We start from the raw sequence: 105,027 nt of genomic DNA, 5'->3' as shown, positions 1-105,027 counted from the left end.
TAACAAGATTTTTTTCCACAGAAAAATAGTTAAAATACATTTGTAAATGTATCGTAATTTTACAAATATTTATTTTCTATTCATGAGATTAAACTGTTAATTTAAAGTTTAATACTGTAAAAAAATAAATAAATAAAATGAGATAAAATTACTGACAATTAACCGTAAAAGAAGTATTTGTTCTGTCAATTTAACCAGACTTGTTTGTTAACTGACAAATATCTTGTGTAATTACAGGAGGTTTCACAACAAAAATGTTGAATAAATGTATTTTTGTGAATGTATAACATGTATAAGCACTGATAAACTGTCCAAATACAGTTTTTATCAGTGGATTGGACAACTGAGTCTCATTGAAAATTATTCATATATATATTTATAGGTAATTTGATTGTTTTAATACATGAAAATATTCTTTATTAAACATTAAAAAGTCAAAAAATACGCAAAATCTCATGTAAAGTTAGGGCAAAAAACTGTATTTTAATTATGGAAAATTACTGTATTATTATGAGATGGTTATTTTCTGTCATTTAACTGTATTTTTTCGGCACCCCTGCTGCTGGAATAATACAATTTTTTGATGTGTGTTTTTTTTTTTTTACAGTGCAATCTGTAGTGTTTAATTCACTGTCATCCAGTGTTTGCAGAATCTCCCTCCTGCCTCTTCCATTTTGTCCTCTGCTTAAGGAACTCCTCTTCCCCTTAAAAGTCCTCTACCTGCTCTGAACAGATCTCACCTTAGGAGCTCTCTGAAGGGCTAGGATTCTTTAGGAATAGCTTTTATGTTTACTAAGATCTACTCTTAATTTTTAGGGGAAATTCTAAGAAAACATCATGATTCTAAGAATTTTCTTAGAATCTGGGCACCAGGAGCAACTCTGCACTAAGAATCTGTAGGAGTACAGGCCCTGGTCTGTAGTGCACATGCAGAAATCATAAGTTGAGGCATAAGATTGATAAAATTGTACTTATTTTTCTTCAGAAATTTCAGTTTTTTCCAGTTATTCACATCTTCTTTGTTTTGGATAGAAATACTTTCATCATTTAATGTTATTTTTTTGCACTAAAACATTTGGAGTTGTCAGTATTTTTAGGTTATTGTGTTATTATTTTACTGGTCTGGCCCCTGAAAGAAAATGAGTTTGACACCCCTGGTCTAAGTCATCCCCATTCTAAAACTAACCCCCCCCCCCCCCCATCCCTTCATTTAGGCTGTTTTTGCTCATTTTCATTCAAACACTGTGGGTCAGAGGACACGCCCACATGCGATGACACAACTGCATTTAGGATTTTATTATTGTTGTTCTTAGTGACCCAGACCAAGACCATTTGTTTGTGGTCTCGGTCTTGTCACAGACTCGACTCATTTGGTCTCAGTCTTGTCTTGGTCTCGGACATGGCGGTCTCGATGGGATTTGTACAAAAAAACGCATAATCACAGAATAGTATCATTATTTATGACACGCCCTCTTCAAATGCAACCAATCAGATGCATGTATTTTAAAAACATGTTACATTCTATACATTTTCTCATCAGACTATGCCAGTCCTCCACAGTCCACTACTGATGTAGGTCTCCAGACCATTTTTTGGTGGTCTTGGTCTTTTCACAAACTCAACTCATTTGGTCTGGGTCTTGATACCCTCTGGTCTGGGTCTTGTTTTGGTCTGGGTCTAGCTGGTCTTGATTACAACACTAATTATTCTTCATACCAGCGTGTGCAGGTGCAGATCCAAGGTCCAGAGACCACGAGGACAAAGATCTGAGGGACTTCTGGTTTTAAAAAAGTCCCAGAATAAGGTCCAAGTCCAGAGTCTGGAACCTCAGTCAGTCCTATTTAGGGGTCTAAGTATGAGACTGGACAGAATACATACCATTGGTTGAGTCTCCTCCCACCCTCTGCACTGTCTAAAAACACTACTGTTCTGTTCCCATATGATCAGATCCACCGTCCCCCCAACTGGAGCACTGGTCACCCCCCCCCCCCCCCCGACACCCCCAAACAGGGTCAGTCTGGACCCATCAGACCACATGAGCTTTGAACACAGTCTGATGTTTCTCCTTCTGTCGAACTGATTTGGTTTGGATCGGTTTGGGTTCTAGAACTGGTTGGACCTGAACCACATGAACCATGATGGTCTAGAACTTGTTAGACCTGAACCACATGAACCATGATGGTCTAGAACTTGTTAGACCTGAACCACATGAACCATGACGGTCTAGAACTGGTTGGACCTGAACCACATAAACCATGACAGTCTAGAACTGGTTGGACCTGAACCACATGAACCATGACGGTCTAGAACTGGTTGGACCTGAACCACATAAACCATGATGGTCTAGAACTTGTTAGACCTGAACCACATGAACCATGATGGTCTAGAACTGGTTGGACCTGAACCACATAAACCATGACGGTCTAGAACTGGTTGGACCTGAACCACATGAACCATGACGGTCTAGAACTGGTTGGACCTGAACCACATAAACCATGACAGTCTAGAACTGGTTGGACCTGAACCACATGAACCATGACGGTCTAGAACTGGTTGGACCTGAACCACATAAACCATGACGGTCTAGAACTGGTTGGACCTGAGCCACATGAACCATGATGGTCTACAACTTGTTGGACCTGAACCACATAAACCATGACAGTCTAGAACTGGTTGGACCTGAACCACATAAACCATGACGGTCTAGAACTGGTTGGACCTGAGCCACATGAACCATGATGGTCTACAACTTGTTGGACCTGAACCACATAAACCATGACAGTCTAGAACTGGTTGGACCTGAACCACATAAACCATGACGGTCTAGAACTGGTTGGACCTGAGCCACATGAACCATGATGGTCTACAACTTGTTGGACCTGAACCACATAAACCATGACAGTCTAGAACTGGTTGGACCTGAACCACATAAACCATGACGGTCTAGAACTGGTTGGACCTGAACCACATGAACCATGACGGTCTAGAACTGGTTGGACCTGAACCACATAAACCATGACAGTCTAGAACTGGTTGGACCTGAACCACATGAACCATGACGGTCTAGAACTGGTTGGACCTGAACCACATAAACCATGACAGTCTAGAACTGGTTGGACCTGAGCCACATGAACCATGACGGTCTAGAACTTGTTGGACCTGAACCACATAAACCATGACAGTCTAGAACTGGTTGGACCTGAACCACATGAACCATGACGGTCTAGAACTGGTTGGACCTGAACCACATAAACCATGATGGTCTAGAACTTGTTAGACCTGAACCACATGAACCATGATGGTCTAGAACTGGTTGGACCTGAACCACATAAACCATGACGGTCTAGAACTGGTTGGACCTGAACCACATGAACCATGACGGTCTAGAACTGGTTGGACCTGAACCACATAAACCATGACAGTCTAGAACTGGTTGGACCTGAACCACATGAACCATGACGGTCTAGAACTGGTTGGACCTGAACCACATAAACCATGACGGTCTAGAACTGGTTGGACCTGAGCCACATGAACCATGATGGTCTACAACTTGTTGGACCTGAACCACATAAACCATGACAGTCTAGAACTGGTTGGACCTGAACCACATAAACCATGATGGTCTAGAACTGGTTGGACCTGAGCCACATGAACCATGATGGTCTACAACTTGTTGGACCTGAACCACATAAACCATGACAGTCTAGAACTGGTTGGACCTGAACCACATAAACCATGACGGTCTAGAACTGGTTGGACCTGAGCCACATGAACCATGATGGTCTACAACTTGTTGGACCTGAACCACATAAACCATGACAGTCTAGAACTGGTTGGACCTGAACCACATAAACCATGACGGTCTAGAACTGGTTGGACCTGAACCACATGAACCATGACGGTCTAGAACTGGTTGGACCTGAACCACATAAACCATGACAGTCTAGAACTGGTTGGACCTGAACCACATGAACCATGACGGTCTAGAACTGGTTGGACCTGAACCACATAAACCATGACAGTCTAGAACTGGTTGGACCTGAGCCACATGAACCATGACGGTCTAGAACTTGTTGGACCTGAACCACATAAACCATGACAGTCTAGAACTGGTTGGACCTGAGCCACATGAACCATGACGGTCTAGAACTTGTTGGACCTGAACCACATAAACCATGACGGTCTAGAACTGGTTGGACCTGAACCACATGAACCATGACAGTCTAGAACTGGTTGGACCTGAACCAGGACAGTCGTTCTCCATTGAAAGGATATGAACTATTTACTGAGTTAAATCCATGTGAGTACTTTTTATTTTTTTAATGTAGGTATTTATTGTGTTGATTAGATGTTTTTCTAACAGATTTCCAACAGTACACATCACAGGTGTCAAACATCTGGGCTGAATGTGGAACCTGAACCAAAATGATCAGTACTGTGTTCAGGGTCATTTTCCACACATTCATCCCATGGACCCCATTGGACCCCATTGGACCTTTAGGTGGACCGGTTTTGGTCCTGGGGTCGTATGTTTGACACCTTTGATCTAGAGCAGGGCTGTCAAACTCACTTTAGTTCCGTTCCACATTCAGCTAAATTGGATCTCCAGTGGCTGGAATAGTCAAATAATACCAGTGAAAAAAGTACAGTTCTATTCTGATCAGGTTTACATCTACAAAGTTTCCTTAAAAATCTGAATAACATGAACAACTTGAATGTCTTTAAAAAAAAAAAAAAAGTGCAATTTTAACAATATTCTGCCTCAGTTTATCAGTTTATCATTTACACATGTGCGTTACAATCGCACAAAACATTTAGTAACAGGCAGAATATTGGTGAAACTGCGTGTACTTTTCTTAAGACATTTCCGTTTGTTCATATTTGTTCAGGTTATTCACATTTTTTGTTGACGTATAGTTTGGTCATGTAAACATTTTCATGTAATTTTACTTTTTTACACCAAAAAAACACAGAGAAAGTTTGGGGTTTGTCATTATTTATAGGTTATTCTGATAATATTTTACTGGTTCTGACCCACTTGAAATCTAATTGGACTGTATGTGTCTGTATGTGGAACCTGAATTAAAATGATTTAGACTCCATTAATTGTTAATATCTTCAGTGTAATTTTTGCATTTCACAAATTCATCCCGCGGGCCGGATTGGACCCTTTGGTGGACCAGTTTTGGTCCTGGGGTCGTGTGTTTGGCACCTGTGATCTAGAGGGTCAGAATCAAACCAAACCCTGTCCTGTTCGTCTCAGAGGACAGCGCCTTCGTAGGACGTCCTTTGGCTGATAATGGACATAGTTTGAACTGCCCCACCTCTACAAACAGCAGCAGCAGCAGCAGCAGCAGCAGCAGCAGCAGCAGCAGCAGCAGCAGCAGCAGCAGCAGCAGCAGCAGCAGATCTAAAGGACACGTTCCAGTTTGGACTGGGCCCCTCCTCCACCACAGAAGGAGTTTCCCAGGAACCTCAGGGCTTTGTGCTTTTCATGTGGTGGAACTGTTGTCCACACATGAGGGAGGTTCAGATCAAATGGGTTACAGCAAAATAAAAAATAAAAAATGACAGGAGAATGAACAGATTATCTAAAACAACAGAAGTCTATGTACAAAAATAAAAACAATTTACAAACCAATACATTCTCAAAGTAACATGACATGAACCCTACACTGAAAAAAATAATCCATGTTTCCTTTTGCAGCGGAAAACGTGTCAACACAAAGAATAAAAAACAAAGTAAAAGACAAAACGATCTGTCATAATACATGTATTTACACAGTGTGAGCAGGGAGAAGGAGGATGTAGGCCACAGGTGTCAAACATGCGGCCCGGGGCCAAAACCGGCCCCCCAAAGTTTACAATCTGGCCCACGGGATGAATTTACAAAGTGCAAGTTAGGGCATCGAACTCAAAAGTAATATTATAATACCCTATAAATAATGACAACACCATTTTTTTCCTCTTTCATTTACTGCAAAAAACATTAAATTATGGAAATATTCACATTTACAAACTATCCTTTAACAATAAAATGTGAATAACTTGAACAAATATGAACAACCTGAAATGTCTAAAGAAAATTAAGCGCAATTTTAACAACATTCTGCCTGTGACTAAATGTTTTGTGGATTTGTAGATCTCATATGTAATGCACATGTAGAAATGATAAGTCGAGGCATTATATATATATATATATATATATATATATATATATATATATATATATACATAAATTGCATTTATATTTCTTAACAAATTTCTTTTTTTTCAGGTTATTCACATCCTTTTTGTTTGGATAGTTTGTAAATGTAAATATTGGCATAATTGAATGTTATTTTTTGCATTGAAACAATTTGAAATTGTCATTATTTATTGGCTATCATGCTATTATTTGACTGGTCCAGCCCACTTCAGATTAAATTGTGCCCCCCCCCCCCCCACCCCAGAAGAAAATGAGTTTTGACACCCCTGATGTAGGCGTTCATTCGTTTGTTCATTCATTCATTCATTTGTTCATTCATTCACTCATTCACTTCTTCCCAATCATCTGCGTACCCATCTCCCCCTCCTCCGTCTTGCAGTTGGACTGTCGTTAGAATTTACAGTCAAATAAACCTCTGTATGAAACCATCAAAATCTGCAGCATTTCTACAATAACCTCGAAGAAACAACACGTTGTAAAATGTAAGCCTGAATCTGAAGAATCATAGGTCGAGTATGTCCCAACGTCACACACACACACACACAAGACTTCATAATGCTCAGAGTTAAAGTGGAATTCTATAAAAACTGTTTTTTAACTTGTTAATCCACAAAACTAGCTGTACCTCATTGTTTTTTTTTCTTCCAAAACTGAGTTTGACAGAGTTGAACTGATGTTTGAATCATCACTGAGTCTGTTTCCATGACCAGAAAAGTCTGATAACTGGGACAAATCAGATAATTGGACTAATCAGATCCAAGGCATTTACATGCACTTAAATGTCCTCATCCATAAACCCTGGTTTGGACGCTCCAGTCCAGTATCAGATTTCTGTCAGTGTTCGTACGTACGTAAACTTCCTGTTGTGGTCTTCCGCTCATGTTTGACTAAGTCACTTCTGTTCTGTACGACTTTAACTGGGTTTACACGTGTGAGGACGTAAAAGAACTAATATATAGATCAGATTAAACTGTATTCATGCAGGAAAACGTCAGAGGACTGGGGACAAACCTAGGTGTGTTCATCTGATTTGTCATAATCAGATTACTGCTGTTCTCTGATCAAACAGATCAGATCTTCTGTTTACATCAGGGCTGTCAAACTCATTTTGGTTCAGGGGCCATATTTAGCCCAATTTGATCTTAAGCAGGCCAGACCAGTAAAATAATGACTTAAAAACCTATAAATAATGACAAATCCAAGTTTTTCTTTTTGTTTTAGTACAAAAAAACCCCAATTAAATTCTGACAGTATTTACATTTTACAAAAAAGATGTGAATAAACTGAAAAAACAGAAATTTCATTTGAAAAATTTGTGCAATTTTAACAATATTGTGTGTCCACTTATTATTTATACATGTACATTTACACACAGCGTTACATAAACATTTGATAACCGGCAGAATATTGTTCAAATTTTGGGGTTTGGAACTAAAATTTGATCAATTTCTACAATATTCCATCTGTTATTATGAACACAACTACAGATCACAGTGGATCAATAAATGCACCAAACATTTAGTAACAGGCAGAATATTGTTCAAATTGCACATTTCGGGTTGTTCATCTTTGTTTTTATTTGCATTTTATTGTGAAAGAATAGTTTTGTAAATGTAAATATTTTCACAGTGTAATGTTATTTTTTTCAATTAAATTTTTTCCACCTAATTTTTCAGAGAAAAAATTTGTCGTCATTATTTATGGGTTATTGTGTTATTTTTACTGTAGATCACATTGGTCTGTATGTGGAACCTGAACCTAAATAATTTTGACAACCTTGACTGTTCAGGTTCATTTTTGCACTTTCATCCTGCAGGGCCGGAATGGAACCTTTGACGGGCCAGATTTGGCCCCCGGGCCGTATGTTTGACACCTGTGGTTTACATGATCAATAATAATCTGATGACTCCAGAAGTCAGATATTGATGTGATTAGTGGGTAGAAACTGACTCTACATGGGCTGAGTGTTGATATTTCAGTTCTTCAAAGCTGCAGGAGACAAAATCAGGGATAATGGTGAAAAAGTTAACATGTTGTTGCTGTAGATAATGTCTGAATTTGAGTCGATTTACTTGTTATTAACCCTTTCATGCATATTGGTCACTACAGTGGATATCTATTCTACATCTGTTCTCTAATATATTCATGGGTTTTGTTGTTTTAGTTCGATATGAGTTAACACAGTGGACACTTTTGCACCATCCCATACACTGACATTCATACCATTATTATAACTTTGCTGTTCTTGACAAACCTGATCTGCAGTGACATGTTTGAGTGTAAATCAATTGCTAATAAAAATTGTGCATATGATAAAATGTGAGAAAACATCAGATTAGCTGCATTAAAAATGTTTTGATTTTGTATATCACTTTCTGATATTCAAAAATTAAACACATGGTGTCCAGCAGAGTGGACTTTTTTGGAACTCCACAAAAAATTAGGGAGGTAGATTTGTTTCTTTATTGCTTTAACCAAAAAAAAAAAAAAAATTCATTTAAAAAAAAAAAAATTCACTTCAAAGAAAAAAAGTGTTCAAATGCAATTTTTTGGATAGTAGTTTGTTTTTTTTTTGCATTCAAACACTTTTTTTTTTTTTTTTTAATTTTTTTAGTTAAAGCAATAAAGAAACAAATCTACCTTCATAAAAAACAGGTTTATTAAAAAAATTCAATTGCATTGTTTTTTCATGCCTAAAGAGGACTAAAAACACTCAGGAAAAAAAAATCTCGACTAAGGTTCTCATAATTCATGCATGAAAGGGTTAATGTAAATACAGATGATTCAACATTTTTTTAAAAAATTGAAATAAACAAATTTAGACAGAATTATATATAAAAAAGAGAGACTGATCTCATCAAATGCCGTTGTATGTCACACTAGTTCTTGGATACAGTCGGCAACAACGGGAACGCCCACAAACATCACATCTGGTTCGAGCCGAGGGGGAAAACAAACCACTTTCTACCATTACCCATAATGCCATAGAGTTTCTGTGTGCCCTTTTGCACGGCAAATAAACAAAAAAATCACCAATTAAGGTTCTACATTTTACCAAATAATAAAATGGAACCACAAAGGAGGACAAAATGGATTCAAACTACCAGGAGAGAGGACTAGTTTGGCAGATTATGGGACAAAACAACAGAACCTGTTTGTCTACAGCAGGGCTGTCAAACTCATTTTAGTTCAGTTCCACATTTGCCCCAATTTGATCTCCAGTGGGCCGGACCAGTGAAATAATAACACTGAAAAAAGTAAAATTATATTATGATCAGGTTTACATCCACACAGTTTCCTTAAAATCTGAATAACATGAACAACTTGAATTATCTTAAGAAAAAAAAAAGTGCAATTGTAACAATATTCTGCCTCGGTTTATCAGTTTATCATTTACACATATTCATTACAATCACACAAAACATTTAGTAACAGGCAGAATATTGGTGAAATTGCATTTACTTTTCTTAAGACATTTCCTTTTGTTCATATTTGTTCAGGTTATTCACATTTTTTGTAAAAGTATAGTTTGGTAATGTAAACATTTTCATGTAATTTTACTTTTTTTACTTCAAAAACACAAAGAGAAAATTTGGGGTTGTCATTATTTATAGATTATTATGATATTTTACTGGTTCTGACCCACTTAATCTAATTGGACTGTATGTGTCTGTATGTGGAACCTGAATTAAAATGGTTTTTACACCATTGATTGTTAATATCTTTAGTGTAATTTTTGCATTTCACAAATTCACTCCGCAAACCGGATTGGACCCTTTGGCGGGCTGGATTTGGCCCCCGGGCCGCATGTTTGACACCTGTGGTCTGCAGTCAGCATTCATTTGGAATAGGAACCATTTACAAACAGTCGTAGGCTATGTCAGGGGGATCAGGAATAGTAGATTAATGGTTTAAACACTAGTGAACTTTGTACGACATTTGTAATTTGTGTAGATTTCCTCGTAACACGTACAAAAGTACACATTCAGTACCTAAGTAGAAGTACAGATAAGTCTGGTAAAAGTAGAAGTACTGGTTAAAGTTCTTTACTGAGTATGGTATATGTAAAATAAATAAATACATAAATAACTGCTGCCTCTGAAATGTACTCCAAGCACAAACTCAAATCTAACCCTCTGAAGGACATTTCTATTACTGTTCAAAACTAAAAGAACCTCACATCATATTGAACCAAAAACAACATTAATTTACATTAATTCATCTATTTAATGTCAGCTACTGAAATTATGTTCAGTTTAATTCATCATATCTATATTATAAGTCATTCAGTCTCTTACCAGGTGACTCCGTTACATAACAGATGTGTGTAAATGACACTTGATTCCACTGAGTCGATCATTGGTCCAGTCTTTTAAAACGTATGACAAGGTTGAAACTTTGAGTATCACTATTGTGACATTACTGAGAAAAAAATATTGTGGAATAAATGTATACCTTTCATGCAGTGTCTTGAGTTGAATTTATTGGAAAAAATTGTGTAGTTCCAGAATATAACATCAAAAAATGTGTCTGACTTGTCCTTGTGTGACTTTTTGCATGATGTTTGCTGAAAAGTGGGCAAAAATTACCCTTTTTCAGTGACAAATAATTTGAAAACCCATATTAATCCTGTTGCTGCTTGTACATTTTCACTGAACTTGCTTCTTTTGAACCTTAGAAGCAGAGCTGATGGTCTGGCCTTTTGAATGAGGATCAGTTTCAGTGATTTCAGTTAATAATGACGTCAGATCAGCCAGTTCCTCAGAAGACGTCCTCTGACAATTTTGTTTGGATTTTTTGGTTTCTAGGTAAGAATTGGACTTATAATTCTTTATGTAGAGTTGATATTATCATAAATCTGTATGTATTATACACCATTCTCTTTCTTTTTCTGTTGTGAATAAAGCATTACCCAACAATTAAGTCTATTCTAATATTAGATCAGTCAAATCATTACTTTTACTAACCCTACCCCCATCAGTTTTTAGTTTGTGAAAAAATACAGACCATTGTAAAAAAAAAAACAAACTTGCATTCCCTCAATTTTCAACATCTAGCCTCCAAAATTTAATCAATTCTGCCCACCTACATGGGCTACAATTAGTTTAGATTATTTAGGCTCATTTACTTTCCTAAAGTGAGATCAAGTTTTTTTTACAACCAAATTTTCATGTTGGTTTTTGAAACTGCCACCAATTTGTTAGATTTGGACTTGCTCTGTCAATGATGAAGCCAATGTAAGCAGCCACAATCACTTTAGGAAGGCTTCTATATGTCAGTTTAGAGTTCAACTAATAAAACAACTCTTACACATGTTATGGAGTAATGCCTAACTGATGTTTTGTTTTTTTTTTTAATTTCAGGCTGACAGTAGATGCCCAGACCAAAGCCATCCAGGGGTGGAGGAAGGCCTCCTGGGAGGATTCAAAGTTCACAGATGAAGAGAAGAAAGAATGTTAGGTTTGATTTTTGACAGAAGTTAAATGGTTCAATCCAGTAGTGCATAGGCCAAATTTCATGTTTTTTTGTTTCAGCCTTGTGTCAATAAAGGCTCAGTGATTTGAAAACCACAAAAGATTTTGCATAAATGATTTCAGATTCAGATTCCTGAGAAAATTTGACCCTAAACTGATATATTTTCAGTCCATAACCAAGAACTTGAATTTTTACCCTTAATGTCACTAAAATGCAACTCAAACCTTGAACCTTGTCGTATGAACAACAATTCAACCCCAGTGGATTTAATTATTTAATAATTATTAAATCAATATATCAAATTAATATATTGATCTTTGTCTGAAGGCAATAGCGACTCAAAGTTCATCATGACAATTTGTTAGCGTTAACAAAACAAGTTGAAACTCTGTTTTTACTTTATAGCGGACAGGGGGGGAGGATTCTTTTCCCCCTCTGGTTTCCCCGCCCCCAGCTGTGACGTCGTTGCCGACTGTGTCTATAGCATTTGGCTGCTATACATACGCATTTTCATTCTTTCATGTATTGTTCAACGCCATTTGGTTGCGTGTCAGTTTACACCAGGCTCTGCGGTTCACATAACCCTAACCCTCAGTGCGTGGTATTTGACGCAGTGTGAACACACACGCAGAAAGCATATAATGCGAACAGAAAACAGGCCAATTAAAAGTGTTGTGAATATTTACATGATTTCATGATATTACGTAGAAAAAAAAAATCCAGACTTGATCAAACCTTATTAAAGCAGCTTTGACTGTGCATGTTTTCCACTGAACTGACTGTGCATAGTGAGGGGTCATTCCAGTGGTCTACTCCGTATTTAACCCCTCCCTGTCTGAAAACAGACCGTTTTTTATATATATATATATACAGGCTAGAATTCCTGTTTCCTGTCAAACCAGTTGAATGACCAAAGACACCAAACCCTTAGAAGCCTGGAGCAGTAAACCCACACCAGTGGGTCTTCTACTGGACTCCCCTCTGTCGCAGGTCTTTCCTCCATAATCCACCCGAATCCTACAACAGAGATCTGTAAAGAAATACACCTATACCTACTTTATAACAAGAATAATAATAATCATCATTATTATTATTATTATTATTATGTCTACTTCAGCAAAAACCGAACGTACAGAGGGGGTTTTAGTGGGTTTTAGTGGGTTTCCTCTGTTTATGTCAGTGCTTTGACTCCAGCTCCGTTTCCAACAGTCCCTTTATGACCATCCGTCCAGACTTAAATCCCAGGCGTGGTCTTCGGTCCAAACACACACCTGTTCTGTGGTTCATCTCCAACTTGGATGCCTTTCAGACTCAGTTGTCGGACTCAACAGTTCGCTGCCCCTCCTACAGTGACGGCTGACTCCACCTCCTCCAACACCTGAAAACCCTTTATGATGTGGACGACGTCACCCTCACATCCAGCCTCAGGGGGCTCGGACCTCTGCCGGCTCAAGGTCATCTGTGTTCAGGGTCCAGGTGGATCCATGTGGATCCAGGTGGATCCAGGTGGCTCAGGAACAGTAGCTGTAGCTGTTTTTTTTCTTCCCTCCTGTTTTCCTTTAGTGGTTGGAAATGTACATATTGTGGTAAAGTCACTGGCGTGTTTTCAGCTCAGTGCATGAAGGGTTAAAGGTCAGGGAAGCGACTGGGGTCTTCTTTGTAATCGTTGGGGATGGTAAAAATGGATTCCTCAAACTCATCGTAGCGAAACTCCTGAAATGTCACCGTGGCTGTGATGGTGGGAAACACGGGGATGTCTGAGGAAGAAAACAGAAAGGACATGTGAAGCAGTGACACAGGAGGTGTCTCCTGTTAACTGTAGTATATAAAAATAACACATTTTTAAAGTAAATGTGTAAAAAAAAAAAAAAATTAAAAGTGCCCTCTTTCATTGATAATAAAAATCAATAAATTGGTCATTAATTAATAAATGAACCTTTTGTCAACATAAAATAATTCCTTATTTACTTAAATAAACTCATTTTGAATCATTTAAAATATAAATGGGGGAATGGGGGGAAGTAGAGGGAGAACATGGATACATCAAACTGAACTAGAACTGTTAAAAGTAGAACAGCTGGTGTTAACAGAACTACCAACAACTAGAACTAATGTACATAACTGTTAATACTAGTACTACAAATACTAGTACTAACAGTAGATATACTACTACTACAAACACTAGTATTAACAGTGGATATACTACTACTACAAATACTAGTATTAACAGTGGATATACTACTACTACAAATACTAGTATTAACAGTGGATATACTACTACTACAAATACTAGTATTAACAGTGGATATACTATAGGGCGTCTCAAAAATCACTCTTCTCTTCAGATCACAGTGTTATTTAAACCAGTTAATCTCCAACATGATATTAGCCCCCCCAAAACAATTTCAGCAAAATCCATCAATCTTTGACCCCACCACCACCACCACCGCAAAGTATGAAGGGCCCGTCAAAAAACATCAAAAAATGCTGTTTTTCAATGCATTACCATGTTTAATGGATACTAAATGGATACTAAAGTGCCTAAAGTAAAGACATCCATACTGCGTCACACGTGGTACCTGACTGAGTCTCTTGTGGTACTAAGTCTCTTTGATAAAGAAGTACCAATAGAAACCAGAGCAGCCATGGCAAGACAACAGCAGGCCAAGCCCAAACCTGCAGGATTCACTAGAGGAAAGCCCACCTTTCTCACCCAGAAGTTCCTGCATGGACAGCAGCCTGACCTGGAGGATCTGTGGGACCCCAGTCCTGACTGATATTTGACCTTCTAGGCATGGATGGGGCATGGCTGGAAGCACCCCCAGAGCAGTGGGAGGAAGAGCCACAGTACAGACAAATGAGGGCTATTGTCTTGGGCGACACAGTGGTGCAGTGGTTACCAGTCCATGGGGGTGGGACCTTTCTGTGTGGAGTTTGTATGTTCTCCCTGTGTCTGCATGGGTTCTCTCCGGGTACTCCAGCTTCCTCCCACCATCCAAACACATGCACTGATAGGTTAATTGGTTAATCTAAATTGCCCATTGTCTCTATATGTCAGCCCTGTGATGAACTGGTCACATGTCCAGGGTGTACCCCGCCTTCGCCCCTATATAGCTGGGATAGGCTCCAAGTGACCCTAGGGACCCTAGTGAGGATAAAGCGGGTTCAGAAAATGAGTGAATGAATGTCTAGAGCTATCTGTCATTAACAACACTGCAGAAAGAGGTGTTAAGGACATCCAACGGGCACCATCCATGCCAATGCAGCCATGGAAGGTGTCCATAGAGGGAACATCATCTTGGTGTCTGGTTCCCACAGAATCAAGCGAGTAATATCTGAATAAACTGTGAAATGCACTTGTATAAAAGTATGTCCAGATTATCAGAACCATGTCATCATTAAAGTCTTTGATTTATGCAACCTTAAATCTTGTATTTAGCCTTATTATCTAAGTGGTCATCTATATTTGTCTTTAACTAAAACCTGTATTTTGCTGAAAAGGGGGTTAAGAAAATAGACATTGTGTTCAACTAGATTTACTGTTCTGAACTTCTTTCTATTTCAAGTTTTTAGCCTATAACTGAGTTATTTTATCTTAAAATCACCTTATTTTCACTTATATATCACCTGATACACGAACCTATGAAGTTGATATTACAGGGACGCTGTAAAATACCAGATAAAAGCAATTTGTGGACACTTAAGACCTAAGAGATATGTGATTTTCTGGGTTAAAATGAGCGTTTTTTGACGGGCCCTTCATACTTTGCGGTGGGGGGGGGGGTCAAACGTTGATGGATTTTGCTGAAATTTTGGGGGGGTCAATTATCATGTTGGAGATTAACTGGTTTAAGTAACACTATGATCTGAAGAGAAAAGTGATTTTTGAGACGCCCAAATATACTCCTACTACAAATACTAGTACTACCAGTGGATGTACTACTACTGTAACTGTTAGTACTAATACTATAAACCTGTACCATCTATGGAACTCTATAATGAACACTATCATAACTATATGGATAAATGACTGATCGTTTATCTGATGTTCAGTCCTAGTGTCACATGTTCAGCTCAGTTTCAGGTGAACTCATTGGTCATTCCAGAGGACTGTCAGTCTGTCTGGAACAGGGCTGTTACCGTGGCCTTTGCATGTGTTTTCTTACCTAGTTTGACAGGAAAGCCTGGTGGGAGCTTCATCTGAACAAACTCCCTGAGTTTATTAAAGTGCTTGAAGGGTGCGATGACTTCCAGAACGTTCAACAACCTGACAAAAACAACAACAGGGGGTCAGAACAGACGCTCAGTCAGTATCATCAGACAAACAGGACTCAGTGTCAGGGTCCTACAGGGACCTACAAGTTCAGGTTAAGTCCTTTTAAGGCCTTTTTAAGACTACTAAGAACAGAAATAAATAAACCAAGAACAGAAATAAGGCCTATTTCATGACCATACTGGTAAAAATTCATGACTCCTAGAATTTAGGAAAAGTCATCCAGGTCAATAATAATCTTCTCTCCATCCAGACCTTATTAAACTGGAACTTCCTCATGGTTACTTTTTGCTTGCGAACCATCCCTTTAAGTTCCTACAGTCAGCTTTGTCGGCTGCACATGTTGGGCTGAATGTTCTGTTCACACAGGGGGCTGCAAAATTAGAGATAATTGGTTCCTAATTTCAATATAAATTGTCTGGTTGGGACGGGTGGAACCGAGACGACTAACGTTACTGTCTTTACAGTTTGGACATTTAACAGATTTAACAGACACATTTAAACACAATACAGTGAACAAGTTTATGGAAACACAGCTGAAGACCTACCACATTAAATTTAAGACTTTTTTAAGGTATTAAATGTAGATTTGTGAATTCAAGACTTTTAAAGCTTTTTAAGACTTCCTGTCATATGTTGATGTTTCAATGAAGTCTTTTTTGTATGGAATCAGAATAATCTGTGAGTGGATAATATAAGTATAAATAATATAAGCATAGTCTGTTTTATACTTGAATTTACCCACATTATCCTCTGGTTCTGACGCCCAGGGCAGGTTCACCTCTTACTGACAGTGTTTCCTCTTGGAATGTTTGTGTCAGCGGTGTTGTGTCGGTAACCTAACAGAACTAGGGGACCCCCAGAGGAAGATTTTGCAAAATAACCTTTGAAATTGTGATTTCTGGTGAGTTTATGGAAGGAAACTGACAAATTGCAACTGACTAATCACCAGATAAAGTTATGTTGAACTAGTTTCCTCATTTAAGGACCATCCAAACCAGTTACCTCAGAATAAAAGTGGACAGTTAGAAGTTCTTTAGCTGTTTTCAGAGCAGCCAGCCCAGTGTCGGAGCACCAGCTGATGTAAAATGGGCCCGACTGTAGATGCTCTGCTTGTTGTACATCTTATCACACAGGTGCCAAACATACAGCCCGGGGGCAAAAACTGGCCCACCAAAGGGTCCAACCCGGCCCGTGGGACGACTTTGTAAATGGTAAAAGGTCGGTACTTACGAAGCGCTTTTCCACACTTTTAAGGCCTAAAACGTTTTACAAAGCCTCACATTCACCCACTCACCGTAGGCGGCTCCTGCCGTACAAGGCACTGCCAGGTCTACTGGGAGACATTTAGGGTTCAGTGTCTTGCCCAAGGACACTTCAACATCTGGACAGTTGAACTGCCGACCCTTCTGTCATTGGACGACCCACTCTGCCAACTGAGCCATAGATGCCCGAAATGCATTGTTTTGCAAAAATGCATAGTTTTTAGTGAAATACCTGCATAACAACCATCGAAGCTCAAACCTCAAGACAACTTGGAGGTCCACCCTAGTTATTCTTCTGTTCTGTGTCTAAATGTGACACATTTACTCTAAGGATGGGGAACATCTCAAGGATCCAGGGGTGGAATGCTTTAAATATTAGCCTTAAATGTGGAGTTAGAGTTAAAGTTTTCCATCAGGATAAAGAGAAAAAGTCACATGAGCCCATACAGACCCTGGGCTGTTTTTGCGTCAGTCCCTAAAGGATTTTTTTCTCTACTTTTAACCTTTCTTAAGTGATTTATCACCATTTTTTCTAATATTATGCTCAGTATTTTTGCATTCTTAAGTGAAAATCAGGCATTTTCTTATATTTAATTCGCTGATCATGTAAATATTCATAAAAGTTCAGTTCAAAGTTGAGCGTTATTATATTAAAATCAGAGAAAATGGAGGAAAAAGTGTCTTTTTCAGTCCAATCTGTCATTAACTGAACATAAACCCAGTGTGTCCATCCACTGTCATTGATCCAACTCCATGGGTTTTACTGGAGAATCAGTGTTGGAGAAGATGACGGTGTTTCCATGGTAACTACAGAGCCTCTGAACGTCCAAATGGGTCACATCTGATGAGCATGAAAAGATGAACTGTATTTTACACCAATTATTGACATGGATTGATAGGATTAGAGGATCAACAGGTACTAAACAGTTTAGATCAGTAGATGGTTTAGGTTAAAGGTGGACGTTTAGGTCTTTAAGTGTTAAATCTAATGAGTTTTGGTTTTACTTTTAGTATTTAGAAATTATTTGGCATTCATCTTTGATTTTATTGGTGTGATAATATCACTAACAGTTCACTTTCACTTATTGTGCCCAACAGTCTTATGGTGACCCTATTTTCAGCTAAAAACAGGCGTTTGTGTCCCTCAAATGTAGATTCCATGGTTTTCCCAGAAGTATAGATAATTTGACTTTTGCAGACCTGCTAAAAGGTGTTTTAAATGCTCTGACGTCTCCAAGTTCCTCATGACAGTAGTAGTCCTGAATAATGTTAACAGAATAGAATTAATTTAAAAGAATAGATTGCAGATATTCAAGCCTTATTTTCCCTGTGTTTCTATTTCATGTGAACTTGTTTTGGCCAAATGTAATAAAAGCCACTTACGATTCAATGCCCAAAGGGAAGTCCTGACTCATGGCTATGGTGGCTTTGAAGTTCTTCTTGCTCTCTTTGCAGACCAGCTCTCGTCCCAGATGTGGCGCTCTGAAGTAGGACAGACTTTTATTAGAGCTCACACCGAGGACAGCGTCCAGCTCAGTATTCAGAGAAGACGTCAACCACATATGTGTGGACCAGTAACACACACGGACAGGAAGTGCCTTCCATGTCAGGTGTTTGAAGCAAATCAGAAGAACTAAGATCTATACATTAAAAGGGAAGTGGACTCTGTGTGTGTGTGTGTGTGTGTGTGTGTCTGTGTGTGTGTGTGTGTGTGTGTGCGTGTGTGTGTGTGTATGTGTGCGTCCATACACAGCTGACTGCTGCATTTTCTCATATTTATGTATTTTTGGTCGATGAACAGACTAGTGAAAATAGCAAGTTGATAGGATGCCCTATGTCCATGACAGTTGACGGAAAGTGCAGTACCACAGTGCATGATGGGAAATGAAGTTCAAAACAGGAATGACGCATTTACTAACTTCAGTCCCCAGATATCGGTATTAATGAATCAACTGTCATTTAAATTTTAAAGAATGATTTACCAAACAGTTTTCATGTCAGTACTTATAAAATATAGACTCACATCTTTTCCCAGCATGAAAACTACCACACCTAGAACCCGTGGTTCCTCACGGATCAACGAGCTAGTTGTACTGTAAGAAAAACTATTTTGAATAACTTAACAACAGAGGATCAGATATTTCCTCCTTTTACTGTTAAAGATATCCACTAGTGTGTTGACCCTAGATGTGGTAGTTTTTATGCTGTTGTGTATTTGTGCATGCTGTACCGCATTTGTCCAGTAGTGACCGTCAAAGAGTTCTGGCCATAACAACATGACTGTAAGGATATTGTATTCAAAATTACTAATATCTGCCAAAATATTGGTCCGATGAACTTATAGTTTTCACTAGTCTGTTCACTGACTAAAAATACATAAATATGACAAACTGCAGCAGTCAGCTGTGTGCGAACACACACACACACACACCACTTGGTTTTTCTAGTATACATGCAGTACTTTAACATCAGATGCCATGAAGTGGTCACATACTTTCCGTTGTCAGCACTGATGTATTCTTCCCAGGATATAGTGTTGGTTGATGGGGGGGTTAAAGACTGCCTCCTCGCTGGCTGAAGAGCAGAGAGAAAAAAGTCAACACAGGGTTAGATATAAAGATTAAAACACTGACTACTTTAACCCATGAAGACCCAATGCTTCTTCTGTGGCAGTTCCCACAGTAATTTTTTTGTCTATTTAATCATTCTTACGTGATTTATCACTATTTATCGTAATATTATCTTCTGTATTTCATGTTTTTTTCAGTGTAAATAATGTATTTTTCTATATTTAATTTACTGATCATGTAGATGTTCATAAAAACTCAGACTAAAGGTGCGATTTATTAAATCGGGATGTCCACCAAACCAATCTACTGCCATGGTGATCTGTCACTAGACTAGACAAAGAGTTTAGGTTTGGACACTGGACAAGGACTGGACTGGAACAGACACAGGGACACACATGTTTGTGTTTTGGACCAGTTTGAACAGTTTGGACTTGAATGTTCTCAGATGTCCAATGGAAACGGGCTCATTGACCCACTGATATTGGTCACATGTTCATCTGTGGAACCAACAAGTGTTTGTTGGACTAAAAAAAGGAACTTTACTGTCATAGTTGGAGATAATTGTACATTTTCTATTTTTATTTATTAAATATTGTCTCAGAGCAGTCTGGTTGAGTTTATTTGTATTATTCAAGCACAAAATCTAACTTATTTTTAATTTGAACAAAAAACTATTCAAGGAAAAGCAAAAAGTATTGTTATAACGTTGTTAGGGTTGAGGAGGAGCTGGAGGTTTATGGTCCTCCAAAGGGGAGAACAACAGAAGAAGACTGAGAACCAGTGCATTAACTGAGCATAAACCCAGTGTGTCCATCCACTGTCACTGATCCAACTCTGTGGGTTTTACCGATGAATGAAAGTTGTAGAGGATGACAATGTTTCCATGGTAACTACGGAGCCTCTGAACGTCCAAATGGTTCATATCTGATGACCATGAAAAGATGAAGAAATGTATTTTACACCAATTACTGACATGGTTTGATAGGATTAGTGGATCAGATGTTATTAAACAGTTTAGATCAATAGATGGTTTTGGTCACCGGTGGATGTTTGGGTCTTTAAGGGGTAAAGAATAACATACTCTCAACAGGCCACTAGAGGGCACCCATGCACCATAAACCAACAGCACCGGTTAGTTCTGAGGGTCAAACACACCTGAACATGTGTACAGTCTGTCCCAGAGTTTATTTTGTGGATGTTTCTCTTATTCAACTTTAAAGGACAGACGAAACATTCAGAAAAAGGCTGAGATGCATCAGACTGTGCTTCTGTCACTCATCACTGATTCCACAGAAAAGTCAACTGCTCATCATCGTCTGCTTGGACGCCTCAGTCATCGGTATATTTCAGGGAGAAGTCCATCTTTGCATTTGGAGGGTTACTAGAGTTCATAGAGTTTCTAGAATAGTTAATAGAGGTCATCTGTCTGTCTGTCTATCTATCTATCTATCTATCTATCTATCTATCTATCTATCTATCTATCTATCTATCTATCCATCTATCCATCTATCTATCTATCTATCTATCTATCTATCTATCTATCTATCTATCTATCTATCTATCATGTTGTGTATACTCTAACCCACACAGTCTCTCCTTCAAATCTATGGCACCAGAATTAGATGTTTCTTATTCTTGTGTATTTACATTTACATCAGGATAGTAATCAAATTTAATAAAAATGTGAAAAAAAATATCATTTTTGAATGAACTTCCACTATTTTATAAAATCCTGAGCTGCTGCTTTGGAAATCATACTTGAAATAACACGTGTTATTCTCAGGATAAATTCAGTCCTTCCGTGTGACCTTTGGATACTCTATTTATTCTATTCTGTGAGTCATTTTTTAAAAAATGTCTCTATCTATCTATCTATCTATCTATCTATCTATCTATCTATCTATCTATCTATCTATCTATCTATCTATCTATCTATCTATCTATCTATCTATCTATCTATCTATCTATCTATCTATCTTTTGGTTGGAGACAAACAAACCCTTTGAGGATGACCCAATTCCTTCTTTTGTCTTTTATCAGATTTTCAGTCCAGACTTTATATTGAAATAATGGTTGGATGTGTCTCAGACCCTACAGTCCCCCCAGACCTGTTTTGGTGGTTTTACGGTGGGTTAAATGCTCTCCTCTCACACACTCAGGCTTGTTGTTGTGATGAGGACAGAGTACACACACCCAGGCTGGTATGTGGCACCGCCCCCTCTATCATTCCACGGCACCGGGGGTTTTAGGCTTCATCCGTGCGATCAATAGTTTGAAGCCCAGTTTGAAAACACTGTGTCCACACACAGGGACCTCAGCCTCTGCGCAGTAAACACAGCCACGTCACACCAAAGGATTATTTTCCTCTCAAACACTCCCACGAATCACTGCACCGCTACGGTGGAAAGAAAAACCCCTTCTACAATGAACACGGCGGGCACACTGAAACACAGCTTATTTTCCACTTTGAACACCAGTGGGAGCGAATTCAAGAGACTGTGAACAAACAGAGGACGAAGGGACAAAAAGGCTGAGGACAAAAACCAGCAGAGCAGTTAAAAGGCGTCCATTGACTGTTGAAAGGCTTTGTCTTCGCTGCATGAGCAGCTTTATTCTCACTGTTTAGACAAGAGCTTTCTAAGCAAACTCTGGAACATACTGTAGTGGGTGGGTGGGTGGCGTAGGGGTGGGGGGGTCCCTGAGAATGAACACAGTGCAGTTTACAGCTTTCACCACTGGGTGGCAGTGTTGGGACTCTTATCCATGGAAGTGGACTGAGGAGGAGGTGGGAGTCAGAGGATGAGGGAGAGCTTTTCATTCAGAAACAATAAAACATCAAAGAACCGACAAGAAGAATGTTCCAATAAACCACGTCTGACAGGAAGTCAGTGTGGTTAGACTTTACACTGAGGGTGTTATTTTGTCTCAAAGTCCAAGACTCCACTGGGACAGGATAGTGTCAGGACTGGACTGGACTGGTGGTTACCAGCAGACACTAGTGATGAGACCATGATGATGATAATGATGGAAATATGCAAAGAATGTTTAATTTTTGTTTTTTTATTTAAATATCTATATAAATACCAAATTTCATATTTTTCTCTATTTTCATTTTCACCCATTTGTGTTTTTTCTACCTGTATTTTCTCTGTAATTGACTGTTGTTTGAAATTTCTCCCATAATGGAATAAATGAAGTCTTATCTTATGAAAATAATATACAATGATATAATCCAGTGTTGGGATCAGTCCTGGGTGTTTTTTTGTTCTTCAGATTAGAACATGTATCAGGTGGAACTAATGTTTGATGGTTGGAGCACCCTGGACTCATTTTCTGGATGTCCACCAAACCAATCTACTGCCATGGTGATCTGTCACTAGACTAGACAAAGAGTTTAGGTTTGGACACTGGACAAGGACTGGACGGGAACAGACACATGGACACACATGTTTGTGTTTTGGACCAGGTTGGACAGTTTGGACTTGAATGTTCTCAGATGTCCAGTGGAAACGGGCTCACTGACCCACTGATATTGGTCACATGTTCATCTGTGGAACCAACATGTGTTTGTTGGACTAAAAAAAGGAACTGTATTGTCATAGTTGGAGATAATTGGACATTTACTATTTTTATTTGGACAAATATTGTCTCAGAGCAGTCTGGTTGAGTTTATTTGTATTATTCAAACAAAAATCTAAGTTATTTTTAATTTGAACAAAAAATTATTCAAGGAAAAAAAAATTATTGATACAATATTGATGTTTCTGTCAATAAAAGTTATAATTGCACCACTGTTATAATGTTGCTGAGGTTGAGGGGGGGCTTGTAGGCTACCAGCTGGAGGGTTCATGCACACATGTGACTAACAGGTGTCAAAATACTCTCCATTCTATCTCAGAAAGAGGAATATAAAGCATAAATAAATGCAGAGGACATACAGGACACACTGAGTGCACAGTCTGATGGACACCATGGAGCTGAACAGAACATCACTACACCAATAGAAAAGGAAGGTGTTGGAGGACGTAAAAGTGGGCATCAGTCATGTGACCCAGGTTTAAAATAGCCTCTCCAACCACATTTATCTGTGTGTGAGAGTACCCTTTTGTTAGTTCACAATCAGGACAAAACAGAAGACAAAGGAAACAGATGTGCAGGGTCATTTGGGACATAAACGGGTTCATGAACAGGCAGAGGATGGAGACGGGACTGAAACGGGTCAAAGGAGACACCAGTCAGATACCAGAGTGATATCTGACCCTGTTACTGTGAGGGTTTGGACTCTGATAAACCTGGACCAGACTTCAGACGAATGCATCTATTATTTACACAACAGCTTTGGACACAAATATTAGAGGACAAACCGTCTAACAGAGCTCCACTTTTATATACCCAGAGGTTCTGAAAAAACCATAGACTGTTTTCAGTCTCAGATGATCTTAAAATTACTTGTCGTTAAGATACTTTTGTTTATTGTTGATTAGTTGAATCAGGGTTTTACAGTTTGGATTTAAGGCTTTTTAAGATCCTTTCAAGACGACTAAAAACAGAAGTTAATGGCCATTTCACAGCCATAATGGCAAAAATTCATGACTCCTAGTGTGCATTATTATGTGTGTGTATGTAGGGAGCGGACTCGAAAAGACTTTAGCAATTCCGATTCCATTATCGATTTTGCTTATCGATCTGGTTCTCCTATCGATTCTCATTGGGTGAGGGAACATAAGAGTATAAATGGATTTATTTGCATTAACTGTCTTTTATATTTCCATCTGCACAGAAAATATAACATATACAGTATGCACAAATAATAAGAACAGATGATGCCGGGCCCATTTCGGACACACACACACACACACACACACACACACACACACACACACAGTACAGTGAAACTGAAACTGAAGACCCTTTACTAATCCCTCTATGTCTCCTGTTATTGCGCACCTCATTTTCCTTTTCCCTCCCTTTATATGAGGGGGCAGGACGTTTGTTGCCCCCACCTACCACATCAAATGTAATACCTTTTAAAGACTTTTTTTAAGGTATTAAATGCAGTTTTATAAATTCAAGGCTGTTCAGACTTTTTCAGACCCAGCTTGAACCCTGTAGTAATAGTCTAAGTCAGTGTTTTTCAACCTTGGGGTCAGGACCCCACGTGGGGTCGCCTGGAATTCAAAAGGGGTCGCCTGAAATTTTTAGTATTTGATTAAAAAAAAACAACTTACTAATAAAAATAAATGGTGAGTTGAGAGAGACAATCACAATATATAAAAGACAAACTGTGGTTGTGAAACTGCAGCACTGTGGTTCTGTTTATCTGTCAAATGTTCATTGAGGTCAGTTTCAGATGCTGCAGCTCTTTCATAATTCACAGTTTGAGTTCTTGTTTGTTCAGTATTAATTGTCAGCCTTGTAAATCCAAGCTGGACTGACTACACATATCCTGACCAAGGAAAATCCAAGTCTCCCTTTGTGCAGTAATCTACACCTGGCTTTACTGCCTCCGTCCACAATAATATACATTATATAGACTAAATGTCCTCTAAAATTAACCTGTATTTGAAACATAGTACAGAAAACTATTACAGGATCAAAAACAAATTAATTTTAGCATAAAAATGTCTCCATTTTGAATGTCTGGGGTCGACAGAAATTTGTGATGTTAAAATGGGGTCAGGAGTAAAAAAAGGTTGGAACCACTGAGTTAATGACAGATTGGACAGAAAAAGACACTTGTTCTTCAGTTTTGTCTGTTTCTGCTATAATAACCTTAGAATTTACTCTGAGCTTTAATGAACATCTACATGATCAGTGAATTAAATATAGGAAAATACACGATTTACGCTGAAAAAACTCAAACTAAAGAGGATAACGTTACAATAAATGGCTTAAGAAAGGTTAAATATAGAGAAAAATTAAAATGGGATCTGACACAAAAGTACTACTGGGTCTTTGTGGGTTAAAACACAAACTCCAAATGTGACGCACCTCAAAGTTCTGCTCTATGAGGTTTCCTCCTTTACTCAGACTCTCCATAATGGCTTTGTTCCTCAGGATGTCCTCCTCGCTCAGGTGCTCCCGTCTCTTCCTGGACTCCAGGACCAGGCCGTTCACAGAATAAAAATCTGCTAGAAAATTTCCCACGCGCTCCTGGAGATAGAAGAAATGTTTAGATGAGTCCTCCTGCTGAGTTATCAATTTCCCTTTAATGTCAAACATGTCAAAAGGACAAAAGAGCAAAGGGACAGAAAACAATCTCCACATAACTCATCTGTGGCCTCCATGACCCCTGCTGAGCATGTGTTGGATTTAACCCTTAAAGACCCAAACAGCCCTGGAGACCAAACCATCTACTGATGGAACTGTTTAATAACTGTTGATCCACAAATCCTATCAATACATGTCAGTAATTGGTAGGGATGCCCCAAAACTACTTTTTTCCAGACCAAGAACAAGTACTTACATTTGAGTACTTGCCGATACCGAGTACCGATATAAGTCCTTAATAATCCCATTCCAGTTCTTAGTTCCTTTTGTAAATGTGCTTTATTGTCGTTGTCATTAGTCTGACTGGAACAAAGTGCTGCTACTGACATTTAATGTGTTGGAATGAGCGTTTGTCAATCAATCCACCAGGGGGCGCCGCTCTGAATTAACTATACTGTAGTAATGGTGAGATGAAGCCTCATGAGGCATCGAACCACTTGAGCCATTTGGTTCGAGAAAGGGTTCATTTCTCAAAGCTTCGTGTGCACACGAAACCACCTACTGGCCATGTGTAGAATCACAGGCAGCTGGATCTGAACCACAGAATGTGTGATGCACTGAAGTTTTCTGTCTGTTATGGCTCTGTGGAATGACTATAAATAACAAAAAATGTTTGACCAAATAATTTCTCTACATAAATTATCACATATGTATATAATAAAATATTACTGAATGTATTCTGTGTGTGTAAATTTCCCCCAAATGGTAGTATCATATGTGGGAGGTTGTGAAATGTTTTTTTGTCACTTTAGGAAAATGTCATGGACATAAACAGGCAGAAGACAGTGAAAGTACTTGTGGATCTAGGAAGAGGGCACTGAACATGCTTATGTAACCTGGACAATGATGTACAGGACAGGGGAGATTTGATTTATTTTTATTCAGAAATAACAGTTTCTCAACAGTTTTTGGTTTGAAGTGATTCCTTTTTTTTGACACAGCCTCTCTGGCGTTTGAAAACACCCTTTGACATGGTACAGAAGATGCTGGCATGCACAAACTTGCAACAGCAAGATTATATAAATTGGGGTACAGTAATTTTTTTGTCTCTCCCAGTACTCCAGATAAGCAAACCTTATGTGTCTGAAATAATGTTAGATTTAGTTGACCTTATTAGGAGTTATCAAATCCAAATGTTCCCACACAGGGGAAATCCTCCTCTTCTTCACTGGCTCCATCCTCTTACTCATCCTTCTCTTCTCCCTCTCCTAAATCTTCAAATAATGTCTCTCTAAACTCTCCAAACTATATAAACGCTATCCAATCTCTATTATCCAAACTATCCAAACTTTGTTCAAACTCTGCACTTATTGTAACTCTCAATCACAAACCCACATTTTAAACGGAGCCTGAGGGGTTTCTACTGCTGTCAAACCTGAATCACATAAAACCACCTCTGAACCACTTTGCGAAACAGTCATGTGGTACAGCCGGGCAGCGAGGCTTCGGATGTCATCGTTTTCGGCTCCTCTCCTAAAAGAAGCAAGCCTCGATACACGCTTCGTGGGAACGCCCCCTCCATTACTCGACACATGCTTCGAAGCCTCGGTATATCTCATAACATCACTACCATACTGGACAAATACCACGAAGAAGAGTAAAGTTTTATGAGAAGAAGAAGAAAGTAAATAATAATAAACATGGAGATGACAGAGGTAACACTACTGTCATACTAATGTTGATATTGCTGAGGGTAGTTGTCCCAAATCTGTCAGTAGTTTTTTCTCTAACTCACACAGTCGCTCTTTGAACAGATACTCTACCTCCATGGTTCCCGCTGGTTCAGCTCCGAATTTTCCGTCTGGGTACGCATTTACAAGCACCCGGAAAACTGACAGAATTATGTACAGAATGTACGCAGAGGACGGACAGAACCCTCCGTCCGTATCTGTCTGTGTCTTTAACATAATTTTCAGTCAGCGTTACTTTTGTCACCGTCGTTTATTTTGAAAAATCTCCACACTGCTGACGTTACTCCTCCACCACGTACCTGTTGAACTTAACTGTGAACGTTATGCTGCTGTAAGTGGTATCGGTGTGTTTGTATCAGAATACTTTTAAGAGTATGAGCAGAAGCACACATGCTCAGTATCGGACCGATATCCAATACTGGTATCGCCATTGGTGCATCCCTAATAATTGGTGTAAAATACAGTTCTTCATCTTTTCATGACCCATTTGGACGTTCAGAGGCTCCGTAGTTACCGTGGAAACACCGTCATCTTCTACAACATTGATTCCCCAGAAAAACCCATGGAGTTGGATCAATGACAGTGGATGGACACACTGGGTTTATGTTCAGTTAATGACAGATTGGACTGAAAAAGACACTGTTTATTCAGTTGGATCTGTTTTTGATATAATAACCCTCAACTTTAATCTGAGCTTTAATGAACATCTACATCACATGTGTCAAACATGCAGCCCGTTTATAATAACCTATAAATAATGACTCCAAAAATTCTTTTTGATTTAATGTGAAAAAAATACTATTACATTATGCCTATAAATAATGACAACTTCAATTTTTGTTTGTTTTACTGCAAAAAATAACATTGAATTATGAAAATATTTACATTTCCAAACTATCCTTTAACAATAAAATGTGAATAACCAGACAAATATGAACAACCTGAAATGTCTAAAGAAAATTCAATGTAATTTTGTTACTAAATGTTTTGTGCCTTTGTAGATCTGATCCATTATGCACATGTAGAAATGATAAGCTGAGGCAGAATATTGTTAAAATTGCACTTATTTTTAATAAGAAATTTCATAAGAAGTTTTTTCAGGTTATTTACGTCTTTTTTGTTCAGATAGTTAATAATGTAAATTATTTTCATAATTTAATAGGGTTTTTTTTTTCACTAAAACAAAGACAAAAGTTTGGAGTTGTCATTATTCAGGGCTATTATGCTACTGTTTGACTTATGCTACTATTTTGTGGCTCCTGAACTAAAATGAGTTTGACATCCCTGATCAGGGAATTAAATATAGGAAAATACCTGACTGTCACTTTAAAAATGCAGAATGCAGAGAATAATATTATAACAAATGGTGATAAAACACTTAAGAGAAGAGGCTGCAAGCTGAACTTTACACAATAAGATGGGGCAAATTGATTAGTTTCTTTAAATACAATTAACGGGTAGTTTGTCTCATAGTCCTGTGAAATGTTCTATAAACTGCTGCTCTAAAAATTTAATTGTGTAGCTTGATTGCTTTCTCATAACTGTAACCTAAATTATCTTTACTATTAGATGGTGACTATTATCTGTTCCCGATTGTTGTTTGTGTTCTGTATGACAAAACGATAAATAATTAATAAAAACCAAGTGTAAAAAAAAAAAAAAAATCAAATGCAATAAACCTATGCAAATACACAGTAAGAAAACAAAAACAAAACAAAAAAAAAAACACTTAAGAAATCTTAAATGGAGAGAAGTGTTCCTTTTTTTATTGTCACCAAAGTAGCAGTGGGTCTTTAAAGGTGCAGGAGAATTTCGTGACCAGTTTTTCATCAAATCTGTCAAACCTCAGTCACATCCTCAGTATCACAAATCTGTCAGTCTTTCTGTCATTACTCACCTGAATCTCTTGCATCATGATGAACAATTTCTTAGTGCCATCCACCATAAACAAACCATGTGTTTACAAACAGAGTCGGGAGGTCACTTGGGCATCTTTGGAATTTTGTCGTGACATGCATTGTGGGAAACGGAGGTTTGCGCAGCCGCCTGACAGCGGCAGCTGGAACAGACACGACGTGGAAACGGCAGGAGCTCCCTTCCTTCTATGCATATTCCTCCAGCCGTTTCCGTGTTTCAGCCGTTTATGCGTCGTGTTTGTTTCATCCATATAATACCATATGGTTGCGCTGCCGCTGCCCCTATCAGGCGGCTGCGCGAACCTCCCTTTCCCACAATGCACGTCGTGACAAAATTCCAAAGATGCCCGAGTTACCTCCCAGCTCTTTTTGTAAACACATGGTTTGTTTATGGTGGATGACACTTCAAAATTGTTCACCGTAATGCAAGAGATTCAGGTGAGTAATCACAGAAAGACTTACAGATTCATGATACTGAGGATATGACTGAGGTTTGACAGATTTAATGAAAAATTGGTCACAAAAGTCTCCCACACCTTTAAGGGTTAACCCCAGGCCTTGAACCCGCTGTTCCATCCTGAGGTTATCGCTCCTGATTTCCTGTCTAGGATGGAAGATGTAGCTCAGGAAATATGATGAGGAAAGCAGAGCGACTTAGATGTTGACAGAAGAGTAAGAAAGGAAGCCACACGATACATACTGTACATGTGGGTGCGCTCCCTTCTATACGGCTCCACTTGATTTCCTGTACTCCTCAGGGAACAGATCACATTTCCTACCCTTCTGTCTGGTACAAACAACTAAAATTCCACACACTCCAGTGTCAGGTGGAACATCTGACCCACAGCAACGTCAAGGACAGTGTTTTCACTGCAGGCAATAACAGGAGGAAAAGTACCGTACCGTCTTGTCTTCTCTGAAGAGCCAGCCGGTCTGCGCCCTGGAGAAGGTGATGGACTTGGTGGACAGCGTGGCAGAGTAAACGTCGCTGCTCATCAAAATGTCCACCTCCTCCTCTGTCTCCATTTCTGATTCCTGAAAACACAGATAAGGTTCAGGCGCTCTGAAGGTCGGATCATGTCTAGGATTAACCCACATGTAACATGAGGTTTATTCCCCTCAATAGTTTTTATTGGTTTTCAAGTTTTATAAGCAAAAAAAGAAATTCTAATATACATAAACATTTAATACATATACATATACATACACGAAAAAGTAAAATTAAAATACAACAGCAATAATAATAAAAGATGAAACAGTCATCATTTGGATGTCCTGCCCCTATTTTCCAGATACTATAATGTTCATGTAACATGTAACATGATCATGTCATCAGAAGCCATTTGAAGATGTTGGAAACCAGGCCAGTGAGAAAATGACAGAAGTAAAGCACACACATGAAGTGCACAGTGACACACACCCACTGCTGCAGCGGCATGAGCAGGGTGAGGAAGTAAACACAGAAATGTACAAATGATAAAAGAAAAAAAGGAAAGGAAAGCATCACCACTGGGATTAGAGGAGAGAGATTTATAGACACGTCCAGTAACAGCAAACATCACACACACATGCGCGCGCGCGCGCACACACATACATAATGATGAGCTACAAACACACACCAAAGAACGAGCTACTTCATTTGAAAATACAAAAACTGGAATTTGTATCGCAGTTAGACCGATCAGAACCATAAAATCAACATGAAATGATAAAAAATAACAGACATTTTCACTGTTAATTTATCTGTAAATTATTTTGATGATTACTTAACCAATAACTTCATATATTATTGTAAAATGTCTCCATTTTCTTTGCTAAGCCCCTCCTTTAAAACAGATACTGTCCAATCCTGCTTAAACAACCAGACTTAGTCACATGTGTATGTGTATGGAGCTCACAGATAGAAACACTGATGAATTTAGACTAGACACATGACAGCACCAGGTACAGGCAGACATTTAGTACCCCGCCCCCAAAGGGGAGGCAAGGGGTACTGTTTTCTGCTTCTGTTTATTTTTGTGTTAAAACTTTAGCAGTAAAACTATTGGTTCAAATTGGGTTTTTAGATATGGAGTCAAGAAAACTCCGCATTACCGTGCACGATTTCAAAAAATACTCCAAAGCACACTATAGGATTTGTGTAAAAATAAAATGCCTTTATTTCTCCATGCCAATCATGTAAAATACAGCCAGTGCATTTAGATCCATTAATCCTATCATGTCAATAATTGGTGTAAAATACAGTTCTTCATCTTTTCATGGTCATCAGATATGACCCATTTGGATGTTCAGAGGCTTCGTAGTTACCATGGAAACACCGTCATCTTCTCCAGCACTGATTCACCAGTAAAACCCATGGAGTTGGATTAATGACAGTGGATGGACACACTGGGTTTATGTTCAGTTAACGACAGATTGGACTGAAAAAGACACTGTTTATTCAGTTTTCTATGTTTCTTATATAATAACCCTTAATTTTAATCTGAGCTTTAATTAACTTTTACATGATCAGTGAATTACATATAGGAAAAAACCAGATTTTTACTGAAAAAAAACCCCAAAATACAGAGAATACTATTACAATAAATGGTGATAAATCACGTAAGAAAGGTTCAATACAGAGAAAAATTCATTTTGAAACTGACACAAAAGTAGCTCTGGGTCTTTATGGGTTAGATGTGATGTAATTGTTTTTTTGTTTTTTGTTTTTTGTTTTTTTTTGGGGGGGGGGGGTTCTGAAAAGATGCAGGCAGAAAAATTTAATATACACAAACATAAATATGCCAAAACACACCCAAATTTTAAACTCTTTCTGATTGAGTTTGAAAAATATATTAAATCAATAGAATTGATCTTTAACAAAAAAGCACTGGCAATTTATAAAGAATTCTTTAAAATGGACTGAACTTACTCTCTGATGTATTTATTAATTAATTTATTTTTCTTAGATCTGTATATTTTAAGTTGTTATTATTATTATTATTAGTCTTTTCTTCTTGTGTCTCTAAATCTTTGCTTTATTTTAATTTATTTGTTTAGATGCTTTTTCCTTTTGACATCTTGATGTTCAATAGTTCTCTGTGTTGTACACCTACAAATTTTCAATAAAGTTGAAGAAAAAAAAAGATCCAGGTAGAGCAAAGGTACTGATAAAAATAATATGAAAATAGTCTGAGTGATGCTCCTTCTATCCAGTAACATAGACGGTGTGTTGGGATCTGAAATAAGTTCAAACCTGTGTGTGTGTGTTTGTGTTTTGCACCAGGACGGTTCAGATCTACCTCATGGTGGATCCGCTGGTAGACTTTCTGTTCATTGTCCAACACAACGAAAGACTCCGATGGTACGGCATTTCCATTGAAGATAAAACTGAGGTCCCCACGCTGGCACTTCATATCTGTGAAGTCTATCAGAGTAGTGTCCAACCTGTTCACACACACACAAACACACAGAGTTTTCAGTAGAGCACCGAAGAATGTGACCAAACTGAAAGGAAACAGACAGACTGGTGACACCAGCTGGGTTTAATGACAGTTTTACCAAAATAAAACCCATATATGTCCAGTTTGGACCCAGTCCAGTTTGTCCAGTTTGGACCCAGTCCAGTTTGTCCTTCTAGGTGTTTCCATTGAACAGTGTTTTGTTCTGCTGTGTGATTCTAGTCCAGTCCCATCTGTCCACATGTGTTCATTGTGGTCCAATCCTGTCTGGTTGTGTTGTGGTTCTGGTTTAAGGCAGATGTTTGACTCTGATGCACAAAAGAGGTCCTGACGGAATACGTGACACACACTGTGTTTACAGAAGTAACACTCCTGGGACGCAGAACTGTGACGTTTGTCGCATTTCAATGACGTAAAGGTCAGATAAATGCAACCTGGCCATTCAGACTGAAGTCACATTGGAAAATATCACACACGTATCAGATTTAGGACCACATATGAAAGTGGTCTGGGTCAGATTTAGGACCACATATGAAAGTGGTCTGGGTTAGATTTAGGACCGCATATGAAAGTGGTCTGGGTCAGATTTAGGACCGCATATGAAAGTGGTCTGGGTCAGATTTAGGACTACATATGAAAGTGGTCCGGGTCAGATTTAGGACCGCATATGAAAGTGGTCTGGGTCAGATTTAGGACTACATATGAAAGCGGTCTGGGTCAGATTTAGGACCACATATGAAAGTGGTCTGGGTCAGATTTAGGACCACACATGAAAGCGGTCTGGATCAGATTTAGGACCACACATGAAAGCGGTCTGGGTCAGATTTAGGACCGCATATGAAAGTGGTCTGGGTCAGATTTAGGACTACATATGAAAGCGGTCTGGGTCAGATTTAGGACCGCATATGAAAGTGGTCTGGGTCAGATTTAGGACTACATATGAAAGCGGTCTGGGTCAGATTTAGGACCACATATGAAAGTGGTCTGGGTCAGATTTAGGACCACACATGAAAGCGGTCTGGATCAGATTTAGGACCATATATGAAAGTGGTCTGTGTCAGATTTAGGACCACATATGAAAGTGGTCTGGGTCAGATTTAGGACCACATATGAAAGTGGTCTGGGTCGGATTAGTGCTGTTCAGACTGTCTTTAACAGACTGGATACAGGTCACATATGGGTGGAAACATCAGATTTAGGCCACATTTACCTACACCTGAATGGAGCCTTACACTCTCCCTCCCTCTTTCTATTTCTTTCTTCCTCTTCCTCTGTGTGACTTCAGGATAATAAGAGCTCAAAGCAGTTTCACAGAGTAATGATGAGCTCCACATCAAGGCTATCTCACACACACACACACACACACACACTTTTTTTTAATACAGTTTTTCAAACAGTCCCGGTCTGTTACTCTATCACAGATGTCAGTAGCACTGGCTGAAAAAATGCTAATTTACAATTATTTTTAGATTATATTGTGAACATTTGTCTGCGAACTCATCAGCCCAGATTACTGTCATATATTTGAGTTATTTTCATCTGGTTTTGTCTTTTAAGTCATTATTACTGTAGCTTATTTACATGGTTTCCATCTTATATTTTTTAATGTTGTCATGTCTTTGGTTGTTTTTATCTTTTTACCCTATTTTCATCTGCATGTTTTATGGTATTTTCATTTAGTTCCATCTTTGGTCATTTTCATTTTATTTCTTCTACTTTGTTTTCATCTCGTATGTCATTTCCATCTCGTTACGTCCATGGAAGTAAATAATTCTCAGTTCTATTTTATATTTGTATGACCTTCTTTTTACCTCTTTAAGGAAATACCATTGTACCTAAAAAGTCACAGTGAGACATTCTGTCATTTGACGTCCCACCTTGAATACATCACCGTCTCCAGCAGGATTCTGTTGGTGTCTGTGAACTGGTTTCAGAGTCTAGTTTAGACCCACTCTAAATGGAAAGGGTCATCAGATAACTTTTGTTATGATGTGATGCGATATAAATACATTTGATTGATTGAACTCTGGAGTTCCAGCCACCTCACTGCTTTATATTTTGGATTTACAGTTGTCTCAGTCTTGCTTTGCCGTGTGTGTTTGGTCTCACAGTCTTCTCTGAGTAACATACATTTCTCACTGTTGCTCTTTCCAACTTCAGCCCAGTCTCAGTTCGGCTCCAACTGTGGCTGATGTAAATTTCTCAAAACAAACACAGACTGAGAATGTCAGTGAAATGAAACTCTGCTGAACCAGCTGCAAACTGGACCTCAACCATATGTTTCCTCTTTTTTTCCTTTTTTTTTTTTATCTTTATTTCTTTACAGACATCAACCAATATGAAAATGTTTATCATGGAAACCTGTTGGATTGTATCAACAAGGCCTTGGTATCAGTTTATGTGCTGGATAACGGACTTCTTCATCCTGTACAAAAATTAAAAACCTAATTTCCATTTAAACAGATAATCTTATGATCTTGACCTCCAAACAGTCGACTGATGCCTGGTTAATACTTCTGGTCTGCAAGGGGATAATCCTGTAGCTGAACTGTTTCATCTACTGTATAAGTGAGAAAGGCAGATATAAACACAGAAGATAGTCAGCACACACACACACACACACACACGTTACCTCTCATTTCACAGTCTAGGAGTGGGGGAAATGGGGGGGGGGTTGTCATGTGCAGCCAGTGTTGGGGACTTTGCAGGTGTAGCTTATAAAACCACAGTAGTTCATCATGGCAGTAGTTCAGACAAACTCCATTTCAACCTTTGGACAAATGTAGTAAAACTACAGCTGGAAAAAGTAGTTTTAGCACCTCCTTTTTTTTCTTCCACAGCTCACAAGTGAAAACATCGGTCGAGTTTGAAGAGGCATCGACATCTGTTTAAATATGGTCATGGTTGGGGCGGCACGTGGCTATCGGGGCTGGCGGGAGGGGTGTCCATGTTGGTGACAACCACATGACGTTAGTAATGATCGCACATCTGCGAAGCACTGGAGTGGTGCCAGGACCAGCCAATCAGAGGCAGTGTTGGCTGTGATGTCATGATATGATCATGGCTTCAAAGTAGGGCTGGGCGATGTGGAAAAAAATCATATCACGCTAATTTTTTTCATATCAGACGATATCGATATGTATCACAATATAAATCAAACCACTATTTTTGTCAAACTTAAATTTACCATTACTCATAAGTTAATTGTGAAGACATCACAAGGTAATTTTTGATTTAAATATGATATATTTTCTGTCAGAGGTTGAACATGACAGATGTGTTGAAGAACATTATCCAGTTGTTTCAGATCAATAAAACAGGAACATAGATTTAAAACTAAATTAATGCCGCGTTTCCACTACATGGTATCGGCTCGGCTCGACTCGACTCCGCCTTTTTGCGTTTCCATTACGAAAAAGGACCTGGAATCTGGTACCCGGAACTAGTTTTTTGGTATCACCTCCACCGAGGTTCCAGGACTGGGGACCAGATACTAAAACATGACGTGTCAACACTGCAGACCACTGATTGGTCAGAGAGTTGTCTCTGTGACCCACCGTTTTACGAAAAAACAGATGTGGAAGTTTACAGTAAATATAGCAGTAGGTTAATCCACATGATTACAGCCCACAAAACTACACCATGGTCGTTCAAGGAGATTTAGTCTTTGGTGGCCGAAGTAAAAATTCAGCATGAATGAGCTTGACGAGACAACACACAACGAGCGAGTTTATCAGCGACTCTCTGAGCAGATGAAGTAACGCGAGCAGAGGAAGTAACGCGCCGCATCGCTATGACGTCCAGGCGCTGTAAAGTCGGTAGTATCCTGTGATGGAAACGGTCTCCAGAAATAGTACCTGGTACCCGAGTCGAGCCGAGCGGAGTCGAATCGATCCAGTTCCATGTCGTAGAAACGCTGCATAAAAGTCTGACCAGTAGGAAAAAGCTTTATAGTTTTAAAAGAGAACACAAACAAAAAAGACCATCTTCATCAAACAATACCAGGGTTTATCCGTGGGGGTGTGTTCTGTAACTGCCATAACTGGCGTAAAACCAAAAATGAAACTTAAGGAAAGGTGAGTTTGTGTTCTTCACATATTCTACATGTATTCGTTGGGTACACCTCCGTAATGTATTGAAGGCCCCTGAACCAAAATGGTTTGCACCCTAACCCGGTCAGCCAAGTTCTCGGTCACATGTTCTCAGGGAACAGCCGCTGCAGTCCAAACATTAGTGTGTGCGCTGCGGCTGCCGTTACACCTGTGCTGTGGGCATCAACCTAACTTGATGTGGCTCTAGCGTGACTGGTTCGGTGCAGCGCTACTTAATTATGATTGGCTGTTCTGTCTGTCAAAATATAGACAAATGAATTCCATCGGAATTGTATCAACCATATTTCAAATTTCTATTGAGGAAAAGTTATTTTGTGATATATATCGTTATCATTTTATTGCCCAGCTCTACTTTAAAGCGATTCAGGATGAAAGAAAAAGGGACTGTCTGTGTTCAAAGGTGAAATATAATTTATATTACACAAAACAAATCTTAAAAAAACCCTTAATTTTACATTGTTGCCCAAAATTGTAGTTTGCAAATTCAATAAATTAACTACAAGAAAATGACCCAAGAAGTACTTGAACTAGGGATGTAATGATTACCGGTATAATGATAAACCATGGTAAAATTGCCAACGGTTTGTATTACCATTTAAATTCTAATTATTATAATGATAGCTGTGTTTGGTTACCGCACTTTTCCGGAGAAAGCGCCTATGTATAGATACGCTTTTATGTCAAGTACTTGAGCATAGTTTAAAATTTATTATAGTTTTAATTTTCTATATCTAATATTTGGAACCAATATTCACTTTTAAAGTCTTTGAAAAGGTTCATTTAGCATCTTTGTGTTATTTATGCAATAAATTATATACATTTTTCAAATCGGATTTTATAGTTTTTTGTGTTTTTTGTCCTTTTATGTTGATATAGCAGGTTAAAGTGGAAAAAATAATCGGCAGATGAGATAGATGAACTTGTGCTGAAAAAAAGATACCAAACATGGGTATAGTAAACATTTGTTTATACAGTATATAAAGGCAAAATCAAAAGTAATTAAAAATGGACAAAAAAGGCTCAGACTACTAAGGGTTAATACTTGAATGTTTCTGCAACAGAAGGTACATTGTGCCAATTATTTTATTTGGTTTTTTTGTTGTAGTTGTTTTTTGTTTTATTTTTCAAAATATAACTTGGTTAAATTATTTCAGTGTGTGTATAAGTACTTTTTGAACATTTTGAGAACAATTTCAACAATGCCGCGATAATAATGATAACCGTAATAATTTTGGTCACAGTAACCGTGATATGAAATTTTCACATCATTACATCCCTAACTTGAACTACTTGATGCAGCACAAAATATGAAGGTAGTTTAACTACCAGGAAGTTAGAGGAAAATGGAGTTGAACTATGTAGCTGAAGGACACGGAATGGAAGTCTCCCCAACACTGTCTGCAGCACAAGGTATAAATGAAGTTTGACGTACCACAACAAAATATTTTAATGAGGAATTCATGTTTTACTACAAACTGGTGGAGTATTTCTGTTTAATTGACAGAACTTGCCTGATGTTAAGGCCTTGTTTGTAGATCTTACATGCGTCTGACGGCAGGATTCTGGACAGCAAAGGCACTGGAACATGGAAAGATAAAGACATGTGAAGAAACATCCTGGAAGGGCCTAAATTTAGAAACCTCACTCAGTTATAAAGAACCACCGCGCTGAGCATTAACAACAGAAAGACGACAGCGCCGTATGCCAGTGATAATACACAGCTCTGAAGCCTAATATTTCAGAAGTTATCAACTGTTAGAATACGGCAAGTAACACAACAACGCAAACTAAGGACACAAAAAGACATTTAACAGTTCAGAATATTTGATTGGGTTAAAGAACGTCAGCGATGACCCATAGATCCCAAAGACCCATGAGACTTTTTAAGCATCAGAGTCTGTAGTTCTTTAACCAATACGTACATTTCTATAGTTTTGAGATGTCTGCCTGGGCTGTTGTTGACATCTGTGCCGTCTCACTACATGTCCTCTGTCTAATCTGCGGCACATTTGGAGTTTGTTACTAGTCTAGGTGTGTTATGTAATCTTTCCAACCTCGTCAATAATTTACAAAGATACAGTGAGTACATAGAATTCAGTCCTGGCACACACTCTGGAGTCAGACTAAGCAGAGTAAGCAAAAAAAAAAAAGTGGTAGGTAGCGACCAGAGCAGTAGAGAAAACAGAGTTACAACATTTCTATAGACTCCCGCTGTAAAAAATGGCAGATGAAATATTGACCTACTTCTGGGTTCTGGAGGTGGGGCCAATAGTTTCAAACATTGAGTATGGTGGCGTCAGAACACATTTATTTCTATTTCTACCGATCTATCAACTCCAGCTCTAAGTTAACCAGATACGGTCATCTTTCCACTGATCTAGTGTATTTCCTGTCTTAGTGACATTTCTGTTGTAAATTCTGTTTTCTTTGGTCTGTGTTAGCGTTTGGATCCATTTCTATCTGATCCAATTGTTCTGTTGGATTTTCAGCTGTAGTCCTATAGTTCCATAGTTGGACTGGTCCAGCTGTTCACATTGAACCACTAGAACTAGAACGATGGAGGTTCTACGGTAAGGTACCGTCAGTCCAAAAGTGGTTCTCAGTGGGTTTTACTGGAGTTGTTTTGCTGAACCTGGGGCTGTTGGGTTCAGTTTGTCAGCTGAGGTCATGTGATCATTAGTGTCATTTACTGTGGTACAAATATGGGTCCACTTTGACACTGATTTTATTCTATTTGTCATTTATTAATGGTTTCATGTAGGGATGCACCGATCCGATACCGGTATCGGGTATCGGCTCCAATACTCAGTGTGTGTACTCGTACTCCTAAAAGATATCCGATACAACTGCACCGATACCACTTACGGCTCTGGGACATTAACAGTTCAGTGCAGCAGGTACGCAGTGGTGGAATAATGTGTGGGGAGTGTGAAGAGTGTGGAGATTTTTCAAAATAAATGATAGTGATAAAAGTAACGCTGACTGCAAGTAACGTTAAAAACACAGACAGATACGGACGCAGCGTTCTGTCAGTCCTCTGCGTACATTTCATCCATTTTCCAGGTGTTGGCGGATGCGTACCCTGATGGAGAATACCAGCGGGAACTGTGGAGGTAGAGAATCTGTTCAAAGAGCCACTGTGTGAGTTGGAGAAAAACTACTGACACATTTATGACAACTACCCAGAGCTGGGCAGGGGTACAGAGCGGTGCGGACCGCCACCAGCGGAAGTGAAAACAAAACTTATTGCTCATTTCTCTTTTCTCTACCTGCTAAAGCTTCGCTTTTAAACCTTACAAGCAAAAACGCTGCAATATTAGTATCACATCAGTGTTACCTCTGTTGTCTACTTTATTACTGACTTTCTTCTTCTTCTTCGCTAAAAACTTTACTCTTCTTCGTAGTATTTGTCTAGTATGGTTAGTTAAGAGCGGCGCCCCCTGGTGGATTAATTAAGAAACGCTCATTCCAACACATTTAATGTCAGTAGCAGCACCTTGTTTCAGTCAGACTAATGACAACAACAATAAAGCACATTTACAGAAGGAACTAAGAACTGGAATGGGATTATTAAGGACTCGTATCGGTACTCAAACATACATACAGTAGTGACACAATGGTAGTAAATAGATTAGTGTGTGGCTTATTCTGATATTTACCTGTAATAACACACTCACTGCTGTCTGTTCCATAGAAGAACATGACAGTGCACCATTTGTTTGGAACTACTGAGGCTTACATGAACCACCTGATCACCATATTAGCGACATCAAAGCATGTCGCAACTCTCTCTCTCTCTATGGCTCTGGTAGCGACACAAAGGCAGACCACTGACTTGTTCTAAATTAGGATTGAGGAGATGACGTATCGACCAGCGTCCCCACCCCATTTCGCTATTTTGAACTTACAGGCGCCAACAGTCCCATTACAGTGCGTTCATTGTTTTTGTAAATTGTCTGTAAAATCTGTCCCATCGAAGATGCCTGGGAGACACTGCTGAGGTAAAAACTGTTCCGGTTACTCCCATGATTGACACAGCAACCGGAGAAACCTGGAGGTACATTATTTTGGGTTTCTGACTAGTTTAATGCATTTACAGTTCCCACACCCTAACCAGACCATCACTAAACTAATCAAACCCCAGTCACTTCACATTTACATGGAACATAAATGTCGGAGGAAACATTAAAAACATAAACAATGCTGTCTATTGACTATGAAACAGTGTTGATAGTATTTCACCATTATTACCCCCTTGATTACAACAACATTCACTATCCACGGGCTGACCTCTGACCCCACCACAGTGTTTTCACAGTCATCAGGCTTGTAGATCTCCAGACCTTGAACCCAGCCACAGCAGAACTGTTCAGAGCTGTCAAAGGACTTAAAGCTTTTGGATTCTTGCACTGTGTAGTAACTGATGCCGAAAACGAGATAGTGAACTAACTGTATGTAGGTACAGGGTGGGAGAGTCCAGATCCTGCACCAGTCAGACAACAGTGAACACTGGTAGCTCATAGGGGTCTATATCCTTTTCAGACTTTTTCAGCCTTCTGACTCCATTTTCCAGGTCATTTTGGTGGATACAACTACTCACAATAGGCTCAGTTACACTTTCGTCATGGCTCCAGAGCGTCTGTCTGGCCTCCACTGGCACTATGCAACTTCTGGGTTTGGGTCAGGACCCCTACACAAAAAGAACTACAAAATTTGACTGCTTTACGGCATACGTCACTGATATGTCACGCAATTGATGGGTGCATTCGCACGCAGTGACCGGCAGTAAGGAGTTTGGCGTCCCGGCTTTTGAGCTTTTATGTTTGTTTTTAAGGAATAAAGGAGACGAGCTCCAGGGGAACGTTGGCTTTCAAAAGGATTTTAAGGACTGTTGTGTTATGGCTTTTACTGAGACATGGCTCACCGAACAGGACCACAACTCCAATCTCACCAATGATGTCTTCGGGACTCCCTTCAGACTGGACCACAATACTGAAGTAACGGGTCAAAATAGGGAGGCAGAGTCTGTCTGTATGAGAATGAACAATACTGCAGTTCTGTCATTGTCAGAACTAATCTGAACACCAGACATTCAACTGTTTTACCTGCCCCAGGAGTTTCCTCCGGGCTGGTCTAGGGGGCCAAACCCCTCTAGAGCCAGAAAAAAGCAAACAGTTAAAAAAAATAAAAGTCCCACCCCCTCAAATTGAAGTTTGTGAAGTTTCAGGAGATAGGGAAAAGGTAAATGAGCTTCACAACAGCACGAGACTTAGAGGAATTAGTAACACAGGTTAAGTTTCACTTTCACTTTCCAAAGGGAAACGCCCATTCTGCCTCCCACACTGTATTTGATGTTGTACAGAGAATGCAGACTATCTCACTGGAGGCTCCGGACTTTATATTGGGTGATTTTAAGTATGTCTCACTGAGGAAGACCCTAGTAAATTCCTATCAGTATGTCTCCTGTCTTGCCTCAGGAAGTTCACCAGCATCAAGGGCTTGTCAACAAATGCGCCAGTATTACCGAGATACAGATTATATGACAGTTGTTGCAGACAATACCGTTTCTTGACTTTAGGGGGACCACGTGAGCAAAAGTTCTGTGTTGTTGCTTTAATATCTCTGATCTTCTCCAAATACCTTTGCATAGCAGTTGTGTTGAGCGTCTCCTGATGTGGATCCCTTGCTTTTGCCGCTGCCTTATCCATTTTATTCCTTAAATCTTGATTTACATGTCTCTTTCCTGCACATCTGTACTATGCTGTTGTCCATAGCAACTGATAGCTTGTAAGTTCAAAATGGCACAGTCCATAGTCCTCATTCCTAGTACATCTCAGAAATAAAGTGTGTAGCTTTCTGATGTCATACATTTGTTTTGACTTTTTTAGTTTGATGGATTTATATTAAGGATGCACCGATCAGATACTGATAGCACACAGTAGTCCAGTACTGACTAAAAAACTATATCTACACTTCTTGTAGCCTTTGAGCACCTTAAAGATGGCTACATTTTGTTGTACATTTTTACAATTACAAAGAGTACTCTATGTTGTTCTTATTTTATTCAATGAAAATAAATGTCATTGATGAAAAAAACTCATTTTTTGTAGAAGAATTAGATGCAGTGGGGGAGGGGTGGGTGGGTTAAGTCCTCTGCAAGAAAAGTTAAAATAAGAAATAATTAATTGTCTAAAGTGGGTCATGCCTTAAGAACCAGGGGAACACACGGGTCACAAGATGAGAATCACTAATGAATATGAGCAGTGTATGAAGTCAGGTGGTATTTTTTTGTAAAACATAACCACATGAAGCCATCGTACATTCAACACTGACAGTTTGTTTTATTAACAGTTGTGGATGACATAAAAGAACTTGCATCCACATTAGAGGATGGTGTGTCATGTCATTTTAAGGCCAGTAGGAGGAGTAGTTTTCACTCTGTACCCACAGAATGTTTATGGATGTTAACACTCTTAAAAAAAACAAAAACAAATCCATCAGACACTGACAGATCCCATCACATTTTCCTGTCACTGTCCACACATCCTTCTGTTGGTGTTTACAGGATTGGCTCTAACTGCAGACAGACATGGTTATTTTATAGAAAACACTGCATCTCTAAACTCAGGAAGTTTTCATCCTCACTGACGCTGGAAAGCAGAAGGTGGAATTCAACTCACCCCAACTTTGAAAGTCCCAGTGAAGCTCCAAGTAAAAGTCTCCGAGCTAGAACAAAAAAAAACAAAACAAAAACAACTTCATCTTCAACAACCCGTGTATGTGGGTGGAAAAGTGGGAATACAACAGTTACACAAAATGATCTGATTCTTCGAACAACAAAGAGCAGTTTTACAAAGGAAATAAATCACACTAGCAAAACATGACTGACTACATTATATAACAGAGATATTTTCAAAGCTTTTGATAGAAAGGTGGGTGTTTTTTAGGTTTCAGATCAGTTTTTAGGGAGAAAAAACATCTAATATCATGTCTAATTTTACCAAAGACATGATGACACAAAATAAAAACCATGATGAAATGTATTCAAACCAAAGATAGAAATAACTGTTGGGTTTATTAAACAATTAATTCATTAGTTTTGGTTGATTATTAATTACACTGACAGCTCTCCGTAATTTCAGCATCTTAAGTATTCTCTTAAGTGTATTTTTGTTTTTGTTTATTTCTGTGGGCCACTTACTGGACTAACTGCCCCACAGTATCTAAGTCAGGGATGTCAAACTCATTTTAGTTCAGGTTCCACATTCAGCCCAACATGACCTCAGCTGGGCCGGATCAGTCCAATAATAACAGTGAAAAAAGTAAAATTACATTATAAAAATGTTAACATCTACAAAGTATCCTCAAAAAAAGGTGAATAACATGAACAACCATGAACAACCTGAAATTTCCTGTAACATAAGTGCAATTTGAACAGTATTATAGCTCAGTTTATCATTTATACATGTGCACTAAAACTTATAGATTCATAAATACACAAAAACATTTAGTAACAGGTAGAATATTAGTCAAATTGCACTTATTTTTCTTAAGGAGCTTCAGGTTCTTCATATTTGTTCAGGTAATTAAATTTTTTTTGTGAAAAGAGAGTTGGTAATGTAAATATTTTCATGCAATTTCACTTTTTTTTTTTTTTTTTACACTAAAACAAAGAGAAAATGTTGTAGTTGTCATTATTTAGGCTATAGGTTATTGTGATAGTCTTTTACTGGTCCATTTGAGATCAAATTGGGTTGAATGTGGAACCTGAACTAAAAATCTGTGTAATTTTTACATTTCACAAATTCATCCCAGGGGCTGAATTGGACTTTTTGGTGGGCTGGTTCTGGCCCATGGACCACACGTTTGACACCCCTGATCTAAGTTCAATGAAAATCATAAACCTTGCTTTTAAAGTACATGATTTAAGAGCGGTCCACCACAAATCACAGCTGACCAACTCAATGGCCCAATTATCCTCTGACCAACAGGATGGGGGGGTAATGATGTCATCACTGCTGTGGGTGGTTCCAATCTGCCCCACAGTGATGATGTAATGCTGACGAGCGGGTATTGTCAACAACTATATAATCTCTGAGAAATGATGACAACAGCATCTTTCTCTGCTTTTTCATCTGGAAGCTTCATATCACGATGCATCAAACAGGTTCAGCTGAGTGAGTGGGCGGAGCCTTAGTCCACTCCAGGTCCCAGAGTGGACGGAGCCTTAGTCCACACCAGGTCCCACAGTGGACGGAGCCTTAGTCCACTCCAGGTCCCAGAGTGGACGGCGCATTAGTCCACACCAGGTCCCAGAGTGGGCGGAGCCTTAGTCCACTCCAGGTCCCAGAGTGGACGGCGCATTAGTCCACACCAGGTCCCAGAGTGGGCGGAGCCTTAGTCCACACCAGGTCCCAGAGTGGACGGCGCATTAGTCCACACCAGGTCCCAGAGTGGGCGGAGCCTTAGTCCACACCAGGTCCCAGAGTGGACGGAGCTTTGGTCCCAGAGTGGACAGAGCTTTAGTCCACACCAGGTCACGTCTTTCCACATTCCAAAACATGAGGGGTTTTAAATAGTTTGCCTCCTCTAGTCTTGTGTCTGTTCCCATCTGCTCACTTCCTCCCTCTCTCTCTTATGGCAGTGGTGTTGCTGCAGAGCTGACCTGTAAGCTAAAAGTGCCAGATGATGATGATGATGATGATGATGATGATGACGGTTATGATGCCTCCTTTTTGACCTACATTTCATCGTGTTAGACAGCTACAAATCCAAATCAGAATGAAGTTGTGACTGATTTAAAAGATAAAGCATTGATAGAATAGAATAGAATAGAATAGAATAGAATAGAATAGAATAGAATAGAATAGAATAGGCTTTATTGTCATTACACAGGTGGTCTCTGCAGCGACACGGTAGAATATCAACATATATTAGAAAATATGAAATTAGGTAGTATGCAATAAAAATATGTGCAAAATTGGACAATAAATCTAGTCATATACGACAGAGATATAACAAAGTAAAAATACAAAATATAAATAAATACATATGGGTTCTTCTATGAAACTGGTCCTAAAAACCGGACATGGGGCTAAAAATTCAGCCCAGATCTAGACTAATGTTATGAAGCAGGTTTGGAAGCACTTTGGGTCTATTTTAACAATAAATACTTACTGAGATAAAAGAGAAAATATTTTTCAGATAGAACACATTTTTATATTATTTTATATGAGTTTTTATACATAAATCCACATGTAACATGGTCAAAAGTTCATAAAAATTACACACTACTATTTTTTTGAATATCTCTTTATTCTCTCACAGGTGCATTTTGGGAATTGAACTAATTATTCAAGGTAGAGTGTTTGACAAAAATGACCACTGTTGAAAAATCATTTGCGATTTATTAGCGTTTAAATGTTCAGGTTCTGTATGTAACACCAGTGGACACGATGGGTTCCGCACCAAACCTGGAATGAGACTGAGATTGACGAAAAACCCACGTGTGGATTAGAAAAACCACTAGGATCGATGCATTTAAGTGTCTTTATTTAGAGTCTATAGAAGACCGTTTACACACGTTTTCACATCTAATACACTGACACCTAGGGAGAGTTAATGTCCATATTTGGGTCCTATTTTTGGACCCAATATTTGATTATCATTATATTAATTATTGGATGCATCAGAGCAGGTGTATAATTTTTGTGCATTTATCTGAGGTAATCATTAGGCCCATCCTGGGGGGAAATATGTCTACATTTACCTTTTATAATTGGGTCTAAAAAGATGGAAAAGTGACAGATGCTTAAATAAACCCAGTTTCATAGAAACACCCATATATAAATACAGACGGTATGAACACTGGTCTGGTTGGCTTCACTTCATTTTCTTTATGTACATCCACTGTCTACTGTAATGTCACTGCTGTCTTTTCTAATTAGTAGTTTTTATAATGTCACAGCCTTTTCTGATTTAAGGTTGCACCACACAGACACAGACTCATCCTAAAGACACTCTGCTGAGTACGTGGACATGACATCGGACTAAATGTGCATGTAAGTAATAAATATGTCAGAGGCAGCTACAACAAACCCTGAAGGACTATTGTGTCTGGTACTAGTAAGTGGTGTTTAAAGCAAGTCTGGAAGTGTGAGGTCATACCAGGGAAGAACAAACACCAGCACTGAGGCCTGCTTTAGTCAAAAACATACTGACTTTAACTGTCCAGCTGGCAGAGTCTGAGTCTGAGTGGGTCCCACGTGGCTCTCCTTTGAAAACGATGACAGGAATTTGCAAACGACAAACTAGATTGAAGTCAGAGGGGGGCATTCATGTCTGTCAGACATTTTTATGTGTATGTTTTTGTTCATTTAAGAGACAAGAGAAATGCCAAGAGCTCAATAGTGTAGGACTGAGCAGAGGGAACATTCATTTCAGGTCAGAAAATGGAGGGTTCTAGACAACAGAGCAGGGCCAGGGTACCTCTTTCAGGGCTTTCAGCAGCTTGGGCCTCTTGTCCTCCACACTCTCTCTGGACTGTTGCTTCAGTTTCCGTAGCAGCGCTGTGACTGAGAAACACAAAAAGACAAAGACAGAGATGAACAGAAGCACTCGCATCAATAAAAGCCCCAACAGTGACTTCAATTGTACATGTTACAAGTGGACGATGAACGTCTGCTTCTGGTTCTACACAAACTCAGCTGTAAGTTTTAGAATTATTCAGAGAATGACTCATTACATCCCAGTACAGTAGTTCACTTTTTTGTCTCTAAAAGGAAATTTGAGCTCTTGACCATCCTCGTCCACTAGGAGCAGTGGTCCGGTCTGACCCAACATATCACATGTGCACAGTCAATCTCTTTTAAAGACGCACCTATTTGCACTGGCTTTTAATACGAGTGTGTGACTTTTATTTGTTTTATCTTCTGTCTTCCGTCTTTTTATCTTATTACTGTGTATCTGTTATGTTTTGTATCAGTTTTAGTCTATCTTGTATTTATTCTTATTTTACTAGTTTTTAATATATCTTGCATTTGAACCTGCAGATTTGTACGGCACTTTGCGTTGTTTTAAATGTGCTCTATAAATCACCTTAACCTTGACCCTTTGTTAGAGCTGGACCAGTGGTTCACATAGGCCTGTTTCTGCCCACTGTTACTCTGGAATAGGACTAAAAACCCTCTGGTCTGGTTTCTTTGTATTCCTTTAAACAAATACTCTTATCTAGGGCGGTGTTGAGTGCTAGTGCTGTCACGGTCAGTGCCAGTGGAGAAGTTGTTTTGCACATCAAGAGGGGATTTGCAGTTTTAAAATGTTTTAAAACTAATGTTTCTGTTTGTAAAATGCACAACTTTGCTGTTACACCTAGTGTTCACACTCCTCTGTCTTTTTAACTTACCAACAGTTGAGACTTTTGGAAGTCTGTTACAGTTCATAAACTCTCGGGTTATGTTGAAATGTGGACAATTTACGGTTTAGAAATGTTGCTCTTAGCAGTCACTCGTATCGTTCTCTGATATGCCAATCCCCTGTCATTCGACCTTTCAGGAAGAAAACCAGATGTATCTTCAGGATTTTTTATTGGTCCAAATATCATACCCATAGTTGGGAAACTGTCCTATCAGCAGAAACTCTTTGGTAAAACCAACTGTAAACCAACTTTAAACCAACTGTAAACCAACTATAAACCAACAGTAAACCAACTGTAAACCAGCTGCAAACCAACTATAAACCAAAAGTAAACCAACTATAAACCAACTGTAAACCACCAGTAAACCAACTGTAAACCAACTATAAACCAACGGTACACCAACTGTAAACTAACTGTAAACTAACTGTGAACCAACTGTAAACCAACAGTAAACCAGCTGTAAACCAACTGTACACCAACTGTACACCAACTGTGAACCAACTGTAAACCAGCTGTAAACCAATAGCAAACCAACAGTAAACCAAATGTAAACCAGTACCTCCAGTCCAGTTATTTCAACTGTACATCCTGTGAGCTAGACTAGAGGGATGTCAGAGGTCAGTTAAACTTTCTAATGCCAAAGGACATAGGGGAAACCCATGTGACATGAGGAGAAGATACAAATTCCACACAGAAAGGCTTTGATCCCTGACTGGGCATCGGATCCAGAACCTTCTTGCTGTGAGACCACAGAGCTGATCACTGAGTCACTGTGTTTCCAACGCTGTTGTACTCAACCATCCTCCATCCTCCTCCTCACTCCTCTCTACTTGGCACGAAGCCCAGAATCACAACAAAAACAACTCGTTTCCACAGTAAAATACTAGTTTCACTTTCAGCACATAAATCCTTTTAGCAACACTTATTCTTTGTCAGTTGAAAAGAACAGTGCTTGCTTCGATTTGCCTTTTTTTGTGAGGGCACCTGTGATGCAGATTATACAAAAGACATTACAAAGTTAGGAAAGCTTTGCGTACAAAATAGCAACACACATACTAAAGGCAACAAACATGCCATGTGCAGTAATGACAGCTTTCAGTACGCAGCTATGCGGACTCCCTGGGCCCACAGGACACACCCAGCGGGATCCGACCAATCCTAGCGAATCGCCTGGAGGGATCAAAACGGTCCAGGAAGTTCAGAGACAAGCCTGAGAGGTGTAATGTTGGCTGTTAAAGACCTGTGCTTTCAGCCTCGTTCATGACATAAGGGAGAGAGACAGTTAACCATGACAGGTCTGCTCTTTAACTCCATGGTTTTTCATTCATAAAGAAAACTAGAATAATGAAAAGGAGGAACCACACTAGGGCTGGGCAATAAAAGGCTAATTATCATTATCATATCATTTTATGTTGTGACAATTATATTTAATGTGATGTATGTTTTTCTTTTGACTTCGGGGATTACTTTGATCACTTTCTCTAATTTACTCATGTAAGGTGTTGAATGCTCTGCCTCTAGATAAGTGAAGTGTTCGACTGTTTGGTGAGTGTTTGTCATGTTGTGACCCAGTTAAACTCCAAACACCTGTGCTTATTTTCAATGTTTTGGATTCATGCTGTGAAAGGCAACGCATGTTTCCACTTAGTTTCATCCTTCACAATGATTTTGTCTTGATTCATCATTTGCAATATTAATATTCCTAATAAATAAATTAAAAAATCTATCTTACTTCCATCTTGTTTAACCTTTTTGCGTTACTTGTCATTTTTAATAGTGAAGAAGACGTTCAAATAAACCAGAAGTTCCGGGTGTCTTTTCATCCTGTGGATGTATTTACATCATTTTAGTTTTGCCATATTTTTTGGTAAATAATTTAAACTAAAAATCAGAGCTGCATAATTTCTATAAAAGTCACATTGGAATTATTGTGGAAAATGTGGGGGTTTCAATTTGGTATGAACGTGGGCCGTTCAAGAGTACCGAATATTGGCTGCACCTGACTATAAGCCCCACCCATCCTGTCTCCAACGGCTCACCATCAATTTATTGATGCCAATTTTACATGCAGCAGCTCTATTTCCTTCTTCAACAGCTGGATCGATTGTTAGCCTGGAAAACATAAATTAGCCGCATCAACTTTGAGCCGTGGGTTCACAGCGTGTGGAAAAAAATAGCGGCTTATAGACCTGAAATTACGGTAAGCACTTCGGTTCCCAGTGGAACCAGCTCCAACAGTGGGCTGGCCCGTCTGAAAACAGCTATAGAGAAGCTGAAATCCATTAGGGGTCCCCTCTGTTGGTTTTCACAGAGAACAAATCCAACCAAATATGTCCTAGTTATCAACAAAACCCCAAGGAGATCTGATGGCAGCAGTAGATCTAGTGGTGGTGGCAGAGGAGGTCGGGGCAGACAGATACAGACGCAGTGTTCTGTCCATCCTCTGCGTACATTCCATCCGTTTTCCAGGTGCTCGCAGATGCGTACCCTGATGGAGAATACCAGCGGAACCATGGAGGTAGAGGATCTGTTCAAAGAGCCAGTGAGAGTTAGAGAAAAACTACTGACACATTTATGACAGCTACCCAGGGCTGGGCCGGTTTCCATCCTACTTATGATACTATGGGGGTATGGAGCGGTGCGGACCGCCACCAGCGGAATTGAAAATGAAACTTATCACTCATTTCTCTTTTCTCTACCTGCTGAAGCTTCGCTTTTAAACCTTACCAGCGAAAACGCTGCAATATTAGTATCACAGTAGTGTTACCTCTGTCATCTCCATGTTTGCTATTACTGACTTTCTTCTTCTCAAAAAACTTTACTCTTTTTCGTGGTATTTGCCCAGTATGGTTAATTCAGAGTGGCGCCCCCTGGTGGATTAATTGAGAAACGCTCATTCCAACACATTAAATGTCAGTAGCAGCACCTTGTTACAATCAGACTAATGACAACGACAATAAAGCACATTTACAAAAGGAACTAAGAACTGGAAAAGGATTACTAAGTACTCGTATCGGTACTTGGTATCAGCAGGTACTCAAATCTAAGTACTTGTACTCGTACTCGGTTTAGAAAAAAGTGGTATTGGTGCATCCATAAGATTTACTATAGCCTGAAAACTCCAGAGTACAGGTTTGATTTATGTACTGAATGATGTTGTTGAGTTTAATGATGCAGCCTTATATAAAATATGCTCTACTTCAGGTTTGGTATGTTGTTCTCACCAGTCAGCATCCAGACTTTTACTGTCTGAGACCCACATGTGACAGCAGGAGGCATATAAAAAGTCCAAGATGTCGACTGCAGCCTTCAAACACATCCTGAGTCTGACAACCCAGCTGGGTGAACAGCAGAACCCTGAGGACAGAAATAGCTCCTCTGGAACAAAACACTACAAACATTTCTCTAAGTCACATTTTGTTTCATTGTTCAGACTGGAAGCAAAAAGTGTCAACTCTGATGACAAATACATCAAAAGACAAGTAAGTGGAACTGAGCAAAAATGCGGGCTTGAAATAATGCAGAGAGTTGGATCTTTTTTGTTAATCACACTCTGACAGATATTCATACATACAAACTGACTGGGACTGTGTAAATATTACTGTAATTTCTGGACTATAAGCCACTACTTTTTTCACCCACTTTGAACCCTGCGGCTTAAACAATGATGCAGCTAATTCATGTTTTACGGGCTAACGAGCTTCATGCCGCCAACACATTTAGACTCGTCACACCAGACCAAATTACGAAACAGGTCACAGTGGACCAGTGAAATCGTTCGAATCGCCGTAAATCAAGCGCACTCACACTAAATTCTTCGGATCAGTCATTTTGCGCATCATGCACACATCCTCATCATGGAAAACACACAAAGAAATGTATATGAAGCAGCTTTCAAGTTAAAGGCAATCAATCCTGCTGTCAAAGTCAGAAATAGAGCTGCTGCATGGAAGCTCGGCATCAATGAATCGATGGTGAGACGTTGGAGATGGAAGCGTGCGGCTCATATTCAGGTGTGCTCAATAGTCCGGAAAATACGGTAGATCACAATTATGTTTTGAAGGCTGTTCAGGGCAGCAGGACCTTTGTCTGACTGTAAAACAAACACAGCTCCTGTAACTGTGCTTCCCTCACACACTCCTGACAAACGCTGACTCAGCTCACACACAGACCTGCCGCTCAGGCCTCGGCTGCAAAAGGACCTGGCAGACATTTCACAGGCTTAACGGAAAAATAGCCACACTTTCACTCACATAGCACCGTTTTCCTCTAATGTCATCCAGGCATTCGGGCAAATCGCTATATATGGTTCCAGACATAACTGTTCTGCATTGCGCTGACTCTGCTATAGCTGTCACAATACAGAACCCACTTGTATTTGGAGTAATGTTTGTGAACGCAAGGAGAAAAACAACCATACCGACCACTCCAGCCTCTATTATTTTACCTCCACAGAACCTTTTCTAATGATCGGCATCTATCACTTCCTGGTACCTGCTGCCTCAGTCACTGGAGTTGTTTGCCAACAGGCTGGGACTGTTCCTGTCAGGTGAGCCGCTGAAGAAGCAGACAAACCAAGGTTCTGTCAGCAGTGGAAGGCCTGCCCCTAGAACAGAGCTGTGATACGAACTGGACCGATACCAGACCGATACTGATACCAGTACGACAGTATTATTTTCTAGCATATTAAAAAGGGGTTATTATTATAGGTTTCAATGTTTTGTTCTTTTACATATTCTTACATTGAATGCATTTGATTCAAGTACTTGTTTTGAATGTTTTGCCTCCATTTGTGAAATTTTCTACTAGTTGTATAATAGTATTTGTTCTATTCTGTCTACATAGGCAATTTTAAAAAGCAAATAACCATTTTTTTAGTAGTTTCCTTCTTGTTGAATATTCAAATAAAGTGAAAGTCATCTCAGATCCATGAAATCAGAAGTGGCAGGTTTTTAGTCCAGTTTGCTTCACTTTTTTTGTCTTTGTGGGCCTATTCTGTCATGTTGGTCTTGAACGTCACTATCATCTTTGTTGGGTCATTTTCATCTTCTTATGTTGTTCTCATCCTGTTGCATTCTTTGCGCTGTTTTCATCTTATATTTCATTCATCCATCCATCTTCTTCCACTTTGTCCAGGTCTGGGTCGGGGGGCATCAGCCTGAGTAGAGAAGAGTAGAGAAGCCCAGAACCCCTTGGGGGATTCCAAGGCGTCCCCAGGACCAGAGATGTAATCCCTCCAGCGTGTCCTGGGTCGGCCCTGGGGTCTCCTCCCGGTTGGACATGCCTTTGAAACACGTCCTCAGGGAGTCGTCCAGGAGGCATCCTGAGCAGATGAATCACCTCAGCTGACTCCTCTGGATGTGGAGGAGCAGTGGTTCTATTCTGAGCCCCTCCCACATGGACGAATTCCTCACCCTATCTCTAAGAGAGAACCCTGTTGATCTCACACTCATGAACTTGACCCTGTGATACTTGAACTGCTCCACTTGGGGCAGTAACTCTTCTCTAACCTGGAGAGGGCAAATGGTAAATGGACTGAACATATATAGCGCATTTTCTACACCTTCATGGTACCCAAAGTGCTTTACAATTCCTCACATTCATCCATTCACACACACACTCCCACACCAGCAGGCGGCTGCTGCCATGCAAGGCACTACCTGGTCCTACCAGGAGTAATTTAGGGTTCAGTGTCTTGCCCAAGGACCCTTCGACATGTGGACAGTTCGAACCGCTGACCATTGGACGTGACCACTGGTCACCCGCTCTACCAACTGAGCCACAGCCACCCCATCCCCTCACTGAATCGCCACCTTATCGTGGTGGAGGGGGTTGAATGCGCGAAAGATCCTTGGAGTCATGTTGTCTGGGCATCTAGCCCCTGGAAGGGTCTCCCACAGCAAATTGGTCTTAGGTGACAGGTCAGACAATGTGCGATTCTTGACCCATATGGATGAACAAACCTTGCTCAACCTGGGCTCAACCCTGAAGCCAGGCCTGGGGGGAGGGACTCCTCGGCAAGCGGCTGGTGGCTGGGTCTTTGCCTATGTGGCCGGGCCGGGCACAGCCTGAAACAGCACCTTGGGTCCATCCTCCTGTGGGTCCACCACCCACAGAAGGAGCCATACGTGTCTGGTGCGTTGTGGATTGGGCGTTGGCCGGGTATGGAGGCCCTGGCAATCTGATCCTTGATTGCATAAACTGGTCATCTTGTATTCATTCATTCATCTTTTGAACCTGCTTTATCCTCACTAGGGTCGCAGGGGTGCTGGAGCCTATCCCATCCACCTATGGGTGAAGGCGGGGTTCACCCTGGACGAGTCTCCAGTTCATCACAGGGCCGGCATAGAGACGAACAACCAACCATTGTCACATTCACACCTATGGGCAATTTTAGGTCGATCAATTAACCTATCAGTGCATGTCTTTGGATGGTGGGAGGAGCTAGAGTACCCGGAGAGAACCCACGCAAAGACGGGGAGAACATGCAAATTCCACACAGGAAAGTCCTTGGTTGGAATCATCTTGTATTATCTCTTACAAATATTACAACATAACATGCTGTGCACTTCTTTTAATCCCTTTTGGCCAAATATAGTGTAAGATTCTGTTGAAAGTTCCTGCCCTATAATTTAGATTAGATTGTCTTTGTGTAAAACTTATTACATACCCATTTATATTTGAAAGTACTCAGATACTATAACTGCACAAGGACATTTGGCCTTGAAAAAGTAGGTCATGGTCACCCATGTTCAATATTCTTCTGCTCCATGACAAGATGCATCCACAGGATAAATGTGGAGCAGATATCTGAATGTATTCTACAGATAATGTGATTATGTTGTTGAATGGACAGACAGAGAGAGACGGACAGACAGACAGACAGATGACAAAACGATTACAATACCCTTCGGCCAAGGGGTAAAAAAAAAACACAAAAACCATCTGGTGTCAAACTTTTACATGGACTCAAAATCAACTTTCAAACTTAAAGAAATAATGCTGAGAGTATGTCATGATAATTACTGATATAAAAATCCTTATTATAATGACATTTAAGACCATATCTTCCTGCTCTAGTCCTTCATGATTTTTACCATTTGCTGGTGAAAAACTATCACTCTTCTATCTACCTCTTCTATGTAACTCTTCTGTCTACCTCTGAACTGCACTGCGACACATTAGTTTTTGTGACTGGGAGCTGTGAACCACTTCTCCTCCTTTCCTGCACTGCTTTGCTGAATGACTCCTTGCAGAATGTCATTTATCTGTAACCAGAGACACAAGTTTGATGCCTTTAGCATAAAAATAAACTAGGAAGAGTGATTATACCAGCAACAAGACAGACATATTTTTCAAGGAGGAAAGTGAGAACGGTGATCTGAACTGCAAACAGTGAGTCATGAGGCTGAACGGCAGGTTAGTGTGTTCAGGATAAATGAGTAAAGACTGGAACTGGCAGCAGTGATACTGCATGAGTTCATTAGAGGCTTCAGTCAATAATAGCACCTCCTGGTGAGGGACACAGCATTACAGAGGTCAGGAGAGGACTTAGTCGGCTCCAATGAGAAGGATGGAGATTCTGAGATCCCAGACTCCATAGTGGGTGTGTCCTTTAACAGCAATAGAGTCGTCCTTAGGTTTTCACAGTCAAACCAAGGTTATTATCATTAACGAAAACTAATGAAATGACAAATACTAGAATTAAAAAAACATTTTCGTTAACTGAAATAAATAAAAACAATAATTAAAAGAAAAAACAATAACTAACTGAAACTTTATTGTGTGTTTACAAAACTAAAATGGATAAAAATTATGGATAAAATTCCCTTCGTTTTCATCTTTGTCAATGGTGGATTGATGTGAAATTGATTTATTTCGCTCGAGCAATTTTAGCTGCTGGCACCATATGACACTTCACGGTCCGTCACTTGTGGTTTACAGTCGTCTTCTGGTCCCCACTCTACCTGGAAACATGGAGACTAAAGTTGGGAGAAAGCAGCAGAGTCCTGTCTGGGATTTATCTGATTATGATGGAGAAGAAGAGAAAAGATATAAAAAAAAAACTAAAACTAAACTAAAACTAAGCATTTAGAAAAAAAGCAAAACCAAAAAAACTAGCAAACCTGCTCGAAAAACTAATTAAAACTAACGGAATTAGAGAAAAAAAGTCAAAACTAAATAAAACTAAACTATAATGAAAAATCAAAAATTATTATAACCTTGAGTCACACAGTGTTTCCCACAGTTTCGCTGCAGTTGTGATAGTGTTTATCATGTAGTTCACAGGTGTCAAACATGAGGCCTGGGGGCCAAATCCGGCCCGCCAAAGGGTCCAATACAGCCCGTGGGATGAATTTTTGAAATGCAAAAATTACACTGAAGATATTAACAATAGTGTCAAAATCATTTTAATTCAGGTTCCACATACAGACCAATTAGTTCTCAAGTGGATCAGAGCAGTAAAATATTATCATAATATCCTATAAATCACAGGTGTCAAACATGCGGCCCGGGGGCCAAAACCGGCCGCCAAAGGATCCAATCTGGCCCCCGGGATGGATTTGCAAAGTGCAAGTTAGGGCATCAAACTCAAAAATAGTATCATAATAACCTATAAATAATGACAACACCAATTTTTTCTCTTTGATTTAGTGCAAAAAACATTGTGAAAACGTTTACATTAGCAAACTTTCCTTTAACAATAACATGTGAATAAGTAGAACAAAATGAAGAAATGGAGAAAATTAAGTGCAATTTTAACAATTTTCTGCCTGTGACTAAATGTTTAGTGCATATGTATAAATGATGAGTCAAGGCATAATATTGATAAAATTGTACTTTTAATTCTCAACAAATTCCATTTTTTTTCAGGTTATTCACATCCTTTTTGTTTGGATAGTTTGTAAACGTAAATATTGGCATAACTTAATGTTATTTTTTGCACTAAAACAATTTGGAGTTGTCATTATTTATTGGCGGTCATGCTATTATTGCACTGGTCCAGCTCACTTCAGATTAAATTAGGTTGAATGTGGCCCCCAGGAGAAAATGAGTTTGACACTCCTGCTATAAATAATAACAACTGCAAATTTTCTCTTTGTTTAGGTGTAAAAAAACTGAAATTACATGAAAATACTTACATTAACAAACTATACTTATACAAAAAAATTTGAATAACCTGAACAAATATGAACAACCAGAAATGTCCTAAGAAAAGTAAATGCAATTTTACCAACATTCTGTTATTAAATGTTTGGTGTATTTGTAGATCCACCATGATCTGTATGTTCTAATGTACATGTGTAAATGATAAACTGAGGCAGAATATTTTTTAAATTGCACTTATTTTTCTTAAGACATTTCAAAGTGTTCCTATTATTCATATTTTTAAGGAAACTTTGTAGATGTAAACATTATCTTAATTTAATTTAACTTTTTTCACTGTTAATATTTTACTGGTTTGGCCCACTTCAGATCATATTGGGCTGAATGCGGCCCCTGAACTAAAATGAGTTTGACACCCCTGATGTAGTTACTGGGAGGGTACAGGTTTGTATTGGTGGCACTAACAACTCTCTCTCTCTCTCTAGTCAGTCAGTCTATCAGTTGGTGATTGATTGATTTTTGGCGAGCTAGAGGGGCAGGCGTATTCCTCAATCCTAAGTTTGTTTCACTGAGTTGCATAAATTCTGCATTCCAGATTCCTGGGAGGTAGAATATATCTCAGTTGGACTTAACTACATCCCACCTCAAAGTATTTCAGGTGATCCATGTTGAACATAAGTAACAAATATGGAGATCACAAATCTAAGCTCCTATTTGCTTTGTTACTGAAGAGGCATTTTGACTGTTGACAGTACAGTGTTCTCATATACACAAATAAGATGGAAGAGGTGAAAGGATGGATGAGCTAATTATACAATGTGAAGTTTCTTTTCATTGCGAACTTACACACTGTACATTGTACTCTGCAGTGAGGTTGAGGTACTTCGATCTGGATTGACTTTGCAACAAGGACCTGTTGCTTGGACAGGCACTCCAGTGCATTTTAACAAGTTGGACGTCGGAAACTTCCCATTTCCCAGGACTCTGGAATGCAGCACTAGTCCCGAGGTTACTCTGCATCACTGGTCATTCACTGTCCTCTTAGGAGACACTAGGGTGACCAGAGTGACATCTGAATTGACGATTGTGCTCATCACACAATTATGCATTTGTTAAGTTACTGTAATATGTATGTAAAGTACCAGAGAATTGAGTCGTGCAGGTACATACACCACCACACACTGACAGAGGGTCAGAGGTAAAAACACATTCATAGTTTTTTTTTGTATTTTGTAAATGAATTATATTGTTGTGTTCATTTTGTTAATAAATAAATTGGCATGGGTGACATGACATGACTCTAGTGTACAAAGGCACAAGAGTGAAATATTCAACCAAGGTACAAAATCCACTGCAGTGTTAGTTCATGGCAGATGACTGAGACATAACAACATGATATTATTAAAAGAGCACCAGCCAAACAATGAAAAAAATGGTAATTTTCCACCAACTTTATTTTTATGAGAACTAGTCAAGGTTAGTCATTAGAATTTTGGCCTTAGTTTTGGTTTCCATTCACCTGGCTCTTACTGCTTGGGTTGCTGCACTGATGCCTTATACTGATGCTGTAGTGACGTTCAGTTTCACATCTTTTATTCAAACTGAGACTCAGATCATCCTCTTCATGTGACCAGTTGTAGTGACGACTTCACACAAGCTTATTTGTTGTTATGCAGTGGAGTAAAACAAAATGTGAAAACAAATAAGTTATTTTTTGTATTTAGTATTTAATCCATTCCCGTAAAATCCCTTGTCGAAGCCTATAATGTAATAACAGCCGATAACTTAATAACGGACGACAATGTAATAAATTTGCCATTTTGAAAATGTAATAAGCCAATAACGTAATATCTGGCCAACTACGTAATAAAAGTCCTGAACCGATAACGTAGTAACTTTTGGCCAATAACGTTATAACTTATTGGCTGGTTATTACATTATTAGCCGGGTAAAAAAAAAAAATTCTTTGCGAATGTAATAACTGAGCCAATAACGTAATAAGTTATAACGTTATAGGCCAAAAGCTATTACATTATCGGTTCAGGACTTTTATTACATTATTGGCCAGATATTACATTATTGGCCTATTACATTTTAAAAACAGAAAATTTATTATGTTATCGGCCGTTATTACGTTATCGGTTGTTATTACATTATTGGCTTCTACATCCCTGCAAATATCAATGTGATTGCACATAAACACAATAAAACTACTGTAGTAATAGTTCCATCCAGACTCTGAGTGGAAAAAAGGGTCTAATCAGTCTGAGAAGCAAGAGAAACATCTGATGAATTCCCTTTCATCAGAGCACAAAGGCCAAGGGCCTTGAGGAATGTCTGCTCTCAGAAGCACAAAAGCTGAGGCCGGCGTCATGGCCTCACTGGGAGGCAGTGGTGCTTAGAATGCAAAGAGGCATTTGTTGATTTGCACCTGTTGATCTGTTCATTCCATCACTATTTTCACACAAGCAAAATGAAAGTGAAACTCTTGTAAAGCCTAAGTGTTTTCAGTAAACTGCCATCCAACAGTCTAACAGAAAAGCTGGTTTGTCAGCATATCGACGTCTGTGGCACAAGTCGACTAGTCATGTGTTCTCCTCTCTCTCCTTCCATCACCCAATAGTGCGAGCCTTCATTCAGCACATGTCCATACTCTCATCTTTCTACATGAAAACATGGAGCGCAAGGTAGTGATGCGGATCAGCAGACCCGGGTTGGGTTGGTGTGGGTCCAAAAAATGTCACTTTATTTGTGTGATGGGTTAAATAATTCCACAAAAGCGAGTTGAAAAAAAAAAAAAAAAAACGACCCACACATCACTAGTGCAAGGCCCAGACTGAAGGAAGAAGATAACTCAGAGTAGGATTATTAAAATGACTGTGATCTAGAAAAACTCTGGTCTCAGTAATGTTCTGTGAACCATGGAAGCACCATCAATACTGAAGAATAATGTGGACAGACAGCGGGTTTGGATTATTTTGTTCATTTATTTCATGGTGGCAATGCACTCTTTTCTCTAACCTGCTGTGTGTCTTTTCTGCTGCAGTTTTAAACTTTTCCCACTTTATGTTGTTCACTTAAATTTAAAAGAAAATTCCAGGTGTTAACCTATGATTAGCTTAGTTAAATGTCTGAGAAGGACTGTTGATGCTTGTGTCTTTCCAGCTTTTTATTCTGCTCTTTACTGTACATTGTTAATGTTCCGGTGAACGTTAGTACAAGTTGCTCATTGTTGAATGGCTGTGTGTCTGTGTTGCTCCTCCAGCGTCAATGTGATGACGTCATCATACAACAAGTATTTCAACTTTATTGACAAATAAGTTGATCTGAAAAAGTCTGAAGTCACTAATGCCCTAGTGTGCAACAGATGTGCATTTGAGTTTTCACAGACACATACTCATCTGTCGGTCTCCATAGCTGATCGCCTCAGCAAGCGGGCTCCATCCCTGAGCGTTCTTCACCTTCACTGGTGCATTGTGGGCCAGCAGCAGATGGGCACATTCTGAAGAAGAGAAATTGAGAGCAAAAAAACAAATGACTTTATTTGAGCATAAGCAACATCGAAACAAAGCAGCAATCCTTATTCATCGCTAACCCTAACATATAGATGCATCATCAGTTCTTAGCATTTAACTGCAGTTGTTGACACACCCACATGAACTTCCAGAAGCTGCCCACACAGATGCCTGATCAAATATCATGAAAATTTTTTACTACTGATCAAATATCGGCTTTCAAAAAAAAAAAAAAAAATTTAAGGCCAATGGCTGCTACTGAAAAAAAATCTATATATTGTCCAACCGATATGTCCATCTACCTGTAATTCTAACTGAACATATTATTATTCCTATTATTACAGGAGTAATGATAAATAAAAGCTAAATGAAATGTTTTATAAATGATGTATAAGTTGTTTATGACCTCAGAGCAGAAGTGTAATATCCACAAAAGCTAATGGATTGGTTCATGTGCTGTTTTGCTGTATCAGTCAACTTATAATTAGCTTCCACACCTACTTACTCCAGGACCTAGTTTCTGCCAGCACACATAATGTTGCCATGGTGACATACTCATTTAATTCATCCTCAGATCCCTCCATGACAGAGACCAAACAGCCAAAGAATCTGAGTTTAACTTAATGCCAGAACTGTATCATGCTCAACTTGGGATTGATGTCATTTATTTATTATGTATTAACCCATAAAGACTCAGTGCTACTTTTGTGGCAGTTCCCAAATGAATTGTTCTCTATATTTAACCTATCTTAAGTGATTTATCACTATTTATTGCAATATTATCCTCTTTGAGTTTTTTCAGTGTAAAACATGCATTTTCCTATAATTGACTGACCGATCATATAGACGTTCATAAAAAACCCAGAGGAAATTCAAAAGTTATTACATCAAAATGGAGAAAACTTGAAGAAAAAGTGACTTTTCAATAAAATCTGTCATTAACTGAACATAAAAACATGTGTTTCCATCCACTGTCATTGATCCAACTCTATGGGTTTTACTGGTGAACTAATGTTGTAGAAGATGATGGAGTTTCCATGTTCACTACGGAGCCTCTGAACGTCCAAATAGGTCATATCTGATGACAAACTGTATTTTACACCAATTAGTTACATGTATTGATAGGATTAATGGATCAACAGGTATTAAATAGTTTAAACCAGTAGATGGTCTTGGTCACCAGTGGCTGTTTGGGTCTTTATGTATTAATTACTGGCCTGGAATCCCCTTTTCTCCAATTATCAAGTTAAAATGATGCTGTGCACTTTATTATAGACTTCAGAAATTCCAGTAACAGGTGTTACTGATACCATAGATTGGTCCCTATGGTGTCAAATCAGCTGTTTTAAAAATGATCCTGGTTTTATATAGGAACAGATTGTGTGTAGGATTTAGAAAACAGCTGACCCATTAACCACAGAGCCATATGAGACCAACAGTTACATAAGAGTCATCTGAGTTTCATATCAACTCCGATGGAAAATATGGAGGGTTTTGAAGAGTAGGAGAAATAAAATGACAAGCCTCATAAACAAGGTCAGACAATCTGGTCAGAAATGCTAACATGACGATTCAACTGATATCTGTAATTGCCATGACCAGATGTTATTTCTTCTAAAGCTAAAGGCTGATTTTTGGTCTTGAGTGAAAGTTGAAGAAGCCAGACATTATTTTGCATTAAAATTATTAGTAAAAGGAGACACTGGAGGGATTATGTCTGTCAGCCTGGGAACGCCTTGGAATCCCCCCGGAAGAGCAGAGGGGTGGGGGTAGATGGATGGGTGATTTGTAAAAGATGCTACAAGATGAAAACAACGTAAAGACAATGTAATGTAGAGATACTGTAAAAAGGCACAAGACATACTAAGAAACCAATGATACGAGGGCTGTTCAATAAGTTCATGGCCTCACCCAGAAATACTGGTTGTTATAATACAGGATGTTACATTCTTTCGTGATGGGATAATGATGCTTGAACATCGATGGACCAAGTGCATTGCTGTAAATGGAGATTATGTTGAAAAATAAAATATAAATTATCAGTCTGTGTTGTTCTGTTCTGGGTGAGGCCATGAACTTATTGAATGGCCCTCGTATATATATTTTTAATTAATTAACCCTTATTCAACCAGGAAAAAATGACTTGAGATTAAAAATCTCTTTGGCAGGGGTGTCCTGGCCAAGACCGTAGCAGAAGGTACAGAAAATACAAACTTCAGCCATACATCCACACTAACAAACGTACATCAAATACATAGTAAAACTCAGCGCTAAAACCATACATAACACTAAACTAATAACATACATATAAAAGATCGTCATTGAATTAAAATTGATGAACAGGATGAAAGCAACATGACAAAAAAAAAAAACATGTGAGAGCTAAACAAGACAGAAAAGATGTATAAACTCCAAATGAAAACAGCAGAAAAAGACCAAACAGGGGAAAACAGTGGCTATGATAGATAGAAATATTCTTTATGGTCACAACATAAAACTTGGCATGCACTCTAAATGCAGATCACCTAAAACAGGGGTGTCACACTCATTTTAGTTCAGGGGCCACATTCAGCCCAATTTGATCTCAAGTGGGCCGAACCAGTGAAATAATAACAGTGAAAAAAGTAAAATTATATTATGATCAGGTTTACATCTACAAAGTTTCCTTAAAAATCTGAATAACATGAACAACTTGAATTATCTTAAGAAAAACAAGTGCAATTTTAACAATATTCTGCCTCAATTTATCAGTTTTTCATTTACACATGTTCATTACAATCACACAAAACATTTAGCAACAGGCAGAATATTGGCAAAATTGCATTTACTTTTCTTAAGACATTTCCATTTGTTTATATTTGTTCAGGTTATTCACATTTTTTGTAAAAGTATAGTTTGGTAATGTAAACATTTTCATGTAATTTTACTTTTTTTTTTACATCAAAAACAAAGAGAAAATTTGGGGTTGACATTATTTATAGGTTATTATAATATTTTACTGGTCTGACCCACTTAATCTAATTGGACTGTATGTGTCTGTATATGGAACCTGAATTAAAATGGTTTTTACACCATTGATTGTTAATATCTTCAGTGTAATTTTTGCATTTCACAAATTCATCCCGCGGGCTGGATTGGACCCTTTGGTGGGCCGGATTTGGGCCCCAGGCCGCATGTTTGACACCTGTGACCTAAAACAATGATGATCATAAATGTTATTTCAAGAGCAAAATGTGCAATCAAGTAATATTAAGTAAAGAAAAAAAAACCCTGAAATATTTATGTTTAAGCTGAAAATGTGAACAAAGTAACCTTTAAAGACAGAAGAAAAACGCGGCTCACAATAATTATATATCATAATACAAGTGGTGCCAGGCACAACAAACCCCGCCCCTCGCACGTATTTCACCCATAATAAGTAAATGGGAATTTCTTTTAAAAGAATCATAAAAATTTGAACTTTGACCTAGATTTCCCAAAATGTAATCACATCTACTCTGGGTCAGTGGCAATCTATGAACCTAGTTAGGTCTGAATTCAACCAATAGTTTTGCTGCTAAAGTGTAAACAAACAAACAAACCAAACCAAAAACAATACCCCTCGCCTCCCCTTCGGGGGTCTGGAGTCATAAAAGATATCACAATATATGTCATTATTGTTTTATTGCCCTGCTGTAGTCACAAATGCCATCCCCTTGTACTGTCATGTGACCCTAAGATCTGTGTTTGTATTCCACCAGTGGGAAAACAGCCAACAGGCCTCATCCCTTTTCTGCGGTTAGATTAGCAGTAAGTGCAGCACAAAATCCCTTCCCTCTCTGGGCAGCCTGTCAACAAACTGCAGCCAGCCAAAAAAATGGAGCCTGTTGTTCCGGCTCAGCTGTCAGTTTTGTCGTGACATCATTCATTACATTGTTGGCGCCTGTACAATCGTGTCTCAGCACTGTTCAGGAGCAGTCACAGAGCAGCGAAGCAAACCAAAGCACAGAGCTGCTCTGCCGTTGGGTGGACATGTAGGCCTGCCACCGCCAGGAACATGGACTTTATCACTGTTGTTTAACCAGTGACTCCTACGACTGTTTAACACTCTTTTAGTTATTCCTACAACTCATGCGGACAAATTCAAACTGGTTTTCCTGTCCTGTTCAGACTTGTCTTTTAGCTAACCACTGGTACAAGAAATAAAACAGAATGTCATGACTGGTGGGGTCACAGAGCCACCAGATCCACACAACCAGAACGATTAACCATTAAGATAGTGAGAATGTGGAGTTTTCCCAGCTATCATCATTATTTTGGTTAAGAATCCAAGTATTTTGTGTCATTGCACCAAAGTGAAGAGAAAAGGAAACAAAAACCCATGTTCAGAGTTGTCTACACTGTTTTGTTGTTATTTATAGTTATGCCAAATTGTGATCTGACCTAACTATTATTCCACACAGCAGATTGGTGTAGTGGCAATAACGACTTTTATGGAAAATAATGGGCTACATCCAAATGTTTGATTATTTTAAAACTCTGTATTCCAGTATAAATAATTAACATTCACTTTTTTAAAATGAAATCTGCATGGAGAATGAAATGAAGATTCAGAAAGAAGATCTTGTCTTTGAGTAATTTATTAAAGCTCTGTACAGAACATTCAAACATTCACAGAATGTAAGGAGTCACATGAGCAACTCACTACGGAAGAACACAAGACTTCAAAGGACAAAACTAAGGTGAGCTGACCCCAGGTAAATCTATTAGATGACCAGTTACTTCCATGTCCCAAAAGCCAGTTTCTGTAACCAAGGATCAGACCAAGACCCCCACCTTGGTCTGCTGCCCAATTCACAAGGCACCAGGCCCTTCTGCTTCCCCCTCCAGATGGTGGACCTAAAGGATGGCGAGCCTATGTCTCCGGTTCAGGCTGGGCCCAGCCGGACCCCATGGGCAAAGGCCTGGCCACCAGGTGCTTGCCCACGTGCCCCAACCCCAGGCTTCGCTCCAGGGTGGACCCCCAGTAACCCTCCAGGCCAGGTACACATTCCCTTGGTATCTCTTAATATGAAGGGTCTGAACTGTTCTTTGTCCAGCCCTTCACCTAGGACCAATCTGCCATGGGGGACCCCACCACGGCCAAAATGCCCCCGACAACATAGCTCCTAGGGTCATTAGGGCTCTCAAACTCCTTCACCACAGTAAGGTGATGGTTCAAGGGGGAGGAGTTCCTAAGAGGGAGTCCAGGGTTGGCCTTACCTGGTGAATATATGGAGGGAATTAGACACAAGTGAAAACTACAGTCAGGGTGCAGCCACCCATATCTGTCTGATAGAAAACAGGAGAAAAACAACAACAACAATAACAACAACAACATAACTGAGACAATGTCATACAGCCTTGAATGAAAAAAACCATACTGTGGCAATAACTAAGCAAATCATACTGAAATTTTCCATCACAAACTTATACAGTGGCAAGCAATAAGGTCATCATATAGAAGTAAATCTTTCTCACACTTGCTTTTAAAGGTACCTATAGTGAATTTTCATTGCTAGCTATTTCAAAAGATCGCGTATACTACCAGCAGTTCTGTCAGGTAACTTACGTTATATCCTGTTGTCACCAAGTCAGTGTTCCATCAGACATGTCTGACTGATGGAGACATGACAGAGACATGTGTCCTCTTTCACAGGCTGTCCCAGCACCGGTACCTACCCAGACTGGTTGTATTGTCCCATTACCTGGGCTTAGATGGACTGGTCACTGACCCCATGCAGCAGACACCAGTCTAAGATGACACATTATTGGCCGGTGCTGGGTCGCGTCTCTACGACATTGGCAGAGTGCAAAGCTTACCAAACAACGATTGCAATCTCCGTTTTCCACTCAATCTCGCTCACTGACTGCTGCTTGTTTACTCACACTCGATTGCCCAGAAACAATCCTGCAGCGTCACTTCTGGTCAGGAATAGCTGCTCCCCAAAGGTTCTGCCCCCACCCATAATTCACGTAATAAAACAGTCCAGTGTGGTGCATTTATGGTGGTTTTATACTGAATTTGCACCTCTCTTGCTTATACACAAAGAACAATTAATGTGTTAAGGATGACCAGTACAGGTACACTTTAAGTTAAAAATAAAGGACAAACAATAAAGCGTATATCACCCTGTCACACAAACCCTTTCTGTCAATCTGCTTCGCTACTGTCTCCTCCCTCGCTTGCTACACCTCATCAGCCACAATCAGTTCCACCTGTGCCTCATCAGTCAGCCAGTATATCAGCTGCACCGGTTCACTCACCCAATGCCAGATTGTTTTTGCAGCATGCACGACTCTTCAGCCTGATTTCGATCCTGCCTGTGTAATGTGGAGTGAACGAAAGCTCTCACGTGCGCAGTGTTGAAGTCGACAACAGGATTTATTAGACAGAAAACTAAACACGAATGACAAAAACAGCTGAACCTGAGGCTGGGGGGACCGGATAGTCCACAGGGTGACAGGAAGCAAGGTTCAGGGTCGGGTTGAAGAGAGACTGCAGAGCTGTGTCCAGGATGGGATGTGGTGAATGTAATGATCTGGCAGAGGAGCCCCTTATATGGGCTCCTGACAGCAATCCTCCACAGGTGTGTGGTGAGCAGCAGGTGTGGGGATTATGAAGGAGGAGTCGGCAAACCCTGGAGTGGATCGTGACAGCCCGTCTCCTCGTCTCTGCCCCGGTAAACCCGACAGTCCTTCTTGCTTCTGACCACCAGGTCTGCCTGTTTGTTCACTGGTTGTCGTCTGCTCGTGACTGTGTTGTGTTTTCCACCCTCATCTTTCCTAACAGCGAACTCTGCATCATCTGTTGCCGTCATTCTGTTTCCTCCACCCACTGCCGGTCCTAGACACCACATCTCCCTGCCTGGATCCAGCCTGCCCCTCCAGCTTAGCGGTATTATTCTTGGCTGCTATGTGGGAGACCCAAGTTCGAATCTGGTGTGCTCTCCCTCAACTTGGCAAGTATCGGAGAAAGAACTCTAACCACACAGTACTCTTCTTTAAACTAGTCCAACTCCTGCCTTCCTGTTACCTGCTGAGATCTATTAAAGACTATTTCTGACTTCCACCTGTCAGACTGTGTTGCATTTGGGTCCTCACTACCAGTGTAAATTTTTGTTGACGAATAATTTTTGTCTCAGTCTTCATCAACGACATGTTTTTTCTGACGAAAACGAGATAACTAAATAAAAAGTAATTCATGAGCCAAAAGACAAACTAATGTAGTGACACTTTTGTCAATGAATAAAAACTAGAAAAATAGGTTGGTCAGAGACAAGCTCCAGTCACAAGAAAGAGGAAAGCTGAAACGACAACCACTCAATATGAGGAAGAGGTGGAGCAACTGGAGAACAAGACCCAACTGGAAGGCAGAGGAGGCTGCACGAGTTGAGAAAAGCTCCAGTCAGAACTCAACTTTATGAGCGCTAACATTTGTTTAGATCAAACCACTGGCAGAGTGAGTCAATAGTAAAGCTGCACATGGGAAATGAAAATGTTGTTTCTTGGGAAAAAGAGGACCAGATATATGGGAACATTTTACTTTTGATATTAAGGCCAACCAGACGCATGTAACTTATGTTTCTCCATTATCCTCAGTATTATTCAGTGGTATTTACTGCTGTTAAGGCTTAAAATGTGTTTTCAATTCTATGCCCTTTTTCTTAAAACCAAGTTCAAACCCCTGGTGACATTATATATATGACATCCTTTCAAATGCACTATTTAGAGTTAAATTGGTTTACTATAGACCAATGGCACTGCTGCTCTTCCATTTCATGGAGAATGTCATGTGCAGTTTGTTCTGATTAATGCACATCGTAGCCACAGACAGTAGGACTGTACTGCTCATTGTTAGCTTACCGGGCGACAGGCTGTAAGCTATTGTCGTCTGGCGGCGGCGTTGTCGTCTGTTATCGTCTGTTGTCATCTGTCGTCATCTGTCGTCCGTTACAAAAATTTCAATCATCTTCTTCTCCGAAACTACAATTCCGATTGATTTCAAACTCGGTATACAGATTCTTTATGATGATGTCAACAAAAGTTAGTGAAATTATTTGGATCTGGATCTGATTCTGGATTTGGTGCGACTTTGAAAAATTTCCCCATTATAAGAGATAGGAAGTGGATCAATGCAATAACTCAGTAAATATAAATGATATCCATTGTAAATTTCTACAATACAGCCCTGATGGGGAGATGACCAAAACATAATGTCCACATGCTGATCAGGATCTTCTTCTGGATCCAGGAACTTATGGAAATTTAACATGGGCTGTTCTGGGGAAAAAAATTCAATCATCTTTTTCTCCGAAACTACAGATCTGATCAACTTCAAACTTGGTATACCGCTTCTTTATGATGATGTCAACACAAGGTATTGAAATTATTTCAATCCGGATCTGATTCTGGATTTGGTGTGACTTTGACAAATTTTCCCATTATAACAGATAGGAAGTGGATTGATCCAATAAATCAGTAAGTATCAATGATATCAAGTTGGAATTTGAATTTTTTACAGATCTGATTGGAATATGACCAAAACATGGGCTGTTTCTGTAATATAATAAATACACATAACTGGATGATAATAAATGGCATCTGGATACATTTCCCAAAGTTTTTAATTTGGCCGGTAAGCTACAGGGCCATTGGGCCTATTTTTTTTCTATTGTAATTCACATGAACTTTAATTAAACTTGTGGTAAATAAACATACATTTGTGTTTGAAAGAACAACAATGAAATGTATGTGTCCTGCACATTCAAACCTTAATGCCATTTATAATACTGAGATGTTTCATTCTAAGTAATAGTAGTAGTGGTAATTTAATCTAAGTACAAATTATGACCTGATACCCTTCATATCATTACATAACAATTTAGTCGACTAAAACTACAATAGATTTAGTCGACTAAATTTCAATGATATTCAGTTGACTAAATCTTAAATAGTTTAGATGACTACATTATGATTTAAAGTAACTTAAAAATTGTTGTCAAAATTGTCACTGCTCACATTACCCATGACACCTTTCAACACCTTCATTGAGATGGAAGGGTCATCATCAGCCCAGCAGACCATTTCATTAATTATGTGAACTAGACTTGGGTGGATTTCCAGTTTAGCCAGTCCGGTGTAGAAACTTAAACCGGTTTGATTTATACACACCAGCTGAACCAACATTTATCATTAACAACCTGTGCTGATCCAACAAGTTTTGCATTAGCATTAAGTAACATGACACTGTGAAGAACACAACATTGATCAGACTACAACGACTAAATGTCTGACAAACCAAGGTGGCTACATGACCATCACAGCTGAGGGAGTACGGGCACACCATGCATACGTCTGTTTCCAAAGAAGTGTAAGTATTTTCCCAGGTGAGGAAACATGGCAAGATTAGTCTCAAAGAAAACTGAAACTGAACCAACACTTCAAACCACATTTGAAACTGATAAAAGAGAGAAGTCAAAAAACGTAGGTGAATGATGGCAGAACTGATGAGTGTTGCTTTACCCAGAACAGTCAGCCCCATCACAGCTGTGCAAATGTCACACATGCCAGTTCACTCCTGCTTCTCATTATTGGAGGTTGTCAAACCAGCTTAGATGTGCATTACCGGCACTGACGACAAGCGCTAAAACACTTGTTCAGTTTCACTTCTTCTGCTTTAAAGTATCTGCTCAGTGACACTGACTTTCCTGGGGGTCAAATGTAGTACCTGCTACAGTCCAGCCTCTCCCTTCATAACACAGGGGGTTGTCATAGTTTTAACAGTACCTGCCCAAACCTAAGGCCAAGTATTTATAAGTCTTTAAGAGTTTGTAGTGAATTAGTTTATCAACACAAGTCCTTGACTAATCCACTTTAACCTGCAGACTTTTGGTGTTTTTTAAAATTATTATTTATTGGAGACAGTCAGCATACAATCATAACACTTATTCCACTATGTGGTATCAGCTAGGCTCGACTCGACTCTACTCGGCCTTTCTGTGTTTCCATTACGAAAAAGGGCCTGGAATCTGGTATCCGGTACTAGTTTTTTGGTATCACCTCTGCCGAGGTTCCAGGACTGGGGATCAGAAACTAAAGCGTGACGTGCAAACACTGCAGACCACTGACTGGTCAGACAGTTGTCTTTGTGACCCACCGTTTTACAAAAAACAGATGCGGAAGTTTACAGTAAATATAGTGGTAGGTTAATCCACATGATGACAGCCTGCAAAACTACACCATGGTTTGTCGAGAAGGTTCAAAATTTGAAGTAGGCCTATATTATCTGTACATTCAAAGCCCTCGGGGTTGGCTCCTAACAAAGCAAACAGGGGCTCCTTAGGTATATGTATTCTGAATATATCCAACAGTGCAGCGTAGATGTCATCACAGTATTTTTTTAAGCTTATGCAAGACCAGAAGGTGTGGACTGAATTGGATTCTGTCTCCCTACACTTCCTCCAGCACCACTGGTGGCTGACCTTCCATATTTTCCTGTTGTGTGTGGGGTCCTGAGGTATCTAAACTATCGTTTTCCATCTGTTTTCCCTCAAATTATTGGAACAGGTCACTTTAAGAGCTTCAGTACAGATCTCTTCCAAAGTTTCTGGAGAAATCTCATATTGGAATTCTGTTTCCCACTTTAATTTAATATAAAAGGTGCCTGTAGAGTTTTGTGTAAAGTATTGGTCATGATGTCAGAATTAGAATTTGTTCAGATTGTGATCAGCTACAGATGAGTATGTTCAACCGTCTGTGTGTGTGTGTGTGTGTGTGTGTGGTGTGGGGGGGGGGGGGGGTCGTCTGTGTCCTGAGTAGGCTTCAGCCAAGTTCATAAGCCCCCATTTATGGATCAGTGAATTATGGACATTAATTAAGTTATTACACTCGTTTAGCCACATTAAGCTGTTCTACTGTCTGTTTATGTAGAATTATCTATATTGTCTGTTTCTTTTGTGTCAAGTCTCCAAACTGTCATTATGTGGGCCTTTAAAAACCCACTATCTGTCAACAGCAGCAAACCACATGATCCTATGAAACCTCTAACATCCAGTCCTTTCATGGTTCCTAAAACCCATAGTCGGACAGGTGTTAAATTTGAGCAGTAATTGTACTTCTGTAGTTTAGGTTGTGTTTCTGCCATACATTAAACACAGAAATGTGAGGATGTTCCCTTTCAAGTTTAGTCTAATGTCCATATTAGCTTCGCACTCATTCTGTTATAACCCTAACCCAAAAAAAGCTTCACCAGCGACCTGGTGGTAGAGAATTTAACATAACATTGACACACAGTTGCATAGATCAGCCCTCTGATCTGCATACCCACTTTATTTTATCATGAAAAGAGGCCAGGATCTCATACATTCTTCATGACAACGAGGAATACATTATGAAAGCCATCCTGATTAAATATTATCCATTCAGCAGAGAGGAGAAGGTACAACAAGAGTGTGTTCCCAGAAAAATAAAAAGGTCTGTAGTGACAGCATCCAATGCAGTTCATTAATTATTAGCAATGCATTTACATGTGGCAGTACAGTGAAAGTTTAGCATCTAATATCAACTATGGGAGGCCAACAGGAAGTCAGTGTGTTTACATCAGCAACAGAGGTCCAAACACTTGGGTCATGACTAGCCTGAATGTTTTCTTTTATTTTTTCTTTTATTTATTAAAGGTCCTGAACAGAGAATATGTTTAAGTGGATTGCAGCAACACCTTCGGCCGGAATTGGTGGTGTTTTTAAGGAACAAAGAGTCCACTTCACATGAGCACTAGCTCCTACTGTCATAAGGGCAGAACTGTGTCCATGGCGTTTTGAAGTTAATGACTGAGGAGTGGATCCTCTTTCCAACTGTGCATTTCTTTTTTCCACACAGTAACTTGCAGGTGCAAAGTGACGTTGGAAATGAGACAACAAACAAACTTCATAAAGTCAGTTTGTAGCATAGTTTAGCAACTGGAGTGAAAACCACAGTGAAACCAAACTGTTAGTCCGACTCCTGCTTCTATGTCCATCCAGAACCATTTCAGTGGGACCTTCCAAAGCCCTTAGTTTGGACTGAACCAATGCTCCAAATCCAACAGATTAGCCCCATCACAGAGGCTAACACACAAGTGTTTACCAAGTGTTGGACTGAGCTACCAACAGACACTAGAGTCCAATCCAATGTTCCAATGCATATGGAGAAAGAACAGAAGCATTCTATATCTGTGGAGAAGGAAGAGGGACAACTGCAGCTCTGGTTTCATTCCTTTAACTCTATCCTTAGTTCTATCCATAGGTTCAATGCACAGGTTTACCTCTGTTTTAGTCTGGGCTCGTTCACTCTACCCTTTAGTTTTCTGTTTCTTTCTGCCAGCCCAGCTCCAGTTCCAGTGTCCACCATTACAACTAAAGAAATCTAACTAACCCCTTTGTTTAGGAAAAAGGACAGATCTGACTCCTCACTCGTTCATCTTACTTCTTTCTACTAAATTCTGCCGGTCGGTGTGTTGTTGTCGTATGTCTGCCGTAAATCAGTCCAGTCTTGTCTGACCCGGCCAGGGAAGATGGAAATAGCATTTCTAAATAACCTATTTTGGTGCAGATAATCTCATTTTAAATTGCGGTTTACAATCAGGAATACATATAAAAATGAGACTTTTTTCAAGATCATGCAGAAAGTCTGTACAGGACCTTAACTGCTCCCCAGTTGGTGTGGCAAATGCTGAATCCCATCCAAAGGCTGACCACTGCTTCCCACACTGACTTACAACAGTCCTGCAGTAGTTAAAGTACACCATACCGGAGTGCATTTCAAAGAGCCTTAAGGTAAGGTAAGGTAAGGTAAGGTAAGGTAAGGTAAGGTAAGGTAAGGTAAGATAAGATAAGATAAGATAAGATAAGATAAGATAAGATAAGATAAGATAAGATAAGATAAGATAAGATAAGATAAGATAAGGTAAGATAAGATAAGATAAGATAAGATAAGATAAGATAAGATAAGATAAGATAAGATAAGATAAGATAAGATAGATAAGATAAGATTTTATTATCCCCACTATGGGGGAAATTTCAAAGTTCAAAGCAAAATACAACAAGGAAGTGCAGATAAAAAGACAGAAGAAAACCACAACACAAGTGAAAAAATGAAAACATAAAAGAATAAACAAAAATGTGGTATTACACAAATATTTACATAAATACAAAATTAGAATTCAAAACTAAATATTATTTACATATTTACATCATCATCATGGCTGCACATATACATGGCGTGATATTGGTGGGGGGGGGGGTTATACTGTGACCTGTTGTATAGTCTGATGGCTGTGGGAGGGGTGACCTGTGGACTCTCTCCTTGTACAGGGGGTGTAAAAGTCCTCTACAGTGTGGTGCAGGGGGTGGGAGGGGTTGCCCATGATGGATGTCAGCTTTGCTAACATCCACCACCCTCCTTGGTGGAGTCCAGCGGTCAGCCTAGGACAGAGCTGTCTTTATCAGTTTGTTCCGTCTCTCAACATCAGCATATAAATGCTATAGGTCTGTGTGTGCATTAGTCTAATCCGTGCTGAGGTTCAGGGACGGAGCAGCTGATAAAAGAGGCTGATGTTGAGAAAAAATGCTGGCAGTCGACAGCAGGAGTGCTCGGCTCACTGGCTGACGCAAGTTCACGTTCCCCTGAGCCTCTGGCCTATATATCACCCTGCTAAACCCAATGCTTGTGTAATAATAATGACAACGTCCAGCAGATATACATTATGTAACCGTGTAGAGAACAGCCATAAGTCCTGAGTGTCAAAGATGTCAGTTTCTGCTCCAGCTGCTGCATTTAAGTTAAAACGACCCGACAACATTATTTGTGTTCTTCATTTTAGTACATGACCTTAGGCTTTTTATTCTAACTTATCGGTCTAGGCCACCGGTGGTAAAAATACGACCCATGGACTAAAACCAGCCTGTCAAAGGGTCCAATCCGGCCCATGGGAAAAATCTGTGAAATGCAAAAATTACTCTGAAGAACTTAACAATCCTATTAGTTCAAGGGCCACATTCAGTCCAATTCAATCTCAACTGGGTCAGACCAGTAAAATATCATCACAAAACCTATAAATAATGATCACTCCAATTTTATTCTTTGTTTTAGTTTAAAAAAAAAAAACATGAAAATGTTGACATTTACAAGCTATCACAAAAAATGTGAATAATCTGAAATGTCTTAAGAGAAGTCAGTGCAATTGGACCAATATTCTGCCTGTTTCTAAATGTTCTGTGTATTTGTAGATCCACAGTGATCTGGAAGTGGTAATATACATCCATAAATGATAAGCAAAAGCATAAAACTGTTGAAATTGCACTTATTTTTCTTTATAAATTTCAATTTTTTTCATAGTTGTTCATGTGATTCACATTTTTTTTAAAGGATACTTTGTAGATGTAAACATTTTAATACTGTAATTTTACTTTTTTCAGTTTGGAGCTGACATTATTTATATATTATTATTATTTGGACTGGTTCCGGCCCAGTTCAGATCATACTGGGCTCCATGTTGGCCCCTGAACTAAATGAGTTTGACACCCAGTCTGGGCCATATAGATGAAAATAACAATGTCAGATAAATTCACTGATATAAATATTAAACAGTCCTTCGGGTATAAAAGGCAGATTTTTCAGTCCTAAGTGAAAGTTGAAACCACCAACTGGTTATTTATAGTTTTAAAATTTCTTCATTGGAACAAAACTCTGGAATATTCCAGAAATCAGGACATTCAAACCAATCGTAATAATTAAGCAAAGTTACGCAAAACTAACAAAACATCGAGGTACTTGTTTTTGTTTGTAATTACATAAATCTTCTATAACTTCTTACTGAATTGAAATCACAATTGCAATATTGCCTGTACCAAATTTAGAATCCACAAAAGGCTGCAACTTAAAGGGTCAGGTGGGTCTGGTTGACATTTTACAACCAACAACACTGGACAAAGAGAAGTACTGTGAAAATCCTGCAACACGATAGTTATATCTTTGAAGTAGTTTTCCAAGTCAGTAATCACTGCTTGTCCTTCAACGCAGCAAGTTTGAACTGCAATTGTATTTGATACTGTTTGATGATCACAATACGACTTACCAACAGACTGTACTTTATTCATTTATAAGTCAGATAATAAATGGCTCTGGTCAAGCAGTGAGGATCAAATCATTTGCTCTTCAAATGAGTATAACTGTTTCAACTAAATAACCTAAAGTATATCTTTGTGAGACATATTTTGGTAGGTATTTAAAAAGTACTTTGATATGGCAAGAATATGATTTACTTAAATATATATTTGTAGTAAAAAAAAAAAAAAAAAAAAGGTAAAATCAGCCTGTTTTAACAGATACAAAAAATAAGAGCATCAGTTTTTTTGGACTTACGCAAATGGCTAAAATACCTGTTCCCGACAAAACTTCACATATATACAATTAAATATGTTAACTAATTGTGTTTCTATAACACCAGTTAGTGTTGGAGCAAAAATCAGCCATAATTAAAATTGAATTTGAGACAAAAGAAAGTAACAGATCAACTGTCCACTGAGTAATGGATCCAAACAGATTATAGTCTGAAAAGCACAGACTGTTTAGTTTGAAGAAAACAAATAAGTTTCCATTCCAACTGTATTATATACAACGCAGCTAATATAAGGAACAAGTAACTGAACAGAATTAAATGGAGTACCTTTGATTGTTCTTTATCATACACTGTTAACAGAAGTTGACAGTTTGTGCATCTGACTATAACTTAAACCTCACCAATCAGATCCTCAGGAGGAAACCTGAAGTATGTCGAGTTTTATTTTCATGGCACTTGTACTTTCCATATTCATGAACTTACTCTAACACAGGGGTCACCAATCCTGGTCCTCGAGGGCTACTATCCTGCATGTTTTAGATGTTTCTCTCTTCCAGCACACCTGACGGTCGTTATCAGACTTCTGCAGAGCTTCATGATAGGCTTATCATTTGAATCAGGTGTGCTGGAAGAGGGATACATCTAAAACATGCAGGATAGTAGCCCTCGAGGACCAGGATTGGTGACCCCTGCTCTAACAGGTCTCTGAGCACATGGGCTAGTAGATGATAAGCACTTACTTTAGGTATTCTTGTGAGGACATTTTTAAGAAAACTGGATAAAAAAATTCTAGATAATTCACTTGAACCCAAAGTTTTGTTGGACATGCGCCCAATATTTTTGATACATCTACCTAATAAATTCTAAAAAGGGAATAAATTGGACTAATTCCAACAAACCCGGTTCTTCATCGATCCATAAGTTGATGTTAATTCATATTTCTGTACACTTGGTTAGCTTAAATGTTATGGAACCATGTGCTCATAATGGTTTGGTCCAATATTTACCAGGTATGACAAAAAAAATTTCATGATGGTTCTAGGACTCCAACCAAGAACCATCATGAGTCCTAGAACCATCATGAATTTTTTTTTTTTTTTGTGAGTCCTAGAACCATCATGAAATTTTACATTTTGTAAGCATATGTGATGGTCTTTCAGAAATAAGTTCTTTTGGTTGGTACTCCTTGTCATACCTGTGGTATTTGAAAGTGAAAATTAATGAAAAATGTTATTTTGCGAATTTATTATGACAAAAACAACAACAAAAAAAGGATCATACCCATTAATAAATGCTGATCTGATTACTCTATATACTTATGTAAAAGGATGTGTAATTATTTGCAATATATCATATTGGTTTGTGTTTAATTGGTCAATAAATATAGGGGTTCGTAAAAGTGTTTCAATGTTATTTTCCAGATTTCACAAGGTCATACCACAGTCCCAATAAAGACAATGTTATTGATAATATACATATGCAATCTATATGTGGTAGTCATTCTTTGCTGAAAATTTCATGCATTTAGCTAGAAAACTTACTGAGATATTGCACTCTAAAATTTACTACATTTTAAGACGATCGCGAAATGCACCAAAAACGGCAAGGGGGGTACCCTGTTCATGAATTTTTTTCTTCAAATGTATTTGATATATCAATCTGAAATTTTGGCTGAGGTGTTTTTTAGTGCTGAACTTTATATGGTAAAAATTTCAAGCAAATCTAAGATGGTCAAGCAGGAGGCACTTGTTGAATTGAGGTGGAATGACCCAGATGTGCTTTCACTGAGTCGATCTGCCTGTCTTCATATGGATGGAACTTTATGTCAACAGGCATTTTTCAAAACCAAAAACATATTCAAAAACTAGACAAAATTAACTAAAAATGAGCTATAATAGGGCACTGGGTACAATTTGAATTGTTTTACCACACATGTATACCTCCCCTTGACCAGGTCCCCATATCACTTCACATCAAATAAGATGGTAATAATTACAATACTTAGCCCTATTAACTGATTTCTATTCGGTGCATTAAGTGTAGTTTGAGTCTACTAGAATTACCTGCAGAACTATATCTGATGTCAAAGCCTGTGACCAACACACAGAGTTACCACCGAATGAGCACTTACTGTACCAGCTTGTTGGAAAATGGCAAATAATGTCAATTATTTGCTTCACTGAAGTCAAACTGCATTGCTGCACACATCCCATTGGCCCTGTAAGTCATTAGTCGTGGTTTGCTGTTCAGTTCGATCGGATATGCAGTTGTGACAGTGATGGTAATGTGGAGTGTCCTATTAGAGTTGTGGTCTGACTGGACCATCTGCTCTGCCTCTGAACAGAGGAGGGAGGAGAGGAAGAGTACGATGGAGACATAAAGTGCTAATCTAATGCTTCACTACGTGCACTGGCGACAGATGAGGCACATGTCAAGAGGCTCTATGGGCTGTTAAAGTACTGTGTTTTAAGTGAGAATTTGGACAAAACAAACCCTAAAAAGTATATATAAGTAATGATGAATATGGTTCATGGTTCCTACGGGTTTCTTCAAGTTAAATTGAGACTTTTAAGACTACTTGGAACAGAATTTAATGTCCATTTCAAAAAACATTCCCAAAGTCATCTTCTCGGCTACACGTGCATTGGGCTGAATGTTCTGTAGTCATTTCTCACCAGGGGCTGCAAAGTCAGCGATAATTGGTTCCTAATTTCAATATAAATTGTATCGAGTAGACCAACATTACTTTCTTTGCAGTTTGGACACTTAACTGTTTAATGGCTCAGGTTTTAATGCAAATAATGAGGTTATGGTTTGAAAAGTAGCCATGAAAGGGGAAAATTTGCATTTTTATATTTATAATTATTTATTTATTCCATCAAATTTGTGTCTTTCAGATTCACTGTGTGTATCCATTATTTATCTAATAATATCACGGATTGGATTGGAAGCGCTTTACACTGTCGATCCATATTTACTCATCAGTCACACATTCACACACCGGTAGTGGTAGTTAACTACATCTGGAACCACAGCTGCCCTGAGAGGCATGGCTGCAAATCCACATCAAACAGCCCCTCCCACCACCAAACACTCAATCACATTCAGACACTACTGAGACACACTTAGAGAAACAGTCAAACTCTGCTAAGATTTCTCCACCACTCTGAAAAGAAAATATATGTATAACCACAATTTTTAATTTCAATATTAATATTGTGCTATAAGCCTTTAATAAGTCTGGGCCCTCAACTACTACAAAATTAGAATATGTATTGCCTTCTTTAATGAACAGATTTGTTTCTATTTCTTTGACCAACTCCAATGTATTCTGCATATCATACCACAAAGTAATCACCCAGCATTTTTACTTTGGTTTTCAGAGGGCTAATGGGATTGTTGGCATTTTCCCCAGGTGTGTGGTAGGGGAGTATGGAGGAGCTCCCACAAGAAAATTGTACATTTTCAATTAAAAATAATTTAATTTTGTAAGGAAGCACTGAACTCTGGGCTACCACAGATGTTGAAAGTGACAGTTTTTCCTAGACCCATGCTGATAGTACTTGACTTTTTTGTGTAGTTTTTGTTGTTATTTATCCCCCCTTGTGAACCAGGAAACTCTTTATTAAATCATAAAATAGGCTGACCTAAATGTTAATAGGTTAACTTCACCTACTTGTCTTCAGCTCTTAATCCTATCTTTTACTGAATCCAAAGTTCAGTCTACAAAACAGACAATATAGCGATACATCAGTGCATCCCTATTATTTAATATGATTGGGAAACATTTGTTTAGATCATACATATATAAAATTTTGGTAAAGCATTCAACTATTTTAAAAAAAAGTGGAAAAAAAACAACTAAATTTGCTGAAGCGCACCAGGAACCAGCCGTAATTATTCTATCATCCATCATCACCAGTCTATTGTGTCCTGTTATCATTAAGAATGCAGTAAATAAACAGCTACACACACACACACACACACACACACACACACACACACACACACACACAAACAGACTGGTCCTCTCCATCCCAGCCAGTGCAGCCACGCCCAGACAATGATCTCATGCAGTAGCCTGTGCATGTCTGGCCTGGACCTCCCTGGAGGACTGGGCCAGGGCACCGGCAGGAGATAGGCAACCTCATTATAGCATTCAAACCTACAGAGTCCCATCCACCATATACGTCAGGACCAGATCCATCCAAAGTGAAGATCAGTGAACATAAGGGCCAAGTCAAGGAAGGTTAACATCTGGTCCACAAAATTTAATTACAATAATTTACACCAAACTTATATTTTCGGGTCGGTAATTACTTATATTTCAGGAAAATGTATTTTGAAATGAGAAAAACTTTGTGGGAAAAATTGTGTGAATTTGAGTGTGAATGTTTGTAAAGTAACGCAGTTTTGTGCCGTCATCTGGGTTCATTTAATGTACTCATAAATAAACTACATTTATACACTGATATTTGACTATTATATTATTATGTCATATTCTAAACACACAGTGTTTAAAACTAATAAATGCATATATCTATGCAAAACACATTTGAATATAATGTTAATATTATTGGTATGTTGTAAATATTGTAAATAAATGTTTATGATATTGGACAACTGAAATAAAATGTTTAATTTGATATTTCCTTTTGTTGTCCATCTGTGACGCTGCCATTTGTCTAAACTCTTTCTATTTAGGTTTGATCTAATATTTTTTTTTCCTCTAACCAATTACTGGGTTGTAAAATACAGGGTTTACAGCATACACTGAATACATCTGAGGAGGAAAATGTCAGAGGAACTTCACTTTGGAGAACTTTGGAATTCTGGCAAAAAATAGACGTAAATTTTTGTCCATCCAGTAACTCAGTAATTTTGATATTTTCATTTTAAAATATTTGAAACTAATGTTGCCCTTTGAGTCTGTTTAAGATGCCATTTAGACCTTTACAATTATGTGCAATATTGTGTCTTAAACTTGTCTGGTTCAAAACTTAGGAATCAAAGTAGTGAGCAGTCCATCTGGGATGCCATGACTCCAGTTTATCCTATCATTTCTCAAATAGGCTAATTTTTTAGTTTAAGAACTGGTATTTTATGGAACTGTTTACTAAATCGGATTATTTAATTAGCACAATGTTTAAAAAAGGGTAATCGTCAAATTGAATTGGGCGTTAATGCTCCATTGATGTAGTATTTTCTGTCAAATTTATAGGCTGTATTAAGGCTGCATGATTTATTGACTTTAATCGAATACTGAGTCCCATCCACCAATACTTCAAGGGCCAGATCCAGCAAAGTGAACATCGGTGTCAAAAATTACTGTTTCACCTATCATTTCACAAAAAGGCTCATTTTTAGCTTAAGAACTGTATTTTATGGAACAGTTTACTGGGCAGTACGATTAATTGATTTTAAATCGAAATCTGATTATTTATTTAGGACGCTGTTTTAGAAAAGGGTAATCGTCAAATTGAATTTCATCTCCTCGCGTCTCCAGGCCGCGCCCTCCAGGCTACTGTAGGCTCCTTGTCCAGGCTACTATAGGCTCCTTCTCTGGGCTACCGTAGGCTCCTCCTCCTAACTGTCAGAGCAGACTCCACAGTCTTTGGTCTCCACACACCAGTTCAAAAATGTCGTTTGCTGAGGAGAGTGAGAAGTTCGTGGCTAAAAAATAGCAAGAGCAAGTGGGTTGTGTGGAACTGGTACGGCTTCTGAGTTTCTGATGAAGACCAAACCATTCCTCGCTGCAAACTCAGCCTGAAGGTGGTTTCAGTCAAAGACAGCAGCACAACCAACTTATTTTAGTTCCTCAAACTTCATCCTATACCACAGTGGGACCAGTGCGTTGCATTGCCGGCTGCACACAAAAGCAACATGCCGGCTAAATCACCACCACCAGCCTGAATCGAAATTGAAAATCGGGTTTTTTAGAGGAAAAAAATTGGGATTAATTTTTGGCCAAAATCGTGCAGTCCTAATAGACAACAACAAATGCATATCCTATGTTTCTAACCAGCGCTTCTGTGTTTCTCAGTTAGCATTTACGTTAAATCAGCTAATGTTCAGCTACTGTTGAGTGGAAGACGGGCATTTTGTACTGGCTTCAGATGTGGACTTACACACATTGCACGAGATTCTCTGTTTTTTTAAGTTTGAAGTGATCCCAAACTTTGGGACGTCTTTTTGCCTTTTGCCAACAGTCTCCTCGTTCTCTTCCGTAGCAACAACTTTTTGACTGAGTCACTGTTTACAGTCCGTGTAGAACACAATCCCCGGCCAGATGCATGAGTGCTCCCACCACTCCCACTACTTAAACAAATACTCAAGGCGAAAATGATGTTCAGGGATTTTTTTGTACTCGAATTACGCGAATTACTCAAGTAATCGTTGCAGCTCCTACATGGTTGTCAAGAAAAATGCACGGTAATGAAATGTCAAGTCAAATAAACTGTCACAGAAAATTTGAAAAGGCGTTGTAACTCTCAGTTTCAATGTTTGTAAAGTACTTCTAGTCTTTGTTCAGTGTTCCTAAATCTAAAATATCACCAGACAACAGAGGTCGTGCTTATTTTTTTCCACCTCTGGAATTAGACACCTCTACATCCTCTTAAATCGGACTACTAGAATACAGCCTTTATGAATTTACAAGTGCACAGACTGGTATTATAATTATGATTTCATTAACTGTGCAGCCCTCATATTGAACCATACGATCTTACAATTTTGTGGAACACTATAGATCACAAAATAAAGGGCATAGAAGAATTTGTGTACTTTCACTAATATAATAAAATCACAGGTAGTGTTTTAGTGTAAACCTGTCCTCATCCACCATATGTCATGATGCAGGGAGGCTTTGTAAAGGTCTTTCACATGATTTTGTTTCCAGCTAACTTGCACTAACAGGACTGAAAGCATGTGGATAAAATATTGATGTGCTGCCCCTTTGAGTCTTTCCTTACATTGAATTTCACAAGGAGACTTCAGAACATGCTACTGAAAAATTAATTCCCACCCTTTTTTTTTTTTTTTACAGCAGGCTCTCATTGAACAGCGGAAGCGTAGGGTTTACTCCTGTTCCTTATGCCTATTTGTTTAGCGTCTGTCACTGGAGTACAGGTTTCAGTTGATTTCACATTGGCAAAGTTTAAACCTGATGCTGGAGAAGAGACCCTGCCCCTGAGTGTTAGTCATTCAGAGAGTGGAGAGCAGGAAGGGCCAGATCCAGCAGTTCAGTAGTGTCTGTGTTTAAACTCACTAACTGAGCTCCATGTTTCATACATGTAATGAATAGGTCTGAGTAAGTACTGTCAAATGACACATGGTACAATTGACAGAAATACCAATTTGGGGTAAAATACTTAAATTCCATGCTGCATGATACGGGGACTCAAAATGAACATAATTTTATTCCCTTTATTCAAATGTCCAAAACATGCTGTTCTCATCATAAATTGATCCTAAATGAAACTAGGGCTTTAGCTTTGATATTAAAACTACAACGGTATAATAATATAATTTTGATTTAAATTGATTAGTCATGCAGCCTTAGTAAAGAGTTCCATAAAATACAGTTCTTAAGCTAAAAAATGAGCCTATTTGAGAAATGATAGGTGAAACTTTACTTTTTGGACACGATGTTCACTTTGGCTGGATCTGGCCCTGAAGTATCTGGTGGATGGGACTCAGTATTCGATTTAAAATTGATAAATTGTGCAGCCCTAATACATCCTACAAACTTTACAAGAAAATGCTTCATCAATGGAGCATTAATGCCCTCATGTTAGCAACTCTCTGAGCTTATGAGAAATGAAAAAGAGTTCAGGTCATGTTACCACATCTCACCTGCAGAAATAAAACAACCTATGATGAGGGCAGAAAGACACTCAATGCACCCGCTGACCTCTCAGAGTGGAAGACTGGCTTGTAACGCTGGCAGTTGTACTGTTATCTGCATATTTTTAAGGAAACCCTACATATAAGTCCTGTTATGTTGTGTAGTTGTTTATTGGTCTTATTTCTTCTACTGATTTTAATCAGTCTGTTTATTAACATCTTTCATATAATTTATACATTCCCCTTATTCCACCAAGCTCCTTGTTCATATTGTATTTTATTTATTATCCTTCTCAGTGTGTGTCTGTACGTTACTTTGTGTTGTTTTCATATGTGTGAGCTGTTCAAATTTCCACAGTGCCATTCATCAGGTTGTCTGCATTTGAAGAACTGAAAAAGCCCAAATATAATTCCAGACAAGAAAAGATTCAGACATGATCGGAGACAGTATTCTTTATATATCGACCTGTCCTGCAGTAACACCAAATAACCTCTTCAGTACAAGAACCTTTTGCAGAAAACTAATAATAGCACACTAAGTAAATAAATACTATGCAAACTGAATTCTGAACTACAGTGTTATTATCTTAATAACAGCCTCTGCCAACCTCTTTGAGGCCGTGGTACTACATCAATCATGGGAGCCCAAGAGGATCCTTTTTTGCTGTGTCATCATTATCTAATCCCTGCTGATTAAGTATATTCACTTTTCTCTGTGAATGGAATACATTGTAAAATAACAGCATAAACAGAAGACACCTGTTTTCATGCTAAATCCAGATTTTTGATCCGCTACACGTCCATAAACCCCCTTCTGTTATTCATGTTTGAACATCTTATTGTCTGGGATTTATGTAGTGATCTGTTGGTGCTCAGGCCAAACAAACAAATGCACACACGCAGACGGGAAAGTAAAATATCACAAAATCTCACACTGAGGGAAAGAACAGCAGAGATGTTCATGTAGTCAGCTACAGAGACATGCATGAAAGATAGGGACCAAAATAAACCACATGGAGATGCAGGCTTTCAGCATTACTCACCTTTGTGGCCCATCATGACAGCAAGGTGCAGCGGCGTGTTTCCTAAAGGAAAGGGGGGAAAAAAAAGAACTCTTTATACTTTTCTACCTTTGATAGTCACAGTAAAAATCCAGATTCTGTGACAAGCACTCTGACACTGGCACTGTCACTTCTGGAGTAAATTTGGCATCTAATTTGGAAGGGGAAGTATACAACTATAATATAGTATAGATAACACCATACAGAGCACCCCTTGGAACAAACATTACATTTCTCTTTCTTAACAATACAAGTTGTTTTGCAGCATTAAACCCTTTCATATACCTGTCACTACAGTGGACAGTTATTCTACAGCTGTTCTTTTGTATATTCGTGGATTTTGTTGTTTTATTTCCATATCAGCCAACACAGTGGACGCTTATGCCACATCCCATCCACTGTAATTCATACCATTACTGTAACTTTGTTGTTCTTATAACCTGATCTGCAGTAACGTGTTAAATCAGTTGCTATTGTTATTAGACTGTAATTAACAGTTTCTTAATCCAAAAAGGGTTTTGTGTTTTTTTTTTGCATATTGTCTGCATGAAGTTAGTGATAACTAGTATTTGAGTAGTTAAAATGTGAGAAAACATCAGATTAGCTGCAGTGAAAAATGTTTTTATTTCATAGTTTCTCACGCAGTTTATCACTTTCTGATGATGGGTTTTAAATACATGTTTTTTTGTGCTCAAAAAGTAAACGCGTGGTGTCCAGCTGAGTGGACATTTTTTCTAACTCATGAAAAATAGGTTCATAAAAAAAATTTCAATTGCATTGTTTTTAATAATAAACAATAAAAAACACTCAGGAAAAAAACTCAACTAAGGTTCTCATAATTCATGCACGAAACAGTAAAGAATACAGACAGAAACCAGAGGAAAAAGATGAACAGATGTGCTGCCTTTGAAAACTGCTTTCAGTCCATAAAGATAGAAAACAAGCTCTGTTGGTAATGAAACAATATATAAGATTAAGTTCTCTGATATCAACTACAACATTTTCCAAGCACAGGCCTATTCAACCAAGACATAAAGGTCCAGTCCCAATTCACCCCTTGGCCCCTCCCCCTTACACTACCCCTCCATTTTGCCACGTTTACGGGAAGGGATAGGGGTGTCCCTGTTTTTCAATGATTCGGAGGGGAAGGGCTAAGGGGGAGGGCTGTTTTCCTTTCCTCTGTGTTTGTGCCTATTATTTATACAAAGATGGGCATGTGCACCAAAAACGTGAGGTTTCCAAAACTCTGGCCAAAGTGGAGATTTCGGCACATCTCCATTTTGCGTTTGCGTGTAAGGAAATATTCTACCAAGTTCACATGTGATGATACAGTTTAGAAGAAAGAGGATGGAGCTGATAAGGGAAGTTACAAGGATTAAATGAGAAAATATGGAAGTTTGGTAGTGAATTTTAGCATCTTAGCTAATTAGCGCCCACTACATCTGCTTAACAGGATCTTTGTGTATTTACTTTATATAAATAAGGCTTTATGATGTGTTTCATCACACATTATATTTTGTTTATTTTATCTGTTTATCCTTTCTTTATCTGTTCTGTCCAGTTCAGTAGAAGGTAAATCAAGTCATCGTTTATGTCCGTGCACATCCGTCTACATGAACTGAAGACAAAACATGACTAAAAACAGACGCATTTTTTAACGACTACAGAACTAACATGGTTCCACTCAGAGTTCAAACCGTTTTTCATCCCCTCTGTCACATCACAAAAGCAGTTTGTGATTGTAATAAAAGTCACCGCCTCATCTGTCTGTATTGTATTGGTTACACGTCTTGGAAGCAAAACCAGGAAAACTACATCTCCAAAGGTTCATAGCAGAAGTAACCTGTCGTGATTCTCTCCTGGATTCTGACATGTTAATGGTGCTCGATCGTCCCACTACACTGCCATCTACAGGCCTGGCTGCTCTTGACAGTATAGATATACGTATAAACGACAGAGTTTCCGAAAAAGATCACATCTGCACAAGGGTTTTTTCTTAAACAGAGAGAGAGAAATTCCATTTTCAAAAATACCCCGGCTATGTATAAACGTGGATAATGTTTTCTGCCACATTCCTTTGTTTAAATGGTGGTGTTGTTTTTATCTGCACATTTGATTTGTAGATCTGGTCCATCAAACCAGTCAAAGTGTTCTTTCTGTACTAGTTCTTAAATCTGTCAGACTAGACCTAGTCTTGAGTGCTGAATGTAAAGTATTTTTGGATCAATCCTACAATTGTCACAAGTGCAGTTAGTAGGCCGACGTCTGACGTCCATAAGGTGCCATCTTTAATGCACATTTGTATGTTTGATGTTTATATGTTAATATTTTAATGTTCTCTGCAACAGGAAGTACATTGTATGTGTTATTTCATTTGGGGTTTTCTTTGTCAAAATAAAACTTAGGTTACATTACTTCAGTGTGTGTATAAGTAGTTTTTGAACATTTGAGCACATTTCAAACAATACTGCAATATAATGATAACCATGAGAATTTTGGTCATAATAACCGTGATATGAAATTTTCATATTGTTACACCTCTAGATGAGAGACATGTTATGTTTTTCACCAGCTGACGGATCTTCGGACTCTCTAAAATAAGCTACTTCTAAAAAAACGGGGAAATAAACTGATAAGTGACACAAAGTAACACATGGGTTTTGGCAAAACCGAGGGACAGTGACCTCAAATGGATTCAAATGCATTCATGTCATTAAATCAGGTGTGGAAACAAACAGAGGTTTGTAGACATGTGCCTCATAAGCATTGGAGAATCCCTCCAGAGGAAGCCAAGTGCCTGGTCAGCTCCTTTAAGCTCCGTTCCAAGAGGAAGCATGGGAATGCACTGAGAGGACAGGGGCTCTGGTTTATAAAAACCCTGAAGTGGGAGAAAATACAAGCAACACCCCCTCTGCGTTTGGGACAAATGACAGAGACACCACTCATGTATTATACTGAAGTAAGATCAGCTCTGTCATATCATATGAAACTGATACCGTCTAATTTCACTGCTCTTATTACACTGACTATATGCCAAAGTTTTGGGCTGACAAATGATTAGGAGTGTGTATTGGCAAGAATCTGGTGGTACGATACAAATCAGAATAGTAGGATCACGATACGATATATCACAATATATCATGATACTGTTAAAAAGGCAATTTTTGTTTGTTTCTTTTTTTAAAATGATTATTTCCTTGAAGAATTGAATTACACCCAAAATATGCACAAATACTAAACACATTTTGATCTGATCAGAACAGGATCTAATGCTGTATCACACAATGTTCCTCTGTTTAAACTTATACGATGTTTTATAGACATTACAGTTTAAGACCCTGCTCAAATGTTCATATTCTATTAGTTCATAACTAACATAAGAACATTACTTTTGTGCAATCCAAACAAAAGGAACAAACATCTGCCTCTCAGACAGTAAAATGTGCTTTTAGGATGCATCAAATAACCATTATTTAATAAAACGGTGTTAAATAATAATAAAGAAGATATAAATAAAGAAGAACAAAAAACAAAAACGAACCTCCACAATATCTGCATTTGAATAAACGCCTAAAAATATTGATACAGTACTTTTAAATATTGATACAGTATCGTGAAATGAAATATCGTGATATATTACAGAAACGATATTTTCTTACACCTCTACAAATGATGCAGAACAACAGCAATAGTTTAAAGCAGGAAAAAGCCAATAAGTGACTAATCTGCACATCAACCCTGGTCCTTCCACACAACATTTTGACATTAAAAATGCCTCGTTTTGAACTTCTTCTGCCTTCTGTTTGTTTTTATTCTTCCTCCTTTGGTTTGTCAGTGATAGTTTTGCATAAAATCCTATGTATGGTCTGAAAGTTTTAAGCCATAAAGACCCAGGGCTACTTTTGTGTCAGTTCCCAAATGAAACTTTCTGTATATCTAACCTTTCTTAAGTGACTTATCACCATTTATTTAAAAGATTATCCTCTGTATGTTGTATTTCAGGGCTGTCAAACTCATTTTAGTTCAGGGGCCACATTCAGCCTAAAATGATCTAAAGTGGGCCGGACCAGTCAAATAATATAAATACTAGGATAAGAACTGATAAATAGGGGTGTAACGGTACAGAAAAAATTTCGGTTCAATACATTATCGGTACAGTGAAGGAGAGCAGTGGAAGGGGGGATATTTGGGGGTGCGCTCTGTAATTACCTGCGGGACACAGAACATTTCTACAAAATATTGTTCAGTCATTTGTGCAATAACAGGCATCCCACATGTTATGTATTTTTATATTTTTGAATGTTCAGTGTTTGTTTATGGCAACCACTGTAGTTTACTGAGTGTTTTTGAACGCCTCACAATATTCCCTGAGGTGCTGTAAACGTGACCTCACAGAAACAGCAGAGGCACAGTGAAGGAGAAGAGGAACAGGTTCACTGGATTTTACTAACATGAGTTAAAAAATAAAACCCTATGTGTTATAAAGGAACCTGTGGACAAACTGAAAGTAACTGAACATGCTTTGAACATCCGACCCAGCTTCTGTGCCTCTGTTATACTCTCTGTAGTCATGTTTTGGGGTTTTTGCAGTGGCGCTGGGAATTCGCTGCTGCTGAATGTATGTATACAGAGGAAACCCTGCACGTAGGTTCTGCTTGTATCCACCCCTGCTGCCACAGTGTTGTGTTCTTCACAAGGATACATGTATTCATTTGGTACACCCCTGTTATGTATTGAATGAGTTAACCCTTACGCCCCCCCCTACTGATAAATAATATCAACTCCAAAGTTTTCTCTATGTTTCTGAGTGAAAAAAGTCAAAATCCGTAATGAAAAATGTTTACATCTATGAACTATACTGAAACATAACATGAACAATATGAACAACCCTAAACATTCTTTAGAAAAATAAGTGTAATTTTAATAATATTACGCCTTAGGTTTATCATTTATACATGTTAATTGAACCAGACAGATAGCAGTGGATCTCCAAATACACAAAACATTTAGTAACAGACAAGATATTGGTACAATTATCATAGGCTCATTCTCTTTAGACATTTAGGTTATTCACATTTTTTTAAAAGTTGGTCTATAATGTAAACATTTTGTGTAATTTTACTTTTTTACACTAAAACCAAACAATTTTATTTTTTTTTGCAGTTTTCATTATAAATAGGTTATTATGAATTAGAACTGGGTATCATGGCTAATTACCCTAATCGATTTGATTTGGATTCATAAGGTTCTGAATCAATTAATCACAATTCGATTAGATCCAAAATGATTCGATTCAGTATTCAGATTCATTTAGTGATACCAAAGTACAATTTTGAGCTGTAACCTGATAACTTGACTACCGCAGCCATGCAATACATGAATACTGGGATCCTTTGGAAAGGAAACAAACATGACATGTCAGCAGTAAATAGCTGACTCTGGCTCTTACATACTTGCCATGTTTCTACAGTGGCTCAGAACAGAGTTTCTTCGTTGTTCTTATCTGTTTTTGCTGGTGGCTTTCTAGTGTTAAGGGTGCATTACTGTCACCCTGGGGCACCGCTATACAATTTGGCACCCCCCTAAAACATCAATCATGCAGAGGAGAGGAGCGGAGAGGAGAGGAGAGGATGAGGCAGAGAGAGAGAGGAGAGGAGAGGAGAGGAGAGGAGAGGAAGAGAGAGGAGAGGAGAGGAGTAGGAGGAGGGGAGGGAGGGGAGGGGAGGGGAGGGGAGGGGATGATGAGGACAGGACAGGACCTCTGTGATTGTTGGTGGGAGCGGTCGGGGGGTAGCGGTCCGTCATTGTCGCTTTATTATTGCTCTAACTCCACATTTATCCCTAGGTGATACTGTCACCTACGACTGATCCAAGTTAATATTCCTAGAACGACGGCTTCTGCAACTCGCCTCGGAGAGCCTCCGGGCGGCCAAATGGGTCATATCTGATGACCATGAAAAGATGAAGAACTGTATTTTACACCAATTACTGACATGGATTGATATGATTAATGGATCTAAAGTTATTAAACATTTTACATCAGTGAATGGTTTTGGTTGATAGTAGATGTTGGGTCTTATGGGTTAAACATCCAAAACTGTTTTCACATAGTACACAAAACAACCCATGGTGGAGTTTGATCCAGACAGAGATCACATCTTCTGTTCAGAGCAGACTGTGGTCCTGAGGAGGTTTATTAGACCTGAAATAAACACTGAAAAATACAGACTCAAGTTCCAAAACAACTGCAGAACCCTGACTGACTGACAGTCTGCTGCAGTATTACAGCACAGGCCGAAGCCTTGAATGGACAGTCCACTGTCAACACTATAGTACAGACCATAATACATCCTCTTGTCTCAACATTGTGGAGGGGTTTTTATGGAAATTCTGTGGTTCTCTATGCAGACTTAGAACCCAACACAAGTGAACGATTTGCATTTGACATATACACAGTACTTAAACATTACTTATAACTGCTTTGATGTGCAATTAGGTCTGACTCTATTTGCACCGGCTTTTCATATGCGTGTGACTTTTTCTTTGTTTTATCTTCTGGTTGTATTTTTAGATACTATCCTATATTAAAAAAGGGAAGTGGACTCTGTGTGTCTGGGGCATCACACTAACTCCATACAGAGCTGACTGCTGCAGTTTGTCATACTCACTTATTTTTGGTCAGTGAACAGACTAGTGAAAACAGTAAGTTGATCGGACCAATATTTTGGGAGATATTATTAATTTTGAAATACAAAGTCCTTCCAGTGGCCAATCACATTGCTATGGCCAGCATCATAGAGTCATCATTGAAGTGGGTTACCTAGCAACAGATAAACAATAGGGCCACATTCCCATGGTGTCAAATTTCCTGTACAGAAACAGACATGTCAGCTGAGAGGTTATTTAACTGAAAATGAAAAAGGAATTTACCAAGAAAGAAAAGAAATGAAATGGATCAGAGGATCTAGAATCCAGGGTTCCCCACGGGTCAACGCAAAAGTTTATCTTATTATTGCGTATCTGTTTTATCAATTTTAGTATATCTTATCCTCTATATACACTTTCATTAGCTTTTTATTTTTATTTTAATGTATTTTTATCTATATCCTTGTACAGCACTTTAGACATTTTGTGTTGTTGTAATGTGCTATAGTAACAGGTGCCCAAACATGTGGCCCGGGGACCAAAACTGGCCCTCAACAGGTTCCAATCTGGCCCACGACATGAATTTACAAAGTGTAAAAATGACAATGATATTAACAATCAAGGGTGTTGAATTAGTTTTAGTTCAGGTTCCACATACAGACCACTATGATCAAAAATAAATAACATAATAACCCTTTTACGACAAAACGTGGACAAGATAAAAATTAATGTAATATTAGCAATATTCATCCTGGAACTAAATGTTTAGTGCATTTGTAGATCCACTGTGATCTATAATGTGTTCATAATAAGCTGACACTAAATATTGTAGTAATTGTTTAGTTCCAAATTCCAAACTTAAACATTTTAATATTACGCCTGTTACCAAATGTTTGTGTAACATTGTGTGTAATGTGTGTACGTGTATAAATGAGAAGTTGAGGCATAATATTGTTACTGCCAGGAGGTATTGTGGTCACTTTGCTACTTTGTGTTTGCATGCGTGCGTGTTTGTTTGTTAGCAAGATAACTCAAAAAGTTATGACGGATTTTCATGAAATTTCAGGAAATGTTGATACTGGCACAAGGAAGAAATGATGAAATTTTGGTGGTGATCGGGGGGGGGGGGGGTCTGTCTTGGCGGAGGCCTGTGCTCTCCGAGTGCTTTTCTTGTTAAAATTGCACTTATTTTTCTTAAGAAATTTGTGGTTTTTTCCGGTTATTTACATCTCTTTGTTGGATAGTTTGTAAATGTAAATATTTTCATAATTTAATGTTTTTTATTGCAATAACACAAAGAGAAACACTTGGATTTGGCATTATTTACAGGTTATTGTGTTATTATTTTACTGGTGAACTAAACTGACTTTGACACCCCTGAGCTTTAGAAATAAACTTGACCTTAATTATGAATCTGGTCATGCTGGTCTAAGTTTCCCAACAGTGGTGAGATCCATGAATTGTAATGGGGGGGGGGGGGTCCCCAGTCAGGGTGGAGGCCTCAACAGGGACAAGCCTCACCTACATCCCAGTGCTGATGGATGGCTGACCTATCAGCTTCAGACCAAGGTTCCCTGGACATCAGCCCTGATGGCTGATCTCCTGACTCCTCCATCAGGCCTGATGTGGTGGGCAGGACAGGTGGGATGGGGGACAGGTGGGACCAGGAGGACAGGTGGAATAGGAGGGACCAGTGGGACAGGTTGGACCAGTGGGACAGGAGGGACAGGGGGGACAGGAGGGACATGGGGGACTGGTAGGACAGGAGGGACATGGGGGACAGGTTGGACCGGTGGGACATGGGGGACAGGTTGGACCAGTGGGACTGGTTGGACCGGTGGGACAGGTGGGACATGGGGGACAGGTTGGACCAGTGGGACATGGGGGACAGGTTGGACCAGTGGGACAGGTGGGACATGGGGGACAGGTTGGACCAGTGGGACATGGGGGACAGGTTGGACCAGTGGGACAGGTGGGACATGGGGGACAGGTTGGACCAGTGGGACTGGTTGGACCGGTGGGACAGGTGGGACATGGGGGACAGGTTGGACCAGTGGGACATGGGGGACAGGTTGGACCAGTGGGACACTCACCGTGGACATCCTTCTGGGCGATATTTCTGCGTCCGTATGAGCGATGACAGCCGCCGTACATCCCCTTTAAACACGCACTCGTGTACCGGAAAATCCTGGCCGGCTCGGATAATGGGGTTTTTGTTGTTGTCATCTATGACATCGGTGCTTGACAGTGTGTTAGTGTTGGCATTAATCTGCGACTGTTTGTTCTGCTGCGCCTGCGCGGAAGACGACTTGATTAACTTGTGATTGCTGAAGATTTTACTCGCCCTGATCTTGTTGTTCGTCTTGGAGGCTGTGAACGTCCCGGTGGCAGCCTCCTCGTCCGGTTCCAGTAAATCCTCGTCCTTGCTGGGCCGGTGGTCCTTCCGCAGGGAGCGGACCTTCTCTCCGGTCATTTTCAGTTGAGGCTCGCGGAGCAGAGGGTGTCGCCGCTGACGATGACCCTCCGGGCGAACTGATGCGATTCCACACTGGGAGGTCTAAAGCCAAACACTGGGAACTGTGGAACATGAAAACACTTCCTCCTCTGCCGGACAGGTACAACGGCACCTCAGACGAAGACGTGTCGGCTGTGGTTTACGGTTTACTGTCAAACACAAAGTGCTCGCGCTCCGAAACTGTCGCCGTAAAACAACATAAGCGGCTCCAGTTGACTGTACGGAAGACTGGGGGATGGCTTCCGCCCTGTGGTATCGCGAGAGTTTACGAGGTTTATTGGAGGTTACTAATGGTCACTAGTTTTTTGTTTTGATTTAGTATTATCATGATTATGATTATGATTATGATTATTGTTGCAAAAAAAAAATTCTCGTAGAGACAAGAGGAAATGGTAAAGCACTTCATACATCAGCATTTACAAAAAACTCAAGGCATTAAAATAATAATGTAATATTCATAATGAGGAAACATGAAAAAACACACATTAAAACAAACACATTTCAGCAGCTTCACAAATGGTTTCCACAGTTGGACAGGAGTTTCTTCAAATATTCATAGAAAAGAAACGTATTTATAGTTGGTTTTTCAGACAGTTTCAGCTTGTTAGTTGTTGTTTTTTTTTCTCCATTTGTTTTTGTGTTTGTGATATTTACCCAGAATAAGAGTAATGTTAACCTAAAGTGATGTACCTGTGTTCAGAGTATTTTTGTATGACATTATATCTTGAATTGTTTAAGATCCCTACGTTTATTTTGAAACCAGTTGCACACCTGGACAGAATTTCTGAATCACTTGGCAAGAAAAGAACAAATGTGGCATTTTTTCTGGATCCTTGTGACAAAAGTCCCAGGGTTCGACATTAAAACCAGATCTACCCCTCAATGTCTCAGCCCATGGATAAGAATTATTGATCATTTTACCCTTTCATGCCTGACGTCCACATGTGTGGACCTATAGTTGAACTTATGTTCCAAAGGGTTCTAAAGGTAATCTAGTCCAAACCACATGGGTTCAGTCTGTATAGACCCTCAGACATACAATGAAGTAAAGGATCCTCTTGGTTGTAGAATGTGGGACTGATCTGGGATCTGCTACAGTGAACCTCCCCAGACCCAGACATGGGTTTACTGTCCACCACTGGACAAGAGGTTCACAGATTTAGACAAAAAAAAAAAAAAAAACAACTGTCCACCACAAAGGACACTCCATAAATTAAAAAAAAAAAATGCATCTGAAAAAACTGTTGCATCATGATGTTTCCAACATCTGCAATTATTGAAATAAAAAATGCCAAAACTTGTCCTTTCCTGGGTCTGAGGCGGTTGAATATCTTTTTAATAAAACCCTATTAAAAAAATAATAATAATAATTCAAAATACATTTCAACTTTAGCCTAATTTAGAGAAATAAAATCAATCTAAAAAAAAAAAATCTAGATACTTTTTTTTCATAATTCATGCATGAAAAGGTTAAATAGCATTTCTTTCAGTTTCGGTGCAATTGGCCATTTGATAAATTTCCAGTGTTTTTCAGATACCATTGAATTACTTTTTTATTATAATCACAATATAGTTGATTTTTAAATACTGTATTTAAATATTTTTTCTCACATTTTTTTTTCTGTAATGTTCAATTCTCCAAGTATTAAGTCAGAAACTAACAGTCACTAGTGGAACACCAAACGTTAAAGTAAAAGAATTTAATACACTTTTAAAGTACATAGGCACGTTTGTTTGTTTGTTTGTTTGTTTGTTTGTTTGTTTTCATTGTAAACTACTTAATAGCTCATTTCTACAGTACTTTTCTGACAGTCTTCCTACAGTACTTTAGGAGAACACATAACAAATACATATATTCACTGTTAAACACATACTAAACTGTAAAATAGTCCATTGAATGCTTAGTGGTGTTACTTTAGTAATTAGCTATTAACTACATGTTACCAGGTACATTCCACGCGGTAGGAAAAACCTATTATCAGACCAACAACAATATGATACAAAGTATGAGTAAAACCCCAGCTATTCTGATAGCCTCCTTAAACTACAACAGTAAAACATTTTACTCATACTTGTTTCTGTATTGACACTTAGTGGTTCTGTTTAAAGGCATAATTAACCCTTTATAGTTCACTCATAGACATATTCTACAGTACAAAATTTCAACCTTAGTTTGTTATTGGAGGACAGAACAAGACTTTTACCTTTGTGAAATTTTTCAAAACTTTTTTATTGTCATGGAGAACATCAAGGTCAATGAAGTTACCATATTTGGTGCCTTGCCAAAGCGCCCAAAAAAAAAAAAAAAAAAAATTCAAGAAGTATATATAAAATAAATATAACACATTTGATCATCACTTAAGTACCGTACTGTGCTGATCCAGTTTTAAGTGCATGCGTGCTGATCCAGACCCTTGTCCCATTAGACCCCCATGCGTGCTGGTCCAGACCCCTGTCCACATCCACATGACCCCTTTGAACATCATTCCTTACATTAGTTCCATTACTTCATGGAACCGAACAAAGCAGGTCCACTCACTGTTCATGCAGAGGTGGACCTTACAGACCCTGGAGACCACATTGGACCTAACAGACCCTGGAGACCACATTGGACCTTACAGACCCTGGAGACCACAGTGGACCTTACAGACCCTGTAGACCACACTGGACCTAACAGACCCTGGAGACCACATTGGACCTTACAGACCCTGGAGACCACAGTGGACCTTAAGACCCTGGAGACCACATTGGACCTTACAGACCCTGGAGACCACAGTGGACCTTAAGACCCTGGAGACCACATTAGACCTTACAGACCCTGGAGACCACACTGGACCTAACAGACCCTGGAGACCACATTGGACCTACAGACCCTGGAGACCACACTGGACCTAACAGACCCTGGAGACCACATTGGACCTCAGACTGGGGACTCACTGTCCTCACTGGAACTGGTGATGTCATTGTCTTGTAATATATGTGGAAATTACCAAAAATAGTCACTTGCAAGATAAAGGGTTAAAATATATGCAGCCTGCTGAAAAAACACCTGCCATTCAGATTATGGTAATTTCTGACATTGATATTTCTAAATCATCAGTTGAGTGTTTCACATTTTTACACACTGTGCTGAAACATTACACAAATTTTATGTAGCATTCCGATTTTTTTTTTTTAAATTGCGACAATTCTTTTGACAGTGTTGCATGTAAAGTGTTTGCCTCTTCTCAGAACATGCTGTTCTGTGGTTGTGTGATGGTGACATCTCTCCAGGTGGTCAACCCCCACAGTGTCTCGTCTTCTTAGGCTTATCTGTGACCCCTTCTTGTGTGGAGGCGCTAATGTTTCCTCATATTTACAGCAGCAAGAGTGGAGTACGACAAAGCACACAAGAGTGAAAAGAGCGTTCAGTCACAAGAGCAGATACACAACAGGACGTGTAGAAATGGAACCAACAAAACAAATAAACTATAAATACTATTTACAGCTGCTGTGCACACGCTGAACATGCCACAGGTTGGATAGGGGAGATATCAATCAATCAATCAATCAATCAGTATTTCAGACCCAGAGGTCCAAATAAAAAACATACTAAAACACACATACACACATACAGTATAATGTAACCATACAGTACATAGAAGCACATAATTCTAATTATCTAGGCATGTGTACAGATGATACATACGGGTCAAGTCACGCATCTATTGACTTTGAATCAAAAAATTAGAATTGAGATAATGATTTCAAACTTTTAGCAGTTCAATAGTATAACATCTTAAGTTTCTAAATCCATTAAAATTTTTGCCAAAAAAGGATTTTCAAGAAAGTTACGGAACTTTTTATATGAACTAAATTCAGTCCCTCGGAAAGTTCTTTAGGAATGAATAATAACATAATTTATCACTGCTATAATTTGAAATTTCAGTCATATATTTCTATTTTCAGTATAGTTTTATGACCTTTTATACACCCTTTTATCATTATAAAAATCATTTTGTCTGAAAAATTGGTGTGAATTGCTTTTTTAAGCATTTTAATATCAGATGATGCTGGTTATGTAGGGAATTTCACTTTTCTCTAAAAACATGTTTTTTTTAAATCACTAATTAATCAAATGAGCTAAACCAATGGACATTTCTGAAAGAAAGCATTTAACCCTCTGCTTAAGCATGGCTTCTTTGGAATTTAAGATTATTTTGTCACTAATCTAAAAAAAAGATTTATTTTTTTCCATACATAACCAAAAATAGGTCTCGACATGAAATAGCTAGTTTGTGAAAGATTTTTTTCTTTCACTTTCTATGGAATAAACCATGCTCATATATAAGTATGGTTTATTCCATTGGTTTATTAGACTCTATACTTCCATGTGTTCGTCCGTCTGCTGCTGCTGCTGTATGAATTTGACTCCTTGGTGCAAGTGAAATCTTTCGATTCCAGAATCCAGCGACTCTGTCTCATGTCTCAGACTTTTTCTTTCAGTCGTTCATTGTCATATAAACAGGAACACCAGGGGTGAAACCAGTGGTAACTGCACGGGCAGTCAGCGTTCTCTATAGAAGGTTCTCAAATGTGGGACACACTGCCCACAGAAATACAACTGACACCAGATGTAACAAGTTTTAACAAAAGTGTTCAAGGCAAAAGCAAAATCAGAGATGTGAGCATCTGTAACTCTTCTGATTTTACTGTCATTTTATGTAACTTTATGTGACTTTAAATATTTACATATGCTGTATTCCTGTTGATGTGTGTGTGTGTGTGTGTGTGTGTGTCTATATATATTAACATCTGTGATTGTACATTGTTATTTTATGCAACCTTTGATGTTTTTTTAACTTTTCTTTCTTTCTTTCTTTCTTTCTTTCTTTCTTTCTTTCTTTCTTTCTTTCTTTCTTTCTTTCTTTCTTTCTTTCTTTCTTTCTAACAGGTCTAATCTCCTTATGTGAATCATCAGTTCCTACAGCTTGTTTCTTACAGGTACAGGTTATACTGTGTAACTGGCATTGTCCCTATTAAATAAATTTTATAAATAGAATAAACACAAATTGTGTCGTTTTTTACTCTTCCTTTCCATGAATATATTGGAAAGAATACGTCATGCTTCAGTAATTCCACTGTATGCCTTATTGATGCCTAAATTAAAGTTATTGTTTAATAATAGACTATTAAAGTACTTACATATATCCTATCCTGCTAATTCTTTACCAGTAGGAGGCAAAATATAAAACCTTTTAAACTGTAAAAGCTGAAACTATTGTCGTATATATGCTAAATAATATTTGTAGTTTGAAATGGAGCAAATCTGACATTTTTTAGAAACATTAATCAGAACACTGGGATGGTGAACATTCAATAGTGGTGAAGGTGTAGAAGTCACTGTGAAAACCCTGGTTATAGTAAAAAAAAAAAAAAAAAAAAAAAAAAACAACGGTGTGTTCTGGGAAATGTTGGGATCAGTGTGGGACATATTTCATGTTCATGTGCTGTTTCTACATTATTCCACAGAGGCCAACATGTAATGTTTGTCCCACATTCTGACCTCTGTGTAATAATGCAGATGTGGTCCAGATGTAACGGACAGACCTGCTTAGAACATGTTGAGTTCATCAAGGCTTTATTGAAAATGTAGTTTTTGAACAGCCATATTCAGACAAAACTAAACCATTAGGATTATAAATCAAAAGGATTATTATTTTTGCACCAACCACTCCACTGTTCATCAGTCCAAATATTCTGAACTTCTTAGATGTGGTTCACCTCCACACTGCTGTCTTCATCTGTAACAGCCTATTCCACCTGCACACAGCCCCAGTCTAACCTTAGGAAGACAAGTATGATCAGGAAAACAAAGGAAGGACCAACACAAAAGACAAATGCATGGAGTAACTGGAGTAAAATTATGGAATAACCTGGAAAAAGAATTAAAAACATGCACATCAGTCACCACATTTAAAAATAAGGTAAAATATCAGGATAAAGTAAGATGATTATCAGTATGAATCTAAGATTTGCTTAGATTATATTATTTGTTTTATCTGTATTATTGTTTAACCCATACAGACCCAGTGCAACTTTTGTGTCAGTTCCCAAATTCATTTTTCTCTATATTTAACCTTTCTAAAGTGATTTCTCTCCATTTATTGTAATACTGTCCTCTTTATTTTGAGTTTTTTCAGTGTAAATCATGTATTTTCCTATATTTAATTCACTGGTCATGTAGATGTTCATTAAAGCGCAGAGTAAATTCTAAGGTTATTATATCAAAAACAGAGAAAACAGAATAAACAGTGTCTTTTTCAGTCCAATCTCTCATTAACTGAACATAAACCCAGTGTGTCCATCCACTGTCATGGATCCAACTCCATGGGTTTACTGGGGAATCAATGTTGTAGAAGATGACGGTGTTTCCATGGTAACTACGGAGCCTCTGAACGTCCAAATGGGTCATATCTGATGACCATGAAAAGATGAAGAACTGTATTTTACACCAATTATTGACATGAATTGATAGGATGAGTGGATCAGCAGGTATTAAACACTTTAGATCAGTAGATGCTATATGTTGCCAAAAACAAAGACAAGGACCAACACTAAAAGGCAAATACATGTCTGTAACTGGAGTAAAATTATGGAATAACCTCAACAGAGAATTAAAAACATGCATCAGTCACCACATTTAAAAGGATGTTTAAAACTAAGGAATTCAATAGACATAAAATATCTGGATAAAGTAAGACGATTATCAGCATGAATCTAAGATTTATCTTAGATTGTATTATTTGTTTTATCTATATTATTGTTTAACCCATACAGACCCAGTGCTACTTTTGGGTCAGTTCCCAAATTCATTTTTCTCTATATTTAACCTTTCTAAAGTGATTTCTCACCATTTATTGTAATACTATCCTCTTTATTTTTGATTTTTTTCAGTGTAAATCATGTATTTTCCTAATTTAATTTACTGCTCATGTAGATATTCTTTAAAGCTCAGAGTAAATTCTAAGGTCTTTATGTCAGAAACAGAGAAAACTGAATAAACAGTGTCTTTTTCAGTCCAATCTGTCATGAACTGAACATAAACCCAGTGTGTCCATCCACTGTCATGGATCCAACTCGATGGGTTCACTGGGGAATCAATGTTGTAGAAGATGACGGTGTTTCCATGGTAACTACGGAGGCTCTGAACGTCCAAATGGGTCATATCTGATGACCATGAAAAGATGAAGAATTGTATTTTACACCAATTATTGACATGGATTGATAGGATGAGTGGATCAGCAGGTATTAAACACTTTAGATCAGTAGATGGTTTTGGTTAAAGGTGGATGTTTGGGTCTTTAAGGGTTAAAACTGCGCTATCGTGTTTTGTTTTGACAACTTTCCTTTTTGTAAATAGAGTAGGCATAAATAAGCTACTGCTTCAGCTTACACCTTTTCACTCATGTCTAACCCATAAAGACCCAAACAGCGACTGACGACCAAAACCATCTACTGATCTAAAATGTTCAATAACTTCTGAAACACTAAACCTGTCAATATGTTGAAATATTTCAGGGAAAATGCAGTTCTTCATCTTTTCATGGTCATCAGATATGACCCATTTGGACATTCAGAGGCTCCGTAGTTACCATGGAAACACCATCATCTTCTACAACATTGATTCACCAGTAAAACCCACGTAATTGAATAAATAACAGTGGCCGTAGACACTTGTTTTATGTTCAGTTAATAATATACTGTATTTTGCTGAAAAAGTCCCTTTTTCTCCTGTTTTCTCTGTTTTTGATAAAATCATGCTCACCTTTAATCTGAGCTTTACTGAACATCTACAGGATCAGTGAATTAAATACAGGAAAATACATGATGTTCACTGAAAAAATAAAATAAAATACAGAGGATGATGTCATATATCACTTAAGAAAAGTTAAATATAGGGAACAAAATATTTGGAAGTCACACAAAAGTAACACTGGGTCTTTATGGGTTAATATAGAAATCCAAACTGTATGTATGTATAAATCATGTTCTGTTAAATGGACAAATAAATTACTACTAACGACTACAGCGACAATGATAATCTGATGTCATCCAGTAAAACTGTCCTCATCAGTTCAAAAACTACTACTTTTTTGTTTGTTTGTTTGTTTATCCCTGTCAAGTCCCACTGATCCCAAAAAGGTCAAGATTCAAGATGGTTTTATTGTCATGATTTGCACATATTCAAAGTTTGACAGGTGATTCTTGGCTGTACTTAAATACTCAGATAAAAATGTAAAACACATTATAAGAATATGTACGTTTTATAAAAGAATGAAATATACAAAACATAAGTTAATACTGCAGACAAATTCAAAGTCCAGATGTTAGTCAGTTTAACCCTTTCATGCATGAATTATGAGAACCTTAATCATGATCCCCCCCCCCCCCCATTTTAATTCCTCTTTAGGCATGAAAAAACAAAACAAACAAACAAACAAACAAAAAAAACAATGCGATTGACAGCTTTTTATGAACCTATTTTTCATGGAGTTGCAAAAATGTCCGCTCAAATGGATACGATGTGTTTAATTTTTGAAGCCAAGAAATGTGTATTTACTGGTATACTGTGAAAAGTATGAAATAAAAACACTTTTAATGCAGCTAATCTGATGTTTTCTCATTTTTAAACATACTCTAATACTAGTTATTACTCACTTCATGGGGATAATATGCAAAAATACCCATTTAGTTAAAGAAAAAATGATAATTACAGTCTAATAACAAATGATTTACACTCAAACGTGTTACTGCAGATCAGGTTTATCAAGAACAGCAAAGTTACATGATGCGTAAGTGTCCACTGTGTTGGCTGATATGGAACTAAAACAGCAAAGTCCATGAATATACAAGAGAAGAGCAGTAGAACAGCTGTCCACTGTAGTGACCACTATGCATGAAAGGGTTAAATACCAACATTTATTCAGAGAGATTTCACCTATTAAAGGAAGTGTCAAGTTAAGGACTAATAAATAAATGAGGAATCCTGCAGAAATAGAACACTTCTGCCCCCTGTGGGTCAAGACTGGAAACACATTTAAAGCTCATTCAGTGGCATGGCTGTGAAAAAAAAAAAACTATCAGTATGATTTCTTTCACTTTGTTTTTTAGTTTTTCTTTTTTTTTTTTTCTTTTTTTTTTTTTTTTTTTACTATTTTGCTTTTTACATCAAATACAAAATGTGGTAAACCGTAAAAAGTGTTTCTTACATGACAAATATCAGTTCAATTTGGTAAATTTTCAAAATGTAAAAGGCATTGTCAGTATGTTGGCTGAATAAAAGTACTTATTTAGGTAAACTATTCTGCTGTTACTGATCCTTACAGATAACAGTGTCAGATATCTGTATAAATGACTATAAGGGCCGCATAAGAAAATGAAAGCACCTGTCATTATGAAAATAAAGTCGTAAAATGTCAAGATGAAACGTCTAATTTTATGACAATAAAGTCAAATACAAAAAGAGTCATAATTTTACAAGAATGAAGTCGTAATATTATGAAAATAATGTTGTAATTTAAAAACAGGAGGGAAAAATACCAAAATTTACCAGAATAAAGTTGTGTCCACTCGTATCATAATGGAGAATTTGGAACATTTTGTGACGTTCTACTTTCATTTTAGGTTCGTCCGGTCCAACAAAAGTTTTTATTTATTTTTTAATTTATTTTTCTTTTTATTTTTATTATTAAACAAAGACATAATACAAACAGTCGTTGATGAATAATAATCCACAAGGGAGCGCCAACCAGTAGCAGCAGTAGTAACAAATAACATTATACATTACAAATATCAAAAGAAGGAGCAAATAGATCAGAATAAAAACAGTTCTGGATGTGTTGGCTGATAATTCTAGCAGTTTTACAGTTTCCTCAGATTGTAAGAGCGCTATAAACTTGTTCCTAAAACAAGGGGCGGAGGGTTTATTCCACATCCATTTGCTCCAGTGACTGTGGTCCTTGGCCAGAAGTATTAGGATGTGGATGACATCAGCAGATGGAGTCCAGGCTGTCCACAGAAAATAAAACCTGTCAGATGTTCATTTGCAGAATGATCCGACCTCTAATACGCCTCCAAAACTCTGGAAGGTCCAACAGAAGTGAAAGTTAGGTTTTTTTTTTTTTTTAAATACAGAAAGAGTTGAAATACAAACAGTAGACAAAAAGAACATGAAATAATAGATGTGCCAGGGGTTAAAAGGTCGTATATGTTACAGAAATCTAATGTTTTAATCACCTTTTCATTTGCCCAGTTGGTAATGAG

General features: G+C 38.6%; 1 protein-coding gene across 1 annotated transcript; it reads right to left on the bottom strand.

Annotated features, from left to right (window-relative positions):
* Window positions 1-12,500: 12,500 nt before the first annotated feature.
* Window positions 12,501-94,680, bottom strand: LOC115418087 (ankyrin repeat domain-containing protein 13C). The gene is given in 14 exon segments (XM_030132399.1): window positions 12,501-13,440; window positions 15,850-15,950; window positions 18,605-18,703; window positions 19,716-19,795; window positions 25,783-25,944; window positions 30,572-30,703; window positions 32,950-33,094; window positions 38,732-38,798; window positions 43,901-43,946; window positions 47,709-47,794; window positions 61,142-61,246; window positions 85,545-85,586; window positions 94,301-94,328; window positions 94,330-94,680. Coding segments are annotated over 14 exon segments (1,575 nt in total). The 3' UTR covers window positions 12,501-13,309.
* Between the last annotated feature and the right edge of the window lie 10,347 nt (window positions 94,681-105,027).

This window comes from Sphaeramia orbicularis, chromosome 4, assembly GCF_902148855.1.
Source record: "Sphaeramia orbicularis chromosome 4, fSphaOr1.1, whole genome shotgun sequence".
In the NCBI taxonomy this organism is placed as follows: domain Eukaryota; kingdom Metazoa; phylum Chordata; class Actinopteri; order Kurtiformes; family Apogonidae; genus Sphaeramia; species Sphaeramia orbicularis.
This window is presented reverse-complemented; position numbering and strand designations above follow the sequence as displayed.